At 39.5% G+C, this 124,565-nt stretch overlaps 1 protein-coding gene across 2 annotated transcripts; it reads left to right on the forward strand.

The window, feature by feature from the left end:
• Positions 1 to 21,909: 21,909 nt before the first annotated feature.
• Positions 21,910 to 79,638, forward strand: CUNH9orf135 (chromosome unknown C9orf135 homolog). Of its 2 annotated transcripts, XM_042699408.1 has the most exons (6): positions 21,910 to 22,056; positions 41,009 to 41,117; positions 51,626 to 51,744; positions 52,496 to 52,564; positions 66,286 to 66,343; positions 79,456 to 79,638. In XM_042699408.1, exons 1-6 carry the CDS (start codon positions 21,917 to 21,919, stop codon positions 79,636 to 79,638), a joined length of 678 nt encoding a protein of 225 aa, XP_042555342.1. In that variant the 5' UTR covers positions 21,910 to 21,916. The 2 variants fall into 2 exon arrangements, with proteins under 2 accessions (XP_042555342.1, XP_042555343.1); XM_042699409.1 differs by lacking the exons at positions 21,910 to 22,056; positions 41,009 to 41,117 and adding an exon at positions 48,932 to 48,960.
• The last annotated feature ends 44,927 nt before the right edge of the window (positions 79,639 to 124,565 follow it).

Below are 124,565 nucleotides of genomic sequence, written 5' to 3' on the forward strand. Positions count from 1 at the left end.
TGCCATATGGAAACATGTTTGAACAGCAGCTCAGTCTTCAGTGTATAACAGTCCTACTAAAAGGGAAGTCTTAACAGGAACAACATGTATTAATAACAAACACACAGAGAATTGCTAAATATTTTGACTTATATTTTTGGCTCCAAATTGTTGTATCGGAAGAGCTTTCCATATCTGTAAGTTCACCTGAATTCTGAGAGGTTAGATAGTATTCCTAAGAATGGCTCTGTAGCCAGAAAAAGGTAGCTTAATTTTCTAGTGTACAAAGAACATCTGTACAAATTCAGGAGTGTGTAATTTTAGGAAACACTATATCTCTGAAAAGCCAGGTGGTGAATAACTCAGCCATTGTATTGAAACATGTCTTAAATGTACTGTTGAAAAAATAAAACCGTTGTAATGAACTCTTTTCCTTTGTAGTGGATGAAATCACTTAGTGATAGGCTTTTAGAATTACTAACACTATGCAAAACTTCATGTTCTACTCAAAGATAAGATGCCATATGACTAGAATTTTTATAAGATTGAGATTTGAATTTTTAATCTAATACTTTTAAACAGGGTAACATCTTTATTTACTGTTTTGAAGAATGCAGACTCTGGTGGTAGACTCTTTGATTTCAAAATCCAGGTTCTATGAATTTGTACTTCAGGGACTTCTAAAATATACCTATTTCCTCTTCTATAAAGTGAGATTCTATGCTTCACAGATCAATTGTACATATTAACCAAGGTAATGCACAGAAATACTTAGCACAAGACCTGAGTTAATATATGTCAATTACTCTCATTCATCACACTTTGTTTTGTCAGTACTTGTGTTTGAACTCAAAGCCTTTTGCTTGCTAGGCAGGTGCTCTGTCACTTGAGCCAGTTCACGTCACATAATTTAAAGTGACTGTGTCACTCTCATGTTTAAAAAACACTCAGTTGCTCTTTATTATTACTGAAATGATATCTGGACTCTTGCTCATGGTTCTCATGACACAGAAGGCTTTCACAGCCCGACCCAAGTTGCCATTTTCAAAGTTATTTCTTAATGGCAGATTCTGTCCTGATATTACAAAGAAACTTCAGAAATGGGTTTATAACCTTGGGGACTTGATGGACTGTTAGAGGGAGCTGCTGCTAGCCACTGAGAGGGCCTGTTTCATACTCAGAGCGGGAACCACGGTGACATTTCAGCTTCAGGAACAACGAAAGGCTTATCTTCTCTTAATGAATAATTAAAGGCTTATCTTCTATTGCCTGCTTTGGTTATAATAAAGCAGCCTGTAATTGGCCTGGGAAGAAGAGATGGGCATCTGGGGTAGGGGGGGAGGCTTGAAAAAGAGTAGTAGTAATAGTAGCAAGTAAGAAGAGCAGGAGGAGGAGACTCTGCTGGAAGTAGAAGTAGTGCCACTCCTTTGTCTGCAGGTGGAAAGATAATTATATCCTGTATTGTTCTGTGGTTTAGATTATAAACACACTGTGCAAAACACCGTCTTTTTCCCAGGTGTTTAATTTATCCCTCAGAACAGCTCTGTGAGATCTTATTGGTATCCTCAGTTCAGCGATGAAAGACTAAGAGCAAAGAAAATAAATTACTGACTCAAAAATTACACAGCAAATCAAGTTGATTCCCCTTTATTTCTTAATTTTACGACTGTCACATAAACATCAGGGTTTATTCTCTGATCTAAGAGCAAGGGAGTGGAACAAGTGTGTCCCAGTTTCTGAAACTGAAGACTACCATGAAGAAGCCTCTTGGATCTATTTTGCTCCTTATTGTGATAAAAAAAATCACATTAAGATTATTATTCTATCATTTTGCAGAACTGTGCCAAATGCTCTATTTACATCATTGAATTTAATCCTTAGCAACATTACACTTTATTTTTGTCCATTGTGTAGAGACAGAAAGCAAGTCGTCAGTAAGTAACTCAGTCCAAAAAAATCACACAGTGCATTAAGTGTCAAGGGTGAGACTTGAACTTATGGGAGAGAGACAGTTTTCTTTTGGGCCCCACAACCTTGAATGCTTTCCTTTAAGAAATTGTTTAGGGATTTTAAGATCTAAAGTAGCTGTTCCTAGGATTAGAGGTGTCACATATCTGTTTTCTTTAACACTATCTCTCTTCCCTCTTTAGTTCAGCACCATTCTGATTACAGAGAAGGATATGATGACAACATATTCCCTCTGTGATGTTCCCTATCTCCAGGATCTGATCTGCTTAGTGCCCTATTACTACGAAACCATTGCAGCTGTTGGTAATCAGCTTATTACTGAGCTTCAGCACAAAATCCTAGAAAATGAGAATTTTATAGTAGAAGCAGAAGGAACACTAAAATTAGAATTGGAAGTCTAGCTCCTTTCTTAATCCTGATCTTTCCTTGCTGTGTGCCCTTGGTCAGGCTGTTTTAATTTTCTGCAGTATCTACTTTATTAACTTTAAGTTCTAACAGTGTCTATCTTTGCCTTCTCTCACAGAGCATGTGGAAGATTCTAAGCCACATCCTTTCATGAGCTATTTGTTCAAAACAAAGCAAGCAAACAAACAAACACTTGCATCCAACTTTTTAAAACTTTTATTATCTTTAAGTAGTTGTACAAGGGAGCTGCCATTCAACAAAGCAGTTTATGAATATGGTGTATCTTGATCAATGTCGCCCCTTTCAACCTTCTTGCCCACTCCTCCCAACCCAACCCTTCCCTCACTTTTCTTAATTTCATAAGATATGTATTGATTTTTTTTGCCATTTAACAAAACAGTTTATGAATACAATGCATCTTGATCTGTGCCACCTTCTTCAACATTTTCACTCTTCTTTGGCCCTTATTTTTCTTAATTTTGTGGTATATTCAATGTATTCTTGACTGCATTCTCTCCCCTTTCTCCCTTCATTTGTCTACCCCTCTTCCCTTGGCCCCACAAAGAACTTTCTGAAAGTGTTATATGAAAATATTGAAAATTCTTCACTGTTTTAACTCTAGAAAATTGAACCTAACCGATCTCTCTTTGATTTTCAGGATTTGGCTTTTGAATAGAAGGTAGTTTTTATGCTGGGTTCTGGTGGCTCACGCCTGTAGTCCTAGTTAATCAGGAGGCTGAGATCTGAGGATCACAATTCAAAGCCAGCCTAGGCAGCGAAGTCCTTGAAATTCTTATCTCCAGTTAACCACCGGAAAACTAGAAGTGGTGCTGTGGTTCAAGAACATGACTCATGATATGACAGCTAAGTGTATTCCATTTAGTCATTTTGAGAGTCTTAAAAGTTGATTTCTCCACCAGTGCACACTCTGTGAAGAATCATGTGCAGTGTTTTCTTAGTTCCTCCCAGAGTTCTTTATTTCCTGTTTCTAAATAGTATTGGTGTTGCCTATAGCAGCAGCTTAAAGCTGGAATCATTTTGATCTGGGCTAGAGTAAATAGAAAGTTCAAGAATGAAGATGAATGTCAGGTTCTATATAACATTCAGGACATTGACCTTTCATTTGCAGTTCTTTTGCTCCCAGGCCTGTTTTCCCCCTTGGTTGTTGATCCTCTTCTGCTTTTCATGGTCTGGGATAATTCCTTTGGCTTGAAGATGGTGGTTATTGCTGAGATTGCTGCAGTTATGAGTGATAATGATGTCATTGAAGTAAAGTGACTCTGGATGAAGAAAAAGTGCTATTATATGACACTGGCCTGAGTGGAAGTTGGTATTTTATGTTAATTTTTACATATTGCCCCAAATACATTTTTGTTGGTATCTGAAAACTCTTCATTAGCTAAATATACACCTAAAGAAAGCTGACCCATAAAATTAGGAGTTTCAGAATTCTCAAAAAGGTGGTGGTTTTGTCATCTAATGTTGAAAACATTAAAAAAAAAATGGGGGCTGGGAAGGTGGCTCTGTGGTAGAGCGCTTTCCTTGCATGCATGAGGCCCTGGGTTTGATTCCTCAGCACCACATAAGCAGAAAAGGCCAGAAGTGGTGCTGTGGCTCAAGTGGTAGAGCGTGAGCCTTGAGCTGAAGAGCTGAGGGACAGCGTCCAGGCCCAGAGTTCAGGCCCCACGACTGACAAAATAAATAAATAAATAAATGGAGAGATGTAATACCCTATCTATCTGTGTGTCTATCATTTATCTACTTGTCTCTCATATTAATCAAGCTTGAGAGGTTAAATCAAGGAAAAGGCAATAATCTATACAATATATAACTTGTTCTTAATATATAAATAGCCTACATATCAATAAGCAAATGATTAAAAATCCAGTAAATGGCCAATGAGTATTTTTGCTCAAAGGGAGACATTTTTAAAGAGGGAAAGATATTGTTACCTGGCTGTTACAATTAAAATATATTTCAGTGGCAACTTAAAGGAAAGCAATGGAGAAAACAGACAAAGGGAGAGATAAAGAGTAATTGGAGCTGGAACAGTGTATATAACTTGGCCCCTCCAAGGAAGAGGGGGGAATTTCATTAACAATCTGGGATAGAGATTATAATATGAAATCATAGAATGATTTAGAGTTCTCATAAAACTTAAGAAACTCCTTGGAGAGCTTTCCTGATTCTCCTCCTCAACGAAGAGTTTGTTAGTGGAAATAATGAATATTTCATGAATTCATTGTCTCACCTATTCTGGTGGTCAATGTGCTTGGAGGAAATTCAGGGACTCAGCAGTCATTGAGAGAATTCATCTGACATGGTGCTTCTCCAAAACCAGCTTGAAGTTTTAGTAGTGATGTCAGCCTATTGCTTGGATTCCTCCCTCCTCCTTCCCTCCCTCCCTCCATTCCTTCCTTCCTTCCTTCCTTCCTTCCTTCCTTCCTTCCTTCCTTCCTTCCTTCCTTCCTTCCTTCCTTCCTTCTTGCTTTCTCTTTCTTTCCTTTCCTGTCACCAAGCAGGGTTGAGCCTCTAAAAGACTATCTTTTAAAAAGTTGAATAGAAAGTTTATAAACTGGGTGCAGTGACTTATGCCTATAATGTCTGCTACTCAAGGGGTGGCATCTGGGACAATCATGGTTTGAAGTCAGAGCAATAAATGGGATGTGGTAGCACATGCCTATAATTCCATCTGTGGGAGAGGTATGGGTGGGAAAATTGTGGTCTCAGGCTATCCCAAGCAAAAAGCAAGGCTCTGTCTGAGAAAAGAACCTAAAGCAAAAATGGCAGGAGACAGGGCTAAATCATACTTGCCTAACAAGTATGAAGTCCTAATTTCAAACACTAGCACAACTGAAAGAAAAGTTTGCAGAAGGGCTGGGAAGATGGCTCAGTGGTAGAGTGCTTGCCTTGCATGCCAGAGGTCCTGGGTTCGATTCCCCAGCACCACATAAGCAAAAAGAAAAAAAGCCAGAAGTGGAGCTGTGGCTCAAATGGTAGAGCACTAGCCTTGAGCTGAAGAGCTGAGGGACAGCGCCCAGGCCCAGAGTTCAGGCCCCACGACTGGACCCCCCCCCAAAAAAAAAAAAAGAAAAGAAAAGTTTGCAGAACATATGAGAAAATGCTAATGCAAACTTAGTAAAAATTAGAAAAGACATTATTTTAAATGATGCTTCTTAGAACTGGAGGCATGACTCGAGTGGCAGAGTGCCATCTCTAAGTGAGGAGCTGAGCACAGCATAAGGCCCTAAGTTCAAGCTCTGGGACCAGCACATAAAACAGAGACAGCATAAAACAGAAATAATTGTTATTCAACAAACCAGTCTTTGAAGATTAGAAACAAATTTAAGACTATCAATTTTTGTAGTGTTGGGGCTTCAACTCAGGGTCTTTGGCATGTTAGGCAAGCTCAAATGAGCTAGACTGCACCCTTGGTTTATTTTGACACAGGGTCTCATTGTATATCTCAGGTTGTCCTTGAACTTGTTATGTAGCCCAGGTTAACCTTGAACTCAAGATCTTCCTACTGCTGCTTCTGAGAGCTGGGATTACATTTAAGTACTGCAAGAACTGGCCCAGACATCATTGTTGATTGTCTATCATTATCCATACTATCCTAACTTCTTCCTTACTGGCAGATGCTCCACATGGTCCAACTGGTTTAGTGTTTAGAAACAAACAATTCTTGGTAATCCCAATCCCCTTTTCATTGATTGGTTTAGGAGAGGGCCATGATACCCAGTTCCAGCCAATCAGACCTGGGTTTCTAGGAAGATTTCTTCATCCTAGGAAGAGATGGTGCATCTTTTATATCCAGTTATACTGTAGTTTTGTTGGGATGCACATACTCCAGCTGTTTTGTAAACTTGAAAGAAGTCAGTATCCTTTCAGTGAATTGAATGAAGAAAAATGACATTATTAAAGCATTGAATGAAGCAGTTCTGAAAACTGCTCTGCATTGGTTCTGTGTGGAAAAAGATGTTTTCTCATTAACCCATTACAGTTTTCTGTTCTTTTGTTTAAGCTGAATGAAATCATATATAATATGTATGCGTATATATCTATATATCAAGATAACTTTAGTTCACTACTAATGGAAAATCAATTCTTTTAATATTTTGGGAGACAAATGGATGAAACATAGAATAAGATTTTAATCTAGTAGAGCCACTTTAGTAATTTAATAATTATACATTAGCTTCAAGTATACATGCAAAAAATCAAATAACCATTTTGTCATGCCCATAATGATTACATATAGAGGTAACAAAATCTATTTTCAGAAAGAAAATATGTTTTTAGTTGTTAACGTACCTTGCATTTATCAATCATGTCGACACCACAGCAAATATTCTGGAGACAGAGTGGCTCATTGGACATAAATGATTACATTCTAATAAGAGAATAACAGAGTAGGCAAAATAAATAAATAAATAAATAAATGAAAGGTAGTTTTGCTTTTCTACACGAGTTAATATGTGGGTGGAGGGGACAATGTGACACTAGGGTTCAAGGTCGTACTTTCTGGGATATGACATGGTAGATGAAGAGATTTTCATCTCAAAAGTGAGGAGGAACTTAATCCAGGCAGCATGGTCAAAGAATCATGGGCCAGCAACCAAAAAAACGTCTCCTTTAAAAGATCTTTGCATGCTGCAAAGACAGAAATAGTGTCTGTATGTCTGGTATGGAATGATGAGAGCACAGTGATGCTAACTGGTGTTGGAGCGGTAGGTAGGGTTATATTCACGTGTAGGAGACAGAAAGCAGATAAGGAGTTGGGATTTGATTGCAAGAGGAATAGGAAGACATTGAATTAATTTAAGCAGGAAGATGACCTTTGTGGTTATCCTACTCTAGCTGCTGTGAAGAAATGGATTGTAACAGAAGCAGGGGAAAATAGCTTATTGACAAATGAGATGACAAAATGGCAGTCACTGGAGAAAAGCAGAGTAAATAAAGATATATTTTGAAGGAAGAATGAATAACTTTCCTAATGGACAGTATGCTAGTGGTGTGGTGATGAGAGAAATAGCTGAAAAAGTGAAAGTATTGAAAATAGGAAGTTATTACAGCACAGTGTAAGTATTAACTACAGTCAGCATGTACAATAGATCTCTTGAACTTAATCCTCTTCTCTGAAATTGTGTTGCCTTTGGCCAATATCTCCTTAGCTTCTCGCCCCTATTCTGTTTCTATGAGTTTAACTTTTCACATATAATTTAATCCTTTAAGAGATTTTTTTCATATTACTGAAACTGGACACTTTAAAACAAAAGAGGTTTCTAGTTCTCAAGATTAAAGAACATGATGTTCACATCAGCTCAGCTCTGGAGAAGCTCTTCTGGCTAAATCAGAACATGGATGGACATGAATGGCCTCACAGTGGATGTGGATGTGAGGGAAATATCATATAAGAAACCAGAAGCATGGGAGATTCTAGGGCAAGGTTCATTCCTTTTCTGCACCTTATTCTTTCAAGATCTAATTCACTTAATGAGGTCAACATTAATAACTGCCTTGAACCTTAAGAGGTTCCAATACCTGTTAGCACCACCACACTGGGTCTCCAAGTGAATGGTACATGAACCTTGGGAAATCCCTCAAGCTCTATCCAAATCACAACAGGGAAAAGGTCTAGTCTAGGTTGAAACTAATATGCAGAAGCTGGTACAAAACCTAAGTTTACTTTTCCCACTGAGTCACCTGTCACTGTAAACATTAAAGGAATTGTTTTTGCTTTTTTTCTCTCTCTCTCTCTCTCTAGGCTTTGACAAATAATTCTTTAACTTACATATGGTATATTCACAACTATATCTTCGGGGGGGGGTCGAAGGCACAGAACTCTAGGAAAAAGGGTGAAAAGTGCAACAGTAGAGTGCGCTGGCCATTGATGAAGTGAACTATAGAACTTGTGGGTGGAGATGAGAGAGGGAATGGGAGGGAATATAGAAACAGATGACAATGTCCAACAGGAGATGTACTCGTTATCTGACTCACGTAAGCGTAACCCCTCTGTACATTACCTCTACAATAACAATAGCTATTTAAAAGAAAGCTTTGCAATAAATAACATGATTAGAGAAATAAAAAATAAAAATAGCCTTTCCCCATATGATCTCTGATGTATTCTGCAAAATCTAAATTGCATCTTTCAGCTTACGGTCTCACTGGAGCTTGTGTTGCTTCTGGTGATGCATTTATAAAATCTTTCTTTGTTTATCAAAATTGTCCTGCTTTATTGTATTCACAGTTAGTAAGAGGTAGAATAGAGCAGCCAAAGATAAATATAGTGAAAGAATTTCTTAAATATAATACTCATAATAAAAATATGGGAAATGAGCATACTCAGGCAATGTTAGATGGAATTTAAATTCTTAGACTCTTTCTGGATGGTGATTTGATGTAGAGATCACACTCAACAATGTGCTCACTTTTAAAATCCGTAACTATAATCTCTATATTTTATATTTATTGTGCATGCACAAAAGCCTCCTTGTAAGTAAAGAATAAGAAAAAATGCCTAACAATAGGGGAGATGTTATGGGCTACTCCCAAACAAGAAAACGTTCTCTTGTCATTAACTATTACTGTAGAATGTTCAAGGATATGCAGAGCATATTAATATATTGTTGAGCAAAGAATGTTACAAATGTGTATTTTGATTATGCAACAAAATTGAAAGAGTTCATGCCAAAATATATTACGGTGGCCTTCATTCCTTCCTCCCTTCCTTCCTGTCTTCCCTCTTTCCTTCTTTCCTCCCTCTTTTCCTTTCTTCCTTCTTTCCTCTTTCATACAAGATAAAATATCTAAGACATATAGAAGATAAAATGTTAAGAAAACAGCTGCTGTTGAGTGACATTCCAAATCGACAGAATTGAGATTTCTATTACAGAGGATGACATGAATATTAGTAACCATAATTAATACTAAATGGAACTAGCAGAGTAGACAGTTATATTTAGTAGGTGCTTTCTTTGTAATGTTCCTTTGAAAATACTTGTTGATATATTTAGGTCTCAGATGCTTGAAAGTAGAGATCTAGACTGCATGGAGATCCCACCTACAGTGAAATGTGACAGGGAAGGGCACACAGAAAAGGAAATCCTATGGCGTGTGTCAACACTGTAAGGATGTTGCTTAACCCCTCACTTTAGAACAAGAGAACACAGAAATAATAAGTCTTCAAAAGGCTTCCCTGAGGGCAAAGAAGATGGCGTCAGTCTTTCCCTCCAAGAATAGCTGTGCCCGTAGAAGCTGAAAGCCTGCACTTAAAATTAGACATAAACTTATATCTTGGAGGCCCACAAGATGCACCATTCCTATCTATCTTCTTGACTCCTCATCTTTCTTAAGCTATACTCTGCCAGGGTTACCCTTTCTCTTCTAAATGATTCCTGGCCTACCACAATTGGTTACCTATTTATAAGTCCTAGCTGTGAATAGGAATCAAGAACTTCCATATAAATACAACCCAAATATATAACCAATATATTAACCAGTGTCGTTGGCAAGCTCAGACTAATGGAAAAACCAGACACATATGTTTTGGGTAGATTAAACATAACGCAGTGCAATTACTGCAAAAATCCACAGGGAAATCAGCACAGGACACACCTCACGGAGATCAGCAGCAGCGTTCGGGATAGATGGAGGCAGTTAATTTAGTCAGAAATCCTTATCACAGGGCTCTGACACCACACTCGATAACATCTGAGTAAGATTCTAATCATTCCTCCTTGAAGCAAAGCTTTGTAGCTATACTTACATATACACAACACTGGTCCATTCTCTAGATAGGCTAATCTTAATTTGTGCTGGAGATTATCCCCTGGGAGCCAGGAACAGATCATTAAATTAGCTTTATATTGTAGAAAGAGATGAAGGTCAACCAAATGAGAATAAGCATAGCTATCTTTTTTCAGAACTTGCTGTGCCAATCGTGTTAGCCACCAAGGCTTACAATCTGGCCGAGATTCAAAGGTAGGCACAAGAATAAAGAAGGTATAAAGTGTGCCCTGACCAAAATCTGGAAACTGTAGTGAGGCTGGGGACAAAAAATGAGTGAAGCTTTCCATTTATAATCAAGCCCTGACCATGCAGAACTTGGACTGTCACTAGAGGTAGCCATCAGACTTCCTACCAGTCTGACTGATAACAGGTTACCGTTTTCCCAGCTGGGTGATATCCTGAGTAGATTATTATAAGTTGTGAGTCAGAGTTCTATTTTTGTGTGTAGTCTGGCTGTTTTTTTTCATTTGCATACTCAGTCTCCCCAGATAACCACAATGTGGACACAGGAGGTAATAAACACAATGCAGAAGACCCAGGCATGAATAGTTCTCATTTATTACTCCTAGGATCCCCAGACTTCTACATCCCAGTTCAAGAATACTCTTAAAGTCAGTACTGCAGAGCCAGGTACCTCTGAGAGTCGCAGCTTCCATCTACTCCAAAGCTTGTCCTGCAAATTGGAAATGTAATATGGGCAGGAAATGGAAGGTAAACACAAGTGACTACTTTTTTCCCTCCCAAACCGGCTTCATGGCCATCTTATTTTTATCTATAAACCTTAATGCGACCACTGTTCAAGCCTATGAAACTGCTTTTTGATGCTCTCAGATTGAGCAATTTAGGGCTGCATGGACCAAATAAGGTTCTTAGCACTATTGAAGTGAGAAATCGGACAACTTGCTGAAGGAATTGATGATGACATCCCCTGGCAGCCAGATTGCCCTTGGATAGAAAACACATGCAGGGCTCAGGGAATTGTGAGATAATGTTACATCCAGGTATGGAAGTTTGGATTAAAAGGAAGCAAAAGACACAGATAAACCAACCAATTATTCTCCCTCCTGTTTTGTTTAAACACGAAGAGTGATTGCCAACTACTGAATTGCTTTTTAATTTTTTAATTAATTAACTATTTTTTTTTTGTCAGTCGTGGGGCCTGAACTCTGGGCCTGGTCGCTGTCCCTCAGCTCTTCAAGGCTAGCACTCTACCACGTAAGCCACAGCGCTACTTTCGGCTTTTTCTGCTTATGTGGTGCTGAGGAATCAAACCCAAGGCCTCATGCATGCAAGGCAAGCGCTCTACCACTGGGCCACTTTCCCAGCCTCCTGAATTGCTTTTCATACATACATTTAACAATGTAGTACTTTGATAGCTCTCAAAGACTTCAGTAGTAACAATAATGAAACTTTGGCAGTACTTTTATTCATTTAGAAACACTTCTTCCTGCATTACCTGAGGCTACATTGTTTAATTTTCTCTTTTTCTGAAATGTCTGAGATGCTGTACTAATCCAGTGTTTCAAATAATTTTAAGTGAGAGTGAGCAAAGGAATTTGAACTCCATCTAATTAGATAAGCATTGGTTGACAGTATGTCTAGTTCTAAGCACTATCATCTCATAGAATGTCAAAGGGAACATTTCATTCCTAATTTTCGTAAGTAAGAAGGTACACTCTACAGGAAATGTCAAAAATGATTCAGAAGAGCTATAAAGATAATGGCAGCATGATGTGTATATCTAAATTAATGAAAGCTATCATAGCAAGTATTCATGGTCTAGAGACTGGACAGGAGTAAAAGAAAGGAAGGAAACTTTTTTTTTCTTTTTGTTAGTTGTAGGGTTTGAACTCAGGGCTTGGGAGCTGTCTCTGAGCCTCTCTGTACTGAAAGCTACCACTTGAGCACTCTACCACTTGAGCCATAGCACCACTATCCGTTTTTGAGTGTTTAATTGGAGATATGAGTCTCACAGGGACTTTGCCAGGGCTGGTTTTGAACTGCAGTCCTTAGATCTCAGCTTCCTGAGTAGCTAGGATTACAGGTGTGAGCTACCAACACCCAGCTGAACTTCTCTTTTTTGTTTTGACTTTCTTTTTTTCTTTTTTTTTTGGTTGTTCATGGGTCTTGAACTCTGGGCCTGAGTTCTACCACTTGAGCTACAGCGCCACTTCCAGTTTCCTGGTGGTTTATTAGAGATAAGAGTTTCATGTACTTTCCTGCCCTGGCTGGCTTTGAACCATAATCCTCAGATCTCAGCCTCCTGAGCAGCTAGGATTACAGGCGTGAGCCACCGGCACTCGGTTTGAACTTCTCTTTTTAAAAGAAAATTTAACTATATTCTCTATATAAACGAACCCCATCCTAAATAACTATAGAAGGCTCTGTATTTAAAAAATGTCAAGATGTACCAATATTCAAAGAGTAGACATCAGTATTATTCCAAGTCCAATACAGGATCAAAATAATTGGAAGAAAGATTATAATTTTATGCTGATATACATAATCAATACATCATCTTTTAGCAAATACAACAAGAACTAGATTCATTATTACTGTTGGAGTGTGTAGTCCACTATATCTGTAATAAGGGGATTATTTTGATAGCATTAATTTCCCTTTTATGCATTTACTGCTCATTAGGCATAGTGTCTATAAGTCAAGAAATAACTCATCATCTTTAGGAATCTTTTAAAACAATAATGCCTTCTCAAATAGCATATATTTTAGTTTTCTTCTGCTGCCTAACAAGTTAGGATGCATACAATGGCTTCCAACAGCATCCATGCATAGCCTGAGTTCTCTGATAGGCTCTAATAAAGCGAACATCAATGTGTCAGCTGGGTGGGGCTCTTACCTGGACACCTGGGGAGAAAAATCCCTTCCAGGTTCATTCCAGCTACTCGTGGGATTCACTTGCTTGCAGTTGTAGGAGTAAGTCTCCACTTTTCTGTTGGCATGAGCTGTGGTCCCTGAAGCTGCTGTCCTAGCTTTTACCTGACCCTTTCATCAGACTAGTCATTCTCTTTTTTCACATCTCTGTGTTCACGCCATGCAGAATAAGTACCTTTGGCATTTCTCGTTTGGCTAAGATGCTCTTCCAGTATTCAACTTCAGGCCCAGTTTGTTCTATAACTCTCCCCTCTCTGATTTTTCTTCCCTGTACCTTTCTATTGATATAAAGTAAAAAACTGTAGGCATCCAGAAAAACCGCCTATCTCCTATTCTGACAATAGTGGAAGGAAATTTTGTGTCACAGTAATGATGAAATCTTTCAAACTGGTGGATGAAAGTCATCATCAATATATTTCACATCCCAAACAGTCCTCTTGATACTATGACAAGAAAAAAATGAAATTAATTTTATGCAAAATATTCCCTGCATGCATACCTACAGTGGGAGAAAAGATGATACATTTTTCAATAATAATAATGTTCAGTCAGAATTTAGTTTGATGTAAACTCAACAGAACAAACAGACACCAACAAATGGGAGGAGAGAATACAGCATAAGCTATGTACGAAATTTTAAAATATATTTTAGGATAGTTTTTAAATGTTAAATTGCAATTCATGATAGAACTGGGTACAGACTTTTGAAAATTTTTTGTCGAGACATCAAAAACTTGGTGATATTTTTCCTTACAATTTTATTTGAAATAAGTCATACTTAAAATAAATTGTATCTTTGTGGGAGAGAAAGCATTTGACCTTCCAGTGTGAAATTAAAGTTTATGTTCATATATAAAAATAGAACAATGGAGCTTGCTAAAATTTAGGAAGAGAGAGTAAAGTGGGGTAGAGGAAAGTGGGGGAGAAGGAAGGATTCATTGTTTAAATATGTAGAAATGTCACAATAAAACCCATGCATACAGCTACTATAGACTAGTAAAAAAGTTTATGTTGAAATGTCTTAGAAATCCAGTTACTCTTTCCATCTCTGGGTTCTAGAGTGACAGCAGAGCTCTGAGGAAGAAAGTCTAGAATAATTTAGTCCTATCAGTGACAATATGCATGCCACAGAGATTGAGGTTACTTAGAGAGGGAAGATCACACAGAGAACACAAAAGATCTTCAGGACAATAAAAAAATTATATACCAAATGCCAATGCAAAGAGATAACAGATCCAAATTATTTGCTTATTATTATTTCTTGACCTGTCCTAGGGCTTGAACTCAGGGTCTAGGTACTTCCCTAAGCTTCTTTTACCTGAGCTCCTCTTTCAGCTTTTTTGGTAATTTATTGGTGATAAGTCTTTCATGGGTATCTCTGCCCCAGCTACCTTTAAACCACAATCCTCATGAATAGCTTGGATTACAGATGTGAGCCACTTGCTCTTGGCTTATTTGCTTATTTTTATAAAATTATATTAATATATATCACATTTCATATAACCTTGGAGAACTCAACTGTATGATTTCAGAGGAAATTAATAGGGAGGAACTTTGGAAACATATTACTCATTGGCCAGCTACCTTAGAGGGAAAAATGATACACAGAGGGCATAAAAGTTATAGGGGTATTAACTAAGATGAAGAATAATCTTGTAGTTCTAGAGGCTAGATTCGTACAAGCAGGAGATCATACACAAAGGTGCACACATATACATTTATATATGTTCATACATAAATGTACAGACAAACAGATTAAAGTATAATGTCAATAGCAGAACAAGGAAATTCCTTGGAGTTTGAAAAGATGACTAGTTTTGCCTCTTAGCTAGCTGTGATTCAGTTTACCTACCTTAGAAGTTGAAATGATCTGGGCATTGTTAGCCAGGACTCCTTAGTTACAAATTCAGACTACTTGCTTCCATATGCCAAACAGAAGCATGGTGAAGGGCTGAGAAAGATTTATTATATGGCAGCCATGGGAAGACAGCACTTCAGTACATCTTCATCCCTTTTCAGGCAGACAGACATTGGTTTCAGGTTTAACTGGGGAATTGGGGGCAGAGGGTGAGAAAGGTATGCATAGCTAAAACAATCCCAAATCATAGGCAAGGCATGGTTAACCATGAGCTCAGCTTTTGTCCCTGGAGGAGTTCTAGAGAGAAGTTATACCTTTATTTCTGGAACATACAAACACAAGGTGATCTCTTGAGTTTTGGGGGTGCTTTAAGATGATAAGACGAAGGAATTGCATTTTTTGCCTAACTGAAATGTTTTCCCCTTATTCTGTGAAGAGTAGCCTATTTTTTCCCTTTAGCTCATACCCATACTTCCAGTTGATTATTTACAAGGGTGGGCATTGTGGAGGGAAGTCCAGGACACAGAGGAGGATGCCCATTTACTTCTAGGCCTAGTCCTAGTGTGTTCCTCCGCCCCCTCCCCCCAAAAGAGAGAGATAGCACAAACCCAATAAAGCTAATAAGCCTCTGGCACTGCTGTTGGAATTAGGAAAAAGAGCAATACGCGATGCTCTGGGTAAGAAAGAATATAGTTCAGTGGCCATCTTGGGGAAGGTGTGGTGAGAATAACCCAATCGAAGAAGGCAAGCAGAGCCAAAACATGGAGATAGTCCATCCCAAGGCACGATCAAGCCTAGGATTCCCATGTGTTTAAACCAGGTGTGCCCCTGGGCTTCCACTGCAGGCCAAGAATTCCTCTGCTTGGTCTTAATGGTCCTTTGTCATCAAGAATGTACTTGCTGAGTCAATGATTAGAGAACCCTTAACTATCCTTAGTGTTCCTTGACCTACTTTATACTTGTAAGAATCCATCTCAGCCATCCCAGGGGGCAATATGGAGTCTGCCCCTATCCTAGTGCCCACCTCTCCCAGGAGAGTAGGGCTGGAAGGAGTTCAGGTCTGGTGGAGCTTGGGACCTACAAGCTGCCCCTGGAAATGTAGTAGGAAGGGCTGAGGGACCTTCAGTGCAGGAGAATGCTGTCAATGCTAAAGCAATGAGATGGCTATTTCAAACTTAATCCTAAAAATCAAGGAAACTTGTACCTCCTTTCAGGCTTTTTTCTTCTTAAGAGTCCGAAGTTTTCCAGCTTCTTCTCTTCAAGAACGGTAATTAGGCAACCCCAGATGCTTGCTAAACTTAACACCTAGAAACCACGTGTATGTGCCTGACCCTCTGTGGAAATCCACATACTCAATTCCTCACCAAGCTGTGTTGGTGATGGGAAAATGACCACCTCCACCAGGAACGGGAAGACCCCAGCTCCTCCCAACACCTCTGAGCTTTTTCCTGTGAGAAGCTCTTCATCCGTATTAGAGGAACAAGGAAAGCCACAACAATTCCGCCCTTAATTTCAAGCTCCATTCTCTTCCGAAGGACGGTTAACTGGTAGCTAAATCATCTCATTCCTGCTGGCTGTGAATGAACAGGAAAGAATGCTAAGGAGCACTGGGGAGAATAGGATGAAACCAAGGTCTTTAACCATTTATGAAAATGGATGTTTAGTTTTTGTATAATTAAGGATATCCAGTTTGTGGGATATTAAAGAAATCCCTAATCTACATTTATGTTAGAACATGTCATTACTAATCCAGGATATTAAAATTTTATCATGATAGTTATGGACAATTCTGCCAAAGATTTTCATGTATTGCTAATTAGATATTAAAAATTAGGGAATTGCTGAATTATAAGATACTATATGTTGAATATTTAATAAATTTCTCCACTCATGCTGATAGTGGAAAGTCTAGAAAAGAATGCCTGCTGTATATTGATAGTTAACCAATACTCTTCTAATTATGGCGTAAGAAAGGAGATGCCTCATTTGGTCACAATCCAAATTAGAAGCACAGACAAAGCACATGTTAAAATCATTCTGAAAAAAGACTGTTGGTAGTTGCGAATAGTTAAAGGAGAAAACAGAAGATAGACGTGTTTGCTGGAGGAGAGTCCTTTGAGAGATCCTGGGTAATGTTATGTATGACTTTATTTGTATAAATTTGGGCCCTTGTTTCTCAGTCTGATGTTTTTCTTTTGTATTTTTCATATAATTAACTTGTACTGGATTCTCTTCAGAGCCCAGCAAAAAATTGGCTTCTAAATCCATATGGATTCTAGAAAGGAAGAAGGAAAGGCATAAAGAGGAGAGGGAGAAATAAGGGAATCGGACATGGAATGGGAAAAAAAGGAGGAAAAATAAGGAAAATGAAAACAGAAGAATGAGAGAAGGGCAGGAAGACAGAAAAGTAGGTGAGAAGGGAAAATTAGAACAAATAGACTCTCTTGGTTAGAATGTAAATGCTTAGTTTTTAACTTCTTAGTACCATATGATATAAAGACAACTTTAACATATTTTAACTGGATGGACAAAGAGAAAATACAAATTAATTTTAAATCATTTCATTTTCTTTTTTTTTTAAAGCTTAATTGGAAGACATCCAGGATTGAGAAATTATGTTAATGATGGAAAGAATATGCTGCTGTTGACTTCGGAAGGTGCTGGGCAGGACTTTTCCTGGGAACTAGGCCTTGCAAGTGGTCATTAAGATTGGAAGGAAAGAAATGGTCAAAGTTTTTCCCAGCTATTTATAACCAATTGGATTTTATTTGCTTTAGGTTTGTTTAGCATAAAGCAAATTCTGCAGTTCTTGCTGCAGAATTTTCTAGAATTTGATAAAGCTAATAAAGAAAATCAGGCTGGGATTGTAGCTTGGTGGTAGGCTGCTTGTTCAGTGTACATGGGGTCCTGTATTTGATTGCCAGCATTGCAAACTAAAAAAGCAAATAAATTAGAGTTGGTTCATATGATACATTGTATTTCCTGCATTGGTGTCCTTAAGTTTACTCTGCAGAAAAGTCTTGCTTCATTCAACTGAGCTCTGATTTTCTCATTCCAATGTTATTATCTCAAAAGGGAGTAATGTCTCTGTAGACATTGCTTAAAGCCTCACACTTCACTGATACGATGAAGGCTGAAGAAAATGAACAACTGAAGTGTGTTGAGGTTCCATGATTTTATATTTATAAAGCAGCAAGTTTTTATAGGATTGACAGTTCTATGTGAATAAAAACATCACTGATAATGTATCTAATAGCTTGTCAACACTTTTTGGATTCACATATTGAATTTCATATTAAAATATGGTAAAAAGTCTTCTCATCAAACTCCTTTCTGTCAATTGTGGCATTTTATGGATTCACAAGAGAAGAAACAATTCATGGAACCAGCATTGTTTTTCCTTTGGTTTTTTACAGGAGTGTATTTGGCTTACAGATATTTGGGGACCGGGAAGCCAAGAAAGAAAAAAATACTAAAACGATAAGAAAACATTCAGTAAAAGTAATACAATTAACAAAAATCAAAACATCCAATACAATGAAATCACCTTCATACTAAAATGAATGCTAATTCAAAAATAAAATTTAAAAAATGATTAAGCAGATATAACTTAAAAAACTAGAAATACTTAAGGGACTACTCTCAAATGATCAGCATATTTTAGGGTAGTTTTCCAAATGATAGAAAATATAGTAAGCTTGACAGTCATTGAAATTTAATTATACTTTTTGACTTATGTAATTTTCACAAAAATCCTCTGTGAGAACTGCCATTAGCACGGTCTTTTCCTACTTTATTGACTGATTTATTTTATACACACATTTGAACTGGTTCTCAGCACTATGGCTTTAACTCAGAGTTGTGTGCTCTCATTTGGCTTTTTTGCTCAAGGCTTTTTTGCTCTACCACTTGATCTAAATCTTCATTTCTGGCTTTTGGCTGGTTGATTGGAGATAACACTCTTCCAGATTTCTGCTCCAGCTGGCTTCAAACCTTCAAACCAGATCTCAGCTTCCTGCTTTCTTATTTTTTTTTTTAATGTCAAGAAACCAAAAACCCTTTGGAATGTGTTGATACATACAAAAGAAGTGTGATGCACCTGCGCTTGAGGATATGGGATTTAATCTGAATCACAGTACAAGGATGCTGAAAACTGTAGTAGACAAAACAAATAAATACATAATTACTATGATAGAAAGCATGATATAGTAGGAAGCATATTCATAGACTCAGCTTAGCTTAAGAAACACTAAGATAAAAGGTATGTTTGTTTTGCTTGTTTTCTAGGCTGGAAGGCCTACATATCACATCTCTGCAGCACCTCTGGGCAGCTTCTATTTTTGAGTCCAATTATCTCCAGTCCTGTCATATGGGCTGCACAAATTCATTATGTCACCACTACTTAAACATAAGGAGACTAAACACATAAAAAGATTATAGCAATGATGTGATGCTTTGGTTTACATTTGAAAAAAACCAACTTCACATGGATTTTATTTACTCTTTTGAAATTAACTTCTATTTTTCTTTTCATTCTCTCAAAAAGGAAAGAACTAAAATAATGGTCAGCACTCTGCAAATGCTTAGCTGGGAATAGTGGACAATTTCTTTGCTCTTAAATATCATGTTTGCACTGTAGCTGTCAGTAAAGCAGGGACCTCACCATACCACAGGCGCCCATATTATGTACCACAGGCCACAGAAAAGCACTTAGTAGTTGTATGCAATCACATTTGAGAAATATGCTCCAGATGAATGGCTCAGTATCTGTAGAATACATCTTTTATAAACGAGAGAGTTGATGTGTACAGTGAATTATTTCAATTGGTTCTTAAGTTTGAGAAGGCTTCATTGAACATGTAATATTCTTACCCATGGCATTTCTGAAAGTCTAGGTAGATATAAGACAGTCAAACAATATTCATTCATTCAATCAATCAATCGATCGATCCATTCATTTATCGATTCATTCAATGCTCAAAATATTCCATGTGCAAAGCACTAGGTAAGAATGATGGAAACTGCTGATTCCAGTAATCCTCTCAAGGTGTTCAGACTGCGGAGAAAAATTTCAAAGTGTTACTCTTTTCCTGCAAAGTAGAAAAAAACACAAAAAGGAAATACACACTTGTCCTTATTACACAGATGTGCAACAGTGTCTGAAAGGCAATACCATAAACTTTTTAATTTTTAAAAACTTCTTTGTCATTTTAAAGGTGATGTACAGAGGGATTACAGTTACATAAGTCAGGTGATACCTGAGCCCATTTCTTTTTGAACAGTATCACCCCTTCCCTCGGCTTTCTCAGAATTTTTCCCTCCTGACTCATAGGGTGCTATCTATACATGCCCATACTGGAGGCAAGGACAGATCTCAAAGGACTTCCCTCTGCACCTGTCCTGTCCCAAGCAACTAGAACCAAGATTATGCGTCCCTCATCTCTTAAGCAACCAGAGAAGGGGGTTTGTCAATGAAGTGGGTGGAGTCAGTTGTACAGTTAATTTTCAACGTCTGGTGTGTTTCACTGCTACGTTTGTTCACCCTTTGTCCCATCCTTTCTTTCCCCCATTACCCTCCCCAAAACAGAGAGAAGGTACAGAAAACAAAGACAGTGACAGAGGAGATAAAACACTGGTAAACAGAATAACAAAAATCACTCTTGCTTCCATTTCTTGGAGTTCATTTTGATAAATATAATTTTATATGATCATATGCACATAGCCATTGAGCCTTTGTGAGCCTCTCTGAAGGATCTCCTCCTTTGGTCTCACTGTGTGAATGTTGAGGGTCCTTTTTATCATATCTACAATCCTATATAATTTATCATGTCCAAGTGGTATTTTTTATTGTGAAACTACTGTACAGAGGGGTTACAATTACATGGGCAAGATAATGAGTACATTTCTTATCAAGCATTGCAGCCTCCTCCTTTGTTTACCCTTCCCATCCCTTCCCATCCTCCCCCTGCCCCCCCATCCTCCCCCCGCCCCCCACCAAAGTTGTGAAGTTCGTTTTCAACATAATGACTTGTACTTCTCATTGTTGCAATGGGTCCACCTGTATCCACGTCTTTCCTTTTCCTTACAAAAGATACAATATCATTCTTGTTGATGGAAGCATAGATTTCATTTTGTATATATACCACATTTTCTTGATCCATTTGGCAAGATCATGAACTTCTGAAATCTCCCTCTCACATAGAACATGTAACACCATATTATGGTAAATTTGTATTATTGTAAAAGGTGAGAGGGATGCACGGGTGAGATCTTGGCAGGTCCCAGGTTGCTGGGATCTAGAGGAGTCTTTCATACACGTAGAGGCCCTGATATTCATTGTCCACCTCTCTCCAAACTTGAATCCCCCTCCTCTGCTTTCAGAGGAAAAATAGGTGCTACTCAGAAAGACTGAGGGAAAAGCTGTTGTTGGAACCAGACTTTCTGATCTTCAAACTTTTTAAAAATGATTTCTTGAATAATCCTATTCCTCTCTGACAGCTTAAACAAAACAAAACAAAACAATTGTACAGAAACGACATAATGCAGTATTTGAAAGGGGCTCTCTTACTCCCTGTTAGTGAAAGAAATACGCAGAGGAATAGTTCCAACTAATGACAGATAGTAAAAAACAGTAACTTCTTCAATGACAGCCTCAATAGAGCAGCTTGGGGCTCAGGTTCTGTTAGCCTTTAACTGACCCTCTGTCTCCCCTATCTCTTCCCAGACACTCCTAAAATAAGGCTGGCAGATCGGCGAAACATTTCCCAGCCTGCAATCTCCCTCTCAACATCTGGACGTTGCAGTTTCCCATTCATAGCTATGAAGACCAGGGGAACAGAACTGTAAGATGGGAAGGAACTGCCCCTCATTGACTCCGCCCACTACGTTGACAAACACCTCCCCGCCCCCTTCCCTGGTTGCTTAGGAGACGAGAGACGCATAATCTTGTTCCTAGTTGGTTGGAGCAGAACAGGTGCAGAGGGAAATCCTTTGAGGTCTGTCCTCACCTCCAGTGTGGGTATGGAGAGTACAGATAACTCCCCATGGAGGAAACAACGCTGGTATGAGATGGGACCCACGGACTTGCTGGAGCGGAAGGGCTCTCTGACCCTCCGCTCCCAAAACAAGAAGTACTCCAAGCCTGTGTTGGTGCATTCCTGGTGAGCTGCCTGTTCTGAGTTCTTCCTGGGTTAGGGGCGGGGGAAAGGGAGGGAGGGAGAAATAGAAATGAGTTGAGACAAACAAGAGAAGGATAAAGAAGAGAGGAAAGAGAGTGGAGTGGAGAGGGAAGCAGGCACAGAAGAGAATGAGAAAAGGGCGGAGAAGAGAAAGAAGAAAAAAGTATAAAGAGGTGAGAAAGAAAAAAAGATGACAGCAGTAGAGAATGAACAATGAAACAGGTGACATTAAATAAGATGTATTGTACTCTCAGACATGTTGAGCACCCTCTATACAACTGCTTAAGGATCCTTTTTTAAAAGGGGGGAAAACAGTGAAATGGGAGAAGAGGGAACAAAGAAAGCAACTACCCACGGAGCCATGCACAGGTTCAGAGTAACAGCTGGGCAGCCAGGAGGGGCTGCTTCCCAGCACACGCCTGGACCTGCTACCCCAGAGACCCTACATCGCCACACATTGGCTTGCAAGTCACCTTACCGAAACAAGTAGTTCCTCTTTAAACAGTAGATTCTGTTAGAAGGCCCAGGCCATGGACTGGAGAGAAGAGTCGGTTGAGAGGCCCAGCCTCCAGGGCTGCAATTTCTTACACTGTGGGTGTGTATGGGAGGGAGGGAGGTGGAGGAGAGAAACAGGAGGAGTGACTTGGTAGCGATCTCTAAAAACCACCAAAGCCATTATTGGATGTTCTAGCCAGAACTCCTACAGACATATTTTTGACACAACGTCTGCTTACACTTCTTTTTTAATTAGTTGATTGTATTTAAAAGCAGGAGATTCACATAAAACACACTCAGAAGGCTGAAAGGCCTGATGCCATAGAAACAAAGACTTCACAAGGGCTGTTCGCAAGGACAATGTAAGAGTACTGCTCTCTCCTGAAGATGGAATTTATCCCTCTGCCTCCTGCGAAGAACTTCACTTCTATGCCTCTGGCCTGACTCCAGGCCAAACTTTCCATGTTTAAGAGTTGTACTTAGAGGCTGGGTGCTGGTAGCTACTTAGGAGGCTGAGATCTGAGGATCACAGTTTGAAGCCTGCCTGGACAGGAACATCTGTGAGGTTCTTATCTCCAATTAACCACCAGAAAGCTAGATGTGGAGTAATGGTTCCAGTGATAGAGTGGTAGCCCTGAGCAACAAAAAACTAGGGGACAGGGCCGAGGCCATGAATTCAAGCTGGAAGAAAAGAAAAGAATTGTGTTTAAGATTCACCTAGAGATTCTTTGCTACTAGAGTACTGTGTATGATGCCTATGGCTTCTCTCTTGCAAACATCCGAAGGCCTGCCCATTTCCTGCTTTCTTACACACTGACTTCCCTACCTGTATTTCTCATCTCAAACACTGACTCTCAGTCTGCATAGCATGAAAAATTATATACATTTGGAACCAAAAGCAACACTGTGGAATAGATACTTACATCACCCGTTTCACCCTTATATGGGAATTCCCATATGACTTTCAAGAAAAAAAAACACAGCTCTTCTGATTTCTGTTTATCCATAAGGATTTGGGTCATGACAGACATCAATATTGGAAGTTAGTGCTAAGGAGAAACTTTTGCAAAGGGGTAGTGTTTCTGCTCTCTTCTGCAATATCATTGCTTCCAAAGTTGCCCTGTGAAGAACATAGACCTACACAAGAAAATCTACCAGAAGAACATAAATGTAGAAAAAAGTAAGGGATCTGATGAGCAGAAAAAGGGTAGTGGAATACTGTGTCTCGGCCCAGCACCTGTTTGAAAATACAGAGGGCTCTTCTACTATTGGTTGTAGAAGGGAGATTTGGAAGCAAGAAGACAAATTCAACCCAGTGAACATTTATTGTGCTGTGCAAGCACTTTGCTAATGTGTTGGAACACAAAGACAGGAACACAAAAATTATCAATGAGGTAACTTTATAAAGCTCCTATTATCATGCCTGGAACATATAATCTACATTAAAGAACACTATTTAGTTTCACACAATGGTAAAATATTGGGCTCTAAGTTGAATAACACTGCTAGGTAAGAGTCAAGTGACCTGACTCTTCTAGGGTAGTGTGTCTGCCATTGTAAAAAGGGTAGTGTTAGAATTACCATATGATCAATGAACAGTGTGAAGTACAATCTAGCCTGAAGTACAGTGAACACAGGAAAGTTTGTTTATGTGTGTTAAAATATGATCATTGGTCTCAAGAAATGATAGGCCAGTAAGGAGACTAATGCTGATTAACTCAGTGTCAATTGATTTGTGCAAAATAGAGATGGGTATATGAAGGATGATGTGTGTGTGTGTGTGTGTGTGTGTGTGTGTGTGTGTGGTATGCCAATACTTGGGTGGAACTCGGAGGCTTTCTTGCTCATAGCTGCCCTTCTACTATTTGAACCATACTATAATCCAGAATTTTGCTGGTTAATTGGAAAGACTTTTTCCCTCAGAGTAGCTAGGATTACAGGTATGAACTACTGATGCCTAGCTAATTCCCTTTGTTATTGATAGTTAATTTGATCAGTGAATACATATTTGGATGGCCTTTCTATGAGTATTTGGTCAATTCAATGACCATACCTGTAGGTACAATCTGTAACTGAGAGACATTCTGTGTTATTTCTGATTATACAGTATAAACATTTGGATTTTTCCAGTTTCTCATTTGGCATGCAAGAGAAGGTTGTTTCAGCTTTACTGTGTGAATTACCAACAGTAGTGTATGATAGCCAGAATCAAGTGATACTCTCAGAACTGTTGCTAAGGGAGATCTCTGGTCCATATCTGGGACAAGACTTTGCCAATGAGCCGCCTCTTCACTATGACTAGAGTAGTAACTCTGGAACCATTTTTGCCCTCATTACACCTTGGTGCTTCTGCGTCACAAAGCATCTTTTCTAGAAATCCTCATTCCCTGCTGCTTCCGGTAGCTTCGTGGACCCCACCATCAGATGTTTTTAGAAATTTGGCTTTGAGATAAAATTATCTCCTGAGATGTCTTCCCACTCAATGGAAAAAGCAGAATAAGAACCAGCATCATTTCCACTTACCCTGAATACATTTTTCTCATAAAGGCCTCACTCACTTATTCAATTCACTCACTCAATCACTTACTCTTACTTTATGGCAAAACTGACCTCTCATAACAAGTGATAACAATTTAAACAACAACAACAACAAACCCAATCATTCAGATCTCCATGGAGATAGTGTCTGCTCTGGTCTCCATGGAGACACTCCATTTTAAGGACTCAGATTAATTATTTTTCTGTATTTGTAATTTCAATTAATTTTCTTTCTTGCCTACACCATAAATTAAACATGGCATTTTATTTCTTCCAACCCACTCTCCTATACCCTAATAGGAAAAAACAGAAAGGAAAGGGAAAAGGGAAAGAAAAATCAAATGGGGTAATTAAGGGTTAGGGGAACCTCGTTGTTTTAAAGATTTTTTAAAAAATCATTTAGGCATGAATAATAAATTAAAGGGGAAACCAGTATTTCAATGTAACCCTTCAGATTTTCCTCTATTGTGCAATCTGAATATGGAGTCCAGATATGTATTTAAGACACTCCACTTTCACTGGAGAGAGATAATCTAGTTTTAAAGCCCCAGGATATCATTAGTGTGCTCAACCAAAACAAATGTTTAGTTTGCGATTCCATTCTTCCTATGTTTAATCAATGATTTTCCTGGGTACTTACCTGGAATTATTTATAATCCCTCACATCACATAGGGCTAAACTACAGTTATGTAGATCTGGTCAGGCAACAATCCCATCTCCCTACATCTCGTACATATGCTTAAGAACTAGGATAAAAGGTAGAAATGAACAAAAAGTATGCATTAACCACTTGTTGCAGCCTGTCCCTTTGCTGTATTTTATTAGAGCCTTTCTTCCTAGCAACTCTCCAAACATTAACATAGACTCAGTCTCAGAAGAGAAAGTTTTTATTTTTTACTTTGTTGGTCCTGGGGCTTGAATTCAGGGCCTAGGTGCTGACCCTGAATCTCCTTGTGCTCAAGGCTAGCATTCTACCACCTGAGCCACAGCACCACTTTTGGCTTTTTCAGGGTAGTTTTATTGGAGATAAATGTCTCAGGGACTTTTCTGTCTGGGCTGGCTTTGAACCGCCATCTTTGGAAGAAAGTTTATTTTTGTGTACATTGAAAACTCTTTGGGGGGCTGAGAATGTGGCTTAGTGATAGAGTGCTTGCCTAGCATGCATGAAGCCCTGGGTTTGATTCCTCAGTACTACATAAACAGAAAAAGCTGGAAGTGGCACTGTAGCTGAAGTGGTAGAGTGCTAGCCTTAAGCAAAAGAAGCTCAGGGAACAATGCTCAGGCCCTAAGTTCAAGACCCAGGGCTGGCAAAAAAAAAAAAATCTGTTTGGTTGTATAGTTTCCATGCACACACATATAATTTAAACCAGAGAAAGGCGGTTTCTGTTGGGTTTCATGGTCAAGCAAGAAGAACAAGTATGAAGAACAAGCCTTAGAGCAAGGAATAAAGATACAATGAGGACTTTATGAGTGTTTATATAATTTATAAGGGCCTTGAGATAAGACTATAGTGTATTATAATTATGTACATCTTACCATGGTTAAGTGACACTTAGTAGTCAGAAACATTGAGTTTAAATTTGGGATCTGACAAGGGCTAGATTCATATACTGTAGCTGTAAGAATGAAAGCAGAAGCATGACTGGTAATGCATAGGCCCTTGTAGATTTGCTACTACCATCTGTTTCCTAGGAAGTCTGCTGCTGTGAGAAGAGAGGGAGTGGGCATTTTCCAACATGAACCCCTGAATCATCCTTCAAAGACAATTGCATGATTATTAAGAAAGCTTATGTTTCACTGGACTCACGTTGGATATTCGTTGGTATAGCAAGACCTCTTTGTTTTTGATTCTGTGCTTGTTATTCTATTGTACATCTCCCACATCTTGGATTACCACTTAAACACAATGTAATCTTTTTAGAAATGAAAAGGTAACAAAAAGGAACATCACCCCAAATTTAAAAAAGACTATAGTGTAGCACAAGACATAGTAAAACCAGTTGGTTTTCACAGCCATGATTTCGTGAAGCCCACAGGATAACATGGCACGTGACTTTGGAAGAGGCTAACACACGGGCCTCTATTTTGCTGTGGAGAATTGAATGCCAGAGCTAAACTTGTGTTGCTCCTTCTTACAGTGCCTGTCAAATCCTCAGGGACTGATGCCAGGTATTAAGGAGACTGGGTTCATGCAGGGACAAGAGATATTTACATTTTAAAGATGTATTTTTATTTCCTAACCCCAAAGTTCCAGACCCATAATAATATGTGGGCATAAATTTAATAGACAACTAAGGATTAAACAGAAAACCAAGGATACAGAAATAGGTTCACTATTCCTGGCAGGTAGCAGAATTCCAAATCTGCAAACAACTCAGATGAATAGATAAAATTTATCTTCTGGAGAGAATTTTCCTAACTGTTTGACTGCTGGTTACTAGAGATTCAAGCCAATTAAAGGTCATCTCTACCTCTTTGAGTTTCAACAGCTTGTTTTAGTTTAAAATAGTCCCTTTCAGAACAATGCCCACTCTTTGCCAGTCTTCCCTCCTCCTCCACATTCTGTATCTACCCCACCCCCAGGCCGTCTGTAGGTGCAAAGTACAGAGCAGTGTGACATTTGGCATTGGTGGTACTGGGTGAGCCATGTCCCGGTCTTACGGTTATGTCTGACACGTGTGAGTTCTATTGGTCTGTGGAAGATATTAGCCAGGGCTTCTCCTTAGAGGCTCCGTTCCACCTTGGCTCTTGCTGGTCTTGCTGATCTTTGTGTCAGCTCCCTCTCTCCTCCTGTCCCCTCCCCCCACTTCCACCCAGCCCATCCATGATTTAAGATTAACCCCCATAGACATTTCCACTCCAGAGCCCCATCCCTCAACATGGTGGTCTCTAGATGGCACAAAGATACTCCAGTCAGATTTCCTCCAGGTACGCTATAGAGGAGGTGACTGCACACTCTGATATTCTGGAAGTTTCCTTTTGGTCATCAGAGACAAATCAAAAGCCCTTCTTTCACTTTCTATAGCGTCCTTTTTTGGTTTTGGATGGGAAATTATACGGTTGCTCCCCCGTAATATTCTTGAGGACGTCTGGCTCTTGTTGTTAGTAGACGCTTAAGGAATTTAGAACTTTAATTTCACAACAACGTCCTACTTCTGACAAAAATATTCAGGATTGAAAATTTTTAATTTTTTTTCCAGTTAGAAATGAATCAGCAGTGGTTTAGTTTGCTTTATATTTCAGTCGCAACACTATTAATTCTTCCCAAGAAAAAATGAGTATGTGCCTGATTTATTAGAGCATACATTATTTTTTAACAGGAGGTCAGCAAAGTATAATGATTAATATTGGAAAAATAATAACTTTATACATCCTCCAAAAAATGTGTACTAGAGCCTCCTTTCTTTGGTTAAAAAAATGTATCTATCTGCATTGGAACAATAGTCATCTCATAAAATAAAATATTACTGAATGATGGGTTACTGAACTGTCCTTTTTTGCTATTCTGTTACTTCTATATTTGTCCTAAAGAACACACTTTGTTTCCACAGTAAGAATAAAGTAAAATTACTTTAAAAAAACAGATACCATTTTCTACAGCTTTGTCCCTGAAGCAACATTCTTTAAAGGATCAGAATGTAGACACAATAGTTCATCTTTTTCAGTTTGACTCATTTGGTATGGCTTATGAGTCTTTTTAAAGTATCTTTTTAATTGCTAGTTTATGTTGGGTAAAAAGTAGGATGCTATGCATCTTCGTTTGGTTTAACTACCCTTCATTCTTGTCTGTGTTCTATAATGGCAGCGCCTACACACTGTTATTTTTAATCTAGTTCTACGTTTTTCTTCCTCAATACATGCATGCTATCCACAAATGGTTTTTGAATGAAGTAGTTTTCTTCTGAGAGGGAACACTCTATTTTGTGAGAAAATTCAGATGATGCCGTCTCTTTTTTATTGACTACTTTTTGCTTTCTATACTTTGCTCTTTCAGGAAATTTCAACAAATTTTCCCCAAATTTAATTTCCAAACGATATTTTCCCCCAAAATGAATAATTAGAGAATAGTGATACTATGATTTTTATGGGAAGGTTTGCCCAATTTAACTGACATTTATGAAACTAAAACAATTTGGGTGTAAGATGAACCCTTGGAAGATGAATATAGAATAGACATTTCTTGTGGGCACATGCCAATTTGGGAAAAAAAAATGCTGTATCCAGGGGACTGTGTCTCGAACCAACTTCCTATCCATTGGCCCATCTCCTAGCTAGACAGTACACACCACAGCCTTCTCCTCATTAAAATGCTGCTGTAGTCATTCTTAGTCATCAAGCTTCCCTTCGTTTACCTCAATGATGATCTTTTTCTAGAGGGTTAAGGAAGGAGGTGAGAAGAATGTGGGACATAGTGACATCCAGACCCTCAAACTAATGGTTTGCCGCCATTGGTACAATTTTCTGTGTGTGTGCATCAGTACTGTAAGGTTGTAAGGGACAGATACTCAGTTGGTACTAGCCTAAACAATAGAACACATAAACTCCAGTGTTCATGCATGGTTGGCTATCAGATAAGGAAGGCAGAGGTACAACTGGACCTTAGGACCAGAAGAACGAAGGACACGACCGGATCTCACTTCATTTTTCTTTTCTTTTCCTCTTTGTCATGGATTTGCTTTCTGTTAGGACAGACTAGGAGAAATATGGTTGTTGCAATCAAAGTCCATAATTTGTACTTTTATCCCGCAAAGAAAGTTTGTCTTTAAGATATTTTCAGTTCCAAATTTAAAAAATTATAGGTCAGATCCCTCTATCCCTGTGTGAAGTATCTGTGTGCAGGTGAAATGAAAACAGGGTAGTTCTCCGATGGCCATGCCTATAAAGAAGAGTGCTGGGCTGGTAATCCAGAGGTAGCTTCCATACTAGAGAAGGAATTCCAAATTCTAAACATTCAGGTTCATAGCAAAATTTAGTATATGGCTTACTAATGCATGGGGAATTTCTTATCTCTGATTTAATTTGACCTTGGCCTCTCCCTCCCCCATTGAAGTGCACCAACTCAGTGTAGGTTAAAAAAGTTGACCACCTAGTGACCTTGCCTATAATCCTAGCTACTCAGGAGGCTGAGATCTAAGGATTGTGGTTCGAAGCTAGCCCAGTGAGGAAAGTTTGTGAAACATTTATCTCCAATTAAATCCAAAAAGCCAGAAATGGCTCTGTGGCTCAAACTGGTAGAGCACTTGAGCACAAAAACTCAGGGATGGTGTACAGACCCTGAGCTCAAGCCCCAGGACAATTCACTTTAGATGTAAAGAGTAGAAAAAAGAAATCATATATAAATGAGGCAAGCAAGTTCTTTGTAGTGCTTTGAAAAAGTGAATTATCAGTGAACCTGAATTTTGTGTTATTATTTTTGATAGGCACTGTAACATTTTATTGTTCTGTTTCCTTTATTTCATTCTGAAACATAATGCAGTTTTAATTGTCATTAGTCACACTAATGACACTTTGGTTTAACTAAGTTTTGATTCATCAGCAAAGATAATTAATTGACAGGAATATATATGATGTTTCATTGTTACAATATTAGATCCCTAATCAAATTGTACCTGGTTCAGTTAAATGGAAGACTAACTATAATGTTACTTAGTGATTGCTAAATAAACCTTAGTGCAAATAATTTAGTCTCCTTTAGTTGAAAGTGAGAGGAAGAATATCTTGAAATTAAAAAAAATCACAATTTTGTAAACACTGAGAAAAACTTTATACTGGTCATCTAGGAGCTAGAAACATTAACATTATTTTCTTCTGGTCACTGTTTTCTTTTTTCCATTGTTTCCTTTCTAGATAATGAGTGGAGAACTTATTTAATAAAATGCAAATGACACTTTAGTATATTTGCTAAAATATAGATCTCAGCCTCCTGAGGAGCTAGGATTACAGGCAAGGTCACCAGGTGGTCAACTTTTTTAATCCCCCACACTGAGTTGGTGCACTTCAATGGGGGAGGGAGAGGCCAAGGTCAAATTAAATCAGAGATAAGAAATTCCCCATGCATTAGTAAGCCATATACTAAAAATATACTAAAGCAAATATATTTAGTATATTTGCTAAAGGTTGTGGGTATAGCTCTGTGCTTTCCTAGCATGTGTAGGGTCTCAGTTGGATCTCTGGCAACACACACACACACACACACACACACACACACACACACACACACAGTTAAAATATATTTATTGAGTAATTGTCATGTATGTTAAAGACACTGCTGGGTTAGGTATTCATAGTGACTACCCTCTGTCTTTAGTACATCAGACATTATTGTGAGTCAGCAGGGGATGGTTAACTGACCAATTAAAATGCATTGTGATGCATTCTATAATCAAGGATAGGCCAGGTGTTCTGGAAGAATCCTAGAGAAGCATTGAACTTAGATTTTTGGATCAGATAAATTTTCCTAGAAGAGGTTTGCCTAGGCCCTTAGGATCTTCCAGAGAACTCTAAAGCATGGTATGCTGGTTCTCAATGATAAGAGAATTACCCCCTCTCCAGGAGTCTTTGAAAGTATGTATTGGGATTTCTTATTTCAGAGTATCTTGTGGTATAGAGTATGTGACTGCAAGAATTTTGACTCTTAGCCCTTTAGGAGGCCATGGTACCTAACCTTGCAGGTGGCATGCATCTGAAGTCAGTACCTTAAGCTTAACTTGTTTTTAAATGGCTGGGACAAGAAGGATGGGTTAGCAAAATCCATAATAAATCCATTCATTCAATTAGAGCAGGTGAATTCCCCTCACTATGGTATAAGGTGAATTCCCCTCACTATGGTATAAGGTGAATTCCCCTCACTATGGTATAAGAATCCTCAAGCTTTCAGAACCCAGTAGCATCTGCTTGCCCTGTAGGAATACAATCCAATAAATCAATGGGCCACTGCAGACACTCTCCTAGAGGTTAAGATACCATGACATTCTTACAGACTTCAAAGGGCTGTGTACAGTACTAGAGGAGTGGATCGAATGGTAGATTGCTTGCTTAGCAAGCCTGAGTTCAATTGTCAATACTATGAAACAGTCTGAATATTTGCCTGTTTTTAAAATTGCTATTATAAAGGTGATGGGCACAGGTGTTACTGTTTCCTAAGTCAGCTTCTTTTTGGACTGTGTCACTGCTTGCTTGGTTTTTAAATTGGCTTCCTCCCTCCCTCCCTCCCTCTCTCTTTCCTTCCCTCCCTCCCTCCCTCCTTCCCCTTCCTTCCTTCCTTCCTTCCTTCCTTCCTTCCTTCCTTCCTTCCTTCCTTCCTTCCTTCCTTCCTTCCTTCCTTCCTTCTTTCTTTCCTTCTTTCTTTTTGTCAGTCGTGGGACTTGAACTCTGGACCTGGGTGCTGTCCCTCAGCTCTTCAGATCAAGGCCACTAGAGCCGCAGTGCCACTTCTTGTTTTCTGGTGGTTTATTGGAGATAAAAGTCGCCTGGGCTGTGAATCACGATCCTCAGAGCTCAGCTTCCTGAGTAGCTAGGATTACAGGTGTGAGCCACCAGTGCCCAGCTTGGCATTTTCTCTCCGTGTTAAGCAATCCTTTGACAAATACAAATAATTTGCAAAGGTTGTCTCTGGCTGGGTTTGATTTATGTCAGAGTCAGAGCAGTGAATGTAATGTGTTCTGATTCCACCCCGCCCCTCCCGTCCCTGGAGCTTTGACAAAGATGCTACCCAAGGCATGTCCAAGGTCCTGCTGGACATTCAGGCACAAATTGAACCTATTCTCCCACTATCAAACCATCTGGACCTAATACCATTTGAATTTTATCTATTTTGTCCCAGGTCAGACAATCCATCATAATCAATAAGTGCTCCTTATGGCATGCTCAAAGTCATTATTTGGTCATTAATCAGACTGATGTTTACTTAACTGGAAGAGCAGACATCGCTTCCTGCTGTTTATTCCTAGTTTCCTTTCAATGTCCTCCACAGGCCCTTCTGGGTTCAAAGCTTTTCTCTGAAGATAATTTATACTAATGATTGATGTTATTTACATACCATTCGATATATGTTGAGTGTAGAAAAAGATTTCTCTGTCTTCACCAAGTGACTTTCTTTTGGGGCTTATAGTTCTGTGGTTTCATGGTAATGATGCACAAATCTCATATGGCATGAGACACTTTGGAAAACAAAAAATCGCTCTTCATAAGTCTGAAATGTCATTGTTTTTCCCTCCCAAACATAAGATTCTCTTTATTGACACTGAAAATCGATCTCAAAGTCTTCATTTGTCAGTTGGGTAGCTGTGCCACCAAATAACTCTACCTTGGCATACAAATTTTTTGCTCATGAAAGCTTTGAAGAGGATTGTCAAACATTTCTTTACAGTCTCAGCTTCTATTGGTGTTATACTTCTAATATGTTAGAGAATGTAGCTGATTCTCAAGGGTAATTTTTGTAAAGTCTTAGATAGCAGAGGATTCTAAAACAACAGAAAAGGTATCTTTCTCCTTTCATTTATACTATATTTACAGCAAGAACACAATAGCTGACAGCAGAGCTGTGAGCTACATTAATAATTCTAAAATTTAATGTTAATATATTCTGCCATCTGGAGTTTTAACTCAACATTGTTTAACGCCTCTGTGATCTGCAAAGACAAAAAAATGTGTCTCTTGTCAAGTAACCAGGAGTTAGAACGGGGCTCAGATTCTCATTCTTCTCATGCCAGCCATTGCTCAGATCAAAACTCCCTCTTCAGTCAGTGAGATGCATCTGGATATTGAGAGTCTTCCCATTAAACAAGTGGATTAATAATTCCCCTGGAGACAAGCTGGTGTTGCAAAAAAAACAAGCTTGTCTGTATGCGTGATCACTTCCTTTTGGTGAATGTGATGCAGACTAAGATGACCTCCTTTAAGGGTATAGACACGTTTGAAAGCCTTTGTTTTCAGCAGTTATATTAAGCTCGCTCACAAGATGTAGGAATAGGAAATCAATCAATCAAGACAGATTTAATGAGTATTTACAATGTGTCAGACTATGCTAGTCATGGAGATCACAAAGATGAATAATAAAGCACACACACACACCACACACCACACACACACACACACACACACACACACACACACACACACACACACACACACACACACACACACACACACACACACACACACACCAATCCCTGTATCTACTAAGGGAAACTCCAGATATTCTCACATAGCCTATAAAACAAAACTAAAGATGACATAGTAATAGAGGGACTGGATGAACTCTACTGTGTCTCGGACTCGTTTGTTTAGTCCTGAATCTTACTTCAGGGAGGCTTCTAGATCTGATTTGCTAAGGACTCAGATATCAGGAAGGAAACTGCTTGTCTCAACAGATTTTCTTGATAAGTCATGACTCAAGGTGGAGATGGGTGGAGGGCTTAGATGGTGACTGGAAGCTGTGTACAATTGGATATGCTGGACATTGGTCTAGCATGGGCCTCCTGTGCTGAACTTTACCATACCTGCTATTGTCTGAGTCTTCTAAATCATCCCAAGCATCATTTTTCTCTTTATTTTTGGCAACACAATCCAGACTTATGTAGTCTGCAGTTTGGATTTTGTTCTATCAGTCCTCTCTCCATTCCTGATTCTCTTCATGGTGTTAAAACAAAGTTACCACAAATTTAGAATTTGAATTGGCTTTTGTTTGAAGTTTTATAACCAGGCAATATCTCTTTCCAGGAAATAGAGTAAGCTCTCCATTGGATAGAGCAGAGAATATTGTCATTATAGGCAGAACGAAGTTGAAAAAAATAGCAGATAGAGAACAAAAATGGATTAATCTTTTTATTTCATATATACGAATATATATATATATATACATGTATTAGTCATGTTAGAAGTGACCTTTATGATAGAGTTACAATGAGAGGACTTTTATCATCTCATCATCAGGTAGGCTGAGTTCTCCTGTGCTTTTGGAAAACTGGCCTGTTGGATTCTATAGAATTAGCACAGTGATTTCATTCTGGTTTCATCTGCTCTGCTAAGGTCTGGTATAGAATACTTTTCTAAAGCAATGGCCTCTGAAAAACGGTGTTACTTTGTGACTTTGTTTCTCTAACACACAGTAGAGAAAACAACTTTCATCTACTGATAATTATGTTTCAGATAAATCTTGATGATGATGATGATGATGATGATGATGATGATGTGTGTGTGTGTGTGTGTGTGTGTGTGTGTGTGTACCAGTCCTGGGGCTTGAACTCAGGGTCTGGGTATTGTCCCTGAGCTTTTTCACTCAAAGATTCAGTTCTGTGCCGCTTGAACCACAGCTCTATTTTCAGCTTTTTGCTGATTAATTGGAAATAAGAGTTTCACAGATTTTCCCTGCCTGGGCTGGCTTCTAACTGTAATCCTCACAAATCTGCCTCCTGAGTAGCTAGGATTAGAGGCATGAGCCATGTGTACCCAGTTGATAAATATTTTTTATAAAGAGCTACTTACATCTGCAGCCTTCAGCTCTGGTCTTGATAAAACAATGTCTTCAGCAGAAGCAAGATTTTCTTCAGGGAAAATCTGGCACTGCTGATAAGAGGTCCTACAGACCTTCCTCCCAGCTTGGATGTCCAACTGGCCTTGAAGACTTGTTTCAGGCAGTTAACAGATACTACAGGTATCCATCATCTTTGGTCATGAACTAAGTTAAGTGCTGTCAAATTTATGCTCAGATGAATTAGCATATGCAAGAGACTATAGATCTGACTGCCAATGATGATTTTTGCATTAGTCCAAGGTGACATAGAAACTGTAATGACAATATAGCATATTTACTCATTGCTGAATTTATTCACTTCAAAGGACTGAGATTGTTTTTGCTGATTTTTGGTGTAAATATCTTATTTTTAAAGAAGATAGATGATTCTTTTATTCTGAATGTGCTTGTCAAAATAAAGTTGACAGTTTTATATTTGTTCTTCCTTATTTGGGGAGGAAGCTTGGCTCTTCCACAAAGCAATGTTTTGGAAATCATTGACCCAAGAATCTGGGATTGCAGCTGTCTTCATAGCTTTCTCAGCCTCACTGCTAATGATACTGAGGCCAGATTTTTTTGTTGCTGTTGCTGTGCATGATTGCCTGTGTACCAGAATGTCTAGCACCATCATCAACAGCGACTTGCTAGACTGCTAACAACCCACCCTACTCAGATGTTACAATGAAATGACAGGATTTTTTGCTTGTTTTTGCTTGTTGATGAAACTGAGGTTTAAGCTCAGCCTCGTGCTAGGCAGGTACTCTACCAACTTGAGCCATTCTCCTAGCCCTTTTTGCATTGGTTATTCTTGAGATAGGATCTCACTTTTTCCCTGGGCGAATGTGGACTGCAGTCCTCCTGCTTTGCTTCTTTGTATGGCTGGGAGTGACAGGTATATGCCAACTGTGCCCAGATGTTTGTTGAGATGAAGTCTTACAAACTTTTTGTGCTGGCTGGGCCTGGTATTGCTATTCCCTCAATTGCTGCCTCCCAAGAAGTTAAGATGACAGACTGTAGCTGCTAGACTTAGCTAGATTTCATTTTTCATGTTTTGCATTTGTTTTTGTTTCAGGTAATCATGCTATTCAGCTCAGGCTGATCTTGAACTTGTGATACTTACAATAAAAAATGTCACTGATTAGGCTTGCTGATGTAAATCTGAAAACCCAGCCATCAGGAGGTTGAAATAAAAGAAATGCTATTGGAGGACAGCCTCAGCTCTATATGAGTTCTAAGTTCATGGGCTTCATTGCAACACCTGTTTTCAATGATAACAACAAAAAGTCTCCAAATATGAACACATGTCTGCTTTGTCTGCAGTGTCTGTGGGGGTTTGGTAGTGACAAATGACCTCCTCCCCCAAACAAGCCCTATTGATTTGGAGCAGAATTTTTCAAATTATGGTCTCAACCCACTAGTGCATGGTGAACTTATGCAATACATAAGAAACAAATCCTTTCAATAAAGGGTGTTGGGGAAATTAGATATCCATAGGAAGAATGAAATTGGACCCTTCTTGCTCACTAAGTGTAAAAATAGTCTCAAATGGATTAAAGATTTAGATGTAATACATTATACTACTAGGATAAAATATAGAGGAAATGCTAGACTATAGAAGAAATATGAGACTAAGATGTAGAGGACATTGGGAAGTTTAAAGATTTGGGGGGGGTCAAGATCTTAAAAGCACAAGAAACAGGAAGAAATAGACAAATGAAATGGCATCAAACTAAAGAATGGAAGCCAGGGCAGAGACAGCCTACAGAAGGGAGAAAGTATTTGCCTTTCTTCTTCTGACAGAGGGTTAATACTCAGAATGCGTTAGAAAAAACTTTACAGCAACAAACCAAGTAATCCAATTTTTAAAACAGGAGATGTACACACGGCACTAGGTGCATGCCAGTGTTCAATGCTGTGGATAGATCTGTGGTGGGACGGCCGAGGATTGAGGAGTTTCAGCAGATGTAGGCAAAGCCACTCAATGACAGCAAAGATGGATTTTTACTTTTCTGGACCTCATACTTTTCTAACAGTTGGGTAAAACTGCCACTTGACTGATGATAAGGTTTTCCCACCTGATTAGAGATGAAACTGAAAGAGAAATTGAATCCAATTTTGGAGAAATAAAGTTGCAACTGTCAGACACCAGATTTTTGAGGCCAGTCAGTGTTTACTATGTATAGATGTCTGTGATGCTTCAAAATATAGGGCCTTTCTTCTTACATTTAATCCCTATGAAAATCTTAAGTAAAATTCTCTGTCTCTGTCTTTGTCTGTCTCTTTTATTACTTTTTGAGGCTGTACTAGAACTTGAACTCAGGGCCATAAATGTGGTGCCCATCACCACTTCCAGCTTTTTGCTGGTTAATTAGAGATAAGTCTCATGGACTTTTCTGCCTGGTTTCAAACTGTGATACTCAGATCTCAGCCTCTTGAGTAGCTAGAATTATAGGCAAGAGCCACTGGCACCTGGCTTTTCTTTTGTTATTCTTTCTTTCCTTCTCTCTCTCTCTCTTTCTTTCTTTCTTTCTTTCTTTCTCCTTTCTCTCTCTCCCTTCCTTCCTCCCTCCCTCCCTCCCTCCCTCCCCCCTCTCTCTTTCTCTCTCTCCTCTCTCTCTTTCTTTCCTTTCTTTCTTTCTTTCTTTCTTTTCTTTCTTTCTTTCTTTCTTTTCTTTCTTTCTTTCTTTCTTTCTTTCTTTCTTTCTTTCTTTCTTTCTTTCTTTCTTTCTTTCTTTCTTTCTTTCTTTCTTTCTTTCTTTCTTTCTTTCTTTCTTTCTTTCTCCTTTCTCTCTCTCCCTTCCTTCCTTCCTCCTTCCCTCCCCCTCTCTCTTTCTCTCTCTCCTCTCTCTCTTTCTTTCCTTCCTTCCTTCCTTTCCTTTTTTTTTCTGGACCTGGGTGCTGTCCCACAGCTCTTCAGCTCGAGGCTAGCACTCTACCACTTGAGCCACAGCGCCACTTCCGGTTTTCTCGTGGTTTATTGAAGAGTCTCACACACTTTTCTGCCCAGGCTGGCTTCTAACTGTGATCCTCAGCTCTCGGCGTCCTAGGTAACTAGGATTACAGGAGTGAGCCATGGGCACCTGGCAGTATCATTTCTATTATCATTTTGCACAAATGGAAAAGGGAAGCATAGAAAGGTCACATGGCTGGGACCTGGCTGAGCAGTGACTTAACTCTGTGGTCTTGTCCGCTTTACAATTTCTTAATGATGTTTGATATCCCTACCCCTGAGCATGTGAGAACTTTCTGTCAGGCTCTCGTAAAAATGCTAATGAGTTATCAGGGTCATTATTGTAACTTGATGCCCAGGTAGAAAGAGAGAAGACTCACATGCTAGTATTCTGCCTGCTTTCCCACCTTGGCTCACTGGCTGCCATATTCTACCATAGAGCTCTGCCCCATGCTCAGAGGTGGGGGCCAAGAGTGTTAGGAGAACTTAGTGCAGTGGTTGGGACCCGATATGTGAGATGGAGTTGAGGGAGCAGGCCCCAATCGGGCTCAGGTTAAAGATGCTGTCTGTCTGCATCCCACTGTACCACACTCAGCACATGGCAGGCTTTTTTCTTACCTGGTTGTTTCTATCTCTGGCTGGACTGGAAGTAAGTGAGAAGTGTCTCCGTCAGGATCACTCCCCAGTTCATTTTCCAGCCCAAGGCCTGGTGTGAGTAGTAGTCTCAGTCCATTTTCCATTGGTGTAAGAGAATGTCTGAGACTGGATAATGTATAAAGGAAAGAAGTTCGTTTAACTCATGGTTCTGAAGGCTGGAAGTCCGAGATCAGGTGATCACATTTTTGGAGGGCCTCATGGTACATCACACATGGCAGAAGAGGAGGAGGAGGAGGAGGAGGAGGAGGGGGAGGGGGAGGGGGAGGGGGAGGGGGAGGGGGAGGGGGAGGGGGAGGGGGAGGGGGAGGAGGAGGGGGAGGAGGAGGAGGAGGGGGGGGGGAGGAGGAGGAGGGGGAGGAGGAGGAGGAGGAGGGGGAGGAGGAGGGGGAGGAGGAGGGGGAGGAGGAGGGGGAGGAGGAGGAGGAGGAGGAGGAGGAGGAGGAGGAGGAGGAGGAGGAGGAGGAGGAGGAGGAGGAGGAGGAGGAGGAGGAGGAGGAGGAGGAGGAGGAGGAGGAGGAGGAGGAGGAGGAGGAGGAGGAGGAGGAGGAGGAGGAGGAGGAGGAGGAGGAGGAGGAGGAGGAGGAGGAGGAGGAGGAGGAGGAGGAGGAGGAGGGACAAGTGCAGAAGATGCCCACACAAAAGGGAGCATCAGCTTATCCCTGGTCTCTAGGTGACAATTTCGTCATTCAACAGTGACTGGTAGGGCGGCCTGGGAGAGATGGGTGAGAATTCTGAGAGGCGTGACCTGGATCAAGGCACAATGTATTCATAAACTACTTCGTTGAATGACAACTTTGTACAACTACTTAAAGATAATTTTCTTACAAGACGAGAACTCAGTACTATGAGAAGTGACCCAGTAATGAGAGAAAGTCATAGTCCCTCTTAATGCCCACATCAACTTACAAAGGCCCAACCTCTGACCCCGCTACATAGTATGTCAACTTGAGTTTCATATTGAACGATATTCAAATCACACCAAGTAGATTTCTAAGAGTATCTGCTGAATGAGCAAATGGATGGATGGTTGAATTCTCTAGTACTTGAGTACTTGAGTGTCTCTTATACAAGCTAGTTTGGTATCCCAAACAATGCTTACTCTCAGTTTGTTTTGTTTCATTGAAGAATGCTTTATGGAAGTAGCTGCTTTCATAAATCAGCTACTTATGTTACCAGCATAAAACTTCCTTTCCATTTCTTACTCTCAAATCTTTCTCCTTTAATTATTCTCAACTGCTCTTATACAACAGAGGTTTGGAAGTTTTTCCTCTTCATGTATACTTCAGAGAAGCATTCTTCTTTTTCTTCTCCTCCTCCACCCCTCCCCCTTTTTTTAGCTTATGGTTAATGATCAGATTCCTCTAACTGCTCTTTAGAAAGTACGAAGCATGGGTTATCAATCACTATGAACAAATACTCTGCCATCCTACTTTGAAAAATACGTATAATTAAAATTCACGGTTGAAAGAATTTCTAAAGTGGCAAGTTGCTTTTCTAAGATATTACCATGTCTTATTTTGGAATTTACATTCAGTAACTAATCTACATTATGAAATGAGATCCAGTTCATTGGAGTTCCTGAATAATTACTGTGTAGATACCGAGTGCTTTCTGCTTGCAGGAAAAGTTGCCTCAGCTACTTGAAAAGTGATTTTAAAAAATACTTTGTTCTAGACTCAATTTAGAACTAGAATAACACCACAAATACAATCAATTTTCATTGGATAATTTTAAAACATGTAATGCAATACATAATAAATACGATTTATCCCTTCTGAAGGCACCACGAAAGACAAGCTTTTCCCAAAGATTATGATACAGAGAATACGGACCAAGTAATAAACTTGTGTAAATCCTCATATCATCGACTCGGAACTGAGGAGCCTCCCGTAAGTAGCTGTTGTTAATTTCTGTAAGTCTGGACACTTCGGTGTAGCCATGCAAGTAAGAACCAAGAGGAACATGTGTTTAGCACTGCCATCTTTACTTTGGTGAGTTACTTTGGCTGGTGTGTCCTTCACCAAGCCTCCCTGTAAAACGCACCTGACTTTCTATTGTTATTGGGGAGATGTAAAGCAAACACAAAGTGCTCAATGGAGTGCCTGGCTGTATTAGTTAGCTTTCTATTGCTAGAATGAAATACCCGACACGGGCTTGCAGTCAAGAGAGATTTGTTTTGGCTGGTGATGTGGGAGGTCAAAATTCAAAATCACGTGGTCCTCTTGGTTTGTGTGTCTGGGGAGGGAGATTGTTGGGATGAGCAGCCCTATCTTGATTGTGGGGAGCAGAGGGAGACTGTGGGAACAGATGTGCGTTTGAGAGCACATCCCAGTGAACTCACTCAGGACCCTATCTCTTACATTTCCCAATGTTACCCATTCTGGAGACCAAACCTCTAACACATAAGCCTTTTGTGAGGTAAATTCAACACCCAAACTAGAGCGCAGGCATATGGTAGGTGCTCAAGGAATTGCTATTATTTTTGTGCTGCTGTGCTGGCCTGGGAAATCATTATTACTGAGTGGGGGTGTGGGCGTTCACTTCTTGACCTGAGATTATTGCTCCTATCTTGGAAATGAGAGGCCATCTCCTGGGTTAGTCAGAGGGTGTTAGTCATAGAACTGCAGGATTCACTGTTCTGGAATTTGAGTTAAGCGAGGAAGTCTGGGACCCAAGAACAGACCAGAGAGAAGCAAAGGGCGATTTTCAAAAAACCCTGTAACATTGCTTTATCCAGGAGAAGAGAAAGCTTGCCTGCTTCCAGCAAGCCGCCATTGTGAGTCTTCATGAAGAGAATTATCGGAAACAATTGCACAAGTGCCTAAGAGAAGAGGAGTCTGTTACTTTGAATGTCCTCCAAGCTCTAAGACACTAGTGACAGTTAAGAGAGTATGAGCCAACTTAGCATTAAGCCTTTCACCCCTCTTTCCCCATCAGCCAGACCTGGCAAGAGTTCAGCAGTAGAAAAGCAGCAGCAAGGGAAACAGCAGCATCTAAGCAAAGCTCAACTCACTGTAGGCTCCCAGGTCTAAAGTAGCACCGATCCAGGGACAGGGAAACATATATGCAAGACAAAAACTTATCACTAGACTGGGAATGTTCTTAAGTAGAATGAGATCCTCCTTGAAGTTTGAGAGGCTGAGAAAAGCTGTGAGATCAGCCTACAATCTCTTTCCCTCCAGAGGAAGGAAAGAACTAGCTGTGCATGAGCTAGTGGAATGGACAGTTTAGTTAAGATTAACTTGCTTCCTGATTGTATTGTGTTGATACAGTGTTGATCCATTCAGTAAGATGGCCACTTTAATATTACCTCATTTCATTCTCTAGTACCATGAGTGCAGAAATTGAGATCATGTGAAGTTGAAACAAAAACTATGTAAGTCAGAGGTTATGATCTAAGATCTTGAATCCTTTCACAAAATATCTCTTGGAGGATCAAACTTCTCTGTCACTAGTGCCATGGTTTTTCTTTTCTGCCAGTCCTGGGGCTTGAACTCAGGACCTGGGCACTGTCCCTGGGCTTCTTCAGCTCAAAGCTAACATTCTACCACTTGAGCCATAAGACCACTTCTGGCTTTTTCTGCTTATGTGGTACTGAGGAATCGAACCCAGGACTTCATGCATGCTAAGCAAGCACTCTACCACTAAGCCACATCCTAGGTTTTTCTTTTATTTTTTTCAGAGCTGAGGATCAAATTCAGCACTTGCCTGGCAAGTGCTCTTCCACTGAGGTAAATGTCCAACCCTTGCCATGGCTCTTTTACTCTCCTACAATGCATCCTGATTAGGTTTTGGTCTGACTTGGGAATAGTCTCCTACATCTTAGCTACAACTTTTGTCTTGCTTATGAATTATATCCACACATATGCTAGCTAGCCCTTCCTATGTGCTCCCTTTCGTGAATGGCCTTCTTACCCTTTCTAGTTCTCTTAAGACCGCTGCTGAGTTGTGCTGCTTATATCTACTAGTGATTCTGGTTAGCTGATTGAAGGTCTCTTGGCACTTAGATTGTGCTACAAAAGTTAATGTGGACATCATTTTTTTTTTTGGTGACAGTATTTAAAACAGCACTATCTGTGCTTACATTAGGGCTAAGTTTCCAAAAGGTCAAGAATGTAACAGTAGTTTCACAAGCCAAAGTGAAGTATTAGGTTACTTATGGGAGAATTCCAAATAAGATAGTGCCATTAGGCCCACATTCACCTGAAGAGGATTGAAACATAAGAAGAAGTTAAGAGTCCCGCTGGAAGTCAAATTAGGAGATTTGAATCCAGTCAAAAACATCCTGTATCATGGGAAAGGCCATTGCTTTTCCCAGACAGGACCTTGACGTCTACTAGAGGGGAAACTAAGAGGTCAGCTTCAAACATCTATGTGTCAGAAAGGTCAAATATAGACATAACTAGAGGAGCCAGCCTCTCCTGCATTGCATTTACTTCTTTCCTCATATCCTGGTACTCATGACATCATCCTTCAAGACAGTTGAGAAGAAGCCAATTATACACGTGCCCTCCCCGCTTCCCCCAGTAGGACATGTCAAAGCAAACCCAGGTGGGTGGAGGAATGAGATTCTTCAACTTTAAAAATGTTTGAAGTTTCAACTGTTACAGGGATTGGCTATTTTATTTACTGTAGGAAGACCCTTGGGACAGAAACAGCTGAAAAATGTTTATAGTATCCCAGAGTAACCAGAAAAAAAATCCTGGGGCTTATATTTCACTGAGCATGAGAAAAGTCCAGCCCCTCCAAGTGACAAAGGATAGGCAGGGATGGAGAAAGGGGATAGGAAAGGATGGAAGAGGAAAGTGAGCAGGGATGGAGGAAGAATGGGTTTGTTTTGTGACTCTCTATACTCACAGCTTCCACATGTTCAATACCCCAGTTATCTACTTGTCTATAAAAGAGATACTCATTCTTATTTTCCCTTTCCTTAGTTTTCTTCATGTCACTTAAATCACTGGACACATTGTCACAAAAGAAGGGACTTTGTTTCCTATCACATCACTATTTTGTAGAACCTAGCACTGAGTGACGGCTTAATAGGTGTTTGCAAAAGAAAGGCAGGAAGGTTTTTTAAAGCAGGTATAACAGCTACATTGGATAAGAGGGATTTAAATCACGTTATCTTAGGCCAGTGTGCACAAACGTATGTCTATATTCTTCACCTTCAGTGTCTATTTACATATTGCTTTGTGGAAATATTTCTTTATGCTTAGATAATAGCTTGGGCAGGTTATCATTCTTTTTATAGTAATTATTAGATAACTGACAAGTGTATTTGGTCATATTTCCATAAAAATATTTTACCAACATGATGGATTTCACTTAAAGCTAAATCTTTTCTCCTTCATCCTTAAACTACAGCCTCTTCTAAGTCTGGGGAAGAAAGCTGAGGGGAGGAATGAGGCAAAACTGGCTGATTTTCTGTTTTTCTGCTTGCTCTAATCTTCCTTTCCCTCAGACAACTGGACAACCAGAAAGGCCTTTTTTGTGATTGACTACTATTAATTACTTGACAAAGACTGTTTCTGTGGCCAAAGAAATGATTTTATTAGCTGATAGAACACAACTAAGAAATTTGTTCAAGATTTACTTCTCCTAAGGATATGAAATAAGCGTGTTGTAAAAGCTGTAACAGGTGACAAAGGATTAAAATTATTTTTCTGATGATAGCCTGAGTCCCATTTGATCAAAAAAGTACAGGTTCTATTTTGGGGGATCACTCTGGGATCTTTTGGATTCTGTAAATAAATGTAGATGTGAAAACAGCCAGGAGCTCAGACATCACTAGTATTGAGAAATAATGGCCTTTATGGTGATTTTCTTAACATTAAAAACTCTGTGTGTGTGTGTGTGTGTGTGTGTGTGTGTGTGTGTGTTTGTATGTTTCCTAGGGTTTGAACTCAGTTTTTGTTGTTGTTGTTGTTTAAGACTAGTGCTTTACCACTTGAGCTTTTTGGTGGTTAGAGATAAATGTTTCAAAGACTTTCTAGTTCAAGGTGACTTTGAACTGTGATCCTCAGATCTCAGGCTCCAGAGTAGCTAGGATTGCAGATGTGAGTTGGCGCTGATGTCTAGCAACAAAATCTTGGTATTACTCATTTGTGAAGAGGATGGTGATGATGATGATGATGATGATAATGGTGGTGGTGGTGGTGGTAATGATTTTGGGGGCGGATCTTGAAAAAATCTCATGGTAGGAGATTGACAGGTTAAAATATGTAACCTCCTGTCTTCCCTTCTTTCCTTCCTCCTTCCTTCCTGCCTGCCTGTCTTCCTGCTTTCGTTCCTTCTTCCTGCTTTCCTTCCTTCCTTCCTTCCTCCCTTCCTTCCTCCCTTCCTTCCTTCCTCCCTTCCTTCCTTCCTACCTTCCTTCCTTCTTTCCTTCCTTCCTTCTTTGCTTCCTACCTTCCTTCCTTCCTTTTTTCCTTCCTTCCTTTTTTCCTTCCTATCTTCCTTCCTTCTTTCCTTCTTTCCTTTTTTCCTTCCTATCTTCCTTCCTTCTTTCCTTCCTTCCTTTTTTCCTTCCTATCTTCCTTCCTTCTTTCCTTATAAGGAGCTTTGAACTCAGGGTTTTATGCTTGTTAGACTAGTGCTCTACCACTTGAGTCACACATCCTTTCCAGCATCTTGCTGTTGTTAGAGGTAAAATGTCACAGATTCTTCTGCCTAGGGTTGGCTTCAAATCTGCATCCTCAGAAATCAGCCTCCTGAGTATCTAAGATTATAGGCATGAGCCACTAGTACCCAGTCCGATGGTTAGTTTTGAGATTAGGCCTTATAAAAATTTCTGCCAGGGCTATACTTAAACCACAGTCTTCCTAATGTCCTTCTCCCATGTAGCTACAGTTATAGACATGAGTCACCAGTGCCTGGATTCTTACCTCATAATGAAGATCTTCGGCCTAAGATCTTCAACTTGGTTCCAGGGCATTGTGGTAGAACACTCAGATAGGTCAGGCAATTGGTGAGTAACTGTTTTTGAATTTCTTGGTCTCTCTTTCACCTTGAATATTTGAAAATAAGCAAAATAAAAAAGGAAGTTGAAAAGGACTGGCCCAAAGTATTTAGAATGTGGAGAAATCTCCTAGAGAAAGAAGCAAAGGGTAGGTATGGGAAGTGAGTTCCACTTAGAAGTTAGGGCCTACAGGAAATCATCTAGTGACTTGATAAATATTCCTCAGAGGCAAGAAAACGTGATGGACTGGAGTCTCATTCACACTGGATGAGAGATTATAGGCAAGCTGACAGGCTTAGGCCTCTAATCCTAGCTAGTCAATAGGCTGGATCAGAAGGACCATGATTTAAAGCCCGCCCCAGCAGCAATGTCTTTGCAACTTCATTTCTAATTAATTAGCAAAAATCTGGGCTAGAGACATGATTCAAGTGGTAGAGTGCCAGTCACGAGCCATCAAGAGAAGCCTCTGAGTTTAAATCCTGGAGTCAGAGAAGGGAAGAAAAAGAAAGAAAATAAAAGAGCTTCAGAAGAAGCCAGAGGCGTCCGAGGGGAAGATTTTACTTCAGACATATCTGTATTTCAATATGGGCCAGAGGAGTGTGTTTTCTGGGGGCCCTACCAAAGACCCAACAAAGAAATTGTCAATGGAAGATCAACAATGAACTCTGGTATGATTTGCCAGAAAACAAGGAATACTCAGCAGAATGAAGCTGGCTATCCTCAAAAATGCACCATGAAGACAAGTTATAAATGACCTTCTATTCTCTCTACCAGCTACACCTGCTGTGTATCTATTACCCAAGTTTCTTAAATGCTGTACATATGATGAAAGTTAGAAATTGGGACTCAAAAGAACAGGGAATGAGAATGATAACATGAAATGAGCTTCCTCTACACATTCGGTAGTTTATATATTACCATTTGACTCAAGCTAAATTTGCTATTCAAATTCAATGCAAATTTTAGTGATTATCCTGTTTGTTCTGTGTTAATTTAGCTATCTCAGCAAATTGCCAATCTCCAATTTGATACACACACACACACACACACACACACACACACACACACACACACACACACACACATACACCTTTTTTAAACATATGGAGTGCTTTTATGAATTACCCACATTTTTGTCAGGTTATGAACATTTCTACACCAAAGTGATTTTTCACCTTAAGATGGTGTTAGGATTGGGTTTGCCTGCAGGTACCTGAAACCAGAAATCAATGTAGATTGTTCATACAATGTTTTATGTTAGCCTTCTTGAATAGCAAGCCACCTCCAGAATGGGAGTTGCACAGGTTGTCTAAAGAAACGTAGACCTTTCAGCTTTCTGCTTTGCCACCTCTGTGGGTAGGAACCAATGTGACCTTCTCACCTCTTCTGCATCAAGAAGAGGAAAAAATAGACTTTTCCTGGAGGGCATAAAAAATACTCACACCCATTGCGCAGTCCAGTTATTGGTCATATTTAAGTTTAAGGGAGGCTGGAACATGGCCGTCTGAAATCCATGTAATCACTTGAATGTGGGGATTTTGCTTCTGATTATATGAAACATAGAGGTAATGAGTAGGTTCTGGAATTAAGCAACTTTGACTATTGGCTACATAATTTAAGAGGTTATAACTTTGATCAGAGGTCTTTAAACTTTTCATATCTTCATTTCCTTCTGTGCAACAGGAGAATAGTAGAGCTGTTGAGGGCTTAATGTGAAGGCATTTAAAGTGGAGAGTCTGGACATTTGCTATTATTAATAATAAGCATTTAGCCTTATGATCGATTTTAACTCACTAAATTGTAGTCACTTAGCTTCTGAGGTTTGTTTACCTCTCTATGTATGTATTAGCCCTATATATTAGATGTTTGAAATTACAATGGAATTACAATTACAACGCACCTAACTTTATATGAAAGTTTCTTTAGCTGTTTTGTAGAGTAGATGTCCAGAGAGCATAGCGTAGGCTCTGGCAAAGGCTCTATAGTGGATGGTGCCAAGCATGTTGATAAGTACCTGGTGTGGTCAGAAACACAAGTGCTCATTTTTATAGCAACCCTCTCTTCAGAACCACCAAAGGGTCACAAGAGAACTACCCTGCACCTTTAATGACCAAAAGACCTCTCACTAGCCACCTCCCCACCCCCCACTGAAAGACCACTTGGGTCACTACCCTGGGACCCAGTCTTTTAATAATATGAATCTTTGTACGGAATGCTATTAATGAATATCCAAATCACAGCAGCTTAGAATCCGGCATGATGCCTAGCACTTGGTAGATACAGATGGATAGATGAATCAGTGAGTAAGACTGGATATGTTTTTAATCATGAAACTACTACTGTTTAGCTGGTTTGTCCATCCCAGAAATGGAGCAATTAGGCTACACATTTGTTCCTGTGCCCCTTCTGATCTGCTTTCTGCCCTTCTAAACCAAGGACCAAGGAGTCTGATTGCATAAGTGACCTTCCTTGTCTTTTGTTTTCCTATTGAGCTTGATCCACTGGAGGTGATAAAAGTGGGAGGAGCCTGAGCTTAGCCATTTATCCTCACGCTTTTGTCTTTATAGGGTCACGGTTTAGTGATAACTGTCTCTTCTGAAAGCTAAAACTATTAGGAGGCTGTCTTTTTATAGCTGTAGGTTTTTTTTCTGGATTCCAGTAACTGGTCTACCATGTGGCTCCTTTATAAATAGATCCTTCATTAAACCCCCAGTTCACTCATTTGATTATTCTTTTCCTCTGAGACCAAGACTGAGATACAGCTGTCTGTTGCTGTGAGTATTTAATGAAATAATGAATGTAGAGTGCTTGATATAGTGTCCGATACAGAATAAGCATAAGGTCGACAAATTCTACTGTTATCTTTTTTCCTTTTACTCCTCTTTGTTTCATGTTTGGCAGTGTCTCTGTTTCAAATAATTGCCTAAGTTCTAGGGGGCCTGTTACAAATAAAGCAGTATTGGAAATGATCAGAGCATACTTAAGGTTAATATTTTAGTCTGATACTTTCAAACAAAATGGCAGTTACTAATTTTTTCCCTCGAAGAGAATTTTTCTTTTTTGTTGAAATACATGAGTGTCAACCCCATATCACCCCCCTCCCCACTACCACCACCATTGACTTGTGAACTGGAAAATCTGAGGAAAAGTAGTTGAACTAATAGTTTATGGGTCAACAGTTGGAAACTGGGTTGAACGAGGAAATTGGGCTGAGCTGGAATGCTGCTGATTTGAGGTTTTAGAGAACAGTGGTCAGAGAAGCCAAGAGGCCAGAAAGAACATGGTGTACACTGGGAACATGGGCAGAGACTATTGTTAAAATGATTATCAGTAGGATAGCATCCTAGTTATGACAGAATGTTATTGGTAGGTCAAAGTGGACCCAAGCTCTTTGGCAATAGCTCTGATATTCGTGCAGTTGAAGGCTTCAAATTTCAAAGAGTATTTTCCTTCCTTCCTTCCTTCCTTCCTTCCTTCCTTCCTTCCTTCCTTCCTTCCTTCCTTTTCTTTCTTTCTTTCATTCCTTCTTTCTTTCTTTCTTCCTTGCTTGCCTGCCTGCCTGCCTGCCTGCCTGCCTTCCTTCCTTCCTTCCTTCCTTCCGCCTGGACTCTGTCCCTGAGCTTTTTTGCTCAAGGCTAGAACTCTACCACTTTCAGCCACTGTTCCACTACCCATTTTTGAGTGGTTAATTGGAGATTAGTGTTTCAGGGGAACTTTTTTCCCCAGGCTGGCTTCAAATAGTGATCCTCAGATCTCAACTTCCTAACTAGGATTACAGGAGTATTTTCTTTTTCTTTTTCTTCTTCTTTTTTAAATGAAAAAACAACTCTGCTGAGAATAATGTATTCTGGGATTTCATTGAACATTTTAGGGAACCTCATTTTCAGGTTTAGGAAAATGATGGATTTTCATGTTGCTAAGGTCTGGTTCTCTACTCTGAATCTCCAGATTCATTATCTTCTAGAGTTTTGTATGGAAAAACTGTGTGTGTGTGTGTGTGTGTGTGTGTGTGTGTGTGTGTGTGTGTGAAAATACCATACAGAGGGTTACAATTACATGGGCAAGGTAATGAGTACATTTCTTATCAAGCATTGTTGCCTCCTCCTTTGTTTCCCCTTCCCATCCCTTCCCATTTCCCACCCACTCTTTCCCCCCACCAAAGTTGTAAAGTTTGTTTTTCAACATAACAACTTGTACATCTCATTGTTGCAATGGGTTCACCTGTATCCCTATTTAAACGATGTTTTTTTCCCTTCCCCTCCACAAATTATACCAACATCAAATACAATGAAAGCAAGGGTTATACCGTGGGGGAGGGACATACAAAGCAACAAAAAATTTATCTTATAAATATGTTAGAAACAATCGCAAGAGAGAAAAACCATTTGAATCCTTATCTTGGGGTTCATTTCATCTAACATCAACTTATCTGACCTTTTCTGCTTGTCTCAGACATACTAGTTATTGCAAATAAGGAAAACCATGGGACCTATGTTTCTTTGGGCCTGGCTTACCTTACTTAATATAATTTTTTCCAAGTCTTTCTATTTCCTAACAATTGGGGCAATGTCATTCTTTCTGATGGAGGCATAGAATTCCATTGTGTATACATACCACATTTTCTTGATCCATTCATCTACTGAGGGGCATCTGGGTTGTATGGAAATACTGAACCCTGAGCCCATCATAGTCTTCTTGCATTTAGGAACAAAAATTTTTGCTTTCAAGATTTCTTAGATGTTAGCATGATGGTTCTTCAGGTAATCTTTCACAGCTATGATTGCTTGATAATTGACTGAATTATCCTTAATGACAGAGAACAAATAACAATAGTGATAGTTTTTGATTGCTGCAAACATTTTCTTACCTAAGGAAGTTAGAACAAACAGTCTTGAAAAGGACGCAGAGGAAAATAGAAATTAGGGAAAGTTAGCATTTAGTCGAATGAAACACTATCTATTACCTGGAAACAATTAAGCTGAGTTTTATTTTCTAGTATCACACAGTTATTTTTACATATATTTTGAAAATGATAGGAAGATTATTAGGAAAGGAATATACTTTCAAAAGATTGAAAGCAGATCATCTCTAGGGTGAAAGTGACAATTATTTTTACCCTGGCATATTTTTTTTAATTGAAGTATAGGAAGTTGGGAAAGTTAAATCCCTCCCTGGGGGCAGCCTATGGGGTAGAATCTCTAGGGTAGAGGAAGTGTCTGGAATTATACCTGAGAGCATGTTTTTCTGGCCTGGGAAGGAACTATTCATTGGATATTTATGAAGAAATAGTTGATGGCTATGAGTTATATTACTCATTTTTAAATGTCAACTGGAGTCAACACTTAAAATTAGAATGTACTTAAATAGGAACATGTAGTTAGTAACTAGCCCTACAGAGGATGAATTCATTTCTCTTGTCTATGGTTTCTATTTTTCCAGATTTGGATATCAGAAACACGTGAACAAATGTCACGGGTTTTCTTAAACCGAGAACTGGCTGGAAAAAAGAACAAGGCCTTACTAAATGAGGAAACAATGAGCTCTGGGATTGTTGACAGGTATCCTTCATGCTCTCTTTTGCCTATACAACTTGCTCCAGGATCATGCTCATGAAACCACATTCGGGGGAAAGAAGGATCATGAAACCACATATTGTTTTAAGCCTCCCTTCTTTCAGGCTGCTGCCTCTGCTTAGAATTCCTACTTCCTCCATCATTCACCATGCCACATAGCCTGGGCCTAGCTAAAAAAATCTGTTTGCTGTCTACAGTCCTGATTGCAGACCTGTAAAATGGGAATCATGAAAGTGTTTGGTTCATACAGTCATTTAGATGACATACAATATGAAATATGCCTAGAAATATTTTTCTGAAATGCAATAAGGATCAGACAATTCATCATTAGAATGGATTGCTTCTACTCTCCTAGCCATCTGAGCATTGTATGCTCCTCTGTAACAGTTGATCATGTATGCTGATTGTCTGTGTCTATGTTTCTCCAGAGCTGGAGATAAACACATTCTTTGAGTGTAGGAATTGTTTTTAGTCATACTTTTTATCCTTTCATGGGAATGAGAGACATAGACTTTTACCTTTTATTTTAATTGTAGAAAAATACAAAGTAAGAACAAAATGCTAAGATTTCTGTTTTTGTGTGTTGGTAAGTTTTATGTGGCAAAACATATAAACAATGAAAACCCTTTGAAAAATAATTATGTGAATTTGCAAGCTCCAATTAACTTTGTATGGCTTTGAAAGTTTATGTATGACAAGTAGACATGTTTTCTAAAAGTTACTTTCTTGTTCATAGGGACACTGGCTTACCCGCTACAGGCTTTGGAGCTCTCTTTAGGAGACATCCACCCGATAGGAACAAAATGTAAGTTATTTTTGAACTGCTGTGGATTGTGGAGAATGTATATGGGTTCCAGAGATTTGTTTGGAAGGTGAAAAACATCTTTAATAAAAAAAATTTAACAAAAGATTTTTGTTCACCAAGAAACATAGCATTAATAATTGTGATCGTCATCATAATAATAAAGCATTCAATTCTTATTTGCATATTCTTAATTTGCAAATTCTCTACCTCTAAATTTTTTTTTGGTAACCTCCAAATCATTATTTGCATCCAGACACAGTATGATGTATGTAGTCCCAGCGCTTTGGAATCAGACCTTAGAGAACTGATAGCTTGAGACAGCCTAGGCCAGAGTGTGAATAAATAAATAAATAAAACTCAGAGGTGTACAGGAACCTAACTTTGTATTCTCCCTAAAAGCAATGCTGCAATATTTGCTAATTCAGTCTGCTAACAGCTTTATGAAGCATTACAACAGACCCTTGGGTGTCAGTAGGATGACCAAGGAGACCACTATGAGAAGCTGACAGGATGCTTAGAGCTCAGCCTGAGATTGTGTATGCTTAATTCATTTCCCCCATAACACAGCCCGGCTTCCACTAAAGATCTGCCACCTTCCAATAAATCTAAAATTTATACTGTATCACTTCAATTAAGCACATTAATCTTGACCTTTTGGGTACACACACACACACACACACACACACACAATTAAGGATAGAGGACACAATAATTTTAAAAACAACTGACAATAATGCAGGACTAATAGAACGTTTCTGCAACAACTGAGTTATATGAATGCAAGAATTTATATTTGTTTTTAAATTTCTGTTATGCATTCAGAACTCTTCTAGTTCACGTTTGGTCAAAACTGCATGTAATAGATCCATGAATAAGGCGGACTTTGCTGTACTAACAGACATTGACTACCCAGCAAGATATTCATACTTCTTACTGATAACAAAATGTATTTGGAGGTAGCACGAATTGTTACTACAAAAACTGGTATTGACTCATCTTTTAAAAAAAGATACGCTTTAGTGGTATATGAGGTAAGTGGTGTAGAAGAATACACGTAAGATTATGACAAAGCTTTAAGCTTTGGTTTGTGCATGACGGGATTGTGGTAAAGATTTTCCAAGGTAAAGTATATAACCCAATTAGAAAGCTAACCAAAGCCTACTTAATAACTGCGCTACGGTGCACTTGGTGTGGTACTGGGGTTTGACCTCTAATCTTTGCTGGCACCTATGCCATTGAGGTACATCTCCAGCCCAACTTCACTCTTGATTTGGTGGATTTGCTCTCTCTTGGAAATCCTTTATTAGCATGTTGGGTTGCTTGGACTGGCCTTATACTTTTTTTATTCCCTCTGTCTCCCCCCCATCTTTAATGTCTTCCTTACTTTTAACTACTTTTTATCTTTCTGACTTTTCTGTTTTTATATGATCCTTTTTGGACCACAATATCTTCATTTTACACATGTTCACAGTAGTTTATTCTTCTTTAAAAGTCTTCCCTACATAGTCCAAGATGCTCTTGTCTTTCCGGGTTTTCGTCTGTGTGGCATCCATCTTCAATGCTAGAAGTGTTTTTCTCACATGACCAGTAATGAATCTTTGATTTCATCTCATGATTGGAGCTGAAGCTGAGAGCTGTGACAAGGTTTTGTTGACTTGAAGCCCTGAGGGAGAAATCTCTAAAGCTCATTTTTCCAAAGCAGCCCAGTGTCAGAACTTCACTCTTTCTTCTTTAACTGCTAACAGTACCCACCAAAAAGTGCCCCAATCCCCTATCTGAATAGTAAAAGATGTTGCAAGGTGTTCTTGTGCCTTTGGAAGGAAAGGTGATTGTCCAGGGGTGTTTCTATTAACCATTCATTGCACAGAGTCACACTGAACTATGCTGTTGACCAATGACTTTCTCCTTTGGCCTTCCCAGAGCATGTATCTCTAGCCTCCTGGAGGGGAGGGGCAGTTACTCTGCAATGGTCAGTGGATGGGGAAGACCTTTGTCTCCTCAAATACAGCACTCTCCTTAATCCTCTGTTCATTTAGAATTTGGCTAAGTCAGAGACCATCTGTCCATCTTCCCTTGAGCTTTCAAATTTTGTTTCTCTTATCCCTTCTCTTTATTCTATTCTTGTGAGGTTTTTTAAAAACACGTTAAGGCTTTCCTGGAGATTTTCAGGAAGGAAGTTTTGCTGTGCATGCGACCTTAACACTAGAGTCATAAAGGGTTCATCTGACAGGTGATTTCCTCCGAAGTATACCTACCACTATCTTCAGCCACACCCATTCCTATGACTTAAGGAGGTTTGATAGCCACTTCCTCTAGAGGACCTCCCCATATCTACCGCCACACCCACTTCTATAACTTGCAGAGATGGAAAGGTAGTTTGTGAATGTTCAGAGCACCTATATTTTTATCTCAACACGATCTTTTCATCTTGTTTGTGTGTTCTTGACATCTCCAGAGAGTCTGACCTACTGCAGTTGTAGCACAGTTATATCTTGGACAACTAGATCAATGATTTCTGATGTTAATGGCAAATTATCATGAAAAAGGGAATGTTTAATTCCCGTCTTCTTTGATTTAGGGATTCAAAGTTGGTAGATCCAAAAGTTGTCTTATTCTATTTTGGTAAAAATGTATTAGAAGATATGATCTTTTAGAACATCACTTATTAATTTCAATTCCTGAATTACTTGTTTGTGTTATTTGATACATGAACATTAGCAAGGAAATACATCTCTGAGCACCTTCAACTGCCCTCCACTAATTCTATGTATAATGCTTTCCTTCAGCTAATATACACTAACTAATTATAGGATGATACTGCATATGATAGAATGCGGTGGTGGTTTAGAATCTACTCTTTTGAATATTAAATGTTCTTTTGCTTCTTGCCAACTGTACTACTAAGGAACTTAAATGTCAACCTTAAAAGGCAATGAATAAGAATGAGTTTGCTCAATCGACCAAAATAATGAGTTCTAACGTATAAAAGAAAGACTCTAATTATACTGGAAACTCATACTTCAGGTTATCTCTATGGAAAAAAGTCCGAATATAAATGTATAGTTTAGCCATTAGTCCACTGCACTCATCTTAATTTTTAGATAATATTTATTATGTTGTAATGGCATTTGACTGTCTGGTTCTTTAGTTTGTAATGCAACTTTTGTCCTTAACTTCAACATTAAGAAGGCACTGTCCCTTTCCTCCACAAAGTGGTAGCAAATACCACAGTGACCCTTATTGAAAATCACAGCAACTAGAGTATTTGCTAGCCCTGGTCATTCTTGAGATTGACTAGAAAAAGTTGCTCTCAATAATTGTTTCCTTATGGGGGTAAATGAGGGGAAACCAAACACAGGAAACCAGTAGAAACAAAGAAAATAGTTCAAAGATTTACACTTTAAAGATCACTTTATGGCTAGATTGAGTCATCTGGAGCTACAGCGATTATTTTCCTTGAGTGCTGGACATGCTCATGAATGTGTTTTAAAGAAGTTGGCATTGGCCATTGGTGAGAAGGCTAAATTTAAGGAGACTCAAATGTGTTTTAGACACCAACGGTGCTTTTCTGGTCAAAACACAGAATCATGCAGAAGACATGTTGAATGTACATTACTTTTACTCTTGGGTACAGAGAGCAAAAGTATACAAAATTAATGGGGGCACATAGGAAGAGGAGGGGAAAATGAATAGAATGAATATAACTCAAAAGTCTATTTTTCCCTCTTACCAAAATTTCAAGCGCCTCAAATAAGTTTAACTTAAATTTTGAAGTACTTTTTTTAATGAAGTGTGGGAAACACTCATTAATTATCAGAGAATCCCAGTGTATCTGTTTTTTTCTAATACAAAACCCTTTCATAAGTGTCCGTAGACTTAGACAGTTGTAGCTCACTCATTGTTTTCTATTTAAAAATACTTAGACCATGCGAAGCAAACAACTAAAAATCAAAACAACAGAACAAAAACAACAAAAACAGAGGCAGTACTGGAAAAGAGATGTGATAATATAATTTTATATGCGGGTCTAATTTCTCAAGATCTTATTTAACTGTTCACATATACCCTTATGGTCTCCTTGGGTCCGCAAGTCATTTTGTTCCTAAGAGGACAGGAACTGGAAATACTATGACAATTCTCTCAAGGTGGGAAGCAAGTCCATAGGATTGCTAGTCTGACAACAGACTAGGAGTACTGAGCACTGAGCACTTACCAGGAAGAAATGTATACCTTACATGAGGAAGGTTCCAACTACTGCATCCGGTCATCCGTACTAAACTTTTACTGCTTCCTCATAGCAGTGATTACTGTATATTCACTGAAATTTTATGGTAAATGACTCTTGTTTTCAGAATCCAGCTGAACAACCTACATGATCTTCATGGTGGGGATGAAAGCATTCCCTTGGATCACTGGTAGCTTTTTGACATCATGAGTTTTTTCTTTCTCCCAGAAGGGCACAGGATTGGAAAATAGGCAACCTGGGATCTACTTTTGGACTAGCACTAACCCTCCTAGATGACCTAATTACCCTCTCTGGGTTCCAGTTATTTCCATCTGGAAAATAAGAGGATTGAACCAAATGATCTGTAAAGTCCTTTCTTGTACTAAAATTTTATGGCTCTAAAGAGAAAGGCATCTATAGTCACATAAAAAGGCATGTTAAATGAGGCCAAAAAGTAGTTCAGGCAGTTAAGTGTTGGCTGTTGGCAGAGAGCCTTTCTCCAGATTGGTGTGGAGTGGTCACTCAAGAGTAATGGCAGTAACATGCCCAGGCCATTGTTTAAATTCTTTCCATTTATTCCTCTCACTGGGGCCTCTCACTGGACAGCATCTGTCAACCCTTTTCTCTACTGTTTCTTCTACTTGAGTATTTTTTTTTTGGTTTTTCTTTTTTCTTTTCTCAAATACCGTACATAGCATTTATTTTATTTTCTACTAAGGTACTTGTGGGGTGATTTGCCTCTTATTAAAATACCACCCAGTTGTGGAACATATTTCCAGAAGAAGAAAAAAGTTTACAAAATTCACCTCTGAGGAGGATAATCGTGATGAGCAGAATAACAGCCACATCAAGATGTGAAGGAATGTAGTGAAACTAATTGGAACTCCTTTCTTCATCCATGGTACTGCCTATGGTTTTTTCGCGTGTCCAGCTTTTTGCCTTTTGCACTGCGTCCCCCCCCCCCCCCCCCCAGTGAATGTCATTAGGCTAGGCTGGATGATGGATTGGCTGATTCCCTTCCCCAAGTCTACCTTCCCATAAGCCCATGTGTTCCTGGCCAGGCCAATCAGAGAACACGCTAGGATAGTCACGGGAGTCTGGGGGACCAAGTCCTGCTTGCTCCAGTCTACAGATTCAGAGGACAATCTGTCTGTCCCCTGGAGAACATCTACTTGTCAACCGAGTTAAGCAAATATGTAGAATAAATTCATTCTGGTCACATTCTGTTTGTGCATGCGTTTATCTCCCTGTCTTTTATTATTTAACTTTGAGCTGGGTTTCTATAACTCCTACTTGTAAGGGCAATATTAATAAAAGCAAATAACCAAAGCCTGAGATGTGCTGGGCATGATTAAAATATTTTACCGATGTTAAAGCCTTAACTCTCCACAAGAACTCTGTACTCTGTGGAAGGTAAAATAGAAGTGTGGAGAAATAACAAGTCAAGATGCTCACAGCTCAAGCATAATGACAAGTTGGGATTTAAACTAAGACAGTTTAACAGTGAACAGCATAATCTTGGACCCTCTTCTGTGCTACCTGTCTGAATGAGAGGTCAGCTAGGAGAATTCTGATATATACTTCAGTTTCTGAATAACACTTTCCTTTCAAAATGGAGCTAGTAATTGCTACCATTAGGTAGATTAGACCTTGAGCCCTGTAGTGTTGAATACATATGAGATTTTATTATAGAAATTGAAACACATGGTTATGGAATTCAGAAAGCGCCTCTCTGTGTGGTATGAAATATCTTGTTACAATTCAGAGTATGAAAGCCTGAGAAACACGGTAGCTGATGTTAGAACCCTCAGTTCAGGATGCAGCCCTGAGAACCCAGTGACGGAGTCCTGCTGCTAAAGCCCCAGAAACACAAGAGGAGAGGAAAGAGTTCTGCGCTCTGCATGCAGGAGAACACGAATGTCCCAGCTGCAAGAGAGAGTAAAGATACGTCCTTTGCCTTTTTGTTCCACTTGGGATCTCAGTGGATTGGATACTATCTGTCCATGGGTGGAGGTGATCTGCTTTCCTCAGTCTACCAATTCAAACGCTGATCTCTTAATACACCCTCACAGACATACCCAGAAATAGTTTTGGGCTAGCTATCTGGGTGTCCTGTAGTTCAGTCACATGAACATAGAAAATCAACCAAGATAAATAGGATATGCTGAAAAGGTAGGAGGAAATGACAAGGGCATCCATATCTACTTAATGTCTTTTTTTTAAATGATGTTTGCTGTTCAGAATAAGACCGAACTTCCTGGAGTGGTCAGACACTTCCCACTTGATGTGGCATTCCATGGTTCTCTGTGGTTAGACTTGTCAAAACAATGGATGTCTTTTTGCTGCTGTTAGTGATGAGATTGATTGAATGTGAACTCTGTTTTTTGAGACTCAGCTCCAGAGGTCTTGATGGGACCATGTAACATGGTGTCTATATGGAACATGCCCTTGTCTTGACTGGTAGGAGCCTGGTGGAGAGGATATCTGCTCCTCTTCCAGACAAAACAGAAAAGGATCAGTTGACCCTTCAGGTCCTTCCAAGTTTAAGAATCTGTGATGCTGTGGGTTTCAATACAAGCCTCATTGCTAAACCTCTGCATCCTATTGCTTGGTTAGTGCAGATGTGACTATTTCAATGCATGTCAGAGCTGTAACAATAACTTTAATATCACACTTCCTTTCTCCGCAGTCAATCTACTCTGCAGAGTATCTCATAGCTACACCTGCTAAAGGTCATAGAGGGTGTGTGTGGCAAACTGTGGGTGGAGCTGGGGGGAGCCTGCTGTCTAACTTTCAAGCATCCTGGCAAGATGGCATTATCCTGGTGAATTTATCCACGTCTATTTGGTGTCTAGGTTCATATTTCCAAAAAGATCATTTTTATCTTGTGCTTCAGAAGTCATCTGACTTCTTGTGGAGACTAACTTACGCTCATTAAACACAAGAAAAGCCAGCACGGTACTTAATTAATTTATAATGAGAAATAAAAATTTCTAGCACACTAGACAGCCATGTTAGACTAATGAAAGCATTAGTAGAGAGAGTTAAAACTCCACATGGGAAGTTAGATTGTAACTAGAATATTGCTCAGTGTTTGGAATCTGAGCATATATGATTATAATGATTAATGGTCTTAGACTCTGATCGTCTGATTGTAATAGGACTCATTCAGTTGTGGGTGATAGACAAACTATTCAAATCCTTTGGGGCCAGGTGCTGGCGGCTCATGCCTATAATTCTAGCCACTTAGTAGGCTGAGATCTGAAGATCACAGTTCAAAGACAGCCCAGGCAGGAAAGTCCCTGAGACTTTTTATTTCCAATTAACCACCAAAAAAGCTGGATGTGGCAGTGTGGCTCAAGTGGTAGAGCACCAGTCTTGAGTGATAATGCTAAGAAGTCTAGAAAATTCACTAGGATTCTCTTTTTCACTCCATTTGCTTGGCCTGAGGGCCAACTCTTCCATCTGGTCGGGGCAGTTCTGGTCCATACAGTTCTGTCTCAGACGAATGACTGACTCTAGCCCATTGAATTTTACTGAAAACGCAAATTCCAAAAGAGAGCCCTGACCACACTTGGGCTCAAGGCTGATCCCTGACCCTTTAGCTCTTGGCTAGGGCTGGAATACTAGAGCAGATCCACACGGCACAGGCTTGCTCCTGGTGATTCCACATCATGTCTTAATGCCATTGTTGGCTGCCAGTGAGACATGCAGATGAACTCTAGCTGTGCTCCTGGAACCAGAACTATTTATGACCCAGGGTACCTCTTCCTAGATAGGGAAGCTTAATAAGGTAGCTACTTCATAGTATACATGATGAACACCTTCAGTTTTATAAGACATTGCTATCAATGGTGTTTGAGGGACCTGGTTCTTTACTAATACCATAAACATCATAAGGATTTTTGATGATCAGTTTAATGGGATTGGCATTTCACTGATTTCTGGATTTAGGACTGACTTGATTTTTAAAGTTTAGTTAGACTTTCTGGTTTCTTCTACTGTGAATCAAATGTCTGTGGCCTTTGTCTATTCTTTCCTACTAGGATTTTTTATTTCATTATTTTATAGGAGTTTTGAAAAACTTGATTCTATGCACTATGTTTTAAATCTCTAGGAAATGACTTTATCCAGTAGAGGACTTTTCTTGTAACTTATTTATGGTGTCTTGATCATCAGAAAGTTTAAATTATAATTCATCAAATAAAATCCTATAAACCTCTTAGTTTTATATATATATATATATATATATGCTTATGTTTGTGACATTAATAAGAGGAGCCAGATGTTCCTTTCCCTCACTAATTTGTAAAGCCATTCCATCATACAACAAAGGGGTTTATTTCTGAACCCTATATTGTATTCTTTTGGTTTGTATATTTTTGTACCAACACAACATTGTCTTCATTGCTACAGCTTCATGCTATATCATCATCATCTTCTTCTTCTTTTGGTGATGGTATTAGAATTTGTATTCAGGACCTCACCTATTAAACAAATTATCACGAGTCACTCTACCAGCCACTTCTGAGATTGGTAAGTGTTGTCTTATTTTATGCCCAGGCTGACTTGGACCACGCTTCTTCTGTGTGTGCTTCCCTATGTCACTGAAGTGATGGGCATGTGACACCTCACCCAGGCATTGTGCTTCTCCTACAGCTTAGGGTAACAGGTTCATCCACTGTACCCAGCAATTGATTGAGATGGAGTCTCTTGAACATTTGTGTACTGTGTGTATGTGTGTGTGTGTGGGGGCTGATCTCTCAAACTTCAATCCCCTAATCTCTGTCATCCAAGTAGCTATGATTACAAGCTTGAGCCACCATACTGGTTACTTTTGCTGTCGTATAGAGTAAGTTTAACTACTTTCCCCTTTGGTTCCAAAGTTATTTCAACTGACAGTTTATGGAGCCCCATGACTTTTTGTCCTTAAGACTGTTTCTTAGGTTGCATGGATTGCCTTGTTTCTATTTGGATCAGAAGGGCATTGAATTTGTGAGGTGAAATAATTGCTCTTACCATCTGCAAAGAGAGGAATTAATTGTTTTATATCCTTTAATACATTTTATGTTTTCCCTATAAACATCGTGTGTAATTTCTGTTGTATATATTCTTAAAGATTTTGTTATTGTTATAAGGTTTTTTTCCACTTTGTACTTTCTAATTTTGATATCTGGATGTGTTGTTTTGTATAATGATCTTGTATCCAACAACCCTGTGGAAACCTTCTTAGTTATTATGCTTTGTAGCTGCTTTGGATTTTTAAAAAAGTTTAGACAATCTTCTCATTGGCAAAATATGGAAACTTTTGTTTCCTCTATCCCAATTATTATACTTATGCTTATTTTTAAATTGCATTTACTAGGATCTGTAGTGTACCTTAAGTCAGGAGGCTTCTGCTTCCTTGCTTGGGAAAAATTCTGGGGAGAGAATTTTCATGAGCTTAATTTTGATTCTCATTTGTTGTTCTTCTCACAATAATGTTACTGATTTCTGCTAAATTCAAGTAGGGTGGATATTCTTAGACAAGCAACAATTGTAGGTAGTTCTACCTAGCCAAACAAGTTTGGGGATTTTGCTCAGTATCTTAATTAAAGAGCGCCCTCTTCTGTTAGAACACTGAAGTGAAGTTTAATTCACGCCACTGGGGATGGGGTGAGAAGCAGGTCCATGTTAAGGTACTATCTTAGTGCTCCAGAAGCCTCCGTTTCTGGTGTGTAGTTTCTTATTTTTCTTTATCTTTCAAGCTGCCTTTCTCTTCCACAAGCAGTGCTTTTCCAATCTGCCATTCTGGCGCTTCATATATGGAAAGCCGTGATTCAGATCTTTTCATGTTGGATCTATTTGCAGTGAGGTTCTCTCTCTCTCTCTCTCTCTCTCTCTCTCTCTCTCTGCGAAGAGCTCAAGGATAGTACTCTACCACTTGAGCTACAACGCCACTTCCGGCTTTTTCTGCTTATATGATGCTGAGGAATTGAACCCAGGGCCTCATGCATGCAAGGCAAGCGCTCTACCACTGAGCCACCTTTCCAACCTCACTCCTTTCTTTAATACGATCCCTGCCCAACTCGGTTGCAGCATGAGCCTTGATTGAGCTCTACTGATTACTTCGCCTGCTTGTATGTGCATGGTGGCTTCTAGCATCAAAGATAAATTAAAACAATTGAAAGAATTGAATTGGTATTTATTTGTAATTACCGAATGGAGCAATTCTTAAAAAATGAATTGAATGTCCCAAGTTGGGCACTGATGGCTCAAGCCTGTAATCCTAGCTATTCAGGAGTCTGAGATCTGAGGATCAAGGTCCAAAGCCAGCAGCAGCAGCAGGAAAGTCTGTAAGACTTATTTCCAATTAACTGCCCAAAAGCTGGAAGTAGAGCTGTGTCTTATTGCTAGAGGGCTAGCCTTGAGTAAGAAAAATAAGGGCAGTATCCAGGCCTTGATTTCACACACACACACACACACACACACACACACACACACACACACACACACACACACACACACACAAATGTTCCAATGAGCTGAGCTGGGCAGAGAAATTTGGTTTCATAGAAAATGTTGAAGAAAGCAGAAACAGAACAAAAAGCAGGTGTCCTTTTTGTTATTTTCCTTGAAAAGGTTAATGCAGAGAGGACTTTCTCATCACTGAGGCTAAGATTGGACTGGCTTGTTGGGGGATTTGGCCCCTTTGTCTCCCACCTGATTCCTTGAAAGGTCAGATAAACATCCTGGTGTCGTGGGAGAAGCCCTTTTTTGCTATGGTTTGCTGCCTAGCCCAGGAGCTCAGTCCAAATCAGTGGCCTCCTACAAATGTTAGTATTCACCTCTCCTTCTGGGCAACAGTATAAGCATAGTTTCACAGGCTACATATAGCAATTTGGATTTGAGGAGCTAATGGGTGGAGCAAGGGTTTGTTTTCTCCCTTCGTGACTAAAAAGTTATCATTCCATCTTTGGGATTCTGTTTCTGCCTTATATAGTCTATGAATTATTATAACATTATTAAAGATCTTGGTAATTATCACTATGGTCTTTTCTGACTCAAAGTCTCTCATAGATGCTATTAATATAAGAAAATGTCCTCTTCACTCACTAATGATATCTATAGTAAAATATTATTATAAAACTGAAGATAGCATTATTATAAAATAATAGTATTATAAAATAAAAATGTAACAACACATAAGTTATATTATTACTTTTGAGTTTTATTTGAAAATGTTTGATGTTCAAATTAAGCTCTTCATTGCAATATTTTCAGCTCTTTTATTGTGATGGCTAAAATGTTAATTTCATGATTTTCATTTATCTTGGGAGCAGAAATAGTTTTTCCTATTCTTTTTTTCTCCCTCCCCCTCCTTTCTCCCTTCCTTCCTCCTTTCTTTACTTCCTCCCTTTCTCCCTTTCTTCCTTCCTTCCTCCCTCCTTTCCTTCTTCCTTTCCTTCCTCCCTCCCTCCCTTCCTTCCTTTCTCTCTTTCTTTCTCTTTTTCTCTCTTTCTCTTCCTTCCTTCCTTCCTTCCTTCCTTCCTTCCTTCCCTCCCTCCCTCCCTTCTTTCTTTTCTTTCTTTCTTTCTTCTTTCTTTCTTTCGTTCTTTCTTTCTTTCTTTCTTTCTTTCTTTCTTTCTTTCTTTCTTTCTTTCTTTCTTTCTTTCTTTCTTCCTTCCTTCCTTCCTTCCTTCCTTCCTTCCTTCCTTCCTGTCTGTCTGTCTTTCTTTCTTTCCTTCCTTCCTTTTGCTGGTCCTGAGGCTTGAACTCAGGGTCTGGGTGCTGTCTTTGAGCTAGCACTCTACCACCTGGACCATAGTTCCACTTCCTGCTTTTGGGTGGATAGTTGGAAATAAGAATCTTATGTTCTGTCTGATCCAGGCTAGCTATGAACTGTGCTCCTCAAAACTCAGCCTCCTGAGTAGCTAAGATTACAGGCGTGAGCCACCAGTGCCTGGCTCCTTCCTTTCTTTTAAAGAGATTACCCTCTGTCTTTTTTTTAAAATTACCATTTACTGGTTGGAAAGTAACATTTTCAATTTTTGTCCCTTTGCTCATGAGTACTGGCACTCTAGTGTGCATCATGAGCACCTTGGAGACGGTTATAGAACAACAAACTGAGCCCCAACCAGTTCCTTATTCAGTAGTATTGATGAGTTTCCCATCTGTGGATTCCATCAGCCACAGATGGAAAAAACAGAAGTGTCTGTTTCTTATCATATTTTATACATGATAAAGTATAAAAACTATCATACACAATAACTTATAATACTGTTAGGTTATTAGAAGTAGTACGTATTACAAATGACCTGGAGATGACTTACAGAATATGGGAGGTTGTACTGTGATCTGTAAAAGGACTACATTATTCTACATATGGAACTCAAGCATAGACAGATACTACTTTCTGTTGTTTTCTAAGGTTCTGGGACCAAGCTCCCTAAGAATGAATATGTACATTTCTATCAAGTCCCCAGCTTCCTGATGTTACTCTGGAAACCACACCTGGGTTGCTGGCAGGAATTGGTTGATACCACCAGGTTAAATACTAGCACTGGTTAGTTGTGATTCTTGAAAGTGGAACTGTGGGCCAAGTGGTAGAGTGCTAGCTCAGGGAGAGCACGCAAACCCTGAGTTCAAGCCCCAGGACCAGCACAGGAAAAAAATGAAAGAAAGAGAGAAAAAGAGAGAGAGAGAAAGACAGACAGACAGAAAGAGAGAGAGAAAATTCTTGAGAATTTCTCAAGAAAGAATTCTTGAGAAGTTTGTGAGGAATGGAAGTAAGGTTTAATTTCTGGCAGGAGAATATTTATTCCCAAGTCGAGGGAAACTTCCTTGCCAATTTCTCTGGTTTCTTTTATGGGGAAGTAAAGAGCCTCAGGCCATTTTCTTGTGCTGGAGGCTCAGGAGATCCACATTTATGTCTTCCCACTATAGCGAGCATCCTTTGCATTTTCAGTACCTCAAGGTTTCCCTTTTGAGCCAGGCTAGGCTTGTAAATTATGTAAGATGTGGTGTGTGTGTGTGTGTGTGTGTGTGTGTGTGTGTGTGTGTGTGTGTGTGTGTGTGTGTGTCACCCAGCATTTCTGTGGCTTTAATTGAGTTGAGGGTTGGTGAATCTGATCTCAGCCTGCCCTGTCATCTTCTACTATCTTTTCCCTGTCATCTGGCAGAGACTTATGGCCAAAAGATTTCAGGGGCAGGAAGAGGGTGGTAAAGAGAATGCAGAGAGTGCAGAGTCCCGGAGCTCAGGATATGGGACATGAATGGCAGCCACACGTAATCATTTGTGGGGGAGAGAAGAGTTATGTAGAATTAGATAGAAAAGTAATTGAAAGAGGGAGAGGTACCTGCTGGTAGTGAGAAACACTATAAAGAGGATTTACATATTTTATTAGGGCAAGCCCTTCCTGAAATGCCTCTGTTACACATAACATATATAAATATAAAATACATGCCACGCTTTTTAGAGTGATTCTTTCCTCACATATTGACTTCTCCCTCTTAGGTCGTCACTGACCACATACTCTGAAGATTACATTCCACCTTTCGATTACCAGCCATGTGTGAGTACAGCAGCCATCTTCAAATACTTATTTGTGACTTGAAATAGCTCTTCACATTAGTGTCAGTGGTCAACTGATTTACGGTGTTTCCTATCTACTTAGAGATGTTTATGAGATTTAGAGCAGAAAAATACTGTCTGAAACATGTATCGTCGTCTTCCTTATTCTGTGCTTTGCCCAATCGTGAACTCAGTTTATTTGGAATAAGAATCTGCTTTTCTATTCAGCTGGGTGCCAGTGGCTCACATCTGTAATCCTAGCTGCTCAGGAGGCTGAGATCTGAGGATTGCGGTTTGAGGCTAGCCCAGGCAGAAACGTTCCCTTGAGACTCTTATCTCCAACGAAACACTCAAAAACCAGAAGTGGCCATTTGTATCATATAGACATATATATGTATGTGGATTAATTTGGCTCTCTAAAATGTATATGTTAGCTTTAAAAAAAATCCATTTTAACAAAGTGTGAACAAATGCAGCAGGGGTACTCACTAGACACTATATTGAAAGTGAACTATACAGCTTGTGGGTGGGGACTGGAAGGAAAAACTGGGAGAGAAATGTACTCTTTACCTGACTTACTTAACTGCAATTCCTCTGTCCATCCATCACTTCTATAACAATAAAGCATTAAAAGGCAGTCCATTTTGGAATTAGAATATAATGTTCCAAGAATTGTGCAGCTGAACTGGGGCAGCATCTCAGTGAGGTCTTTGACCAAATCCCAGTCAAGAAGGGGTGAGGAGGGGAGGGGAGGGGAGCAAGGAGGGGGAAAAAACCCCTAGGCATTGGAAACAGCTGATTCCCAGCACAGAGGGGGAGAAGGGGGGTAGAGGGAGAGGGGGAGGGGGAGGGAGAGGGGGAGGGAGAGGGAGGGGGAGAGGGAGAGGGAGGAGCCCAGGAGTGGCAAGGTGAGGAGACTGGGCTATAGAAACACAGCAAAGCTTCTTGCCAGTAGCCTTTCCTTACTTAGCAAGGAACAAAACACACTGAACTATTGTTAAAGAAGAGAAAAAGGCACTATTATCTTCACATAGTATGATTATCTACTTAAGAGGAAGAGAACCAAAATATTAAACCAAGAGGAAATGAGAATGAATATAATGGTGCTCACTTACACCAGCAGTAGTGTTAGTAAATCATAACATAGAAAAACAGACATGGTATGTTTTCTATACAACATTAAGTTAAAATGTATCGATGAAAGAAAAATATAAAATACATTGATGAAAGAAAAATATATAGTTGAGTAACTTGGTATTACAAGGTTAGTTAAAGAAGAGGTGGCATTTTATCCCCAAAGAAGACATTAGAAAATGGAAAAGACCTTTCATTGTTCATGGATTGGCAGAATTAATATTGTGAAAATTAATTCTGTACTACCAAAAGCAATCTACAGATTCAATACCCCTGCATTTCCTTCTCCCTTTCCCACCACACCCCAGTACTAGTTTTGTTTCTCTGGAGCTCCCTGACTTTTACAGACAGAATGATTTTTAAAAGTTCTCTCACTCTAGAATCCCACTATTTGATTTAATGCTATTCTATAGGTCCTGTTCCACTGAAAATGTAATTTGGTGAGCAAATAGCCCCTTTGATTAAAAACTAGCAGGCATTTAATTTCAAGTCAACTTGAAAATTAGGAAATGCACATTTTCATTTGGTGCATCACGAGTAGTACAGAAGTAGGGAGCTTCATTTTGCAGGAAATTCGGATTCACAAATAGTATTTAGTGCCTGGGTCCTTTCAGTAGAAAGACGTTGTTTCTTGGGGCTGGGAAGTTGGCTCAGTGGTAGAGCGCTTGCCTTGCATGCATGAGGCCCTGGGTTCGATTCCTCAGCACCACATAAGCAAAAAGAAAAAAAGCCGGAAGTGGCACTGTGGCTCAAGTGGTAGAGCACTAGCCTTGAGCTGAAGAGCTGAGGGACAGCGCTCAGGCCCAGAGTTCAGGCCCCACAACCGGACCCAAAAAAAAAAAAAGAAAGAAAGACGTTGTTTCTCTTGAAATTTTTTTTAATCTTGCTTTGGGCCTCAGATTTATAAGCATATCATTAGGCTATATCCTTATGAATATAAACAGCGACAGAGGTAAATGTCCTCACGTAACATAAAATGAAAAAACTAAGAAAACCAATACATGTGTTTTATAGGATTGAAATGATAGGACTACCATTCGGAAGAAAAGAGTAGGGAGGGGGAGGGTGGGAATATTGAAAGGGGTGACATTGATCAAGGTGCATTGTCTTCATAAACTGCTTTGTTAAATGGCAATTCCTTTGTACAGCTACTTAAGGATAATTTTTAAAAAGCAACTAAAGTACCCTAAAGCAAAAACAAAAGGGAAAAGAAAGAAGAGAGTGTCAGAAGCTAATGTTCAACTAGCAAATGTTGCTGTCTGCAATCAATATTTGTGTGATATTAAAAAAAAGTCAGCTTGAACTGTGGGCTAGTGGTTCACATTTGTAATCCTAGCTACTCAGGAAGCTGAGATCTGAGGATCACGGTTCAAAGCCAGCCCTAGCAGGAAAGGGCCCAAGACTCTTATCTCAGATTAACCATCAGAAAACCAGAAATGGAGCTAAGGTAGAGCATTAGCCTTGAGCAAAAGAGCTCAGGGACAGTGTCTAGGCCTACAGTTCAAGCCCCACGACAGATTCCTCCCCTTCACCAAAAAAAGTCATCTTACTTTGTAAAGTGTGTGTACATAGAGATTGCAGTAATTTTTTCTTTATAATGAAAACTTCTATTGACTGGAATTTATTAACAGTACCGATACTATCCTCACAGTCTAAAATACTTTGTATTTGCTACAGCTATTTTCCTCTGGGTAGATACTTGTACTTGTTAAATTTTTCCCTTGCTAAAAATTTGCCAAAGCAGAAACAAAAGGTAAATGTTTTTTAAACATGTAACAAAAGTAGATCCCATGAGTTACAGCTGTCGATTACTCTTATGTTTCTAATCTAATCACTTGGGAGGGGAAAAATATCCAAAGGAATAAAACCATTTGAAACTTAGAGAAGAAAATGCATGATATCTTGTGGCTCGGGGGCACCTGCAGTAAGCAAGACAGATGCTATTGGAGGGAGATTACTCTTTCCTTCCCACTCCGCTCTGTGTAGACTGAGAAGAAAGGCTGACTAAGGGAAGACAGGTCTCCAGCCAAGTGTACATAAGGGCTATGGTCTTTATATATGATGTGTATTAAAAATAATGAATGGGAATCTCATGGCAATTTACTTTTATCTATTCTTTCATTTCATTCAATGTGACATTCACACAGACAAGCTTGCTGCTTCAAATACCTTTAGGTGTAAGTAGAATACCCCCAATGAGCATAGCTCTTGACAGGCGTGTTGGGGAAGGCTGGTCTTCACTGTAGTCATGCCAGGTGGCTAATGGCTATCTATAATGGTAGACACAAGGTTAGTTCAGTGTAACTGATTTGGCCGGGAAATGTAACCCATTATGCTTCTTTATGGGTGAGCTGGATGGAGGGATGGAGATGATGATTTTCATTAATCTTATAATGCTAAATTAGGCAGAGGTAATGATGTTCCAGAAGGCTGGACTAACATAGAAAATGACCTTGAAAAATAAAACTATAAAAATATTAGAAAGGTCTGTCTCAGTGAGAATGAAATCAAGTCAGAATAAACCAAGGAACTGTTTACTGGGAGATTGGGGGGAAAAACCCCTGAGGAGTGGGTATATAGTTGACAAGAAACAGCAGTATCATTTTATTTTCAGAAAAAAAAGATCTTAAGAAAATAGTTTAAAATAGGAATATATCACCAAGAGGTGTTGAAGATGGAGGTGGTGGGGCAGTCCATTTTATTAGTGCAAGTGAAAAACACGTTCGATTTCTCTTTCATAATGAGGGAAGGACAATTGTAAACCCCACTCAGGAAGAGGTGCCTTCTGTGGCATCCTAGACTGCCTTATCATGATCTATAGCAGAAGGAGGAAGAGGAGGAGGGGGAGGAGGAGGGGGGGAGGAGGAGGGGGAGGAGGAGGGGGAGGAGGAGGAGGAGAGGGAGGGGGAGGGGCAGGGGGAGGGGGGGAGGGGAGGGGGAGGGGGAGGAGGAGGTTTCTCTTTCTGGTCTTGCCCTCAGCTTGCTTTCTTTTCTATCTTTTCTCAGCATGTCTTATTGAACTTGACCTTTTTTTCTGAGACGGTACACACCAAGATGACTAACATTTGATGTACACTGCTGTGTTTTGTCAGGTCTTGCTCTTTGCCAAACATCTTTGGAAGTTAGCATTGTCAGCTTTCATGTGTTCTTCGACCTTCCTAGCCTTTCAGGAGCTGTCACACTGCAACTTTATCATGCCCCAGTCCTTTGTGGCTTCTTTATAGATCCAACCATGGTATCCGTGATATGGAGGCCACAGAACACTCTCCTCTTCCACCCCCATTCTACACACTCTCAGAGAATTCATCTACTCCTGTCACTCTGCACTCCCCATTCTGGAGATGCAACTTTTGCTTAAATCACCCTGTAATTTTAAGGTTATAAGAAAGTTTCAAGAATTGCAGAAGATATCTTATTTGTTGATGTCACCTAGGAGACAGGTAGAACTACTCAGGGGGAGATCTTGGGGATCTTGTAAGCCCTATTCTTTTCTCTGAAAAGAGGAGAAAGAAAAGATCTCAGTGTTTATCTCTCAAGAACAAGGCTATATAAGTACAGTTCGGCTTTTGACCTCAGGAAAATTGGATGAGCGTATTGTGTAATCGCAGTCCACACATGAATACCATGAGCAGTCTTACCCTGCCAAGTGCTGTGCACACGGCCCTAACTCCCCTCCAAGCCATCTGTCCCATAGCACAACCTTCCAGATAAGTGCTTTGTGTTGATGCCATCGCAAATTAAAAATGTCCAAAATGCGATTCATTCCCCTGCTGGAAAAGTCCTTCCATGCTGTAAGTCCCAGCCATTCAGGTTTGAAGTGATGAATCATCTTTGGTTCTTGGTCCCATGAGCCCTGCAAGTGTTGGAGGTTCTCCATATAAAATGTCTCTTCCACTGCCTATTCCTCGTGCAGGAATGCCTGTCCATTGCATATTTTTTCCAGGAACTAATTTTTCCTGTGACCTTAACCTATCTGAAAGGCCTAGAAAAATCTTTGCCTTACCTTAGGCAAGCCTAGCCAAGAACCAGTGTCTGAATAGTGGCATTAGTCAACTATGTGTGGTAATTCCCAAATCTTCTTTATATACAATTTCTAAACTCTTTTACTCCCACTAAATAAATATTCAACGAAGACTTAATTATTATGTTACGGTGCTGAACATGGAACAATGATCATATGTAGAAGAAATGGATCTGATTACTGGCCTTCTTCCCCAGCCCACCACCAGTTGAAAAACACTCTCTTCCCTACATTAAAACATGTTTGATCACATAATTTCAACAGTTCCCTTAGGAAGCGTGCAGTCTTCCCTTGAAAAATGCTCTCACTTTCTTAAAGATTATCTTTCAATCCTGTGTGTAGTGAAGAATTAACATAGCAGAGCTGAGATCACTGTTCTTTAAAAAACATGATTGCAAGCTTGGCCCTTGGCTGCCATGTAGAAATTTGGCTTTCATGCTAACAAGTCTTCAATTAGAATGGTTCCCTGTGCCTAAATTGCTTGTGCAAACAATATGGTTTCTGCCAAACACCTGTTTTCCATTTGGGAGGCTGAAATTTTAGTACATGTGATCAGCTTGCAATAAAGACCCTGGGCACTTAGTCTCTCATGAGCTTTCCTGGTAGAGAGGATGCCACAATTCATTGGCTGCACTGGGAGCGGGTTCTTGATTTACACCTGGTTTCCTCTATAACCTTCAGCCTACTCACCTTTTCTCGTTGCTCATTTTGCCTTGTGTTCTTTGCTGTAATAAATCATATCTGTGAGCACAACTATACACACACGTACACGTGCACACACACACACATCCAACTGTGAGGCCTTCTAGTATATCATTAAATCAGGGTGATGGTTGAGGATTCTGGACTCTCCCTAGAAAGAGGAGAAAATATATGTTTCAAAAATAGCAGCAAAGAATTTCATTGTGTATATATACCACATTTTCTTGATACATTCATTTACTGAGGGGAATCTGGGTTGATTTCATATCTTAGCTATGTTAAATAATGCTGCAATGAACATGGTTGTGCTGGTAGCTTTAGTATGGCCTTGTTTGTGGCCATTTGGGTAAATGCCCAGAAGTGGGATTGCTGGGTCATAGGGGAGCTCTATGTTTAGTCTTTCGAGGAATTTCCATACTGCTTTCCAGAGTGTTCAAGTTTACGTTCCCACCAACAGTGTAGTAGATTTCCTTTTGGCCACTTCCCTGCCAACATCTGTTATTGTTGGTTTTCTTAATAATGGCCATTCTAACTGGGATGAGGTGGAATCTCAATGTTGTTTTGATTTGCATTTCTTTTATGGCCAGAGATGTTGAACATTTCTTCATGTGTCTCTTGGCCATTCTTATTTATTTTTTGAAGAAGTCTCTCTTTAAGTCTTTACATCAGAAAGGATGGCATTGCCCCATTTGTAAGTACATGGAAAGACTTGAAAAAAAGTATATTAAGTAAAGAAGGCCAGACCCAAAGAGACAGGTTCCATGATTTCCCTCATTTGTAATAACTAGAATATATCTAGGATATTCTTAGCAGGGGATCACAATGGCTCAATACCTATGTGCAAATGGCCATCTAAAATCACACTTATTCTAAATGAGCTCCAAGAAATAGAAGCAAGAAGTGTTTGTGTGTGTGTGTGTGTGTGTGTGTGTGTGTGTGTGTGTGTGGGTGTGTCTGCAGTTATTTCTTTTCTTCTTTGTTTTCCTGCTTTGATTTGTTCCCGGTTGACACCTTTTTAAAAAGAGATTTCTGCACCCATTTTTTTTGTATATAAGTTTACCTGATTTGGGGAACAGAAGGGGAAATCACAGAAATGATGGGACAAAGGACAAAGGGTGAACCAATGCAAGTCATACTCACTAGATACTATTTTGGAAATGAACTTTACAACTTGGGGGGGGGGGAGGTAGCTGGGAGGGAAAAACTGGGAGAAACTGAGGGAGGAGGTAACACTGTTCAAAAAGAAATGTGTACTCTTTACCTTCTTGTGTAGCTGTAGCCCCTCTGTGCATCGCCTTTACAATAACATCTAAAAATGAAATAAAATATATCTCCTTTAAAAAACGACTGCAATGTGCGTGCCTATCTGTCCCCCGTGTTCTTACAATGGCCGCTCATGCAGTGGCATTCGAAATCAACTGCCTTCACATCTGGCTGCACTCTGTCCGTGCTGGAAGTGATGCTCCAGGACTTTCGAGGCTAAGTACTGAAAAGAAGCGCACCTTCCCCACTGGTGTGTACCACGGCATCATCACTCTCATGAACAGTCACCAGGTAGGGAGGAGGCCCACACAGGAACACAAGTGAGGACAGCCTGTGTGGTTCTGACAGCCCAGCTGTGATCCCAGTCAATACCAACCATCAATGGCAACGAGAAACGTTCCCAGACCCTAGCCCTCAAGTCATCTCCTATTTTCAGGTGATTCCAGCTGAGGTTCAAGACAGTATGTGGTAGAGAGCTGCTTCTTCACTGTATCCTGTCAAAATCCCCACCCAAGGAATCAAGGCATCATAGAACAGTTAGATGCTGCCATGTAGAGGATGGTGTGATATGTAACAACATCATCAGCCTTCCCTAAGAGGGCATTTCACCTGTGCCAAGGGGGATGTTGGAGGGGAAGAGTGGGGCTTCACATATTGTGTCCTCTGCCTGTTTCAGTCTCTAGGGTGATGAGCTGGTCTGCCTGGCACCCTTCCCCTTGCTGGCTTCAGTGGGTAACATACGTGTACATGGTAATTGATTGTATTATTCTTTTTCCTTTCTGGGCTTGGTTGGAGCTCAGAAGGCATCTCTAATAACTCAGCTGCCTTTCCCCTCTCCCATTGATACTGTAGACCTCACAGAAGCCATCTGTGAATCTCATTCAATTCCAGCTTCAGCGTTCAGCTCTGTAGCTCCTATTAGTGACCCCGCTGAACACTTGCAGCTCCCTTTGGAGACACCCCTGCCCATACCCCTCTGCTATCTTCTCATGTATCTGAGAATGTATCTCTCTCTCTAGAATAAAAGCGCTCTGCCAGATTGAAGCATAGGGATGGTAAAACTGGGAAATACACTCATCCTTTCTGCTGCTCCACTTTCTCCTCAGTTCCTTCCTCAATTCCTTCTCTCCTTAACTGTCTCCTCCTCCTCCTCCTCCTCCTTCTCCTCCTCCTCCTCCTCCTCCTCCTCTTCCTCCCCCCCCTCCTCCTCCTCTTCCTCCTCCTCCTTTCCCCCTTCCCTTTCTCCTTCTCTTTCCTCTTCCTCAAAGCTATAGCTCTGCCACTTGAACCACAGCTCCACTTCTGGCTGTTTGGTGGTTAATTGGAGATAAAAGTCTCACAGACTTTTCTGCCTGGTCAGGCTTTGAACCACGATCCTCAGATGTCAGCCTCTTGAGTAGCAAGGATTATAGGCATAAACCACCAGCACCCAACTCTTTAACTTCAGAGCAAAGGATGATTTTTTTCCCTACACATTTGGGGAACTCTGTTCTGTCATTTGATCATAGATATTCCAAAGTATATTTGATTACAAGCTCTTACTGAAAAAATTTGTATGCTGCAAATTGAAAGATGACATTATGCTGCTCTTCACTTTGCATTTTCTGAAACACATTTTAATCTCTTTTGCAAAGGAGTGGTTACATACACTAAAGGGAGAAACGTAATTGCAAATGAGTCCCTCTTTTATTGATGTGAGTGATACATTTCTTGCTTGCCTGAAATTTCCACTATCTCAGCTTTGCCTTGGGTTTGGGCTGCAATCAATGTAGAGGTCTTTCAAAGTTTGTTCTTGACAGGTCTGCTTTTTGTCTTCTGTTCCACTTTAGCCTTTTTATATTAAACTTTACAAAGCATACTGTGCTTTCTAATGATAAATTATATCCAGGTTCCTGGTAATTTGTCCTAATTTTTTTTGCCAGTCATGGTGCCTGAACTCTGGGCTTGGGCACTGTCCCTCAGTTCTTCAGCTCAAGTGGCTCTACCACTTGAGCCACAGCACCACTTCTAGTTTTTTTTTTTTTTTGCTTATGTGGTGCTGAGGAATCAAACCCAGGGCCTAATGCACGCAAGGCAAGCGCTCTACCACTGAACCACCTTCCCAGCCCTGTCCTAATTTTTGAATATCTGATTTGTTCACCAGTAGTTCGCTCTTTCTGATGCCTAATTATTTGTTTTGTCATGAATTTTCTGTCTGCCCTGCTCTCTTGGTTTGAGTTCATTTCCTTCCTTTGATCCCAGGTGCCTCAATATTCCTGTATTGTATGTTACTAAGGAGTGCTACTAGGATAATTTTGGTAAAGCACATAAAAACACAGTTCAAACTGAATCAGTCAGTAAAAGCACATTTCTTGGTAGTGTCAGACTTCAGGAAAGGATCTATATAGCCGTGTAGCATGTTTACTACTGACTCTCATATCTGTCTTTTAAGGTGTCCATTTCATATCATGCTAGTTGTAGACTGGGCTAGATGCTTTCTCATTCATGTCCAATAGTCAAAAAGGAGTTTCTTTCACATAATCTACTGATTAAATCTAAGCTTTAATCTGATCAACACAATCAAGCATTGCACCTACTACTGGGCTCAGCAGTGCCTCTGTGGATGGCGTGAAACTGTATTCATTTTCTTAGGCTTGTAGCCCTGTCATCAGACTTGATCCACTGCCTGGCAGCTCCACACTGAGAAATGAGAGAAGTAGACCCAGGTGAGCTGGAGCCAACAGTTTGTACAATCTCATTATGCTCAGGACTTTCTCCTTCAGTATTTTCTAACTTCTCCCTGGTATCCTGAAGTTAGCAGTAGCAGGAATTTAAACCACAGAATCTGGCAATTGTTTGTTTGGACATTGGCTGTTTTTGTTTTTAGTACTGGTATATGGATACACCTTGGTCAATGAGAGGCAATTAGGGTCATGTATCTTAACGGGAGATTTTCATTTAGCCTAACTCCAGAACTCTTCTTTTTAATGCATTCATTTTTTTCCACTTTAAAATAAAAGCTTTTAATGAACCAGTCACTAAATGGGCAAAGGAGCTAAGTAGATACTTCTCAGAAGAAGAGGTAAGAATGACAAAGAAACACATGAGGAAATGCTCACCATCTCTGGCCATGAAGGAAATGTAAATCTAAACAACTCTGAGATTCTCTCTCACCCCAGTTAGGTTGGCTAACATTGTGAATTAGAGCAACAACAAATGCTGGTAGAGATGTGGGGGAAAGGTAACCCTCTTGTACTGTTGGTGGGAATGTGAACTAGTACAATCACTCTGAACAGCAGACTGGAGGTTCCACAAAAAGCTAAACATAGATCTTACTGATGACCCAGCCATACCACTCCTGAGCATCTACCCAGAAGACCACATGCCAGGATATGATAAAGACACTTGCACACCCAAGTTCATTGCTGCACTACTCACACTAGCCAACTTATAGAAACAGCCTAGATGCCCCACAATACATGAGAGGATCAAAAAAATGTGTTACGCACACACAATGGAATTTTACACAGACATTAGAAAGAATAATGTTACATCACTTGCAGGGAAATGGATGGACCTAGACCAAATCATGTTAAGTGAGGTAAGAGACAAGCAGCACACATTTTCTCTCAAATGCAGAAGCTAAATCTAAAATATGCTGGGACATGATAAATTATTCAGAATTCTAGGCATTCACACACAGTGAGACCAAAGGAGGAGATTCTTAAGGGAGGAACGCAAGGTGCAATGTCTATGTGCCTCTGATCATATCAAATAATATTTATATAAATGAACTCCAGGAAATGCTAACTAGAGGTTTTTTTCTTTGTTGTTGTTTTCTTTTTGTCTTGTTTGTTCATTTATCTGTCTTTGGAAGGGGAAGGAGGCAACAGAAATGGAGAGGCAAATATAGCCGTGATACTCAGTAGACACTATATTGAAAATGAACAATACAACTTGTGGGTGGGGATGAGGGGAAAACTGGGGAAAAGCCAGGGAAGGGGTAACATTGTCCAGAAAGAAATGTACTCTTTGCCTGACTTATGTAACTGTAACCTTTCTGTACATCAGCTTTATAATAACAATGAAACTATTTACAAAAAATTAAAGCTTTGCCTGGGATATACTACTCCACAAAATCCCACATACTGTAAAATTCACCCCTTTTAAGTGTACGATTTGTTGCTGTTTCAGTATATCACAGGAGAGGTAAATGATCACCACAATCAATTTTCAAGCATTTTCATCACCCCCAAAAGAAATCCTGAACTATTAAATCTTCCTCTACTTCCCGTTCTCCTATCTTTTAGCAACTACCAATCTCCTTTTCTGTTTCTGTGGATATACCTCCTCTGAACATCTTATCTACAAAAATCATAGAGCATATGGTCTTTTGGTTTATCTGTCTTTCACTTAGAAAATTGTTCACAAGGTTTATCTGTGTCATACCATGTATCAATATTTCCTTTCTCTTAGTGTCAAATCATAGTTCTCTGTGTGTAGGAACCATATTTGTTTATCCATCCATCAATTCATGACATGTGAGTTATTGAGATTCAATTCTAATCACAGTTCTAGAATCCAGTCCTTTCTATTTCTAGTTGGTTTTAATACTTACGCTGCCAGAAACATTTTTCCTCAAGTACAACATTTTGACGTGTATTTCACCTCATAAAAAGATACCCTACTTTCTGCCTATGTTTCTAAAGGAACATACTGACCTTGCATTTGAACTCTTTGTAGTTAGAGTGCAGTAAAGATGGGAATGAGAACATGCTACACCATTTGGGCCAGTGATCAAAGTACTTGAATCTGACTTGCTGATCACCAACCAACCAACCAACCAACAGAAAAGCCCAAAGAAACAGTCCGCAATGACAAAAGCAAAATAGACTATTATGGGCATTCTATATCCTAACCATGGATGGCATGTAGATTTATCATTTCATAGTTTATATTTCTTTTTATCTCTTATTAAAAGTTTATAGATGGACAGTGGGACAGACTTAGTTTTTAGTCCTGTCTCAGTCACTTATAATTTGGCTTTCTTTAAAGTCTTTAATTTTGTTAAGGTCTCTCCTTTGGAGACTTTAGGCAAATGATCTTATGTGTAAAACGGAGTCAAGAATTGTACTTCAGAGTCCAGTTATGGATTAAAAGATGTACGTGCTCAAGGATCGTGCCCAAGCATAATAGGTACTTACTAGACAAATGGACACTGCTAAAAACACAATTGTTTTCAACAAAAATCAATCTAAGATTAGAACTACCTTGGTGTTCTTTCACTGTTTTATAGCTTTGGTGATTTAATTTCAATATTGTCTTAGTGATTTAAAATTAGACCAATTTAAAGCCAAAATTAGATAATCAGTTAAAAGGCTTCATGTTCTGTATCTGCCATCACCCCTGGTGTAGTCTGAGAGAATCAATATTTCCTTTGGGAAATGGTCAGTGATAATGTCTTTCTGTATTACAAAAGAGCTTTCATGAATTGGTATAAGGATAAACATCTTAAACTGCACTGGGTTATTTTAAGGTACAGAGGAATGAATTTTAGAGATTAGCATTTACTATCACCACTGACTGAGTAGCAATTATTATTGGTGTAACCTAACATACTGTTCTTGGGAATGATTTCAGCAGATTAACAACATTAAAAAGGTATCAGGTGGTAGTTAAGTTGTAATTGTTTTGTTTTATTTAGGTTATCATAATATTTAACTTGCTCTCTATGGTATGTTCTTAGGAGTGAGAAATTTTGCATATAAAATTAATAACTTAGCTTTTTAGTTTAATAAGTAAAATAAGTTTGAGCTAGATTCTTCTTTAGCATTTGAAGTTCTTATAACTGCAATAGTACTATTTTTATTAAGGTATTTTTGTTCAGAGATCAAACTAATCAACTGTTGAAAATTTACCTTGAACTTAAGAGTAAGCTATTAAGATCAACATTTGGAAGTTACTCTGTACATTTTAGTCATTCTGTGATATTTGTTTCTTTTCTCTCTTCATAGGACTTTTCCTGTCAGAATGATTACTCTATAGTCCACAGAAAATGCCGGTCTCAGTTCACTGATCTAAATGGTGCCAAAAGATTTGGTATCAACATGTTTCATGATGAAAGTGGGATTTATGCTAATTCAGATGCAAAACTAAAACTGTATTCATTGTCTCAGAATCCTGTTACACCATTTTAAAAGATTATAATGTATGGAACTGGTTTCTCTGGCTAAGGAAAGAATAATAAATACAACATTTGATTTTTTTGTCTTTTAAATACAATGGAAAAGAGGTTCCTTTCAATGAAAATCTAATATTCTAAACCAGCATGTATTCACTTCTTTTCTTAGGCTCTTGGTAATTTCTGAAGTTTATTATATGTGCCACTGAAGATATATTATCACCACCCTATTTGTGACTATGCTATTTTATTTTAGGACGTATACATTTCTTTTATTATTAGAAATAAGGGAGATAAAGCCAGCCCAGTTAAGCTTCTGATTACTTTCCATGTGTCTAGGTTTTTCTTTGTTTGTTTGTTTCTTCACTGAGCCAATTTAAATTCTGCTTAACAACAACAACAGATCTTTAAAAATTACTACCTGATGTTACATCTTTATTTTGTACAATATGATGTTTTGGTTCAAGTATGTTTGGATATAATGTATAATGTATAATGATCAAATCAAGCAATTAACTATTTCTATCACTTCAAAGATGTATCATTTCATTTCTTTGCACTAAAACACTGAATGTTCTCTTTTCTATCTGTTTTGAAATATATAATACATTGTGGTAACTATATTCACCCATCAATGCTATAGGACATCAGAATTTTATTCCTCTTCTCAATTGTGTTTTGGTATCCTATCCACCTTCTGTCTATTCATCTCACAAATCCTCCTAGCTTGTTGACCCTCAGTCTACCCTCCTTATTCTAGACAAGTTTTAAGTGAATAAAGATGTAAGTGGTATTCAGATTTGACATAAAACTCAAAGGACTGGCATTTGGGGAATTCTTCCCCTATGATAATGTTGAATATTTATTGTATTAGGTGAGCGTGTCAAGGAGTATTATCTATAGCCTTTTTAATGTCTGATAGCTAGTTACATTGTATTTATTTAATGTGAGTATTTTCTTTATTTCAGATAAAAGCTAGCAGAGATTCAGACAGTGAAATCTTTTAATGAAACCATAAGTGATTGATAAGAAGTTGAGTCACCTGGAGTTAGAATTTGGAAGAAATTTTTTGTCAGTCACCTGGGGCAGCCATAATACAATTTCATAGATGGGAGTGGCACTCACAGTATGGGAGGCTGAAAAGTCCAAGGTCAAATTTCTGGTTGGGTAGGGTTTAGGAGTTTTGAATAATGTCAAAGAATAACTTTTTGGTGTTTTCCTGTGTACTCCTATTGTAGAAGAATGGTGGTGTGAAGAGATCTCCTCCACCTCCGCCACCACCTCCTCCTCTTCCTCCTCCTTTTCCTGCTTTTATGAGACAGTGTCACTATATATCCCATGGTAGCATTGAACTCACCATCCTTTTACCTCAGCCTCTGAAGACTGGATCACAGGTGTGCACCACCACACTCACATAATCACTAGACTAGGTTCTACGCTTATGTCTTCATTATCTGTAATTACCTCCTAAAGAGCCTCAGGAGTCACACTGGTTAGGAGGTGGAAGGCTTTTAGGGCTCCAGCACATGAATGTGAGGAAGACATAATATAGTGGATTATATAAAAGTCAGGTTGAGAATTCCAAATGGATCAAAGAGCTCAGTGTAAGATCAGATACCTTGAAAATATTACAGGAAGGGATAGGAGAAACTCCAGGGCTCCTTGGTACAGGTTGAAACTTCCTAAATAAATCCAGAAACACACAAATCAAAGAAAGGCTGGATAATGGGATTGCATTAACCTGCAGAGTCTCTGAATGGCAAAGGACATAGCTAGCTAGATCAATAGAAAGCCCACAGATTGGAAGAAGATCTTCACTAGCTAAACAACAGATATAAGGGTATCATATCTAAATTACTCAAAATTTTAAACACCCAAAAACAAATCCTCAAAGAAACAACCACCCATTAATAAGTGGGCTAAAGACTTAAGGAGAGACTTCTCTGAAGAAGAAATAAGAATGGCCAAGAGACACATGAAGAAATCTGGCCATAAAAAAAACAACATTGAGATTCCACCTCATTCCAGTTAGAATGGCCATTATCAAGAAAACCAACAATAACAGATGCTGGAAGAGATGTGGCCGAAAGGGAACACTACTACACTGTTAGTGGGAATGTAAACTTGAACACTCTGGAAAGCAGTATGGAAATTCCTTAAAAGACTAAACATAGAGCTCTCCTATAAACCCAGCAATCCCACTCCTGGGAATTTACCCAAATGGCCAAAAAGAAGGCCATATTAAAGCTGCCAGCACAACCATGTTCATTGCAACATTATTTACCATAGCTAAGATATGGAACCAACCCAGATTGCCCTCAGTCGATGAATGGGTCAAGGAAATGTGGTATATATTTGCAATGAAATTCTAAGTTTCCATCAGAATGACATTTCCTCATTCATAAGGAAATGGAGAGTTGAAAAAAATTATATTAAGTGACGTAAGCCAGACCCAAAGAAACACAGGCTGCATGGTTTCCCTCATTTGTATTAACTAGATTATGTCTTTGCTATTCTTAGCAGGGGCTCACAATAACTCAATAGCTAGGTGTATATGACCATATAAAATGAAGCTAATCAAAATGAACTCCAAGAAACAGAAACAAGAGCTTTGTTTGTTTGTTTTGTCAGTTGTGGGGCTTGAAATTGGGGCTTGGGTGCTATTCTTGAGCCTCTTTGTGCTCAAAGCCAGTGCTCTATCACTTAAGCCACAGCACCACTTCCAGCTTTTGAGTGGTTAATTGGCGATAAGAGTCTCATCAGGACTTTATTTTCTTGGCTGGCTTTGAACCGCGATCCTCAAATCTCAGCCTCCTGAGTTGCTAGGATTATAGGCGTGAGCCACCATCACTGGGCTTCACTGTTCTTCACTGATTATTGTTTATATCTTCATCAAGATTTATAATCTTTTTTCATGTTTTCTCAAATGAGAATTTTTGGCAATGCTTAATTAGCATTTATCATGAAATGTTACTTCACAGATTTATTTTGAAAAATCAAGATAGTAGAAAAATCAAGATCGTCTTGGGCAAAAGACTCAAGGATAGCACCAAGGCCCTGAGTTCAAGCCCAGCAACCAACAATCATTACAGGAGACAAGAAAAGGTGGTAGGCCAGATAAGTGTCCACCCACAGAATTTTATATTCTTGCTGCTTTTAAGTATTTGCTGGTGTAACATACAAATATTCACAAATGTGTACATTACACATAAGATTATCTATGTTGTATGGAATCTTCACCTAAATAATGATCCTAATGAATATGTGTCTACAATTACTTCTTGCTGCACAGACTACAAATTCAAGTTTAATCATTCCTAACATTCATTAACATGTCTGGTACAAACAGTTGTTGGTAATATGCACAGCTGAATGTCAAGCTACTTTCTATGGGGGAAAAGCTTTAATGGCCACATCCACTGCCTTTGAATTCTGCCTGGTAGTTCATTTAGCTGAAATTCTATGAAATGACTAACATCACACTTGGCCTAAATAAACCTGGGTTTCCTACGCATGTTCAACTTAGAACTCAGGTGTGGTGATTCAGAAGTGTCACAGGAAATGGCACATTGAAATGAAAGTTACACCAGGTATTTCCCTGTGATTCCACCTGAATGAATGGAAATGGTGAATGTAAACAATACCATGAAACCTAATCTTTTAGGTCAAAGTCTTTCATATTGATAGGGGTTCGTTAGATAATGACATTAATGATTCCTCTCACCAATATCACACACCATTTCTAAAAATATTGGGAGTTGGAGTTGATCATTAAAGAAGTTCCTCTTTAGGAAGGGCCCACACCTCTCCTGACTAGTCTACCTGTATAGTTCACAAAATTCTCTTGAGACTTGCCAACGTTTATTCTTTCATTGTTTTAACCATCCTAGTGTTGAGTAATGTGTATTTACTCAGTGACTGATGATATTGACCATCGTTCTGGGTGTATTGGTTGTATTCCTATCTTCTTTAGCCATGTCTTTTATTTAACTCTCTTACCCATATTTTAATTGGTTACTTATCTTTTGTTATATAATTTAAAAATCAGGATATGATCTTAAAAGAAAGTTTTTCTTTTTTGCTAGTAGTGAGGCTTGAACTGAGGGTCTGCACAAGGCTGGTGCTTTACTTCTTAAGCCACAGCTCCAGTTCCAAGAAGCAGAGTCTTATTTTGGGCTTGAGATGAATTCTATACGATTCATTTGGGATAAAATATTTGATTTTTTTTTTAGATTTTTGAAAAACTTTTCTTGTAAAGATGCTGTACAGAGGGGTTACAGTTACATGAGTAAGGTAATGAGTACATTTCTTGTCGAGCAGTTACCCCTCCTTTGTTTTTCTCCTACTATCCCTTCCCTTACCCACATCCCCCTCTCCTCCCCTCCCCTAAAGTTGTAAAATTCATTTTCAACATAGTGTCTTGTGAGTCTCATTGTTGCAATGGGTCATCCTGTGTCCTTGTTTGAGCATTTTATTATTCATCTTGCCCTCCACAAATTAGATAAATGTATATGCAAGATACAAGGTACCAAAATCAACTACAGTGACAACAGGGATATACGATAGGAGGAAGAACACACAAAAGAAACAAAAAAATCACAAAGTACATTAAAAATAACAACAACAAAGAAAAACCCCTTGTGTCCATATCTTGGGGTTCATTTTGCTTACCATTATCTTATATGGTCGTATATGCATAGCTTATGAGCTTTTCTGCTCATCTAATAAGATTATCCTAGATGAATACTAATTATTGCAAATAAGGGAAACCATTAGAACCTATATTGCTTTGGGTCTGACTTACTTAATATGATTTTTTCTAAGTCTTTCCATTTCCTTACAAATGGGGCCATGTCATTCTTTCTGATGGAGGCATAGAATATATATATATATCTATAATACATATTATAGATATAGATATAGATATATATTTAGAGAGAGAGAGAGAGAGATAACATTTCTTGATCCATTCATCTACCGAGGGGCATCTTGGTTGGTTTCATATCTTAGCTATGGTAAATAATGCTGCAATAAACATAGTTGTGCTGGTAGCTTTAGTATGGCTTTGTTTGTGATCATTTGGGTAAATGCCCAAAAGTGGGATTGCTGGGTCATAGGGGAGCTTTATTTGTAGTCTTTTGAGGAACCTCCATACTGCTTTCCAGAGTGGTTGAACAAGTTTACACTCCCACTAACAGTGCAGCAGGGTTCCCTTCTGGCCACATCCCCTCCAGCATCTGTTGTTGTTAGAGTTCTTGATTATAGCCATTCTAACTGGGGTGAGGTGGAATGTCAATGTTGTTTTGATTTGCATTTCTTTTATGGCTAGAGAAGTTGAACATTTCTTCATGTGTCTCTTGGCCATTCTATTTCCTCTTAAGAGAAGTCTCTCTTTAAGTCTTTAGCCCATTTATTAATGGGTGGTTGTTTCTTTGAGGATTTGATGTTGGGGGATTTACTTTTTTGAGTTCTAAGTATATTTTAGATCTGAAGCCCTTGTCTGTTGTATGGCTAATGAAGCTCTTCTCCCAATCTGTGGGCTTTCTATTGATCTAGTTAGCTATCTCCTTTGCCATGCAAAATTTCTGCAGTTTAATGCAATCCCATTTGTCCAACCTTTCTTTGGTCTGTTCTGTTTATAGGTCTTTATTAAGAAATTTTCAGCCTGTGCCAAGGAGCCTAGAGTTTCTCCTATTCCTTCCGGTAAAGAACATTTGATTTTTGTTTCAGAGCAACAAAATATTTAAGACTAGAGAGAATCCCAGAAGGTCTTGGAAGCAAGAACTATCATGTGAATATACTATGTATATGTATATGAATTTAGTCAATATTTTTTATGATGGAAGTGGTAATGATGGTAAAGGAATGTAGGGTCATAAAATGCTGAGGAAATGTATTCTTTACTTTTTCATCAGATAGTTCAGCTTTTCATTTATTAGTAATGAGACTTGCTCTCCAGGAGTGAAGCTCATCTCATTTTCCAACCCTTTCCCCACAAGCTAAAAGATTTCCCATAAGCAACACATCTTTGCAATGCTTATGTGCCTCTGATTTCTCAGGAAATCAAAATCGTTGTTCCCCAAATGCTACCTATATTCCTGTTATGAGAGAATATTGAGAAGTACTCAGATATCACTGTGTAATGCAAGTTTTCCTTTTCTTTGTGAAGGTGAAATAAACTGAATATGTAACAAGTTAAAACTAAATCTGTATGTACATTTCCAGATGACAATGCATATGTACATCTATATATGTCTTTTTCTCTCTCCTCTCGTTCTTTCTTTTGCTCTCTATACACCCTCCCATACCCTCCCACATACACACATACACACACATTTTGTAATGTGCTTATAGATTACAACCAGAAAAGAAGATTAGATTTTTCAGTTTACCAACTTCTAGAAACATCTATTTAAAACTCAAATCAGAGATAGAAACCTTTTTTCTTCTGCCAAGGACTATTTGAATATTTATAATATCATTTGTGGATTATACAAAATTACTAATATGGGCAACAGGCAGCCAATGAGAGCAGATTTCTAAAATAATCTCATTTCTACTACTAAGGAAAACATAGCTTTGCTAGTAAATAGATACAGACAGGAAGTCAACTTCATGACAATGAAATAAAGTATGTTTACATTACATGTTATGGTGATTGGTGCATTTATATGTTATACTTTATCCAAGCAAAGAATAAAAGCTAACTCCCTCTGTTTTAAATTCTCAAAGCCATTTGTATCACATTTCACTTTAAAATTTTCATTAAATACCACTAAAACTTATGGTCTTGGTTTCAAATATTTTAACATAGGCACAATTGAGTATTTATGCATTCTATTCTATATGGTAACAGTAATCTAAAGATCCAGTAAAAAGCCTTTTTATATTAACAATTTAATTGATTGAATTCCTATATTAGAATGTAGGATCTTATGAGATAGACTCAATCTCAAGAACAGAACTACTTGTATTTAATTAAACTTACTTCTGTACCTATGGGTAGAATCATCCACAGAAAATAAGTTTGAAAGGGATAACCTGAAACAAATTTAGAAAGATGTTGGAGAGGAAAAATTCAAACTGTAATTGGAAATGGAGAGATAAGAGTGAATTACTAAGTGTTTACCAATAATGTTTTCTTTATACACTTAGATTTATGTTCGTTAAAAATTAATACAAACTCCTAATAGGTTTAATTCAGGTAATATATTGACAAGATAGTCGATAAGATACTGGTAATTAAAGATTTGACTGGGTAGTTTTTAAGAGATCCAAGAGTTCATCACAGAAAATGCTTCATCAACTCTTTAAAAACACATGTGAATACTCATTTTGTAAAAGCCAAAGTATGTTATGCATGGAAATATTTTTATTAAAAAGCCTCATGCAACTACAGAAATTGGGAAACCTTTCTTTCCGTGTATAGACTAACTGAAGAAAAGAACACAGGAAAACCATAGTATTTCTCTTCAGATACCTTTCTCCTAAGTAAAGTTTTTCAAAATCCTTATTCCATGTATTTACAAGCCTTAAAGTTGTTCTAAAGAGTTCAAAAGTATTAAGAGTACTACTTTCTGGGGTAGCACTTTTTTGCCTGATGCCAAGTTTGTCTAGTTTGGAAGGGGGCAATAGAGGAATGGCAGGATGAAGAAAGGCCTAGATATATGTGTTTTTCAATTTTAATTTTTTATTATTATAAGTGGTGAACAGAGGGTTCGCAGTTGTTTTAGTCAGGTCAAGAGTACATTTATTGAATGCCATTTATCCCACCATTTCCTAGCTCCCTTACCTCCCAAAAGATAGAGAACAAACATAACAAAAAGAAAAGAAATAAAAGCAACAACCAAAAAAAGACCTTCTTGTTTCATTTCCTGGAGTTCATTTCTATCAATATTATATGATCAGAAGCACATAAGCATTGTGCCTTTGTGTTCTACCCCTCTAGTGTCCTTCCTTTGGCCTCTCTATGTGTGAACGCCTGGACTTTTGTATATTATGTCTCAGTGCATTTATATGGTACACAAGGGAAGCTTTGTTCAAGAGGTGATGGGCTTTAAGCTATTGAATAACATGGCAAGAATATAAGAAAGGTGACTCAAACATAGTTGAGAAGAGTGCTTTGAGGGGACATGGTTGGGAGAAAATAGATCGTAGAGAAGCTACCATTAGTGTCCAAGAGAAACACAAGGTCAATGTGAATAGTGAGCGGTAGATAGAGATGATTAAGATTTAGAGTTGGCAAGCCTTAGAGTGAACCCATGATGAAATCAGTGGCTGAGAACCCTGAGGGAAAGGAGGGGATGTGGGGGAAGGATGAGGTCTTCTGGATGTGTTGGACATAGGTTGGGACATCCATATGAGGACAGCTATCTGGTAGTTGAGTGAAGAGTAGAAATAGAATGTCATCAGAGAGGACACTGTGCAGAAGAAAAGAATGGAGGAGAGTTATTAGCTGTTCAAGTATTTTGTCAATCCTAAATCCAACTTCAGAAGGGAATTATGGTCTGCTGAGTGACTCTGGTCCCAGGGAGGTGACATCTGAGATTCAGAACACCAGGAGAAGGAGAGAACAGGGACTGTGTGAGCTCATGGGAAGAGAATATTCCTGTAGTTGAGATTAGATTCTCTTTTTCAGCCTGGGCCAGATCTAAGTTCTAACACAATGCAAGTTCAGTGAGGGCAAGAGTATTTCACCTGTATCCCCAACAAGTCAACAGACTATAACATACACTAGATCCTTCATCATTGATGAATGCTGAGGGAATGGAGCTCACTGAAGTAGACGGAGATGTTAACAAATGGAATCACGTCAAAGAAGTCCTTTGGAATTTTTACAAAACCTGCTTAAGTGATGAGAGCTTCGTAGTTCATGTCTCATCACTTTGCTTATGGGAATCCACTTGAAAGAGACCGTCAGAAAATGTCTATTGCCTAGAATGCGACCATACTCAGAAAATACCCCCCCCCCCATTTCCTACTTCAGAGAAGGTGAATTTCTATAATACGTAAATGTCTGTATTATCTTTTAGTCAACAGTGTTCTATTTGGAGGATGCCACCAAAAGACCATTTTTTTATGTTTGATATGAAATATGAAATATCACCTAAGGCATACTCTAGGTAAATGTTTAACTAAACACATTCAGCTGTCAGTTTGATCTTTCAGTTTGGAGGAAATACAAAGGATATTAAAGGAAAGGAAAATGACATGCCATGGGAATAACTAGATAAATGTGGAATATAGGACATTCGGTAGAACAGAGATAGCCTTGTTTATTTAACACGTCAGTAAGGTTTTAAAGAACAAAAAAAAAAGATGATTTCACTTGGTTAGAAGAGAGAGCTGGGATTTGATTGTTGTTCGGAACAAACAATTGGAAGAGCATTTTTTCATGACAAGTGACAGTGTTAGATGATGGAGTGAGCGGGAAAAATTATTGATATGAAAGGATATGGATCATTTATTACCAGGATATCTGAAACACAATATTTTTGGAAAAACTTCACCTATGTTAATAAGTATATTAAAATAGCTGAAAAGATACTCAACTGTTTTTGTTGTGGTGGTGGTGATTCTTGGGCTTGAACTCAGGGCCTGGGTGCTGTCCCTGAGCATTTTTTCTCAAGGCTAATAATCCATCACTTGAGTCACAACTGCATTTCTAGCTTTTTTGATAGTTAATTGGAGATAAAGGTCTCATGGCCGTTCCTGCCCAAGCCAACTTTTGAACCAAGATCCTTAAAATCTCAGTCTCCTGAGTAACTAGGATTATAGGCATGAGCCACTGGCGCCTGACTGTAAACTCTTAACAGCATTAAGGTCTGGTTTGTGGGAATGTTTATTTATTTTTCTTGTGCTTATTTTTCTGTATTTTCTAACATTTTCAATGCATTTATAGTCCTTAGGATTATTACAAGATTACTTTTTTTTTTTTTTTTTGTCAGTCATGGGGCTTGAACTCTGGGGCTGGGCGCTGTCCCTCAGCTCTTCAGCTCAAGGCTAGCACCCTACCACTTGAGCCACGGTACCACCTCTGGCTTTTTCTGCTTATGTGGTGCTGAGGAATCAAACCCAAGGGCCTCATGCATGCGAGGCAAACACTCTACCACTGAGCCACCTTCCCAGCCCAAGATTACTTTTGTTTTAAAAGTTAAAATGAAAAGAAAACTGAGGGTGGAGTTTAGATGCCATAGCACAATGAAATAACTTCCTGTAGGGGAGCTGTAACAAAATGCTACCAACTGAGTGGCTTAAATTACAGAAATTATTACCTCTGAGCTCTGGAGGCTGAAGTCTGAGAACAAATGTCCACTGATTTGATTCCTTTGGAGAGCTGTGAAGGAGTCTGATCTACACTCTGTCTCTGTCTCTGTCTCTGTCTCTGTCTGTCTCTGTCTCTGTCTGTCTCTGTCTGTCTCTGTCTGTCTCTGTCTCTGTCTCTGTCTCTGCCTCTCTCTCTCTCTCTCTCTCGGCATTTGCTGGCTTCACCTTTAGCTCTGCCTTTATGTTCACATGCAGCTATGTCCATTCTTGCCCTCTTACAAGGCCACTAGTCATGCTGGATTATAGGCTCACCATACTTGACTATGACTCATGTAAATGAGTTAAATCTACAGTTCTATTTAAAAATAAAATCTATTTGAAAATAAAATCCACCTTCATAGGTCTCTACTTTTATTTGAATTTGAACTCAGATATCTACAGGCAAAGTATGTTTGTAAAAATTCCACCACTTCTGATGGAACTAATAGAGAATTTTCTTTAAGGCACAATTATGGATTACTGAGGAAGAATTTAACTTGTAGAGAATTAGTATTAGTCTTGTCAATATTTTTCATTTGTTAGGCAAGATCAGAAAAGAGGATTCGGTGTCAAAATACATATTTTCTCCTTCCAGATCTGGGGAACATTTCCATGGAACATTACCTTTTAGCTCTTAACCTGGTTCCTCTACCAGAAAATACGACATTTTTCCTCTCTTCCTCTGAACTGGAGTCCCCAGAGTACACAAAAGATAGAGATTCACAGCTCGGGGGTTTTCTGTTTGGTATTTTCTTTGGGGAGATACTAGAGGAGTGAACTTAAGGCTTTGCCCAAGTTAACCAAGGTCTCTACTACTTGAGCCAAATCTCCAGCCCTTACAGTTTTCCATTATTCATTCATATATGGATATTATTTCATTAACCAACTTGTGGTTTATAATGAGGGGGAAAAATCCTCATAAATCTCATTCTTTGTAAATCAGGCACTACTGACTCATCACTTTCTACTTCAGGTTAATTTAGCTCAGTCCTAATGGTAAATAAATAAATATATATATACATACATATAAGAATATATAAGAATATTTCCCTAATTAAAACCTATATTACTTTCAGGACTGGAAGAAACCCCTAGTTTCCTCCGGTTCAACTCTTCATTTTCCTGGTGAGAGAACATAAGTATGGGGAAACTGATTTTCTTTAGTCAGGTCATTATGAGCTCCTCAATGTGAATTTAACACAAATTATGTAGGATGAGCTCTCTAACATTGCACCATATTAGTTGCCCACTCACGTTATGAGAAATATCTTGATTGCAGACAATCAAGATTGTATGCAGACTGAGAGATATACAAAGATATATGAGATGTGGTCTTTGCTCTTCAAAGAGCTTATTGTTAATTTAAATTACGTGAATGATGGTTTTAGGATAGACATAGCTGCCAAGTCTACAGCTCTAAATGGCCAATTAAATGAAGCTTTCACATTAATAAGTAGGAATTCTGGACAGAAGATTGATAATTTCTTTGCACAGATAATTAATCTTCTTGATTAGATGTTGGCTTCTAGACAGCTGACTTTCTGATTTGGCAGTTTTTCTGAACTAGAAATTGTGACTGGACACAGTGAATGGAGTCAGATGCATGTTGAAGTTTTGTTTTTGTAACTTGTAGGTGGAAATATCAGAACGTTACCTGTTACATGGAAAATCCATCTGAGTATCTAGTGCTATCTAATGGTCTCAACCTTAAGTCCATCTTACAACACTAAGATGCTCATGTGAGTCTTTTTATAATCAATGTAGTACTTTTTCGACCCAACTTTAGTAATGTAATACCTATACACTGTGTGCATGTATAAATTCTCTCCAAAAATTAACTCACAAGTAGAGAGAGAGAGAAAGCCTTGAACCTCTTCTGTCTGTATTATTTGGACCACTTACTCTGCTACCCAAGGAAGCAATATGAAGTTTCTGTTCACATGGAGCTAGCTCATTGGCATGATGGCCAGTGCCCAATTTGCCAGCTATGTTCCCTTAGAAAGTTACCTGCTCTAACAGGCACTGGTAGCTCATGCCTGTAATCCCAGCTACTCACGATGCTGTGATCTGAGGATCAAAGTTTGAAGCTAGCCTAGGCAGAAAAGTCCATGAGACTCTTATCTCCAATGAACAGCCAAAAACCTGGAAATGTATGGCTCAAGGGTAGAGAGTGCCACATGAGAATATGAGGTCTCGAGTTCAAGTCCTGCAAGGAAGAGCATTGAAAGAGAAGAAGGAAGAAAGTTACCTGATCTCTTTGTGCTTCATCTCCCTCACAAAGTTGCTGTGATGATTAGTACAGGAACATACATGAACACATCTTGAAGCAGAATAGACATGCATGTTTATTCATAAACCTTATTATTTGATTTGTATGGATAAGAACATTAAACATTGTAGTTATGAATTCTGAAGGCAATTTACAAAATGAAAGCCAACTAGATAAACTGCAGAGCATACTAGCTCCGGAGGTTGATGAAGAGGGAATTATTATTTGGGGAGAGAGAGTCTCTGATAACCACAGGCACCAGAGTGAGACATCTTAGTTTTAATCTAATGATCTAAATGTCGATTCCCTGCTGTTCTCATGTTTCTGCTTAGGAGATAGGAAATGTATTTTGGAAATGATTTTAAGTCTATCAAGAGGGGAAACACAAAACACAGTGTCAGAAGTCAAAGAAGATGTATTTGAATACATTACATTCTTCCCTCTAGGAGTGTCTTTAGAAATCACATTTTCCTTTTCAAATTCATGGGCGACTCTTACATTTTTGAACATTAAAGCAAGATACAATTGCAATAAAAAAAAGACTCTGTGTTCTTAAGATTTGTCTTGTACCAACAGGTGCTCTGATTTCTCTCTGAGGAGTAGACCATATGAAATGCCTTCAAGAGCAGACATTCTGAAGCTCCAAACTTCTCCCCCTGGTCAAGGTAGATGTAATGGCGATTATTATAATAACTAGAGATCTTCTGAGCACTTAGCATTCAAAACTCCAATGAGACTTTAATCAGTGTTTTCCCATTTTATATCATTGATGTCTCTTATTCTACACAGTCTAAGGAATCATGCTGAGCTTGAATTAAAATGCATTTTTCCCCAAGCTGCTTCTGAAAGATAAAGAAAGACTAATTGGTTTGCAGCTTCTTCAAAGCTCATATAACAGGCTTGAGTTTTAGGTATTCAATCATTTGTCATTCTGTGTCTCGTCTATCCAATTACTGACAACCCCAAACCTTGGGTAGTTGATTTCTCTCAGTGCCTGTGATCTCGCCAGAGCAGAGAATCACCTTGTCATTGTTAATTGGGGAGCTTATACATGCCATTCCACTGTGGATGCCACCCCACTTAGCATTAATAAATTGATGACATATATGCCACAGCCTTACTTCTGCAAATTAGCAAAACATACACCCATTAAAATGAACAGTCGCTGGACTTTCTGCATTTCAATGAGACAAGCTCTGCTGACCTGCTGCTCCACAGAGACACCAGAGAAAATCCTTAACAATAAACACATTTAAACCTCTGGAAATGATCCAAAGGGACAAATAGCAAATGAAGGAATGCCCATTTAAGAAAAGCTACAATTTGGTGAGAAAGAGGAGTCTATGGTATTTGAACCAATCTCTCTCTCTCTCTCTCTCTCTCTCTCTCTCTCTCTCTCTCTCTCTCTCTCTCTCTCTCTCTCCTCTCTCTCTCTCTCTCCTCTCTCTCTCTTTCCCCTTTGCCAGCTCAGTGAAACAGAAACACTCAACAAATGAGGGATAGAAAAGAATTTCCACAGTCCAATCAAAGGCATGTACAAAAATCTCAGAGCTGCTGGGTACTGGTGGCTCATACCTGTAATCTTAGCTACTCAGGAGGCTGAGCTCTGAGGATCACAGTTCTTTTTTAAAATTTTATTTATTTATTACTTTTATTGTCAAGGTGACATACAGAGGGGTTACAGTTATTTAAGTAAGGTAGTGAGTAGATTTCTTGTCAAACTTGTTACCTCCTCCTTCATTTTTCTCCCACTTTCTCTCCCCCTACAGCCCCCCCACCCAAGTTTTACAGATCATTTCCAACATATTGCCTTGTATCACTGTTGTACTGGTTCCCCTAATCCTAAGTGAAATGAACTTCAAGACATGTACACAAGAAGTTTTACTTTGTTGCTGTCACTGTATTTGATTTTGGTACCCTGGGTATTATACATTCATTTATCTGAATTAGGGAAGGGAAGAGGAACAACAAAATTGTGAAACAAAGGGCAGAGGATCACAGTTCTAAGACAGTCCAAGCAAGAAAGTCTGTGAGACTCAGTCTCAATTAACCACCAGAAAACCAGAAGTGGAGCTGTGGCTCAAAGTGGTAGAGTGGTAGCCTGGAGCACAAAAGCTCAGGGACATCACCCAGGCCCTGAGTTCAAGGCCATTACTAACAACAACAACTCCTCAGAGCCAACGTGTTACTTACTAGTGAAAAAATGGACAACCTTCTTTCCAAGGTCATATATATGATAAGAGTGAAACATCATTCTCAGATAGCATGCTGTTGTATGTAGAATATTTTAAGGAAGCATCCACTAAAACTATTAGAACTACTCAAAAGAGTTCAGTGAATTTCTAGGATACAACTCAATTGTTTTTATCTCCCTAGATGCAATGAATAATCCAAAAATAAAGTTAAGAAAACAATTCCATTTGTAATAGTATCGAGAATAAAATATTTAGGTAAAAAATTATAAAAAGATTGCATAATTGGCTAGGTGACAGTCGCTCATACCTGTAATCTTAGCTACTTAGAGACTGAAATCTGAAGATTGCAGTTCAAAGCCAACCATGCAAGAAAGTATGTAAGATTCCTATCTCCAATTAACCACAAAAAAAGTTGGAAGTGGAGCTATGGCTCAAGTTATAGAGCACTAGCCTTGAACAGAAAAGCTCAGGGACAGCACTCAGGCCCCGAGTTTAAGCCTAAGAACTGGCACACATCCAAAAAAAAATCCACAGAATTTATGTCTTGAAAACTACATAAGTGAACTACATAAGACTTTCACTATGTGGGCCACAGACCCAGAATGATATTCATATTCAACACAATTTCTGTCAGATTCCCAGGAGTTTTACTCTGTATTACAAGCTGATGCTAAAATTTATATGGAATCGTGAGAGACCAAAAATAGTCCAAGAAATCCTGAAAGGAAGAATAAAGTAGGAGGGCCCATACTTCCTAATTTCAAAGCTTACTATAAAGCAATGTTGGTCAGGGCTACAGTATTGGCATCATGATACGTGTATCTCTCAGTGGAATAGATTTAAAACTCCAGAAGCAAAACAGGAACTGGTGCCACATCTAGTTACTTAGCACTCTGAGATTTGAGAATACAAGTTCAAAGCCCGCCCAGAGAGGAAACTCTGTGAGACTCTTATCTCCAATTAACTATCAAAAACTGGAAGTGGAGTTGTGGCTCAAGTGGTAGAGCAGTGTAGCCTTGAGTAATAAGGCTCATGGGTGGAGCCCTGGACCTGAGTTCAAGCCCCAGAACATCTTCCCCCCTCCCACCAAAAGCCTTCCAGAAACAAATGTGCTCATCTGCAGCAAACTATTTATGGCGTGTGACACAACCATGTAGTGGGAAAATGATGGCCCTGTCATATAATGGTGCTGGTAAGCAACTGGTTCACCACACCCAAAAGAATGAAGCTGGACCACCACTTAACCCATATATTAAAATGAGGCTCAAAATGGGTCACAGACCTCAATATAAGCTAAAAACTAAATTAGAGGCAAAAAGCTCTGACTTTGAATTTGGCAGCAAATATTTTTATCTGTGACATCAAAAACTACAGGAACCAACCAAAACAAAATAAACTGGACTGCATCAAAATTAAAAACTTGGGTGCATCTCTAAAGAGGAAACTCTCTGATCCTGTCATTCATAAATGTTTATTGATTTCATTTTTAGCACTGCTCTGGGAGCAAAACACCACATTTTTATGACTTCATGGAATTTATATTCTGCTAAGGGCAAGTAGGCAATAATCAATACACTTAATAAAGAGGTAGATCACAGTGTATTTGAAGGTGGCCATCCTGTGGAGAAAATGAATGAATATGTTTGCACCCTGGGCTCTTGGCCCAGGGAGTCATGATAAACATTGGCTGAATAAATGAATACGTGAATAGCTGCCTGTTTGGCATCTAAAGTTTTGCAGCTTGTCCTCTGAGACTGATTTTCTTTTGCACTCCCTCACTCAAACACCACAGCTACAGAGAGACTTTAGTATCTGTCTCCCTGCCTGCTCCGTTTTGCTCTCTAACAGGAGATAGAGTATATTGATTAAGCATAAAAAATTCTCAGGAACCAGACGATAATTCATATGCCAGTTTTACCACTTCTCATTTCTGAAATCATTAATTATATTTTTTATCATTATTTACAATAATGTAACGTGTCCCACTTGAATTGGCTACAACTTGTGGCTCTCTGCTACAGATAATTTGGATGTCTTGTGTTAACTTCCTTTGGATAATTCCCTAGAGCTATTAGATTCCGCCAACATATATTATGTGTCAGTTGTTTGCAAGAAACTGTACTGGATCCTAAGGGTTTTAAATAATGATGCATCCCTCATGGGTACATGTTAATGATCCTTCTCTGCTGTAGGTGGACAATTTGATATTTAGATATTTGATATTTAGATTCGAAACAAGATTCATATCTCTGTCAGATGGTACCAAATCACGTCTCTCACATCTTCAGAAACGTTCACAGTGGCTGGCATATGAAGATAGACAGCACATGTATTATCCAATAACAATAATCAGTGATACATGCAAAATCACACAGTTGCAACTGGTTGGGCCTTGGGCTTAGAATGTATTTGGGTTGTGTGAGTTTCGTCTGCCTATCTGTGCTTCCTTTTAGACCAACAGAGTATGGATGCATTGGAGTCAGGTGACCTGCAGTTTGTCAGCAGATCAGGGAACGTGAGTCTCTACCTCGGCCAGTGAGTCTCTACCTCGGCCATCATCTAGCCCAGCATCTAGCCTGGGGTGAAGATCAGAGCAGCAATCCCTTCTTGAAAGTGCCTTTGCATCCCTATCTCCCTTCATTCCTGTAAACTGTTTTTCCATCTCTATTATTTCGTTAGATTCTCTCTTTTCTGTTGGTCCTGTTTTAAAAGTATAACAACATAGGGTTCGTTAAGATATCTCCCTTACTTTGTAATTTAGCAGTCATGACAAAGATATCAGGAAAGAACAAGCGCATTGGTTGTTTGTTTGCCTCTTTATAGAGGCAAAATCAGTGTGGAGATGTCTTGGTTGCTAGGTTGCTATGGATACCAAGTCTTTTAGATAATAGAATCCGTTCAACATAATCCAGTTCATTAAATAGAGTTTTCTATTGACTATTTTATCTACTCAGTATACTTCTTAAACACAAAAGTACTATATCCTGCACTGGGCTTGTAATTTTTCTCTAATTTTGCCTTGCAGCTTTCCTTTGTTCCCCCCTAAATCTCTTCCCCCTTTTGCCAGAAAGGGGGAGATGAAGAAATGCCCTGCAACTCTTGTTTTCCTTCTGTCAAAATGTGAATATTGTCAAATTAGTTCTATAAAACTATATGCAAGTATCACCACACAAGTGACCCATTGTGATGCTTAGGTCTTTCACATGACATTTTCAAAAAGAACCAAGTTAACTATAAAAGTCATATAATCATCTCCTCAGCATTCCATTGTATCACTGAGACAGGTTTCCTTAAAACAGAATCTCTTTACAGTGTATAATTTGGAATGATATTAGGTTAATTGATTGTTACAGAAGAGAACATTTACAAAGGCTTCAAAAGAAAACTCAAAAAAGTGACAATTCACAGTTCAAAGCTATGAGAAAAGTCTATTCACATGTATGAAAGTAGTTGACTCTCTGCTTAGAGTATATACTTTGAAAAGCTTAAAATGCTGGTTAAATCATTATTCATTTCATGTTAGAGAAACCATGTGGTGGATTTCTAAGAACACAGTAATATTTTGAATTCCTGCTCTGGTCCCTCATTTCTAATTCTAATTTGAATCACTCCGTAGGGAGAGGTTAAACTCACTGCATAAATTGATAATTCTGTGCAATAAAAATTTTTTCTGGACTGTCTTGCTAGAGGTTGCCATTTTGGAGATGAAAGGATCAGTTTATGAGTCATGAGGTTGATTTTTGTCCCGACTTTGCCTCTAGTGGTGTGGCCTCAGATGAATCATTTAACCTCCCTGGTTTTAATTTCATCGTCTGAAAATTAGAGGCCAGACTATATTATTTTCCAAAGCCCATGACACCCTAAAATATCTACATTGCTTTGAAATTCACCCACATGTCCAACTGCTAGCCTGCATCCAGGCTAGAAGCTGTTTGAAATCAGCTTACTGAGTTTAAAACCATGTAGAAAAGAGAAAATTTCAGGAGAACAAACCTGCCAGAAACTTCCCTTCCAATCCGCACTGCATTGAGAATAATTTTAAATGTGCAGTGGAAAGTAAGGCTTAGGTCACATTGGGGTGGCTCATTTCAAGAAATTTATTGTTGGTGATACGTTCTCCAGATGCGAAGTACGTAAAAGTAATTCTGGCAAATCCTAGCATCTGCCATGCCTTCAACACATTTCAGACTCTTCCATTCAGTATTTTTGGAGGTTCACCTCAGCAATCTTAACAGCAAATTATGAGGCAGGGGTTATCACGTCCACTTGATAGATAAAAGTGAACAGTATAAGGAATAAAAGGGTAAGTTTTGTCCTAAGTAGTTTAATTAATATGTAGCAGAGTCAGGATTGGAATCCTTGCTGCTGAGTCTGTACGCTCAAACCATAGGAACACCATACTGTCTATACTATTGGGCTTTGTATGTGTCTGCCTTATACCATCTTCCTACACCTAACCACAAACTCATTAACTTGCATTTACCAACCTAGTTGTTCTCTGCAAGCCTGATCTCAGTGACAAGAATTCAGTCACTAGAATTTATGCCGGATGACCCCCATCTTTCCCTCCTGCCCACCACCCATGCTACTACTCTGCCAGCTCATTAATCATCCTCCAAGGGAAATGTATCCAGAGCAAATGTGGCATGCTTCAAGAGATTTTAACTAAGGTGTGGAAAAACTCAAGACCAGCTATGACAAATGGTGAAGTATCAAAGGACCAGAAATAGTAAAGGTTGTTACCATCCATTGTTGGTTAAACTGTGCTTTCCCAAGAGAACGTTGCCATGATCCTAATGCCCTCAGGTCACACATCTTGAAGTGTGGCCTTAGTTGGAGATAGACTTTTCATAGAAGTAATTAAAGTTAAAAGGGGATCAATAGCATAGAACGATTCAACATGATTAATGTCATGATATAAAAGGAAACTCATTGGACATAGACTCCACACACACACACACACACACACACACACACACACACATGCACACACATGCACACACACAAGGAGAAAACCATGTGAACACAAATGCAGAGATGAAATTGAGCCAGCAAACCTCTGAGAATGGGTAAGAGACTAGGACAGAGTCTCTGGCTTGAAGCGTTGAGCTCAGTCTTCCAGATAATAAGATTCTGCTGTGTAAACCACTCAGCTTGTGGAACTTTATTACAGCTGCCCTAGCAAATGACACCATCTCCTTTGCCTGAAGATCATGGGAGGAGGACAGTCTTCTGAGGGCTGGGGAAACTGGGACTGCTTCTCAGGAACAGGGCTCACTGGGAACGCATTTCTTTCTGCACTATTTCCCCCATTATTTGCTTAATTTGAATAACAGAATTATAAAGATATGCTAAATGTTTGATTTGTTTACTATTCTTCAGAATAATAGACTCTTTTCAAAGCAGCCTCCAAAGGTGACTAGTTTTATTGTCTTTTTTCTGTACTATAGGAACTCACAAATGTGTAGCAGAGTGTTGCAGTCTGTTTTAGTCAGTTTTCTGTCGCTGTAACAAATACCTGGGATAAAAATCAGCTTAGGAAGCGGAAAAGGTTTATTCTGGCTTACAGTTTTGGAGGGTTCAGTCCGTGGTCAAGTTGATCTGCTGCTTTTGGGCCTGTGGTAAGGCAGGCCATCATGGTGGGAGCATGTATGAGGGGAGGCTGCTCCTCCCATGGTAACTAGAAAGCAGAGAAGAAGAAGAAGTGGTTGGAATCCCAATACTTCCATCAAGGGCACATTCCCAATAACCTAACTTCCTCCCATTAAGTTCCACCTCTTAAAGATTCCTCCATCTCTAAATAACACCAAGGCTTGAGCACGAAGCCTTTAATATATGGGCCTTGAAGGGACTTATCCAAATGTTTGCACAGATATTATCATTTTCCTCCTGAAACCATTTCAGTTTTGGCTAGGTTAACTCTTTGATCAATTTTGAATGTCACCAGAGGTCAATGACCACTTCCTCACTCTCCAGTATAGCGAGATTTGTAGGATCATTTTGAGTATTTCATGTCCCAGACCTCAGAGCTGAGCTGAGCCATTCTGCCTTCGTTCTAGTGGGAAATGGCAGAGACCATAATATGTACAGCCTAAGAGATTATGCTTCCTCTTGTTTCCTTTGGAAATGGTAACTGCTTCCTTGTGTGGTATCTGATGGGAAGGTACGGGGTGGCTTGAATGACTTCTCCCTGTGAGTTTGAAACATACACAACTTGCTCCTTCCACTGAGGGCCCTGGTTGCTCTTGTTTCTTGCTTGCTGAGACCAGTAAGTTAAGAGAACAGAAGTCCTTTTTGAATGTTCTGAGTGTAACAATCGTAATAAGGACCCTGTCTATATGCTGAAGCCTTAATGCCCAAGGTAGGCATTAATATGAGGACCCTGGGAGATAATCTTATTTAGAAAAAATCATAAAGGTAGGCTTTTCATGATGGAATTGGTGACTTTATCAGAAGAGACACTGGGCAGTTTCTGTTTTTATGTTCTTTCTCTTCACCCAAATGAACTGAGGAAAAGCTATACAAAGACACAGTGCTGTCTGCCAACCAAAAAGATAAACCTGACTGGGAATGGAATTGGCTAGTACCCTGATGGTAAGCATAGTTTCGTTGGATTTATGTTTTGGAGATTCAGTAGGAAAAAGGAGGGGAAAGAATCAGGGTGTTTTTATATACTTGAGAGCACACATCCTTTATTGTAACATCACACCAGGTATGCTATAGAGAAACAGGTGCTCCTGTTAGAGAATTACCTTTTATGTAATCACTTGCATCCTATAAGACAACACACTTGTCATTACGTTTGAGTCTATAGCTAAAGTGAGGTGAAATAAATTGTGTGGACAATTAAACTGAATTCTATAAAAAATGTATAATTCAGCACATTTTGAGCTGTGTGGTCAGCACTTCATCTTTGTTTCGTCTGAGATGGGAAATTTCCACCCTGAGCATTAACAACACTTCTCCTTTGACTAGCTCTCCTTCTCATTGGGTGCTATTTTGGAGGCCTTGCAATTTCTTTCTCCATTTCACCCCTCACCTTAACCTGATAATTTTGCTTACAACAAACATATCTGCAGCTGTGCACATCTGCTTGCCGTAGAGTGCTTGGGAGAGCAGGATCAGTTTCCAACCGAGCAGCAGATTCCTCATGATGAATATACTCAAAACCACATTGTTCTCTAATCTGGGATCATTCTTCTTGCTCTCTCTATGCTGGGCCTAATAACATGTTGCCTTTTGTTCCCCCTCAAAGATAATTTTTTGATGCTGGTACTGGGGCTTGAACTCAGGAACTGGGGGCTGACCCTTAGATTTTTTTGCTTAAGATTGATGCTATACCACTTGAGCCACAGTTCTACTTCTGGCTTTTTGGTGGTTAATTGAACATATATATCTCACAGATTTTCCTGCCCAGTCTGGTTCCAAATTTCAATCCTCAGATCTCAGCCCCCTAAGTATTTAAGATTAAAAGTGTGAACCACTAGTGTCCAGCAAGCATATTCTACTTTTCTAGCTGAGGTCAAGCTGAGGACCCGCTCAATTCTAGGCCTGGGAATCCAGCTGGCAGGCCCAGCCTCCCGCTATGGCCTCCTCGTAAAGTCAGCTTTTGTAACAGGGCTTCTTGATTATGGAGAAACTCATCAGACCAAGAAGTTTCTTTCATCAACTCTTTGGAGCCCTGACAAATGTCTGGGAATTTTCAGTAGGCCTTCTGATTTCCTACTGATGTTTCTATGACTCCCTAGACAACAGTTTCCAATACTGATTTTGGAAAAGTTGGAAGAGAGTCCCAAGAAATAATGTCTGCTTCACATGAAAAATAAAAAGAAAAGAAAAGAAAAAAAGAAAGGAAAATCACGTTCTTTCCGAGATGATTAGGAAGGCCAGCTATATCTGAGAACTCAGGGAAATGTCTCATGCTGTATGGCAGACATCTGTCTCAGGGAGGGTACACGTGGTCGAGGGTTTATGCTCATTGTCATGAATGGTGTGGGTTGAAGGATGCTTCTGACACCAGAACTCACAGTCACAATGGTCCTGCTGTCTGTCCGAGGGCTGTGGACAGGTAAGGCTATATGTCAAGCTTGAGGTCAGCATTAATCTGAAAATTGGTCATCTTTGCCTATTTGGAAATGCATGAAGATTGTTCTTTGGCTTCCATATGCGGGGAGGGTCAGTCAGGTTTTCAAGCATCTCAATTTTTCCCCCCAAATCTCATAATCCTCTGCAACGTTCCTCAACTCTTCCTACTACATCTATCATGCTTCAGAGCCAAGGGATGCTGGAACTATCAGGAAGGAAAGATAATTTTCTGTCTGCCCTTCATGTTTGAACTCAGGGCGTGAGGTCTCACGTGGCTTTTTACCGTAAGGCTGGCATTCTATCACTCTATCCGCAGTTCTCCTTCCTGCTTTTATTTGTCAGTTAACTGGAGGTCAGATTCTCTTGGATTTATCTACCCAAGCTGACTTTGAACTGTGATCCTCAGACCTCAGCCTCTTAAATAGCTAGGATTGTAGGTGTGACCTCAGCTCTCTTCATTATTCTTAACTGGAATTCCTAGAACAAAGACAGATTCTTTTCTGCAGGTGAACACAACACACATACACAAACAAACAAACAAACAAACACACACACACACACACACACACACACACACACACACACCATTTCTATCTGGCTGGAGACTATACCATACATAGGGACCGAGGTATAGAATTGAAATCAGAGTTTAGATTGCCTTTATCCATATGACAAAGTAACATGTACCACTCCTTTTCAGTTTGGATACCCCAAAATCTTTACTCTGAATCTCCTCTTTTGCTTTAAGCTCATCTAGGATGGATTTCTGTCACTAGCAGATGGAAAGCTGAATTGAATTGCATCAAAACAATCCAGGATGTATCATTACTGGGTTATAACTTCTAGCCACCTTCCAGTTGGCAGGTCAGAAATCCATAAAATGCAGAGGTAGCATATAAATGAGTCATAAGCAAACGGTTCCACCTAAAGAGCAATGCTTACCTAAGGGCACTGGAATGCCTGCCCTGGGAAGCAGTGCTCTGTCTCTCCAATATTTCAAATTTATAAAGACGGAGACTTGTCTCTCGCCCAGACACAAGCAAAGCCACAGACAACCCAGAAGCCAAAATGCTCGCTAACAAATGTTTTATCTATAATTGCAAGCAAAACAAAAAAAGTTTCTGTAATTGTCTATGTTAGGATCCATCATGATGCTCCCAGGGGACCACGCGAAGGCAGGCAGGCACAGGAGAAAGATTATTATCAGGTTTCTTAGAGGGGCCACATCTCCTCTGGGAGAGGGAGGGAGCGCCTGACATCTACCTCTTTCCCAGTGGGTAGCTCTAGGGCAGTATCTAGGTAAGTGTGCAGATAGGTCTAGGGGGAAGAGGGAGTAGCCAGCTACATGGCGGGAACTCTAGGGTAGGGCGGGGAGGAGCTCAGGTCTGGGTGGAGCTGGGGACCAGAGGTGGGGATAATGCTAACAGTTTAATTAGTGAAACTAATACCCTCTGAGCCATTTTCCTTTCTACCACTGGGTGGCAGTCAGTTGCCAAGCGTCAGATAGCTACCCTGGACAATTTCCTGGAGATGTGTGGGCCATCCCATGAACCATTTTTCAGGAATGAGCTTTTGCTCAGAGCCCGGGCAGAAAACATCCACACGGTGTTCACGTGTTACCATGCTATCTTCACGTGTTACCATGCTATCTTTTCTCCAGATTCTCTGCTCTCTCAGTCTTCTCCTAGAGGAGCCAATGTGTTAGTAGACTTATTTTCCAGATAGCAAAGTAAGAGAGTAACTGTCTAGCTGATGAGGGCAGAAATTCAAATGGCAAAAACACAAGCAGATAAAGGAGGAACAGAGGTAGACTGGATTTTGCCAAAATTTAAAACTTGGGTGTGTCAAAGGACTCTCTCACAAAAGTGAAAATTCAACCCATGGAATCAAAGATATTTCCAAGTCATATATCCTTTAAAATCTAGCATCATGAACATTATATATATATATATATATATATATATATATATATATATATATATATATAGAGAGAGAGAGAGAGAGAGAGAGAGAGAGAGAGAGAGAGAGAGAGAGAGAGAGAGAATTCATACAATTCAATAACACATTTTAATCTAATTCAAGTTAGATTTCGAATAGGCCTTTATTCAGAAAAGATATGCAAATAACTAACAAGGAAAAAATCAAATGGATCAACATCATTAGCCCTTAGGGAAATCAAAACCCAATGAAATACTACTGCTTCACTCCCAGTAAGATGGTTATAATTGAAAAACAAAACAAAAGGAAAATTTTTGTTGGAAAGACATGGAGAAAAGGAATCCTATAAAATAGTTTCAGTCATTGTAAATAATAGTTTGGCAGTTTCTCAAAAAAGCTAGACATAAAGTTACCAATTAGGTCCCAGCCTTTCCACTTCTCCGTATGTACCTAGGAGAATTGGAAAGGTATTTTCCCACACAAGCATGTATACGGATGGTCTTCATAGCATTGTCAATAATGGCCATAAGACAGTAGAAACAATCCAAATATCCAACTGATAAAGGATTCCCAAGGGCTAAGAAATGTATGCATTATCCTGCCCATGTAATTGTAACCCCTCTGTACAGTATGTTCTCAAATAAAATAAAATAAAATTAAAAAAAAAAAAAAAGGATTCCCAAGGGCAGGCAATGTAGCCATATGTTCTTTGGAGGTCAATACCAAATAGAAACGCTGGTTCACATATTAACTGTTTGAGCAACTGTTATACTGTTTACAGAGCCATTTTGTCAAATGGCCTTTTATTGAAGGTTTACTGTATGCCAGGTACTCTTTTGGGGTCTGAGGACAGAAAGATGAGTAGAACACAACCCTGGTTCCATAGTGGCTTTCCACACTGGGGGGACCTGGATTGGGTCATACAGACAGAGAACGGTATGGAAGGCGGAGAAGAGGACTAACTCTGGAAGGGTTATTATACTCTTGTGGGGCAAGATTCTACAACAAATCCACCTGCACCAATACAACCCTTAACATATAACTAGAAGTTGAGTTGCAACAAGGACCTATTTTTATCTAAACAATAGGTCATAAGCAAAGTATGTTTTGGTGGGGAAAAGTGGACTGAGAATTTCAGAGATAAGGAAGTCCTTATGATAGAGAAGGACAGACTCTGAGCTGAGATTCAAGTCCCTCCATCTGGCTCAGGCCAGATGGCTGCTAGTAGAATGTATAAATCATCTATAGGTGTTAGGCCTCAGTTTCCCTAGTTTTCCAGAGGAGGCGGTTTGGATCCTCTCCATGTCTATTTGTGGCTTTTACACATTGTTGTTCTTTTTTCTTGTTCTTTTGTGCTTAAATCGAGGAGGGAAATCTTGGGGAATGGATTTAAAGCTTACTTGCAATGTTTCTGCCTGGTTGGGAGGCACTATTGACATTGATTTATAGGCTTATTCTTATGAAGGTTTGTAGAACTGATGGACGGAAATTTCCATGTGTGCTAAGGCAGGAGGAAGACAAATAGAACTCCATATATATCACTAATACATGACTGAGTGATCCAATTACCATGAAAGTTACCTTTGTGCCTAAGACTGAGACAGAGGTCCCAAGAGCAGTGGTGAGTGGTGTTTCATCCTGGAGAAATACAACTTTTTGAAAGAAGAGCTTCAGACTGAGCCCAGCCAGGCTTAGTACTTACTGTAGGGTGTAGAGAGAGGAAAGGCAGAGAATAGAAGATCCAGGTGGCAAGCATGGCCTGAACTCAGAGCTAATTTCTGAACACACACATTGTCCTTTCTAACTCTCCATTCCTGCCAGATTTACCCTCTCTCCCTCCTCATGTCTCATGATTTCAGTCTTTATTCTTTTGTGTCAATCATGGGGTTTGAACTCAGGGCCTGAGCACTGTCCCTGAGCTTTTTGCTCAAGACTAGTGTTCTACCACTTTGAGCCACAGCTCTACTTCCTGTTTTCTGCTGGTTAACTGGAGATAAGAGTCTCACAGACTTTCTTACCTGGTTGGCTTCCAACCATGATCCTTAGATCTCAGCCTCCTGAGCTAGGATTACGGAAGTGACTCACTGGTGCCAGGCTTCCTCAGAAAATTCTTTATCTTTTAAATATCTTTTTTTTTCTCAGTCCAGTTCCTTTACTTCTCTATTCAAGACCAGTTCCCAAAAGTCATTTTTTCCTAAGCCCATATATTTTACCACTTCGTGTTTTCTTTTTGGATATATGCTAACTGACAAAATTACCCCAGTATCTTTTTATTAAAAACAAAACAAAACATCACTTCTTTTTTGCCCTAGGTAAAGTAGTAATTAACAAGCATAAATCACTTTTAACATTTGAATCCACTCTCCCGGTGATTGTTGAAACTTTGGAAGGAAAGAATTTCACATCTGGTTATGGCGTGGAAAGAACGCATTATGAATTAAAACCCAATCCAGCATGAAAGGGAACTGAAAATCCAAAGCAAGGTTGGCCACTTTAAGATGTGGCTTTATGGCTGGCAGTGATGTCCTCAAAAAGCAACTTCGTCCATTTGTTTCAGTTTCCCCTTCTAATGTCAATTTCATTTAAAAGGAATTCTTTCTGTGGTCCCTTGATGTCTACACATGCAGCTCCTTATCCACCTCTCTGGTCAAGAAAATCTTGAGGCCGCACACTGATGGAGAAGTGCTGAGGTTTGCGCTGATAGAAATCTTGTACCTACCCCGCCCCTCCCCTCAACCCATCACAGGGTGGTTTTCTAGAGTGAATGCAACAGTTGCTCTGGTCTTGGACAGATGCTCTATTTCTATAGGTGGAGAGGGAGTTTTCTTCCTAAAACTGAGATCTCCTGAATGAAACCAGCATTCATTCTCTAATAACAAAATCCCAGAGATTGATTGGGACCCCACTTCCTGACACATCTAGTTTTTGTACTAACCTTTTTCAACCCAGCCTTCTTACTCAAGTTAGAGTACTAGAGGTACACAAGTACCACGTGGAAAATGTCAGGAGTGTGTGGAAGCGTGTGGTCAGAGATGCAAGGAGAGGGGACAGACGCAAGAGAGGCCTGCTTGGCCCTCTAATAGGGATGAGGTGATGTCATGGCTTCAGCCCTCCAAGCATCTGTCGGGAGGGCTCCCGCTGCTAAAAGAAGAATGGCTGATTAGAGGGCAACACGACTCGAGTTTCTACTTAATTCTGACCAGAAAGGAAAAGCCAGCTGGTGTAACAGAAGGTATGGGGAACTGGAAGGCAACTGACTGAGTCACCCTAGAATTCTTAACGGCAGAGAAAAGAACAAATGGGCATGTCCGGACAGAGCCACCGGGTCTTATGTTTATAATCAGAGAAAGGTAAAATGAGTTCATAGTGTGTTTCTAAAAAGAGCAGCCACTGAGGAAGAACAAGTAGCATTTTAGAAAAGGCATGCTTACTCTATAATCTTGGGTTATCCTAATGAGAAGGGCATGGAGGAAACTTTAAAGGAGCTGAGTACGCCCACGGCACTGCCCAAGCCCACATTTAGAAATGACAAAGAAGAATACTGGAAGAAAGGCACATAGTCAACGTTGGGTAGGAAACCATGGATGTAGCACAAATTTGTGTCAATGCACTAGCCCGAAGGGCTGGCTAAGTAAGTCAGAACTCAAGAAAATCGTAAGACCCAAAAGTGTGTTTACTTCTTCTTATGCCAGTACTAGGACTTGAACCCAGCTTGGGTTCAAGTTGCACTCTCCTTCAGCTTTTTCACTCCAGGCTGAGGCTCTATCATTTGAGCACACCTTCAGTTCTGGCTTTTTGTTGGTTATTTGGACATACGAGTGCCCCAAATTTGTCTTTCTGGGCTGGCTTCATACAGATTTATTTTAGATCTTGGTCTCCTGAGTAGATAGAATCATAGGCATGAACCACCACCAGCACCCAGCTTCTCTTTACTTATGTTCTAAGTGAAAAATGAACAAAGAAGAGAAAAGTCATTGCTTGAGGAAGACAGAGAAAATAGTTGCTAAATTGTCACTTTGCCTGTCTTCCTCCTTTAGGAAAAGATTTTTTTTTTTCTCCCAATGTGAAAAGGCTCACAGATCAGAGAGAATTGTATTCTAAAAGAATAAAGATATAGGAAGAGTTTGGGCCATTAAACTGATTTCTGCAATCAAGCTAAATGAATTATATCCTAAGATATTGAAGCAACTTGCTCATGCAGTGGATCTTTGATATATAGAAACAGTATACTAGTCTCTTTGAGAGATGTCCAAAATCTCCAGGACCTTGGACTATGGTACCTTACATGACAAAGGATATTTTGCCCATGTGACTAACTCAAGGCCCTTAAGGTGGAAAGATTATGCAGTTATCTGGCCCCATGGAATCACAAAGGTTCTTATGAGATGGGGAGGTAAAGAATCAGAACAGGAAAAGATATGAGGATGTGACCAATGGTGGGCGTGGTACCACTGCTGGCTGGATGCCACAAGACTGGGAATGTAGGCAGATTCTAAAAGCTAGAAGAGGCAAAGGCCTGGATCCTCCCCTCCTAGCCTCCAGAAGTACCTAGCCCTGTCAAGACCCTCATTTTAGCCCAGTGAAACCTTTCAGACTTCTGATGTGAGGAGTGGAAATATAGCCAATCTATTATTTAAGACAGAAAGTCTGTGGTCATTACTTACATCAGCAATCAGAAACTAGTACAAGGTCACTGCTCCAGATCCAGAAAATTATCACAAAGAGGAAAATTATCTGAAGATGAAGATGAGCACATCCCATTCCAATTTTATAAGTAACCCTATAATAAGTACAAACTCAGTGCTAACTGCTGGTGAAAATCTGGATTAAATTAGTAAGCAATTGGCTGGTAAACACTTAGCGAGCAAGAAGAAAATGTAAATACATTAAGAACCAGTTATCTACATATCAGGTGACTTGAATTTTAAAGCTATTAGACTTATTATCAGGGATAATATCAAGCAAATAAGAGATTCAACAAAGCTTTGGATTAAATACTAATGATAATTACGTGGAGAAGGTAAACAAATACAGTTATAATAATAGGCAATTTAGGTGGATTTATAGATGCCATTTTGGAAAAACAAAGTCAATGAATAACCTTTTCTGCTGTCTTTGCCTGGCTCCTGTTTCACACACACATACATACACACACTCACACTGACACACAAACACACGTAAATCAACCACATGGAAGCTTTGAAAATTTTATCTTTACTAGATTTGTAGATAAAACAATGGTAATAGATGAGTGAACTTTTTTTTAAATGTGTGCTGGTGTTGGGGTTTGAATTCAAGGCCTGTCACTACTGTCCCTTAGCGTTTTGCTCAAGGCTGGCACCCTACCACTTGAATCACAGCTCCACTTCCAGCTCCTTAACAGCTAATTGGAGACAGGATTTGAATAGACTTCCCTGCTTGGGCTGGCTTTGAACCTCCATCCTCAGATCTCAGCTTCCTGAGTAGCTACAATTTTAGGTGTGAGCCACCAGTGTCTGGTTTCAAGATTTGGTCTTTCAAAACTTTTTCCACGTTGAAAAATTTGGACGGAAGCTTGTAAGTTAAGATTGCAAAGGGATGTATATAAATAATGTGTATAAATATATTAGCTAAAAGCAAGTTCCAGAAGTGTGATATGGAGATGTGGAATGGCAGAGTGGTTTGAGAGCTTGTTTAATGGTTCTGGCAGCGCAGATCGACTGCTCTAATGCCCTTGGCTGCTGAATGGTCCTTCTCTATTTGGAAAGATCATTGTGGACAAATCTGCAGCTTGCTCGTAGAGGGTGGAGGGAGGAAGTGGACGTGTACAAACTTTGCCAGGAAGGGAACACTCACATACTTTGCCACCCAAATCAACAGCATCAATCCTCATGGTTTTGGGGGTAACAGATGTAGCAGCCAGATTGCCTCACATCTGGAAGAGCAGAAATTCTTATTTTCAAGGAAAAAAAAATACTTGGTGATTTTAGTTGATGCTGAACCAAATTTCAACCAAGAAAAACATGCTGTCAGTACAGTTTTGCCTGGGGTTGCAGTTTTGGAAGTCATATTGGCAGCTCTGACCTGATCTGACTGTTGGTGGAGGCAAGGTACCCACTTCTTTTCACTATACACACACGCTGGAAGTCAGATCTGTAATCGTGAGTCTTGAGGAGAGAAATGTACAGTGTGTGTCCTGGGGCTAATGAACAGAACAGCTTGGATAGGATGGAGAGCTGTCATTGGATATGTCAGATGAACCACCATGGCAGGATAGGTGAAGGTAGATGGCAGTGACTGGACTCTTGAATTCTGAGCCTCTTATGTAAGCCTGTGTTTTAGACAGCCAGGAGGTTCTAAAGCATTGGTAATTAGGAAAGGATGTAGGTGAGAACTCTTTTTGAGATTAGGCGTACTATGTTACATACGTTGGAGGTGATGCAATGGAAAAGTAGTAGCAGTTGGGGGCCCAAAGGCTCAAGCTCTGTAGCCCAAACTAGAATAGCAGGCTGGCCTTCAATTGGGCAAGCATTATCTACTTCTCTGTGCCTATGTTTCTTCCTCTGTAAAATATGGATAATAACAGTATCTAATTCTAAAGCTGTCATAAGGACTCAATAAGTTAAAGTATGTGAATGTGCTACTATCCTGGAGCATAATAGAATTCAACACATACTAGCAAGTAGCTACAATTATAGCTCAATGTTGGAGGGTGTGGTCAATAAAAGCTCAGAAAGGGGCTGGGAAGGTGACTCAGTGGTAGAGCGCTTGCCTTGCATGCATGAGACCCTGGGTTCGATTCCTCAGCACCACATAAGCAGAAAAAGCTGGAAGTGGTGCTGTGGCTCAAGTGGAAGAGTGCTATCCTTGAGCTGAAGAGCTGAGGAACGGCGCCCAGGCCCTGAGTTCAGGCCCCATAACCAGCCAAAAAAAAAGCTCAGAAAGGAATAGCTTCCCAGAGCACGAGGAAAGCAAAATCCAGATGTTGTGTTCCTAACCTGGACCCAAGCTGGTGGTCTCTTGTCTTGCTCGACCTTTGCCCCGTCTCAGCTGCAGGGTGGAGTCTATAAGGTACTTGCTGCCTGGTGTCTTCCCTTACACTTGCCCAGAGAGATTTCTAGATCCGTGTGGATCTTGCATTGTATTTCCTTAACTACCTTCTTGTGTGTATGTATCTTTCTTTATGCAATCAAGGCTTATTGCAGCTGTGCACTGGCTTATGTATTTCTTTTTATCCCTCACAGCATCCAGCAGAGTCCCTGGTATGTGGTGGTGTTCTGGAATGGAATACAGCAGTCCAGTCTTGCAATGGTTTAATTCTGCCCCTGACCCCCAACTCCACTCCCTGAACAGAGAGGAAACTCTGCAGATGATCAAGTTGCTATAGAAAATGATACAATGTTTACATAGAACCTACCCACATCCTAACCGACACTTTGAATCATTTCTAGATTGCACAATGGTAGTAGTTGCTACACTGTATTGTTTAGGGCATAATATTCAAAGCAAAATAATCTATATGTTCCATATAGATGCAGGGTGTTTTGTTTTGTTTGTCCTCACATACTTTGATCTACAGTTGGCTGGAAGCCACATTGCATATGGAAGCCACAAACAAATGGAGCCAACTCTATGGTCCACAACGGAATGGCCTATGTCAATGATGAATTCAAGTTCCAAAGCTGTTCTGGGGAAAATGGTAGCCCATGTAATGACAGAGTGAGGCACAAGGGATCTGTCAGCTTCACCAGTTCATGGCTTTGGTTTTCAGGTCCAGTAAGGTCGTGGGTTAAGTGGGTTAAGTTTGGGAAGGAGGCAAAGCAGACACCGTCAGAGGCATTCAGGTCCTTTGGGTCTGCTCAGTCTCAAGTGAAGCACTGTGAAACTGTGGGTTTCTATGAACCACTGCACTTCATGCTTTTCTGGGTGAGAGTGTGGTGTTTTTTTTTTCTAAAATAAAGATTGCAAAATTATGAAAATGCACAATGCACATGCACCACGGCAGGGTTGCCTGGTGAATTTAGGTGAGAAGTTTAAAGCTTCCTGGCTCCCTGAGATTATTCTTTCTTTACATAAGGATAACCTTTGATGCAAACTTGGGAGAAATTGTCCGTCATTTGACAATCTAAACAAACAAATGCCTTCCATTACAGAATTAAGATGAGAAATCGGCAGAGAGGGGGGTCAGGATGTGTTTCCCCACTCTTTTTCATCTTCCCTTTTCTTCTTCAGAATGAAGTCTATACTAACCATCCTATCCCAAACACCCACGCAGGGAGGGGAGGCAGAAAGTATTCCAGAAATGCTTTGCGTTCCTTAAACAAATATAAGACTATTACATCAATGATTTGATTTGTAGACTTGGATAAAACAAAGACTATCTACTAAACACTGTGCAGCTATTTATGGTCATAAATCAGAAGAGATAGTTTAAAAACATGCATTAGTTTGGGAGGGCAAAGTGCAACCAAAGTACATGTCGCTTTTCTAGACGCAAGAAACCATTTTCAGGGTGTCTGCTTTTACTTCAAGGTCTTTGATCCATTTGGAGTTGATTCTGGTGCAGGGTGGGCTTTCATCTTTGTCGATGTTGTTTTTAATGTGCTATGTGATTTTTTTTTTTTTTTGGTCAGTCGTGGGCCTGAACTCTGGGTGTGGACAGTCCCTCAGCTCTTCAGCTCAAGGCTAGCGTTCTACCTCTTGAACCACAGCACCACTTCTGGCTTTTTCTGCTTATGTAGTGCTGAGGAATTGAACCCAGGGCCTCATGCATGCAAGGCAAGCGCTCTACCACTGAGCCACCTTCCTAGCCCATACTATGTGATTTTTTTGTTTCTTTTGTATGTTCTCCCCCCACAGTGTAACCCCAGTTTTCACTGTATTTGAGTCAGGTGCCCTGCATCTTGTATGTACACTTTTCTAATTTGGGAAGGGGAAGGGAAATAACAAAATGCTGAAATAAGGATACAGGTTGACCCATTGTAACAATGAGGTGTACAAGACACTATGTTGAAAACGAACTTTACAACTTGGGTGGGAGGAGGGAGGAGTTGGGGAGGTGGGGAGGGACGGGATGGTAGGGGAAAAACAAAGGAGGGGGTAACAATGCTTAATAGGGAATGTACTTAATACCTTACTCATGTAACTGTAACCCCTCTGTACAGTGTTTTTACAATAAAAATTTAAAAAAATCTTTATAATAAAAAATAACTCCCAAGGTGTGGAAACAAGAGGTTTTGTTGTTTCTAATGTACTGTGTGAAGTTATTCCTTTATTCTTTTGTTTTTTTTTTCTTTTTCCTTTTCCTTTGATTTATCCCTCCCCCCCCCAATGACACTGTTTTTTATTTTGGTACCATGTGTCTTGTCCATATGTTTATCTGATTTGGGAATAGGACAGGAACAACAAAATGGTGAGACAAAGAACAAAGGGTGAACCAATGCACCAGCGATACTCACAAGACACTATGGTGGAAATGAACTTTACCATTTGGGTGGGGTGGTTGGATGGGGGGGAGAGAAAGTGGGAGAAAAATGAGAGGGGGTAACAATGTTCAACAAGAAATGCACTCATTGCTTTCCTTATGTAACTGTAACCCCTCTGTACAACACCTTTACAATAAAATTAAAATTTAAGAATAGAAGCCATTTTCATGACTGACAAATACAGACACCAGCAAATGCCCATTAGGCCGAGAATATAAGTCTTATCACCAGAAAAGTCTAGTCACGTGGTAGTACTGGTCACTGCACCATAACGGACCGATAGAAACTTGCCACAAGTTAAGGCTGAATAGCAACAGTACGCAGCTCTTCATCTCAAGTGCCTGAGTCAGGGTTGTCTTGTGTTGTTGATATTGCTGTTACGGAAAAAGAAAATCATGAATCTGGACGCTGCTCACCTAATATTAACCATCTGCTCAAACGTAACCTCCTTATTTCCTGGCTGACGTTGGACTTCGATAGCTCGCTCTTTTCAGAGTGATTATGAAAAATCCCTCCTGGTGTTCACTGGTGTCATGGAACAGCTGCTTGGAGGCCCATTTCCAAGTACTTCAAGTGCAAGCTTCCTTCTCCCCCCAATTTTTAAAGTTCAAAGGCTAAAATTGTAAGAGGGACATCACGCAAGCCCAGGTCCAATAAAATGAAATCTGTTTTGAAACTTTTTTTTTTTGTTCAGAAGGTCAGAGGGAAGAGTTGAACAAAAGGGTGCAAAGCTAAGGTCAACTCACCGGGGTCGAGAGGGAAAAGGGCAGAGGCCTCTTTCCTCAGCATCCCTGCCTGGCCCTCGGACGCAGGAAGCTTCATTCCTCTACTAATGCGCAGCAGCTGTGCAAACAGAGGTGCTAACCTCCATTGTCTTAACGAAAAGTGGTTGAAACATTAATGCTTAAAGGAAGGGACCAGGCTCTGTCCCTCAATCCGAAGATGATGCAGCAGAGTGGGAGTGGATGTGAGTGGGAGATTCTCAAAGGCGGGACTCAAACGTCACTGCTCCATGGAGGGTTGCTCCCACTCGAGTTGAGGAGTTCAATGTGCATTGCACAGGTGCTGGGACATTTTTAGGTGAGTTTGTAGTGAAAACTACAATGAACCTGTTTAGAAACTCTCAGCATCTCTAAATCGTTAAAGGAAGAGTTCCTCTTTGCTGGGCTTTGTTTCCATATGTAAGAGGATTACAGAGAAATGCAGCAAGAGGTTTGGCAAGAGTTCTTGTTGCATGATTTCCAAGGACTGGAATATATATATATATATATATGTATATATATATATATGTATACCTACATATGTATATATCTATAGGTATATAGATATATAGTTTACCTATAGATATATACATATATGTATCTCTATATATAGTTTATAGTATCTCTATAGACATATATGTCTATAGATATATAAATATATAGTCCTATATAGACATATCTATCAATCTATCTATAGCAAGCTATATATAAATATATATACTATATTTAAATATAGTATTGACCTGTATTTTATAAATCTGTGCTTTCCATTGCTTTCTCACTCTTTTCATTAAACCACAGTGTTGTCTTACAGACTTCCCAGCACAGGGGTTCTGTGACATCTACTTTGACCTTTTCCCTACCCACACCCTTCCTGCTGTAGGCATTCAGTTCACATTGACCCAGAGGTTGATTCTGTGCAGTCAGAGGGTGTGGAGTGTTGGGCTTCTTCTCTCACCTGGAGGGTGATGATCTCTGGGAAGGAGGTAGAAGCCAAGAGTCAAGAGAGAAGGGACAGGTGCAGCTCATGGTGGAATTCCAGTCTTTCCTTGGAACGTCTAGGTGATGTCTGGGTTGCTCTTAAAGGAAGACATCTACTCTGTTCTGAGTCTGGGGGCTTTTATCCCTAAATGTTAGCCATTATTTCAAGCCACTGGAGATGGATGATGTCTTACTGGGATTTGCATTGTGCTACTTAAAATATGTACCACTTCCACTTGGCTTGGAACGATGTGTTTCTCTTTTTACCTTTTTCCTGTGTAAAGATAAAACGCTCTGCAAGGAATGAAGGGTTTTATGGTCACGCAGCTGGCAGCAATAGATCACAGAGTTCTGCACAAAAATCCAATTATTTCCTTTGTTTGAGATGAAATTCTATGCTTGGGGAATGGAGGAGGAGCCTGGGTGGAAAGCATGCTTGAGGGTCAGGTTCTCTCATGAAGCTGGGCTCCTGGCTCACAGACGTTTGCCTTTCTCCCCATTTAATACAGGTCACCTTGGAACAAACTTGGAAACCAGGAATTAGGACAAAAGTCCTCCGTTACCTAGGTTCTTGGCTGCTGTTAAAGCTGAGACTATAAGGTCAAACTTGGGTTATGTATCTTAGAGTCATAACAATAGTGACTCCAGCACTACTTTGGTAGAAACTTAAAAAGGCTTGCTACTGAGATTTTGGAGGGAAATTATAGAAAGAAATATGTAAATGCACAGAGATTTAAGATGAGTAGTTAGAAACTCTTCTTGTTATGGCTTTTCATTGGCATAGAGAGGGTAGAATTTCTAATACTAAGCCAAAGACCTTGCCCCAGCATGCTTTAGTAAACTCTGTTTAGCTGCTCAGTTTTTTATTCTTTGGCAGACTCTTCCTGGGTATTACTGTCTTTCTCTTATCGATGAGAAAGGTGTGGCCCAACAGCTTGTTGAAACTCACTAGTAAATCTGAGACTTGAGTCCAGACAGATGGTTCATCTTTTGAACTCAGGTCCTCTCTACATACCTAGCCTATCCATGCCTTTGTGTTGAGAGTTTGTTACCTTCAGCTACACTATTCCACCATACGAATATACTTTTAAGGAGTGACTCCTTCCCTAGGAGTTGGTCTAGTTTCTTTCTACCTGCCAAACTGTGGTCTGGATGTTCATGTTCAATTTTTGTAGAAGCTTTCCTTGTTTAGTTAAAAAGAAGTGCGCTGAATCCCCTTTTTCCTTAGGGATATCTCCTGGGATTTTCATATTTGTCATCTTCTTAAGTAGGAGCTCTTAAATGTAATTATAAGAAAACAACCTTAATTAAATGTGACTTGAAGCAAGTCCTGAAATACCATATCCAGGGAAAAAAAACAAACAAAAATGAATTAGCTACTCCTGATGCCACAAAGCGCGTTAAGACCATTAAAAACTTTGGTGATTGTCCAAGATTCTCAACCTCATTTTAGATAACATAGATGCTGTTGAAATTTGACAAAGTCTTGGGCCTCCTTCCAGGAGGATTGCATGCTCTGTCTTCTATTCTCTTACACACACAAAGGTGTGCAAACATGCAGGTATGTACACATGTTTGCACACACACTATCCTACTTACAATTTCCTTTTAGTTTATAGTTTTCCAGAATGCCATTCATAGGCCCCAGGTTAACTTTTTGTGTCTTACCTAAGATAACCTCTCAGATTTATTGATAAGGAATCTGATACACAAAATAAATGGTTTGAGAAGGGCCAAATGGCTCATTAGTTGATTATGTCAATCAGACAGGGCTCAATTATCCTGTAGTACCAAATAACAATAAATTCAGTAGCTTAAAAAAATAGGGTTCCCCCCAAAATTCACATGGTTTTACTGTGAGCCAACTGGTAGCTCTGCTCCTTATTAGTTTCACTTAGTGACTCAAGATTACCTACATATACATCTGGCCACATTTCATTGGCCAAAGAAAGTCATATGACCACATCTTCTCTTTCAGGTGGCTGAGAGGCCATTGGTAGGCAGCACAAATAATTATGAAGGCTGACAAAGCCAGGAGTAGAGCCAAAGCATTTCAAATGTTTGCCCAATGCCCTCTGCCATCTCAAACGCTCTAACTCACTTGGCTGTCTCCCACAGACAGGCTGATCTCCCCGTCCTACAAAACGGAGCCAAAGTTGGAGACTTCTGACCATCTTATTTTTAAAAGCTGATTGTCTGGAGCTGTTCATTTAAGATGCTGTCAAAACAAGGGTCTGCTTCATGAGGTGGGTCATTATTGATTTTATGCCGTGCTCATTTTTTTTCTCAGATTCTAACCTTTTCTCTCTATTACCTGAATTGCTCTTGTGTGTCTTTCTTTTGAGTTCTCATTTATTTTTCCTGGTTCTCCAAAGTTTGGGGCTCATAGTGTTACTAATGTAAATATAGAGGAGTTTCTGGATTTTTTCTCATATTACTGATTCATCAGATTTGTGACTGTTGTTTTTATGTCCAGTTATTCATCCTTTGGACACCTTACCGAATACCTCCTTTGCCTCAATCAAGAATTATACTCAAAAATTACAGATTCTCTTATGGAGGGTAGATGCTCGAAACATGTGAGGTGCTCCATCACAATTCTTTTTATATTCTGACATCAAACTGGGTGATGATGGGCTGGGAAGATGGCTCAGTGGTAGAGCGCTTGCCTTGCATGCCTGAGGCCCTGGGTTCAATTCCTCAGCACCACATAAGCAAAAAGAAAAAAGCCGGAAGTGGCGCTGTGGCTCAAGTGGTAGAGTGCTATCCTTGAGCTGAAGAGCTGAGGGACAGCGCCCAGGCCCAGAGTTCAGGCCCCACGACCGGACCCAAAAAACAAACAAACAAACAAACAAACTGGGTGATGATTCATGCGTCAGTCCATGGAATCCGACAGGCCAGGTTGGCATCTCAATGCGAGCTAAGATTTAGTGCAATTTTCATTAACTGTGCCTCACTTTTCTATCTGTTAGACAGCAAAAGTGATGCTGGCCTACTCCTGGACTGTGAAATGTAAAATATCTACTGCAACACATCGCTTGGAGACAGCCTTGGTATAGTTAACCAGTCTTGTTATCAGCATGCTGACTAGAGCAACTGAATAATGGAGAGATGGGGAAAGAACACTGGCTTTGCAGCTCTGTTTTATCAGTGGTGTGGATTTGGGTAAGTTGCTTACTGCTCACAGCTTTAATTTCTCAGTAATATGTGACAGTGCCATTCTTGCAGAGTATCGGCAGACACCCTGCAGAGTCCAACACTACAATGTTGGAGACAGTTTATAGACATGAGCTCCTCTGGATACAGTGGACCTAGAAGGATGGACAAAGGGAGTGGTCCCCACCCCTTTGCCTGCCAGGAGTTTATAATCTCATTGTGATGTCACGTCTTGTTCCCAGATAACTATAGAAGCAAAGTGGCAAGCGCCATAAAATAATGGCAAATGCCATAATGGTAAGAGGTATAGTGAATGAGATGGGAGTCTTCATCAAGTGAATGATTTGAAGTGCTCTTTAACCAAGAAGTGATTTTAATTTAGAAATACCACTTGTTTTCCTCTCTCCTGTTCACACCTTCCTCACTCTCAGTCTCAAAACTACCCTACTTGTGACCACTAATCATTGTGTATCGGGAGCGGAAAGCAGTTGGCTGATGTCCTGTTTTCTGGTTGTGGTATTCACAGCAGTGAAGATTTAATTCTCTATTATTCCCTGAACTTGGCAGCCCTCCTTTTTTCACTTGCTGTCTGAGATGCAATGCTCCCAGAGCCCTGGAGTCACGGCTGGAAAGACTTACTTAACATTCAGAATCGATGAACAAACAGGAGAAACATTTTACCATAGGCAGGCTGCAAGTGCTGCAGGGTTGAGCTTTGGTTCTTAGCAATGATTTCACGGCTTCTTTGCTTCTTCCTGGGGCCACTGCATTTTCTCTGCCTAATTACCTAATAAGAATGCCCGGGAGGTTGTTAAACTTAGATGTTCTTTCCAGGAAATGTGATAGTCAGGATCTCTCTGGGTTTCATTATTATTTCTTGAAAACAAAAAAAAAAAAATCTTGGCCTCTGGACTTACGTGGCATTCTGGGGACCCTTTTCTCTCCCTTTTCATATCACCTGGGGTGGGGGGGTCTAGCCCACATGACACCAAAAAACTTGGCTAAGAGATCTCAGGGCGAGCAATCATTTCTTTGCCTTAACTACCATTCCTTCATGTGCTAGTTTCTCCTTTTCGTCTTTTTAATCACTGTAACCGAATAACCTGAGGGAAATAAAGGAGGAAGGATTTATTTAGGCTCATGGTTTCAGAGTGTTCCATCCAGCATGCGGGGAGGGTCTGGTGTCGCCTAGTCACCTACATTCTACTAGCCTCAAGAGGGGCAGGAAGGAGGGCAGAGAAAGAAAATGCCTACACCGAGTACGCTTCCTCCATACCCATTTTGTGCCAGCTAGTCCCTCAGCCTTTGGGATGGTGCTCCCTACATTCAGGCTGAGTCAGTTAATCTGCTTCACAGATGCTTTTGTGGGCACTCACAAAAGCACACCTCCTCAATCTGGTTGGATTGAGTTCGTGGAGTTAACAATTAAGCTCAACATTGCATACCTGCTTAGCTGGGATGATAGGGATGAGCCATCACGCTCAGATTTTTTTCCACATGAGTGGACAGTGTTTGGACACTCTCATTTTTCAGCCTGTCTACTTAGGTGTTGAGTGGACTTGTGATCACTTGGAATGTTTAGGTTCCTGCCTGATCTTCCTCAGCACGCATATCCACGTCGATTGCATGGAGAGTCATTCTATACAGTTTGAGTCAACCTCCTTAGCCACATTTCCTTGGTGGGATGAGAATGTACCAAAGAATGTACCGGATAAATGAGTCTCCTCCCTCAGATTCTGGGCCTGAGAGAGATTTAGGTCAGCGTCTTTATGGGGAACGGAGCCACAGAAATGGTAGTGAAGGGGACTGGATGTTATTTTTCTCCCAGGAGGAGGCTTTAAAACTTTCCAGTAAATCTTGGCTGAATTATTTATAATCAAAGGTGGAAGCAAGCCAAATGGCTATCAGCAGGTGAATGGATAAACAGAATGCGGATTACACTTATAATGTGATAGTGCTTAGTTTCACAAAGAAGAGAAATTCTGATTCATGCTACAACATGGATGAACACTGAGGGCATGCTGACTGTCACAAGAAAAGGCAAATGCTACATGATTCCACCTCCGTGTGGCACACAGAGCAGTCAAGTTCACAGAGACTAAGTAGAAGGTTCTTACCAGGGTTCCGAGGGGGTCGGGAATACCAAGTTGCTGAATTGGCTTACAGGTTAATTTTTTTCTTCTTCTTGATTATTTATGCATTTAGGTTATACTAGGGATTGAACTCAAGACCTCAGCCTTGCCGGGCAGAAAGGAGCTCTATCCCTTGAGCCAAACCTCCATCTTTTTTTGCTTTAGTTGCCTTTTAACTACTAGGATCTCACAAGTAGGTCCTAACTGGTAGGGACTAACGTCTTCCTAGTTACACTTCCTGCTTAGTTGGAATGATAGGAATGTACTATCACACCCAATGCTTGATTGAAATGAGTCTTGTGAAGTTTTTCCTCCTGCTAGATTCAAACTACAATCCTCCCCTTTCTGGCTTCCAATTAGCTAGGATTATCAGATGAGCCCCTACATCTATCAACCCTGCAGGACTCTTTCTTCTATATGTGCTACCAGATATCCATTGTTTATGGTGCATAAATCCTTGATTTGATAAAAAAAAATAATGTTCAGCTTTAGTGGAGTACTTTCCTCTAAAGAATAATATGACCCAAATCAGAAGCTCTGGCTGGTGGCTCATGCCTGTAATCCTAGCTACTCAGGAGGCTGAGCTCTGAGGATCTCAGTTTGAAGCCAGCCTGGGTAAGAAAGTCCATGAGACTCTTATCTCCAAATAACTACCAGAAAACCAGAAGTGGTGCTGTGTCTCAAAGTGGTAGAGTGCTAGCCTTTAGCAAAAAGGCTCAGGGACAACACTCAGGACCTGAGTGTAACTAAGCCCTATGACAATCCACCCCCCCCCCAATAATCTGTAGCTCTGGGCTTTTAAGAAACAATACTCTAAATGCAAATGATTACAATTTCTCTTTGCTTTGTTGTTAAAAACATGGATATTCAAAAAACTCTGGCTAGGAACTAGCTCATTCATCTTATAATCGAGCCTCCACATACACAGAATTGAGGGAGCAGTTACTATACGGAGGACCTCCTGTTTTGATATAAGGCGGTGGTGCCCTTCCTAACCCAGGTTATAGACTTTGACTCGCCAGCTGTTGGCCCAGCATCTTAGCCATTAGTGCACTGGCAGGGAGACACTCTAGGCTGAGGTTCAGGAAATGTTTGTTTGTCATGGCATCAATTCTGGCACACACAAACACATCTTTTTTCCACTGAGGCCCCAGCTTGCTTGGCATGGCCTGGTTTATCTGGCACAGCTGGTCCATGGTACTCCATCCAGCTTTCCAGACCTGCTGGCCCGTTGCAAATAGGCTGGGTGTGGTGATTTTTTTAGCAAGCTACAGTTCAAAATGCAATGCTTTTCCCTTTCTTTTCATTTCTTTACTCGTTTGTTTCCTGTTGTGATCATTCCTGTCTTTTCTTCTTAATTTGAATGCTGGAAATTCAAATGTCAGTTTTATAGTGCATTCATTTAATTGATTAAAAAATATATTTTTGCCCTGTCAGCTCACTTCTGATTATTGATTATTGGACCCTGATGTTATTTGGAGTAAAAAAAAAAATAGCCTATATACAGATGAAGGTCCAGTGGAGGTAGGTATAATTTGAGTGGTGATTTGTGTGGATTCTGAGCAAAAGAAAATGAGTTACTTCAATATTGAAATGAATGTACATATAGATGATTAGGCCTAAGAGTTTTGGGGAGAGAGGAACTCTCAGCCTACTGAAGAGCTAAGATGATAGGGGTGAGCGACCCCTATGTGGCTAACTTCTGGTTTTTAAGGATTCATTGTAAGATCAAGAGGCAGTGGAAAAGGAAATAATGATTATTGGCTCCCAAATGGCCAGAGACTATAAATACACCTTATAGATGGAGACCAATAATATTAAAAGAAGACATTTATCTTCCAGAAAGCAAAAAAGCTTTAAAACCAAGTGTCAGGGGGAAAGAAAGTACAATAACCTACTTTTCTCTTCAGTTCTTCCAGGATGTGTCAAACATGGCACCTTCAATTGGTCCAAGTTTCATGGATACCAGAAAAGCACAGTGTGATGTGTTTAAAGATGTCACACGTGTGTAAACCCATGTGACTTTGACCCAGCACTTAACAAACCCTTCCCTCTTTATATAGCATACAGATTTCTTTCTTGCTACATCATATGTGTTTATAGTCTTTTATGTAGAAAATAACTTATTTGAGTCTCCCAAAGAAGAATAGAAATGCCTAAAATAGAAATCCTAAACTGAACTACCTTCAAATAGAAACCATACTGTCTGATGACAGCCTTCTCTTCACAGATTGAATATTAAACGTCACATATCACATCTATATAGCTATCTATTAGCATAATCTCAATGTGCTTATGTAGATCAGCCATAGGCTCATAGAATGTTAGAGATGAAGAAATCTTCACCTTTCCAGGGGGGAAAAGTTTCTTTTCTTTTTCCCCCTAGAGAAATTTATTTCCATTGTTTTATTATTATGAAGATTTAATATACCAAAAAATGGAGGCGTAATACAGTAAACATTCATGTGTCTATTTTCTCCCTTTGCCCTTTTGTTTACTATTTTCATTATTTTTATTAGCACATCGTAGTTGTCCAAGGAGAGTTTGATTATGACATTTTCACACGTGTATACAATGTATCTCCATCAACCCCCCCCCCTGTCTTTCTCTCTGACTTAAAACAATTTCAACAGGTTTCATTTTTCTGTTTTTGTATGTGCAAACAGACGGTGAGGCTGTATTCATCCTCATTTGCCTTCTTATTATCACCCCTCCCCCACTATCAAGGCTGGTTCCTCTTCCCTCCAAAAGACTCTATTTTGCCTTCTGGGGGAATTTTTATTCATTAATGAATGTGGAAACAGAAGCTCATTATGATAGCTGAGGAGAGCTGGCCAGGTACTGCCTGCATTGCTAAGCTGTAATGAGTATTTAAACATCCTGAGGATTGATGGGAAATCACAGCTAGAGAACTCAGGGTTCTACACAGCTTTTTAGACTTTGTGCACAATAAAATAAAAGTTGACAGTCTGTTAGAACACCTGTAAATATGGAGTGTATGAAATTAAACAAGAGTAAGCAGTGTATTTTTTAAAAATATTTATATGCCTCCAATCACACTGATTTTTTTCAAGAACACTAATTTTTAAATTTAATTACACGGAGGACAAAAAGAATGGATGATATTTCCTTAGATTACAAGAAAAAATATCACCATGAATCTTATTTTTAAACAATTAAAAAAAACTCACCTATCCATTCTCGCATAGTTTCATTGACATTAACATCTGTTATTAACATCTTGAATTAATATGGTAAATTTTAAAAATAATCCCTGAGCCAGTATTATTAATATTATAAATTAAAGTCCATAAGTTGAGTTTATGCTTTGTGTTGTAGATTCTAGGGTTTATGAGAAATATACAAATCATGTTCCCAGTGTTACAACACTGTGTAAGATAGTTTCACTGCCTATAACCCACATATTTATGTCTCTCTTCCAGCCTCTGGGAATTTGTGATCTTTTTACTGTCTCTGCAGCTTTGTCTGGTCCAGATTATCATAGAGTTGGATCATGCACTCCATGGCCTTGTCTGATGGGTTTCTTTCTTTAAGGTTCCTCCATATTTTTTTCAAGGCTGACAGCTGATTTATTTTGAAGGCTAAAAAAGAATACATTCTTTATAAGAGTGTGACCACAGATTATCCATTCACCTT

This window comes from Dipodomys spectabilis, unplaced genomic scaffold (assembly GCF_019054845.1).
Source record: "Dipodomys spectabilis isolate Male_0828 unplaced genomic scaffold, ASM1905484v1 ptg000241l, whole genome shotgun sequence".
Taxonomy (NCBI): domain Eukaryota; kingdom Metazoa; phylum Chordata; class Mammalia; order Rodentia; family Heteromyidae; genus Dipodomys; species Dipodomys spectabilis.

Coding starts and splice junctions, on each gene's coding strand:
- CUNH9orf135 (XM_042699408.1), top strand. CDS start 21,917: ATGGAGAGTACAGATAACTCCCCATGGAGGAAACAACGCTGGTATGAG. Junction 51,745..52,495: donor AGCTCTGGGATTGTTGACAG/GTATCCTTCATG, acceptor TCTTGTTCATAG/GGACACTGGCTTACCCGCTA. Junction 52,565..66,285: donor CCACCCGATAGGAACAAAAT/GTAAGTTATTTT, acceptor TCTCCCTCTTAG/GTCGTCACTGACCACATACT.